The sequence below is a fragment of the Coloeus monedula genome (genome assembly GCF_965178545.1).
Source record: "Coloeus monedula genome assembly, chromosome: 3".
Taxonomy (NCBI): domain Eukaryota; kingdom Metazoa; phylum Chordata; class Aves; order Passeriformes; family Corvidae; genus Coloeus; species Coloeus monedula.
Genome location: NC_138783.1, coordinates 53,503,723 through 53,625,618, shown reverse-complemented (window position 1 = coordinate 53,625,618; position 121,896 = coordinate 53,503,723). Strand labels below are relative to the sequence as shown.

Here is a 121,896-nt window from a genome sequence, read left to right as displayed (position 1 = left end):
AGGGTTGAGCTGCCTGAAGGCTTTCTGGAGGCTGGAGTTGCACCACATCATGTGAAGATCTGTCAGTTCTCAACGCTGAAATATGTCCAGTGAGGTGGGCAGCCAGTGTAGTCAGCACATGGCCCCAGTTCCAGTCATGTGGATGTGAAACCAGAAGTGCCTTGCTGCCTCTATGGGAGCATTCAGGATTTTTCCCCGTGTGTAGAAGGAGATGGGCCTAAACCAAGACAACTTCAGACCCCTCACCAGTAAGTACCCTGACAACTCTGTGATGACATGAAGTTTTTTATTTTAAGGACCTGGACAAAAGTTGGTCCCTGCCTATACATCCTCTGTGAAGTCCTCTGCACCTTATGTGAGTTCACAGTGGGCAGCTTTCCCCCCTGCAAAGCAGGATGAGTCATTTTGCCTTTGTTTTGCCATCTCTCCGCAGTGCCCTGTCACCCTGAAAGCCTTTGTGTGCACAGCCTTTTCCTCACTGTTGATGCAATGGCAGAGGGGTCAGAGACCATGTATTTTCCATGTACTTTAAAGTGGGATGAATGGGATTTGCTGGCCTAAAGTCATCTAGCTGAAAGTGTGAACAACCTGGAGTAAGAGCCTGGCATCTCAAAGTCTGATCAGCTCCACCATCTGGGGTGGTGAATCACCCACAGGGAGAACATGTTTCTCTCCACTGACCATGGAGTGACCGTAAATGTGACACCCATCTCTCCCTGGGTCAGACAGACCCTGACCTGCCTGTGGGTGCTCCTGTCTGAGGCGGGAGGCAAAGGGCAAGTGGAAAGGGAGTGGGCTCACCACGTTGTGGTGAGGGATCGGCAGATCTTTAAATTCCATCTGTGGTTTGTGCTATTGGTGGGGAGAGATGTGCAGCCCCAGGAAGTCACTCACAGCGGTGAAGTTCCTGCTCTGAAATGCCGTGCAAGAAGGACTGCCTTTCTCCAGTGGCTCTGTAAGAAGCCTCAGATGGTTGGGAGAGCATCAGACCCTTTAAACTCGCTTGTCAGGGCAGTGTAAATGCCTTGTTCAGCCAGGACATGTCCAAACCCTTCTGTGGGGTGCAGCCCTCAGCTGCCGTGGGCTGGGAGGGGATGTGAGTGAGGTGCCATGCCAGCTTTCCGGTAAGTTGGGCTGCTCAGAAACATGCACTGCAAATCATGTCCCCTCTGAGGGACAGGGGAGGAAACTGAGGGTGCTGAACTTCCTCATACTTCCTCAGAAAATAAGATGATACCAGACACAACTTGGTATTTCATTGCTGCTTTTTATGCTGTTAAAACATTTGTACTCTCTCACCATGCACATATGTGTAGAAAAAAAGAGCAGTACATAGAGTACAAGTGCTTTCAACTTCATGTAATCTCCTGCTGAATTTGATCAAAACCTCGGAACGTGAATTATACAGACAGTAGTAAAAAGACAGCACAGATCCTTTATTTTGGCTGCTTCAAACCCAGAATATGAATAGAAGGCTCTGCTTTATTTCAGTGATGATAATAGGCAATCTTCAGGTCTTAAATTTGAAAAAAAAATACAAGTTGATGCTAAGGTTGATAGGAGATATTGTATTGTAGAGGAGTAGAAAATGGGAGCAGGAGTAGGAGTAGAGAAATGAAAAGGTGGAGTGTAGGAGGAGGAGGGTGGGAGTAGAAAATGAATTGTGGTGCATCCATCAGCATTTCAGCATTGTGGGAGATGAGATAAACCTAATGCCGTCGATTTTGTAGATGCAGTAAAATTTCTTGTACTGAAACATCACTGTGCTGAGCTGTTTTAGGAGCAGGGAGCTCCCCTCAGCAGCTGAATGGGTGGATTTGTTCACGTGGCATCGCCTAAGGGTGGTCAGCAGTGTTGGAGTGCACTAGGACAGCAGTGCAGACAGGGTTAGACACTTTTATTGTGCATGGCATGTGTTGCTTTGACTCTAAAATCTGTTGATTCAATCTAAATATTTGATGGAGAGAAGAAATTCTAAAAAGAAAAGTGGCAGAGTGCATATGTGTGGACCGGGGCCCTACAGAAGAACTCACTTACCTGGGTGGTTCTGCCAAAGTCAGAGTGAACTACCAAGATTACTCATCCCAGGAAAGTGCACAGCATTGTCTCACTAGCCTTTATCCTTCCTCCAACCCTTAGCAGACGTGGTCCCAGCTGTTGGCATGCAATAGTCAAAATCCCTGCAGCTCTGCTCTGCCTGTTGCGTTGTGAGTCACGGGGGCCCACTTGCTGAGCAAATGCAGCATTTGGAAGCTTCTGGTTTTATCCTCTCCACCTCCATGTCCCTCACAACTCATTGCAAACTGCTGTCTGCACTCTCTGTATTCACTGCTAACTTTTGAGCTGCAAGAACATCAGTGACATGGGGCACAAAGGTGGCAGAGCCCTGCCAAGAAGGTGAGGGGAGCGACAGCAATGTCTAGTAGGGCCAAGAAAGGGGAATACAACCTCTATCCTGCAGAATGACCTGGACTGAACTACAAATGCACCAGGGCTTCCTAAAATCCCCCAACAGTAGCTTTCTTCCCCATTTTCACAGTTGGCATCTGACAAAGAAAGCTTTTTTTTTTCAACATCTGTGTATACCAATAGAGTTCAGGGAATAGCATTTCTACTTCTGACAAAATAGAAGAGCAAGGACTGCAAGATTTAAAAAAACTCCTTAGAAGAAAGCCTGGGTAATAAATCCACTTCCTCTAGCAGAATGGGTGCCAGTCTGGCTCTTAGATCTCTCTTTTTTTTTTTTTTCTCAGACACCAAGGAAAGAAAATGTTTCTGTGTTCTCGAGCACTTCTTTTGTTTTGGCTCCCATTTAAACACATCCATTCGCTGTGCGTCCCTGGCTGCTTCTCACCATTATATAACCTCTGCTTCTCCAAGGCAGGGTGCTCTCCCTTATTGTAGGGCAACTACTGCAGCCGAGTTGTGTAACACTGCCACATAAAGCTGTTCCAAGCTGAAACGTGGCATGCAAGTTATTAGGTTGAACTGGGACTACTTTGCTTTCTTTTCTTTTCTTTTTTTTACTTTTTAACTGAAAAAAACCCCAATTAAAAAAGGTATTTTCTAAGATCCATGGGCTAAACAATACAAATTTGTGGGTTGAATCCCTTAAAGGATTTACAAAACACAGAAATGACTTAAAGGCAAAGCAACTCTGAAATCTGATGAGCAGCCAACCTTTAATAAGGTATATTCACCTTTGGCATTTGGTAAAATAAACATGACAAAACCGGTGCTTTAAAATGTGATCAGTTACTATGCACTTATGCATATTTTGCACAAACTATACAGTTAGGTGTCACCGCCTGTCTTAAAAAGTGTTTTCATAATAGTCAGCATGAGTATCTAGATGTATGATCTGACACCAAATTACATGCCATGGCCTAAATCCAGTCTTGTGCTCTCTTGCCTTCATTAATGTTACTCATTTTCACAAAATATTTTTATAGGAACAACGAACTGCATTTAAACAACATTAACACTTTCCGCCTTGATGCAGAGAGGATGGAAGGGTAACAGGTTTTCTGGCTCAGCTTTGACAGTTACCCAGCTCTGGTGGCTCTTTGACAGGCAATGTCAAATGCCATGGCTGGTTGTGAATTTTGTGACTTACGAAGCCATGTCTGAAGCATGCTTTTTAAAAGCTCTCCTCCTACTGAAAACAAAACAGATTTTCTAAAATGCAGGGTTTGCCAGTTTGAACAAGGTGTTGAAATGTGTCTCATCTTTGGGATGATTTCCCTTGCTTAAGCAAATGTCTTCTTTTTAAGTTTAAACGGAATAACACTTCTGTGTTAAGTCAAACATTTATCTATATGTATCTTTGTATATTGATGGGCAGAGGAGGCAGAGGCGATGTGTCCTGTAACTGCTGTCTCTTTGGAAGGGAGGCATACAAGCCTTAATGAATTGAGCAGCCCTGGGGTTTGCCGGGAAAAATATAAAATATGTCCAATAGTTGACTTAAAATGAAATTATCCCGTGCTTCGTGCCGGCTCACGGAATAAAAACACGCTCAGCCGAAGGGGAGATTTATCACTTCGGGAGGTGCAGACACTTTTTGGCGAGGAGCCGGCCAGGGAAGGAGGGAGGGAGGGAGGGAGGGGGGGAGCGAGGCAGGGCAGCTGTCGCAGCCCCCGGTCCGATGTGCGGGGCTGCCAGGGCCCTGCGGGCCGGGCAGCCGGGCGGCAGCAGCGCTCCTCACGGAGCCAGCGATGCCGGCATGCTGGTGGGAACGGGGAGACGCCCCCCGCTCCCGCGCACTCCCCCAGCCGCCCCGCTGCAGCCGAGGGATGCTCCCAGGTCCCCGCTCATCCCCGGCGGCGACACGCACCGGGCCCGTCGATGCGGGCGGCAGGACCCTGCCGGTAGCGACTGAGGCAGAAACCCTCGCGGGGGCACCTTCCGTGGCCATCCCCCCGCGGATGGCCGTGAGAGCACTTACTGCCTTTGGGCAGCCCCGGCCGCGGCGGGCACCGCCGGCTGCCCGCTCGCCGCTTCTCTCCCCGCTGCGCCGCCGGGAAACAAAAACCACCCAGAAGCAGCACGGGGGCACCGGCACCCTCCTGCCAAACCGGCCCCGCGGCGGGAGGCGGGCGGCGGCGCGGCGCTGCCATTGGCGCGGCGCGGGCCGTCCCTCCGCGCCGGGAGGAGGAGGAGGAGGAGGAGGGAGGCTGGAGGCGGGCCCGCGCGGGGCGGTCGCTCCAGTCGGTGCGCGCCGGGCGGCCGGGTGGCTGCTGTTGCAGTTGCCGCGCGGAGGGCAGGGATCCAGGAGCCGGGCAGGGGCAGGGTTTAGGGCGGCGGGGCCGGGAGGTCAGGCCGGAGGTTTAGGGCAGCGGGGCCAGGAGAGGTAGTGGTCGCGCCGTCGGGGCCGCGCCGATCCGCGCCCGGAGCCTGCATGGGGCGGCGGCGCTGAGCCCAAGCCGCCCCACTGCTGCTGCCGCCGCCGCCGCGCTCCCGCCCCGGCCCCGCCATGGCCGAAGCACCGCAGCTGGTGGACATCGACCCCGACTTCGAGCCGCTGCCGCGGCCCCGCTCCTGCACCTGGCCTCTGCCGCGGCCGGAGTTCAACCCCCCCAGCTCGGCCACCTCCAGCCCGGCGCCGTCGTGCGGCGGGCAGCCCGATGGGGCGGCCGGAGCCGCGGCCGGGGCCGGGGCCGCTGCCTCGGGAGCGCTGAGCGCCGACTTCATCAGCAACCTCAGCCTGCTAGAGGAGAGCGAGGACTTCGCGCCGCTGCCCCCCGCCGCCGCCCCCCCGGAGGCTGCCGCCTGCCGCTGCGGGGACTTCCCGGCGCCCGAGGCCGGCTGCCGCCTCCACCCGCCGGGACCGCCGCCGGTGCCGCCGGTGCCGCCGCCTGTGGCCGGTCTGTCACCGGGCCCCGTGGCCGGGCAGCCCCGCAAGAGCAGCTCGTCGCGGCGCAACGCGTGGGGCAACCTGTCCTACGCGGACCTCATCACCAAGGCCATCGAGAGCTCCCCCGAGAAGCGGCTCACCCTCTCCCAGATCTACGAGTGGATGGTCAAGAGCGTCCCCTACTTCAAGGATAAGGGCGACAGCAACAGCTCAGCCGGCTGGAAGGTAAGAGGCGGGTGGTCGGGGACGCCCCGTCGGAGCGGGGTCCCGGGAGGCTCCGCCGCCCCCGGGCAGGAGCCGCGGCGCTGCAGGCGGCTGGTCACGCCGCCCTCCCCGGCTGCATGATGCCCGCCGCGCAGCCTGCAGTGCTCCGGCTCCGCGCTTGCAGTTTAACCTCACATTTCTACTTTTTTTCACCTTTCCAAAGGGAGAACCTCTAAGGCAGAAAAGCGTTCTAGCCCTCCCGCCAGTGGGGCGCTGGAGGAACCGGGGCCGCCCCCCCGCTCTCCGACCCCCAGCCCTGCCCCGCCGAAAGCAAAAGTTCACGCGGTGTCACGGCGCCGTCCCTGGGCAAAGCCGGCGGGAGCGCCGCGGCCTCTTGCTCCTACGGGGCGTCCGGCGGGGCCCGGGGTTAGCACCCGTGTGCTGGGAGTGCCGCGGGAGTGCCGCGGGAGCTCCGACGCGGCCCCGGCGCTGCCCGGACCTGGGCTGGGAACGGGGGTGGTCCGTGCCGCCGTCCGCCTCGGCGCGGCGGGGCTTTGCCGTCGGGCGGCGGAGCGGGGACAGAGGCAAACAGGGGTGGGGAAAGAGCGGAGGCAGAACAAGGGTTGCAGAAATACGGTGTGTTTAATGAGTAAGCCGCAGTATTTGTCCTGATGGCTTTGTTAAACTTGAGTTGCGGGAGCGTCTTTCTCGTGTTACGTTGTGGGACGGAGCTCCCTCGTTCCCTGCCTCCCTCAGCGCAGTCCCTGCCGTCTCACCGGAGCGGTGGGAGCAACCTGTTGGCGGCCGGGATTTGTGCTCAGCCCTACGCCTGCGGCAGCCGCAGCCGGTGCTGCCCGGAGCCCCGCGGTGGGATCGGCTGCGGCGCTACCACCCCAGCGCCCGGGGCACCCGCTCGCTTGGTCCCAGGGGACCCGCGGGCACCGGCTGCCTCCCAGACAGCTGCGGGGCGAGCCAGGCGAAGCTGCGCTTGGGGCTGTGTGGCCGGGGTGGCAGCGCCAGGCCCATGGTACCCTCCAGCTTTGCATCCCCGTGGGTGATAAAGGCTTAGCGCTGCTGCGAATAAATTCTCTCTCTCCGAGGCCTTTGTCCAGAAAGTGTCACCCACCCGTGTCCCCGTGCGCGGCGAAGGCTCCGCCGTGTTTCGTGACACTGTTGCGTGAGAGCATTGTCAGAAAGAGCTTGTGCCATCAGCGTGCAGGCAGAGCCTCCTCCGCCCTGTGAGGGATTAAATGATGGTAATAAATGTGTGAGGTGCGCGCACCTAGCGCGGCATCGGCGCGCTGTGGTGTGTTCGGGACTTAGTTCTAGTTAGGGCCAGTCAAAGTATTTGCTTCGCTTTCTAGTATTTGTATTATCTGTCTTTTTTTTTTTTTTTTTTTAAGTGTAAACTTAAATCCTGTATTTATGTATTTTTAATTGTACTGCTAGGAATGTTTGTTACATCTGATTTTTGTAAATTTCTATTTTCCTAGAGGTAGGCGACATCCTGCTAAGGAAATGCAGACTAATCTGTAACACATTTTCAGCTGAAAGCTTTTAGGGCTTTTAGAAGTAGTTTGTTAGTTTCTATTGATGTGTTTGACTAAAAAATTTAAAGGATAATTGTCTGAAGCCATCTGTCATGAAAAATTTCAATAGGAGTGAAGTAAGTGACTGATAGCTGACAACTTTTAAATAAGGTAACTTGTCACTTGAAAATGCTGGGTTTTTTTCCAGTGGTATTTTAGTCTCCTTAAGTGCCTTTTCAGAATGAGTAGAAGAGAACTAAAATCCAAACAAACCAAAATAAAATCAAAGAGCTCCCAAATTCAAGCGAGCAAATAAGAAACGCTGAAATAAGAAAACTATGTAACTTACTAGGTGCTTCCTATTTTATTACTGCTCGTCCTGTGGTGCTTCAGCAAGGAAGAAGTCTCGCACACCTCCCTCTAACAGATTGAGCACATCCTATGCCCACATACCTCTGCTGTGACAGGAAGAACCGCTACTGGTGTATTTTTTGGCTGCAGTACTCTCTGGTAGAGTGCAGTGCATACCCTGCCACTGCCGGTGGGTGAATACACATGTACTCTCCTTCCATAATTAAACAGTCACTGTGTTGTGCATCAGGCACGTGTTGCCCCCGTCCCTTTGGCTGCATAACTGCTGCGCTGCTCTGGAAGTTGCAGGCTTGCAGGTTTTACCGCTTGAGCCAAGGAAGAGCAGAGTTTCTTAAGCACACTTTCAAGGGTAGTTACCAGCAGCCACTGGGTGTCAACCCTGTAGCTGACCCGGCTGAGGCGTGCAGCCCGTTTGCCTTGTTTATCACCGATTCTCCGCGCCTCAGCTTGAGTAAGATTACTTTTATTTTTTTCCAGTTTGGGAGCTGTTGGTTTGCCCGTGGTCTGGGGACCTGCTGTAGGTGCAGGCGTAGGGCTGGGAGCGAAGCCTGAGTCAGCCGAGGGCCCCGCAGAGGAGGAACATCGCTCCAGAGATGAGCACAGATTAGCGACCGACTTTTCTGCTGACAGAGGCAGTGTGGGTTCGCCTCAGAGCCTGGCACTGGCTTAGGGCTTGGGAGTACATTCAGCACTGCTGACGCAGGCTGAGAAGCGGGAGGTAATTTTTTTTCCCCTTAAGTAAAACTTCGAGACACTTGGTCTTGTTGGGGTTTACAAGTGCAATGAAGCACCTTTCAGATTCTTCACAAAGTGTATGAAGCACACAAGAACTGAAAAAGAACGTGCACTTTCTGCATAGTGGCAAGGCTGTGTTTCTCAGCCAGAAGTTGAGGGCTGACTGCTCTAATGCTTGTGAATATGTACTGCCCTGATTTTATATGTGATGTCGAGCTGCTTTTTCATTTTTCACTGAAGAAAGTTCAGAGGTGTCAGCATTATCCGTTAGGAGCTCAAAACGGCATGCAAGCTCTTCTGAATAAAAACAGTAAAATAAAAATGGCTTGTAAAATAAGGGTATAAGCCAAAGGTATTAACATTAAATTATCAGTAACATAAAATTATTTAACTAGATAAAATTGTTCTCAGTTATACATACAGAGTAGTTTATTCCAGACTTTCTTGTCACAAACTCTGCTTTATGAACAAATCCCATGTTGAACTCTAAGGGAGCAAAGTCCCCATGACCCCCCATGGGGTGGCTGCCTTGAAAGAAGCACTTGGGATGTGCTCTGCCAGACTTGCTGCATTGTTGGTTGTGAATGAATGCTGATAGTGACCGGTGTTGCTCAGAGAAAGTCGAAGCAAGAACAAGATCTGCTTCAGAGATAACAAATTGTTGTGAAGGTTGCAGGGAAGAATGAAACTTCTCTCGTAGTATAGCAGTCAAGTAAAAGCAACATTTTTCCTTACCTGTGATAGTGGGAGACACAAGGCTTAAGACAGAAGAGACAAGAACTCCACCGCAGCTGTAGATAACAATTTTTTGACACAAATATGATTGCTTTTTGGCTAATCATCATATATAAAATAGAAAACATCTCTGTGATGTGCATATTTCATGATGTCTTTGCGTTATGGCAAGTGTTGAGATTTATTGTAAAGGAGCTGTTACAGTTAAGCTTCCTTGAATGGTCTCATCCTTTCAGTCTGCTTTTGAAAATGGGTTCAAATAAAACCCTATAACTTTCTTGAACAGGAGACAGGGAGTTTTGGTGTTACTTATCTGGAGGTGGATGTGTTGTTGATTTTTCTTAGTGGCAAGTGTTAAGGTCCCATGGGTACATATACCTCCTGGACTTCTAGTCCCAAGGAAGCTTGTTCACCTAAATTTACTTGCTACCATTGTAGAAGGAATGAGAATAGATATCTAGCTGGAGAAGGATGAATGGATGTAAGCCTGAAAGCCTGAGGACAAAACAGGTATAGGACGGGTGCTTTGGGTGGCCTTATCATAGGAGTTCTCTGTGGTCAGCACTATTTTGTAATGAGTCGGTCTCCATGCCTGAAATGAAATTCTGGGTTCTGATTCTGTTGTATTTGGTTTGAAAATCACAGGTAGTAAAAAATATTAGAAGGACTGAAAAATCAAGAATAATCTTCACAGAAGTTGTTTAAAGCTTTTGAATCTAGATCAGCGAACAGTTTAAATTGTGGAAATTTAAATTATTTATTTAAAGTGGAATGAGTATATAGAGTCACAGAATCATGAAACAGTTTGGATTGGAAGGGGTCTTAAAGATCATCTTTGTGAGGTTTTTATTATGCATTTCTTTTACTTTTTTTTTAGATGGAAAGATCTCAATTGAAGATCGCCTTTAACTCAGAGTGTGTATTCCCTCAGTACTGGTTACATACCTGTGGGCATTTACCTCTGTCCCTTAAGATGCTTCCCCAGGTGATTTGTGGACCCCCAGCATCATGCATTATGTTACACTTTGATACAGCACACACACATGCATATGCAGGTAGAAGTGTGTGTGTTTGGCTTTCTGTCTGTGGATTCTGTCAGGGTAAGTGCTATACAGTCATACCTTTTTACATGTGGCAGATAGCCTCAAGAGCTGCAGTAGAGTCTGCTCTGCCATGACACCTGGCCTCAATCCACCCTGTTGTGAGAAAACTATTTAGTGTCTTGCATACCTGCTCACTGCCACCAAAATGCATCTTGTAGCAGTCTACGTTGTCTGTGAGTCACCTTGCATTTTGCTTAGTTTCAGGTGTGAAAGTTCAGCTTAATCTTTGCAGGTGCAAGGTGCTCTCCTCACCTGTGCCTGAATAACTCATGGCGAAGCTGCGTCAGTGGTTTTGAGCTTCCGATCAGGGCCTTGAATTATGTTTTAATTTTATCTTAATTTTCTTTGCCCATTTTCTATTTGCTGTGGTATCTGTTCAGCTACTCGCGTGATTATAGGTAAGACTGAACGACAAAACAAAATGTGTGAGTGGCTTTGTATACTGACATAATGAACTAAATTTTCCCGAAGTGCCTGAGTTTAAAGAACTTCACAACAAAGATGAGCTAACTGCTCTCTGCTGCCGTATTTTTTATGGCACGCTCAGCTGCCTCCTTATTATCATTATTTTCGTATCACATGGTTTTACAAGTTGTTGGTGAAGTTGGTCGTTTGGGGAACTGGAGCTTTTTGCTGCCTGTGATGGAAAGGGGAAGCAGTATGGTGCAAGGAGATAAAGATGTTTGGATAAGGTATGTGAGATTGTTTTCTTTTTCTCTTTTTCCTTTTTTCTTTTTAATACAATGGTCAACAATAATATAGGAAATACTTTTGGTGGTTTGGGTTTTTCAATAAGGCTCCAGAAATTATGTAGTATTGAGATGTCTGCTGAGATCTTTTCGATTTCCAAAGCATGATGCTGCCTAAATACGTGTGTCTCTGTTTACTCAACTGGAGAATCATTTTGTAGAATAAGTGCTTGGCTTCTGGAATAAAAATGCAGATTTTGCAGCCACACATTTGTGAAATATGTAGGGCTGTGGCTAGAGAGATTCAACCCTCAGCCCCTTCTGTTTTGGGAAAAAGTTCATATAGGAAACAAGGATTTCTAATGGAAATGTTTTTAATAACCTTGAGTAATGAATAATAAAGTAAGACGTAGTAAAGATAACCTGATAAATAGTTTATTGTTTTCCTCTTTCAGAAATACGTAAAAGATGGATATATTTACTTAATTGTCAGCTCTTGTGAGAAAGGAACTTCAAATCACTGATGCTGGCTGCAGCTAGTCATATTTAAGCATATGGTAGTGCATACTAATATTTTAATGAATTTTGTAGCATTTTGTTTGTCATTCTGGTTGCTAAAATGGGTCTTAAGTATTGGGGAAACACTGCTCTTGGTGATATAGGTTGCACTTCAGAAATTAAGTGCACTGGAAAGAGTCACATTTTGAAGAACAGCATCTCTGCTGTTCCATAGAGAGCTTCAGCATGAATTGAATTGATCTGTGACGATAAGTGCTATTCACATTTAAGTATTATTTCTAAATCTACTCAGTAAACATTAATCATGTGTGTTCATCCAGCAAAGGTGCATCATTCCTGCGCTGTAGTTTGTGATATGCAGATGTCTGAAGTGAGCAGTGCAGCAGCATGAGGTTTCTGGGTTGGTCTCCTTTCCTAACGGAGAAGGAATAAGAACTAAGATGCTTTTACTGGATTGATTTTTATCTTCTAAGAACTTCATTAAGCCTCATGCTTGTTCTGGGTTTCAGTAGTGGGTACCGGTCTTTACTAGATTGCTTAAAATGATACCTAAGGAGGCACATGTGATAAGTTTTGAAGCACTTCTGTAATGAATGGTGAAGTCTTAGCAGTGCTTTGGTTTGTGGTACATGGGACCAGAAGTGGCTCTAGTTTTAAAAATATAGTCACTCAAAACCTCCTGGGACTCTTACAGCTGCTGCATCAGACAGAGATTAGGAATTGCTGGAGGAGTGGAGGGCAGCACTCGGTTTGCTTGGACAATTTACCGCGTTGTTAAAGGCATCTTGCATCACTGCACAGTATCAATGATGTTACAGTTCTGTCTGAAAATATGTCTTACTGTAGAGTTAGTTAAAGGTACAAGTCTTCTCTTACCCTAGTCTTAGAAACCCAGTTTATGGGGATGCTAGGAATCCATGCAGCTGGAAGTGCATTCAGTCCTGTTGCTGCTTTAAGACAGCATGCCAGGGATGGCTGTCATTGCATTTCTAAGTAGCCCATGTTTCTCCAAGTGCTTTACTGGTGTGTGCAATGTAGGCTTATGTTGGTGTGAGCATGTGGGACTCCTTTTTAGTTTTGTCAAGGCTGTTGCTACATAGGTTTACAGGGTGTAGATTCTGGGGCCTGGCACATGCATACTTGAGAGACTGTACTGTGGTCATAGTCTCTGAAATAGTACATATTCAGATTTAAATTTGGACTGATTACTAGAAAAGTGCTTGCAAGCAGAGGTGCCTTTAACCATAATATTTGCTGACTAAATGATATCTTCTAGCTGTGCTCTGTAATATGCAAGAATTCTTATTTTATTAGCATCTTAATTATTTTTTGGTATCTTTCTCAGAGGCCACTTAGTGCCAGGCCTCCTTGCTGCTTCTGTACCAGGATGTGAAATGATGAAGTGGGCTGCACTCTGCTTCTTGCATGCTGGTGTCTCTCTTAGAAAATGTTACAGATGCCCCTCCTTTAATTCAGTTGCTACCAGAATGAGGTTTTTATCATGCATGGAAATGAGGAAATTAAAACCTTTTTTTAATGAAATGAGCGGTGTATATACATGTTGGAGTGATACGTGTGAGCAGCCTTTGTGCTGTCCATGGAAACTGTGGTTCTGGGGAAAGTTGAAAGTGTATGAGGCAGGAGATGCAGAGGCAGCTGCTTGCTGGTGGGGCTGACCTGCAACTTCCGTAGCCAAGCAGTATTGGTGCCGCTCTCATTCCTCTGTTGATGCTGCAGAAGAGGGTGACAAGTGAGCAGAAGTGCTGTGTCTGGGAGAGCCCTACACCACTCCTGCTCACCTGGAGGTGGTTGTAAATTTCCACGCTGGAGCTGGCCCTGTGTGGATGGATGGGCAGCAGCTCCTGGGCAGCCCCACTTAACGATTCTGCTGGCAGAACCCCCTGCTGATGGTCTCTGCTTTGTGCCCCCCAGCATAGGCAGGACATTGGGCCCTTTAGTCTATATGTGACCTATTGGAATTTATACAGCAAAGGAGGGTCGTTGCTTTTGCTTTTTTTTTTTTTTTTTTTAAAGGGGAGTTCTGGGGCGTTGGAGTATGGCCATTAATTTTGTAGGAGAAACTCAGAAGTGTGAAGTGCGTGCTTTTTTCCCTTCCTGCATAAGGGGTGTACACATAATTCAGAATGGGGACTCTGTCAATATACTGTTGGCGGTCTCACTTGCCGTGGCAAGGTGGCAACTCCTTCAGTTTTCTTGTGCTTAACTCCTGAAACTGGGACGTGGGTGGGGTTTCACTTACCCATCACTGACTTTTCAAACTGTGCAGTTAGATAAGACTGAAGCAACTTGCTATAAATGTGGTGACTTGTTAAACCGCATTTATTGTGCAAATGAGCTTACATCCTGCAAGATCAGCAGAAATGCTTGGTGTTTGTCTGGATGAAAATTAATTAAAATTTGGCGACTGAAATTAAAGGAATGGATTTGTTGCCCATTGTGTTACACGAATCTGCCTTTCAGTTCCCACAGTGGGAATTAGCACAGTTGCAAGTGGTTTTTTGGCATATTTGAGTTTTAAGTCGGTGCTAAGTTCTGGCATCCGTAGCCTTCTTAGATTTTTACTGCCCTTTAATATGTGTTAAATATATGTGAAGTCGCTAATGGGAGTAAGGATACTAACAATCCAAAAATATACTGTTGTGGTGGTGGTGTAGGCTCATTTGCCTGTAGCTTGCATTTGCTTAAAACTGATATGAGTTAATCTGCTAATTTGATTGTAATTGTTAGAATTTAAAAAAAAAAACTACCAGTACCATACATATCTTGGGTATATATCCAGATTTGAATTTTGATTGCCTAAAGCATACTTACAGAGTGAGATCTTTAGTGTTTGCCAACTAAATTATATCTTATAGCAATGCTTTGCAATATATAGAAACTCCTAATTAGATATTCAAAAAATGAAGATGCTGTTATTCAGACATGCTTCATAGCAGGCCTCCGCAGTTCTACCCTGTCACGATGTGAAAGGATTATGTACGCTGTGCTCCTGCTCACTGTTAAACGTGTTGATTTCTGTTTCCAAAAATATTCTCTTTAAATCTGAACCTTCAAGTTCAATGTAATTATTTGCCACCCCCCAACCTCTTCTCCCAGAAAACCTGGCTCTCTTAAGGCATCATGGTGGTGCTCTGAGGCAAGAGGGATTCTATGTGCTGTTGTTGTGTACGCCTGGGAAGGCGCAATTAGCAGGTGTAATTCGTAAGTGTTTGGTTAGATCTTCTCTTCTTTCCTTGCCCCTTCACACCATTCCCCTGCAGGACTGCCCTACGAGGCTCCAGTGTCTGAGCACTGTGGGGCTGAGGGCTGCTACCAAGTGCCCCTGGCCGCCGTCCTCATGGGTGCCAGCTTTGGAAGGTGTAGAGAGGTATGAGCACAAGGCTGCATGGGGAAGCTTGGAGCCTGGCTTCTGCCCCAATGCTGGCAGGGTGCTGCTGTGCAGATTTCAGGGAGTGTTTGAGCCGTGACCTGGCAGCTGCCTCGCCAGGAGCAGAGCCCACCAGTTGCGTCCTGCTGAAACGCTTCCGTCTCCCAGGCCTGTTTGTGGGTACTTTTCTGCTTACTGCTCAGGTGTGAAGAGGAGGTCAGGGAAAGTAATTATATTTCCTCTTTGCAGTTACCAGAGAAGTTTGTAGTGATTCACTGAATAGATTTCTCACTACTTAGATCAGTTAAGGTATATCCCTTTCCCACTCCAGAGGATACCATGCTGCTGCCTTTGCTCCTCAGTAAGATCTTTCGATGTCTCTGGAGGTTTAGGTGAGGACAGCAATGCTTGTGCTAACATGCAAGATTTAAACTGAAAGAGAGTAGATTTAGATTAGATATTAGGAAGAAATTTTTTACTGTTAGGGTGGTGAAGCACTGGCACAGTTTGCCCAGAGAAGTTGTGGATGTCCTGTCCCTGGGAGTATTCAAGGCCAGGGACTTTGAGCAGCCTGGTCTAGTGGAAAGTGTTCCTGCCTGTGGTGGTAGGGTTGGAACATGATTATTTTTAAGGTCCCTTCCATCCCAAACCATTTTATGATTCTACAAAGTGTTGTTTTAAGGTAAATAATGTTTATTGATTGAATTCATTATTATTACTACTAATTTTTTAAAAGGATGTGGTCTTAAGGAAGGTTAAATTGTCAGAGCCAGGTCAGGCTCATATATTTGCAGCTGCTCCTATGCTTACCCTGCTTCAGCCCTGCTTCTTTAAGCTGAGCTGATGGGTCTGCAGCTCTAACCAGAAGCTATTTGAAATTCAGGATGAGGATGCAGCCTCATGTGTGATCTGATCAAATTGTGCTACATAAATTAAACATAATTAAAAATGCACTACACATTTCTATCTATCCAGATATATTTAGATTTTGATTAATATCTAGAAATATATAGTGGAGGAAGATATACCAAAAAACCCCCAATTTATTTACTTTTTTTTTTTTTGGATGTGAAAACCCAGAGTGTGACTGAATGTTTAACTTAGAGCAGCTTTACTTTTTTATAGTTGTTATGGTATCTTGGTCCTGCCATCATTGGGATGGTATTAAGGCTGAGCTGGAAGCCACTTCAGTGTTTTAGATGCTTGGAAACCTCAGAGATGGATGGAGATGGTTGAACCAGGAGCTTTCTCTTTTCACTTAGTTTGGGGGATTAATTTTATTGCTTTTTTCTCCTTTTTCCTTGATGAGTATGTGCAGCCTCTGAGTAAAACTATGGTGTCAGGTTTTTATGGCTGAGGGTCTACCTTTGTGGTGAGAGCTGAGCATCTCTCCTGGCATTATGTGAGTGTATATTCTGGCTGGTGGGGTTTTAATGCTGATCTAGGGTCTGGTCCCTGGTACTGTTTGTGTTTTGTGTCCTCCTTATCCACAAGTGTGATAAATCCACTAAATGCGGCCTTGAAATACAAATGAGGATGGGAGTTCAGAGCGGTATTTTAAAGTGCAGCCTGTTGCAATTGATTTTGGGAAAAATCAAGAGATGCTATCTTAATGCAGGCTTCTCCATGCTTGTTAGGAAACTTGAGTCACTCTTGAATAATCCAGTTTGTACAGTCTATGAAAACCTGATACTGTGCTCTTGCCTATTTCTTCTTTACAGTTCTGTGGCAATGACATAGTCATAAGCATTAAGAGGAGAAACCATAATCTTCTCTGCTTGCAGCCCAAGCCAACGCTAGTCATCCCCTGATGCTATGAAGTCATTCTTTGCTTTGAGGTTTCTAACTAAAACTCTGTTCCAAATGTCTGCTCTGGGTGAGCAATAGAGGCATTAGGGAAGGAGTCCTGGTGCCCTCCCCGCTGCCTTCGACCTCTCTTCAGACCTTCCTCCTGTGGCCAAGGAGACCACTCCTGCAAAATCCACGTTTTCCCTTGACAGTGATCCCTCTTTCCCACTTCTGGAGCTCTGGAACAGAAGATGTAGATGAATGTGCAATGATTGCACAACCTGGTTATGCAACGAGGCTGACGTGGTAGCATATACATGTGTAGAAAACGCCTTTTTGAAGAGATGACATTAAGCACAGTTTCACCACCTTCTCCCCAAAGATGAGGGCAACTGCATTACTGGCTTCACCTGGTTAACTTGCATATTAAAGCACACCAAATACTCAGCTTCTGTTGACTGAGGATTATTGTTGATGGAGCAGAAAAATAAATCAGTTCTTGTGGACTGTTTATTTGGGAAGGAGTTTTTTAGCTTGGAGCCCAGAGCCCAGGCAATCAAGACTATTCAGTCCTGGGGCAGTGTGCTGCCCTGTAGTGTTTTTTACTGTCAGCATAATCTGAACCACCTAAGAGTGTGGTTTTTTTCCTTTTTTTCAAATGAGTGATGGCATTTCAGTTGGAGGCATCCTGTGCTACTCCAATAGGTCGTTGAGCAAGTACTCAGCATTCCTTGCATCTGGGAACCCAATTCCTTGCTTCCTATAGTTTTTGATTTCTCTGGAAGAAGACATGCAGCACTGCTGACTCTCATCTCTTGTGTGAAGCAGGGGGACTCATGGCATGGTGCTTTTATTGCATTTTTGAGGCAGGCTGCTTAGTAAGGCTGCCCTAACGCTGAATGTGATGCAGCCATTTGTTTTGTCACTTCCCTGGCAAGTTACTCTGTGTGCCATGTTGGCTGATGGGCATAATTACTGATACCTTGGGGCAAGGACAGACTTCCTGAGGTCCCTTCTTCCGTGTTTTCCACTGAGCAGATTTGCATTCAGCTACTGGGCATGTGGAAAGTTGTTCTCCTAGCTAAGATGTGCAGTCTCTAGAAACCGAATCTCTCCCATCTCACCTGAAATGGCTGAGGCTGTTAACATGATGTCCTGTCACTGTTGGCCTGACTGTGGCTAGTACATTTTTACTTATGTGTGGGAAAACAATCCTTCTTGTGCCCCAGTTGCTTCCCTTGCTTCTGCAATAAATCCTGCTAGGTAGAACCAGTAAGTGATGTTATCTTCACGTGTAGTGCTTGTTGCTGATTGAAAGGAAAATTCTGCAAACTAAGCAAGTAGACTGACCTGACGACTCCTCATGACAACTGCCTACTTTTAGTTAACATTCAGAATATTTTTATCCTAGTTTACTCCTTAGAGGCTAATAGAGTGCTGCTAGAGTAATTTTCAGATGAATCATGCCATCTGCCATGCATGCTTTGCTGTTTCAGCAGTAGGGGAGGAGAGAGAAGATATACATACAGTAGTTTGAAACAGTATGTTTGCATTCTCTCTAAAATCAATTTAAGTTTCAAAGGTGTTTTTTTGTTGTTGTTGTGCTTTTTTTTGCTTGTTTGGATTTTTTTTTGGTGTGTGTTTTTGTTTTTGTTTTTTTTCCTACCAGGCACTTTATATTTCTTGCTTTGGCTATGAGTTTAACATGGGGTTCCAGCACTGATACTGATCTGTTGGGTGGTCAGTGCCAAACTTTGCAGAAGCACTCTAGACATGCTTGATCTGAGTTGCTAGTGAGTTAATGAGGACCATTGCAAAGTCCTTTTTTGAAAATACAGTTCAAATGTTGAGCATTTGGGTTTCCAAATTGAGCCAGCAAGAATTTGCACCCCGCTAAAAACAAAAGATAATAATAAAAAAAATTAGTAAAGCAGTAGAACTTGTGGGTTTAGCCTGGGAGTTTGGAAGGAAAGGTTGCTTGTGGAATAAGTTCTGTGGGGCTCATGTTCTCCTGAGCCAGGGCAGGAGTATCCCCAGCATGCAGCCATCCTACCTGAGAGAAAGTGCAAACGGGTGCTTGAAACGGAAAGTTCATAACCACATTGGATGTGTCGCGTTCCATGTTGTGTTTTGTCCAGAGGCAATTATTTGGGAGACTAGCCAATCTGTTACTAAGTTTCATGGGTTTGGGTTTGGAGAGGGCTAAAATCATAATCTTGAGGAGTTTGTATTTCAACCCTATGTCATCTTTGAGAACCAGGCTGTGATATTAGATAATGCTTTAACTATAACCAGGCAGAGTAAATTCTTCTGTTCTAATATATTAAAAATCTTCCCTTGCTGCCTGTCCCAAAGATCTTATTTTTTCATAAAATGATTTGGCTGATGAACCATTTGCACTGAAGAGTACTAATAGATTGTGTGCTTTGTTCATGTCTTTAAGCTTTTTCCAACTGTTTCAACTTATGTGCTTGGTTTTAGTGCCCTGACAACTGTATTTAAAGAAATTGAGAGCAGAATACTGAAATGTGGAGCAATTAAACTGTTTTCTTCTCTTTTCATGAGTTTCACCCCTGCTCCTCAAGGGAGTGATACGTCTGGTAAACTCCACTTAATTATGTGAGGTCAGTTGAAGGCTTGAGCAATAGCACGCTCTCTTTTTCAGGCGAGAGGGACAATTTTTAAATGCCAGGAATCAAAAGCAAGGACTGCTTGCCAATGGAGAGGAGTTGTTGCACCGAATATCGAGCTGACATGCAAGCAGATCTCTGCTACCCTTAGATGAGGATTAGTTTATGCCCTGAAGCAAACAGATTATTAACTCTTGTAATTTTATTTTAGCATGTTTAACAACAGATACCGTTGCTTATAAAACCCATTTAATCCTTTTTTAATCACTGCAAGTCATTTTTCCAGCAGTTATCCTGCAGCCATGGGTTCCAATGGTTAGTTATTTACTGAGCAAAACATAGTGAATATCTGTTTGCCTGTGTATATTTTAAGTCATTCTTTAATGCCTTGGATTCAAGTTTAAAATAAAAAAGTCAAAGATAAAGAAAAAAAGTTGGGCCTCTATTTCTCTTGCCTTTCCTCCATCTTTATTCCCCAACTCTTCAAATACCTGCATCATCCCCTTTCTTTCCTCTTTACTCTTTGTATGCTCTCTGCAGCATCTTCAATTCCCCTTCAGTTTTCCCTGGCCATTGCCGTTGCTGATGTGAAACAGCAGCATGAGGTGAATCAGCAGATAATCCCAGCAGATTTCTATTAGCTTGGGCTTTGCTCTGTGCCTCAAGGCATTTATTGATAAATAGCAGCCTTGTATTAGGGGATGTCTAAACAGGAGCACGTGACTGCCCTCTGCACTGGATTGGAGAACATAGGAAATAGCAGTGGTGGCGGTGGCATCATGATGCTCTTAAAGGAGGCAGTGCCTTTTCTTAGAGCTAAGGGTGCCATGGGGAAAAGGCTGGCAAGCTTTCAGGTGTGCAGGAGGTTCTTCCTGTGTGAAATAAAAGCTGTCAACATCAAAAACTATATGAACTATATGGCCAAGAAGAAATATTTCCATTTCCAAAGATGATGAGAGCAAGAATATCATTGGCAGGTGTAGAGAAGGGACACCAGGGGAGGCAGAAGCCTGAATGGCTTTCCTAAGTGAGAGGGATGAAAGCTGTTGGAGTTTAGAGAGGTTGGTAGGAGCAGAGGAAAAGAAAAACCTGCACAGTTATTGCTATCATATTGCTTATCTTTTACCCCTGTTTCCTGCCTACTCCTGGGGCAAGAGCTGGTATTTCCTGTGCTTTCCATTGCCAACTAGCTGCCGTGCTGTGCAGTGCAGGTGCTCAGCAAAAAACCTGATGCTGCAGCCTGTCCTTCAGTAACCAGGCTGGAGTGAAAGTGCACCAAACCTCTTAGGGTGAGACAGAGGTTAGAAGTAACTGACACCAAAAATCGCTTACCAGGTTAGGTGTCTTTAGCTAGGCATGATGTGTAAAAGTACCAGCACATGATGGACGCACGAAATACAATGCGCCCAGAACGAGGGGTGGAGAGCCTCAAGCTTTTTCAGGTTTGTTGCTCAGTCCTGGGATCTTTCAGCATCTTGCAAAAATCTGTCCTCTCCGTGCCAGCCACTGGCATGCAATGTAGCAGTGCTGCCTTGTGTGTGAGGGTAATTTCGTGTTCTGTCTGGTGTGCGTCTGAAATGAGGGTGCGTGTCATAGAAACACAGAATTGTTCAGGCTGGAAAAGACCTTTATGTATATGTATAAAAACCACTTCCTAGTGCAGTGTGAAAGGTTAGGAGTGAGAATGAGACAGTGGTAACATTTATGTGTTTCTGACTGTAGGAGCTTTGTCTCTTGGCTCTGATTAAGCCAGTGTTTAGCCTGTGAAGATATTTTTTCCTTTAACATTGGGAGATCTGCTATTACAAGCGATTTTGCCATCAGGGCCTTGAATACCTAACTGACTTGAAATAATTTGATTAGTCTGTCTTCTGCTGGGAGAATCCCTTGCTCAGGCCTACCCCAGGGATAAATGAATCATGCACAGCAGAAATTGAAATTACCAATAAAGGCTTTAAGTTTGTTGCTAGTAAGTGACTGTTAAATGAGCTTTGCTGTGGGATATGTGCCTTTTCCTAGAAATGTCTTTAACATGGACTGAATTATACAGAACTATTAAACTTCTTTCCAAATTTAAGGAAAAATCCCAGAGGCTGGATTGCTTTTATAGTCAGAAACTTCTGACCAAGTTTATTGGTAGTGCTGCTGATCTGCTAGACTACCACCTACACTAAATTTTATTATGTGAGGAATAAAGCATATCTCTACTGAATATTCCCTCTCTGCCGTGTAAACCATGTGTTAATGTTCACATAGGCAACACCAATAAGAAAAATAGATTTTGGTTACTGTTTAAGGTTTGACTTCATCTCGTACTGGCAGCCTGGGGGTCACGTGTGTAACTGCTGATGTGAACCAGTTGTGGGAGAGTACAGTAAGGTTCTGAGGTTCCTCTGCAGCAGCAAAGCTTCCCCAACTGATTAGCTGGTGTGGACACCACAGTCCCTTTCTGAACAATGTGTGAGGCTTCCTGCAGGTTCCTTCCAGTTAGGAAGGAGCCTTTATTCAAGCGTAGTGCTTCCTATCCATTTGTTGACTTTTGTGATTCGAAGTACCTGTTGGTGTTGCAAGGAAAGCCCTTGGGTAGCTGTAGAAGGGAAAAAAGATAGCTGGGTGTGAAGAGGGTTATGTAGTCTTGCTTTTAGCTTAGAAGGCTGGTCTGTGTGGGATTGGTAGTTGGTGGAGGGGAATAGGTTCCTGTTCTAAGTGTTTGCAAGGACGAACTTCATCAGGCAGAGTAATTCATGAGAAAGGAGGCAGCCCTTGTGACCTTCCATACATAGAGGTCTTTTTAGACTCAAATTTTGAGACACCATTAGCTTAGGGAAGAGGCCAAGGGACAACCTCAAGTGTTGACAAAATAATGTCATCAGATTCAGGCCTGTAGTCCCAAGTGCATGGAACTAAGATGGTATCTTGGACCATGTTGTTTCCAGCTCATGTACAGATTTTGCGTTTTGACTCCAGAGGGGACTGGCCCAATTTGACAAGTTGTCCAGACACTGAGAGTTTAGGAACCTCTGGGTTTTTCTCTGTACAGGCTGTAGTTTGGCAAACTGATTTGGAAACCAAGATCTGAATATCTTCTTGCTCATACCACAGTGGCCACTAAAGGACTGGAAAGAAGGTTCTCTAAGAAGGATTAAAAAAGCAAGTATCTTCTAGTCTGTAGAGAAATCCCAGGTTTCACTTAGGATAGTAACAGTATGCTCCTCCAAGGAGGTAGAAAGGTGACAGCCATACATGGGGTTTAACCCACACCTAACTCCCTGCTTGCCAGCACGGAAGCCTTAACTCTGGTCTCCTAAATACTGAGCACAACCACACAATTCACACACAGCAGAGGTGGTTTTTTTTTTCCAGATAAATGGCGTAACTTCCATGTGTATGCGGTCCAAGAGGTTTGTCACCCTTTTCCCTTTTGAAAGCAAGACCAGGGGTACACAGCAGTTATGATGTGTCCCAGTTGCATATGATGAGTTACGTTCTTTGAGCCAGAGATGGCCATGACATCCATCAGTCTTGGGCCTGCCTCCTTCCAGGACGGATGTAGGGCATATCCGAACTGCAAGTAGTTCTGTGCTTTCTAGAAAGTCTGCAAAGGCTGGATGGTCTTGATATAGGAACAAAAACTGTAACGTGCTGGTAACCTCAGAGGGTTGCAGAGACATTTTCTTGTGTTTGGGAGTAGTAGAGTTTTGAAAATCAAAGCAAACAAATGTGTTCTGGTTGTGGTGTTTGTAAGAAAAGGCAAGAGAGGAAATGAGAAAGACTTTGAAATGAGTTAAATCACGAGTGCCATGAGTTGTTACGTTTTTCTGTTTTTTTTCCTCTGTAAAATCCTGCTTTCTGTCATTGAGGCTTAGTTAGGAAAGTTTTACTTTCTAAAGAGAAGACAATATGTGTCACAAAGAAAAGGAATATCTTAAAGGTATGTAATCTGCAACGTAATGGAAGGGTTTGTTATGGAGAAGATCTGCAACCGTAAGACCTTATAGGATTTCCTATCAGTTCAAAAAAACAATCATTACCTGGAAGCATGAACTCTTCATTAACATTGTAAATGTTAAAGAATAAAAAAGAATAAAAGAAAAAGATACAGAATTAAATGCATGTCAAAAAGAAGCTGCGATTAATAAGAAAGATAACTTGCTATGAGTTGTATTTCAGGAAATAAATATACCCATTTAGAAAATTAATAAAAGGAGTTAAAGGAAAAGCTTGTGTAATTCAAAGCTTGTGTGCTTTTTCCAACTTTGTTGTTCAGTACAAGGTATGACAACTGTCTGCAAATCTTGTCTTTAGATAAATATATTCTTTTCTGTGATCTTTGGGTCAGAAGGAAGGATTTTTTTTCTCTTACTGGTACAGGATAGAAAAGAGCAGACTTTTGCTTTCAGAAACAGTGCTGTGTAATGTCACTGAACATATCTGTTCACATCACAAGCCAAAATGGAAATAAAATTTAAAAAGTCCAGAAGCTTAAAATGAACCATTCTTCCTGCATTTTTAAGGGTTGAAGTCCAAAGTGTGAAAGGGATTAAAAATTCTGAATATATCTGGGGGATATTTATAAACCCCAGTTTCTTACCATTCCAATTGCTGAGCGTTTTGTTCTTCTCTGTAGTGTTGTCATCGAAGTTGTTTTGATTTGTAACACTTCCTTGAAGTGTAGCTCTGATGTGAGATGTGGCCCAAAAAATATGGAAACTTTGCTCAGTTTAGAAAAAACCCTTAATGAGTCACAAGGCAGTAACGAATCCAGCTTCTGTGCTCACCACTGGAGTATTCATTATTATGGATGTCATAAAACATCATAAAAAAGAAAAGGTTTGGTTCAAGAGTTAAGTAACCATGCTTGGGTTTGCCTGTTTACTTCCTGGTGGGTAGCAGCTTGCTGGCCAGTCCAAGCTCTTTTATGGATCTGGCGGATGCCCCAAGGAACGTTGTTTAGGAGGGGCTGAAGGATGCTGTGGAGTTTGGGGGCCTTTCAGTTGGGGCTTGCCGTATTTGGGGGCTGCTAAAGATAAAGGAGTGAAAGTAGTGAAGTTGGGGATGGGGTACAGATTGTGGGATTGAGGTTATACCCATGGGAAGCTGTGGGTTACATGTTGTGGGGGGGTGATGGTGTGGGTTGATCTGCAGGAGACCATGACATCGTTTGTTGTGCTTGCATAGCTTCACATGCCAATATTTTTACTTATTTTGGCATGCATTTCTGTTGAATGGCAATGGAGAGGAGCAATTGCAAGGGGGACACCTTGAATGTGTCAGAAACCATCACAGAATGGTGTGAAGCCTAGGGACAGGCCCAGGAGGAGAGGGGTTTCAGTGTCCCTGCTGGTGGTGGTGAGGCAGCTGAGGAGGAGCACAGGCCTGGAGCAGTGTGGGGACTGGTGGTGGAACCTGGAGCTGAATCTGGGACCATGAGTCAAAGTCCCATGACTCCATTGCAAGATCATTAGCCCTTTTAAGTAGCTGCCAAGAATTAGGGCTGATGGATAGCACCAGAACAGAACTCAAATTATTTGGGGTTTTCAGCTAGAAAACAGCATGGGGTGGAAACCAGCACTGCAGTGTCTCACAGGCAAACTCTGGTGTGGCAAAACGTGCATAGGATGAAAATGCCTGTCCTGCTGCAGTTGTAGCTCTGCGCTCTGGCCACTGCTACCCACAGGATGTTGGTGTTTTAAAGGTCATAATAAAATTGAGCTACCAAAGCATGCATAAGAAGCTGCAGAAAGGATATGCAAGAAGTGAAAATAGTTCATTTGTACGTTAAAACTGTACATTTAAAAAAATTTCATTCAAGAGACACCACTCTAAAAGTAATTTTATACTTTAATCTGCAATTTTGGTATAGTATTGGTCATAAATAACTTAGTTATTGATTACCAGTTCATTAGCAGTAGTACTCTGGGAATTAACATTTGTTTTTCCTACTTCAGTCTAAATTATTAATTTATAATTTGTTGTTCTACATATAAAGCAGAAAGATGGGAGGATTTTTTTTCCCCTACAATAAAATGTTGGAGAAATTTTATTTTCTTAGAGCATGTTATTTTAATTCAAAGAATTTTGTATTTTTTGTGAGTCTAATGTCAATTACTGTGTCTTTCAAATATGCAGAGTCATAGAACTTGCAATCCTTTTGGACAGATATTTCTCTGAAAACAATGAGGGCTGTGTTTGTGATATTCACTCCCATTTTTTTTTCCTTAATAATTTCTGCAAATACTCTCTATTTGTATTTTCTACTATTTTAGGTACTTTTATTTATTTTTTGAAAATGGGTGTTACTTAAAAATTTAATAGTTTGCTTATAGATTTTCCTTTATTTTTCTGGTTTTTATATATTATTCTGTTGTTTTAAGTATTCTACATATGTAGGCCACTCTTGTGTGTATAAAAATACATGTGCTCCAAATTTGAGCTTGAAATAATAGTCTTAATATATCGGTACTTTTTGTCTAAGTCTGTAAAATAAGATGCTTATTTTCTTCTACTTGTTACTGTCCTTCCAGTTTGCAAAAAGCTTAAAGGCCTGATTGCACCTTGCTTACAATACTCCTGCTGTTATATATTTCTGTGCTAAGTAAAGGATGAGTTTTTTTGAGTTGCTGGTGTCTCATGGGTCTCTTAACAGCTTTCAAGGGGACGTTTTGTGTGGTTTGTGTGTAGTGTTGGGGCAGACCTGACAGAAGTAGGGCACTGTTTGCTTGCCAACAATGTGCGAAGCAAGAGATGGCATCTTTCCTCTGGAGTTCACAGCTAGAGGTCTTGAGTGTGCAAACACGCCACTTGAGTTGTCAGCGTGTTGTGAACACTGGGACCTGACTAAAGACAGCTTTTTGGGAGCAAAAGTGCCTCAAGGTTAGAGCCTAGACCTTTACCTCAGCTCAGGCAACCTGTTGTTTACAGGAGCCAAGTGTTGGAATCACTTTGGCAGAGAGACTATTTGTCACAAATTTTGTGTTCTTCAGCTTTTTGTGCAGTATTTTTTCTTCTGTATTTTTTCCTAAGGTATTGTTTTTGTAGGCCATGTTGAAAACATGCTGTTTTTTCTTTTCTAATTTGATTGTAATAAGGGCTTTGTTAATCAAAAATAAGTGCAATAAGGCAGAATGAGTTGGTTATTTTTACATTTTCCTGTTTAAAAAAAAAGCCTCAGTAAGTGAGCCACAATGAGCCGTGATGTATTTCCTCCATCAGGATGGAGAATAAGCCATTTATTATTTCAGCTCTGACTCACAGTGAACCTGCTGACACCGAGACATTTTATAATCATAAGGAACAGGTTAGGGCAGTAACTTGGACGCCAGGCTGGGGATTACCTACTTATTACACTGTTTTACAACCTGGATACTTTAGGTTTTCTGGCAGAATGTCCTAAACCTCACACTAAACATCACGTTGCTATTGTACAATTACTGCTTGCAGGTCTTGGCTGTAGGTGGTGCCAGCTAGACAGATGCCTTCATTATAATTATCCTTTTTGCTATATATAAAGATTTCATCCTTTTAATCCATGTAAAATTTACTGCTCTTGAAAGTAACACTAATAGTTATACTTCTCACCCTTCCTCCTTGTCCTATGTTGTTCCCAAACTGACTGGGGCTGGGCTTGCTCAATCCAGAAATGGAAGATTTCCAAGGAGAGCCTGGGTTCTGCGGGAAGCAGTGTTGATGATAACAGACAGTGCTGGTGGTCACTGCACAGTCCCCTGACACAGTCTTTGAGAACAGCAGTGCTAACTCCAGTGTCCTGGCCAAACTCCAGCTGAATAATTACTTTCTGGCTGCCTTGAATTCCTCTACAGCTTCAGCTGGAGTTGAGCTTCATTTCCCTTCTTGTAAACAATCCTGTGGTGTTGAAACGAAGTCGCTGCTTCACGGCACCTCAGAGGTAACTGTTTTGCCATTGGGTGAGTGGCTTTGACCTTGCACTTGTGCATAGCCTGAGAAATGCTTGGGTGCATTTTTGGATGATAAGTCCTGGCTTTTGTTCTTTGCATTCATAAAGGCATATATCCCATCATTTTCGATGCTTGTGTATGTCCTGGGAATAAAAATAACCAGAATTTGGGTGTTTGATTGGCCAAGCCAGCTCCTAAAATGCTCCTTTTACTGTGACATGTGTGACATCATCTTGTACTCTACTTTTTCAGTAAGAGCCTATTTATTGCATTTACTGATGAATGAGGGCATCTGTGAAGTTCAGAGCCATGTGATAGCTAGGTGTTGAAAGATGACTGGGGAGGGAATACTGAGATCCTCTTTAGCAGATGAGCTAAGACTCCTCCCATGTAGCTATTTAAGCACAGTAGGTGGTCTCTTGCTCTTTGATAAGCAGCACCGTAGGCAACTGGTGGCTGGATGTCTCTAGTCTGCTCAAACCCACAGAGTAAATCAGAGCAGTAGGAAGGTAGGTCAGAAAATCATGTCTACTTTGACAGTCTTCAAAAATAAGAGCGTAGCCAGTGCTCTGCTCTGGGTATTGGTGTTCAGACAGCCTCCTCTCCCCATGCTGGGAGGAAGGCTGGCTTGCTCAGTGAGAGGGACTAGTCCTGCTTGCAGGGGAGTACTGCAGCTCCTTCCACACCCAGGAGCTCTGCCAGTATTTCATTGCTCTTTCCTCTAACAGCAGAGACTTGAGGTCTTGTGCTCCTGAGAGCGGAGGTCACTGGTGATTATATAGGTTGGTTTATGCTGGTGATTTGGTTTAATCTGAAATGTGGCTACATGTTCCCTGAGCTGCTAACTGATAGACCCTTGTGTTGACTTGAGTTTTGTCAGTGAATGACAAATGGAGTGTGATTCAGATACGCCCTTCCACATTTAACACATGCAAAAGTTACTTGCAAGAGACAAACCGCAGGCAGAATGGCTGAAGATCTTGGCCTCTTGTCTCGATTTTCTGTGGGGTGCACAAGAGTTGAATTGGTTTTTTGTGAGGAAGATGGAGAAGTTAACCTCAGAGTTAAGCTTATGACGAGGTTTGCTGTTGAGTTAATCTTTTGTATAATATGTATAATCTTTTTGTTGCCAGATACCGAGTACATGTTTGAGTACAAATACTAAGTCAAGATTCCATGACTCTTACTATACATATAAGAGCTAACTTTTTGCCATTTGTTCTCCCAAAGAAGTTAGGCTTTGCATGATCCACTCTTGAACTGCCCTTTCGATGCGTATTCCCACCTCTTCTTGATGAGGGGACTACTCATCATTGTCTTCTTGAAACCTACTCCTCTGTTCTACGCATATATGACTGTTTTGTCTCTTCCCTCTCTGGTTGCTCAGAAAGTGCACTGGTGTTGCAGCATTTCTGTCTTGCCATATCGCATCTATTCAAAATCTGATACTTGGAGAGTCAGAATAATTGGTTTCTTTACCAATGCAGGTTGCCCATTTAGCTGTGCAGAGTGATTTGAGCAAGGGATCGCAAAAGCTGCTTCCAAAAACTGTTTGCATAGCAAATTTTGCTTGGTGTTTTGTTTTTAAATCATGTTTAGGGAGTATGTGTTACTTAATGTGTTGTCACAATCAGGGTGTAAGAAAGCACACGGTTTAAAACTTAGAATCGAGAGTCTGATGGCTTCAGGCTCCTTGGAAATGGCAAAATCGGGTTTACAAGCAGTTCATTGTAGGAGCTCAGGAATTTCACCAGCTGTGCTGAAGCTCCAGTGTGTGTAAAGAATGTATGAGGGCTGAAGGCATAGACCTTCTGGGAAAAAAGTCTGATGGTGAACATGCAGTTTTCTTGATAAGTAAATGTTAATGCCAGGCTTCATGACTTGCTGTGTATATATTAAGCTGCATCTTCATAAATCTTTGCATATTTGCATGTAGAAAAACGTAAAGTACTCAACCAGTGTGGTCCTCCTTAAATCATCCAAGGTTCCAAAATTTTACCTGGTTTCCTGTAGGCTTGTCAGCTCTCATGGGTCTGCACAGGTCTTCCAAGATGCAGAGGAAATACAAGATTCTAGGCTAAAATACCAACATATCTAATCTGAAAAGTAACAGTATGTAAAGATGTTGTGCAGAGTACGGAAGTTGAAAGACAATGTAAGGGAGAATTTGCATTATAAACCCCTTATTTATCATATAGACCATGTTCCTTTAATACTGGTTTTTGTTTTGTTTTTGTTTTTCATTTCAATCTGGCCTGAACTTGTGTTCAAGGGAAAACTGGAAGGCACAGGTTTTGAACAGACTTTGACTATGTTGTTTGCAGAACCAGAGAGCTCCTCCCAGAACAGGTTTAACATGTGAATGGCCCTGGACCTCCTGTGGAGAGACAGGTAGCAGGTTTGGAGACAGGATTGTAGTAAATCCGTGCTCTCATTGGGGTCATGTGACTGTGTAAGTAGGAAGAGCTGCCTGGTAATTTAAAGTAAGGAATTACCTTTGTATGTCTATCAACAGAGAAAGTACAAGTAGCTGTTCCTTGGGAGTTACAAGGTGGCTTTTTTTAGTGAGATTTTTGTGTTGACAAAATACTTTGTATTTTCTGCGCTGTTGTTGCTTGGTCTGGCAGTAGCACTGCATTAGGTGTTAGTTAACACAAGCCTTTTTCTAGGCAAGCCAGGTCTCCAGCTGAGAGAGTTTTCTGCTTCATACTTTCCTTTAAACTTAAAAAGACTCAGGCAAATAATTATTTATGAAATAGAAAAGATGTTACTGCACATGGGAGGAAAAGTGAGGAAATAAAAATGAGAGTTGCAGGACTAAAGTCTAGGTACTTACCTCCAGGTTAGTAAAGAAACATATAGTGGTTACATGTTCCCTTAGATGCACAATGCTGAATAATGAGCATCTTAGTAATCATAAACCAGGAATGTACAGGTGGTTAACTCTACACATGCCAAGCATCTTTCTGCTACAGTTACTTAGTATTATTAGCTTCACACTTAATATCAAAAACTGGTTTAAGGCTAAGAATGAATTAAATCCTACTAACCCCATATTTTCATCACTTTATCAAGCTGGATTTGTATTAAGCCCAAGTATGTGTGTCTCCCTTGTCATTTGCTTTATGATAAGAGTTTTTGTTGAAAAAGTCTAACTGGATATATGTGTATATTTTATTCTAAATTTCTGAGGAAAACTTGAGAACATGCACTAGTAAAAATTTGAATTTTTCACGAGCAATATTTGAAGAGCAAGTACTTATAACTGGACGACTTCTAAATTTGCTCTACATACATAGACTCTAAAAAACTTCTGTGAGAAGTATTAGAGCCTATTTGTGGTAGTTATCCCAAATACTTAATAGCAAGGGTCTTTCTAGGAAGCGTGCTATTTCATTTAAAAGATGATAGTAAACTCACACTGCAGAGAAAACCCATTCCCTAGCATGTCAGAAACCATGGTGTGGTCCTTACTGCCTTTTGGTCTCCGCTCATCTCATTTCTTTGAGTCATTGCCTCCTTTGTGAACCTACCACTAAGTATCTGGCCAAGAAACCCCTGCTTCCCAAGGTACTAACCGTGAAAAGTCAGAGAAGGCAGCAAAGAATTTTTAAGCTGTTGCATTGTAGGAAGTAATTAGGTGTGGTTTTGAGTCTTCTTCCTTTCTGGGAGATGGAAAGAATCCTTTTTTTGAAGTGCGTTACCTGCACACAGAGCTTTTCTTGCTCTCCATTGCTTTGTACAACTAGGTCCCATCCTTTTTGTTTTTTAAATTTTAGAATGGTTTATTCTTCCTTGTTACAGTATTCCTTTTACCTTTCCTCTGTTACAAAATAGCTGCTCCCCGAAAGAGGTTCTGGATGGCATCTAGTGGCTTTTTCTTTACACATACTGGGAATGGACCTTCTAATGATGGTTTCTGCAGAGCTGGGGTGAAAACACCTTCCTGCATCCTTGAACTCCAGCCCTTGTGCATGATCACATGAGGGTGTCGGGGAATGTTATGGTGTGTGTGAAGCTGGCAGGGTGACGGCAGCCAGTGCTGCTTGGACCAGAGTCTGAGACGACTGATGTGGTGCCCAGATGGCTTATTTTAATTCCCCTTCACACAGCCCTCTGCTGCACTGGGAGGAGCAGTCCACGTTTTTGTGGGAGGGAAGCTCTCTTCAGCAGCATCAGTCATCATTCTAGCCTTGTAGGACTGTGGGAAAAGAAGAAAGCCCAAGCCTCAGTCCATGTCGTTTTGCCCCATTCCATAGCCTCCTTTCCCCAAGGTGAAGAAACCCCCTGCCTGGTGCTTCCTTCCCTTCTGCAGCAGCCTGAAATTTGCCTGACCACGATTCGGGATCGCGGCTCAACAAGGTGGAGGATTGAGCTTTTGTAGAAGGAATGAGGCTTGGATGGATCTGGTTAGTTGAGTCTGGGTTTGAGAAGATAGAGGATGGGCATGCTGCAGTGGGAGTGTGTGTGAGGTAGAAGGATGGAGGAGGTCATGCTGCAGGGAGTGGAAAACACCTTTTTGGGACTGTTCTCAGCTTCCCACTTACAAACCTGGTAATGCCACCAGATTCAGTTTTGCCTACGCTGTTGAGAAACCTTGAGCTGGTCCTAGGCAAGTATCAGTCACACGTATTTTGTCTGGGCGAGGATTTGATGCCAGAATTGCTAATCGGATCAGGACGTCTGGGTATGCTTTTTTCTACAGCAGTGTGTGGGCAGAATGCTGTGCCTCATGCTCCCGTGGGTGATTGAACTTGCCGGGTTTTATAGCTTTGAGACTTTGGCCTCTATCACATGCATCAGCATGAAATTGGTGCCAGGCTAGAGCTTCTAAAAGAGGCATTTATGTGGGGAGGCCGAGTTCAAAAAACAGCTTTGGAGTCACTGGCTGCAGTAACACACTGGTGGGGCTGTGAAATATAAGGGAAGCTGTTACCAGAAGTATGAGAATATGCACAGCCAAAGCCCAGTCTTTCTGCTGTGAATGCCCAAATGGGAATTTTGACTGAAATGGGGTAGAGAAACACAAGTGAAAGTTGTATTTTTATTCAGTATATATATCTAGGTAAACAAATTAGAAACTCTGCTATTGCCGGAAAGGGCAGCTTTTAGGGGATCTTAAACTTATGTTTATATTGGAATTTCAAAACATATAAATAAATGGCATGAAGTTACAAACATGGAAAACAGGATAGACACATGACCAAGTGTTTATGAACATCTATCCTGTCCCAGACCTGCAGCACAGCATGTGATGTTGTTGTTTCTCCTCCAGCAGAAGGTGAGGGGGGAGTCACTAGAAAGAAGGGAGTATAACTTGGTTTAGAGTAATCTGAAATCCTTTCACAGGGAGTTTTTTAACTTAGAGCACAGAGTACTCTGAATCATCTAAAAGAAACTTATTTATTTTTCAAAGACACTTTCTAGTTCCTTAGTGTGTGATTTCTGTTGTAGTCAGTGTTTAATGGTGTTGGAAGCTGCAGCAGCTCTCAAATGCACCCAAGTCCCTTGGAAGCCACAAGTCTGTGTTTTGGTTTGGCAGATGCTTTTCTGTAACGGTCTAACTTGTTGCCACTGTTGGAAGACATCTTGGGAGTCAGAGAAGTCCTTCTTCTCTGGGAGGAGGTGCTGAAATTTTTCCTGAGTCAAGTGACAGAGATGCTTGAATTCCTTGCATGATGCTCCAGTTCTGCAGAGCATGCTGCGAGCTGTGCTGCAGTGCAGAGCCACTCACAGTGGGCTTTCCTAAGTGCAAATCCTTGAGATCTTCTGTAAATGCAAGCATCCTGCAGCCTGTATTGTGCAGTGTCTCTTTAAAATGGTAAGGAGCAAAATACATTTCCTCCTCCCAAACCTTGTAGCCCTGAGAGGTCTGTTGCCAGCCCGGGCAGGGTCCTGGTCTCGGCATCGTTTCCTGCATGAACCTTTGCCCTCCCATCTCGGGGCACCATAACTCTGCGGCCAGGCTGTCACAAACTCTCTTCCTGTGATTGTTATCCTGACATCTCCCTTCCAGTTTGTTTTAGAGCACAATGAGTGAAGGCAGGGAGGAAGGAGTGGGAAGGAGCTCCAGTTGTAAAAGGATTTCTCCCCTCTTACTATTGCTGTCTGTCCGGGGAAAGCTGTGCCTGGCTTTCTCCCCTGCTGGGGAAGGAGGATGTACAGGGAGGAGGCAGGCAGTACCCCATGGCAGGGGATCCATGAGGTGTAGCTGGAAGAACAGGGGATATTTGACCCATCAGGTCTACTGTCAGGATTAAAACCAATTAATATGAATGCATTTAGCACTGCCTGCAGGCTCTGTTCATTACCTGACCGCAGTCAAATGATGTTTTAAAAGTGAATTTCAGAATATAAAACTGGTCTTTGGGAAATTAGGTCTAAGATCCTTGTACTCCAGTCTTTTCTCTGCCTGGGATCTACTCTAATTAGATGAAGGCATACATCCATCTAGTGGAACACCTTCATGTTCAAGCAAGGGCTTTGAATTTATTTTGTTGAAAGCATGTACCTGTGACTTAAAGTAGATGGATAACTGGGACACTGATTTTTCAATTTGTGCATATATATTCATAAATACTACATTTTCATTTTTTAAATTGGTCACGTTAAATCAAATTAATAAGAAGTAATGCTATTGCTGCCACATCAGGCTCCTAAAATATGATGTAGCATTACTGTTATCTGTGTGCATAAAATACTTACTAAGTTTTGCAAGCTGAGAATCTTCATCAAGAAGGTACTTGGTGCTGTTGAAGCTTTTGGTCATATTTCTTGCTAAGAGGCAGGAAAAAAAAAGTTATTAAATAGAAGTGTGAATCCTGTTAACTACCTCAAAAAATGCAGTAAGGGTCTCTGGTCTTTTAGAATAACTTTCACTAAAACCATTACAAGCCACCTTAGAAATGATGTGTTTTGCATAATACCCCAAGTCCTAGAAGAAGACAGAGTGAGGTTAACTTGCATGTGCAGACATGTCTGCAAATAGCAGTAAGGACAGAGTTCACTGTCAGCTGTGAAACGGGGCTTTTAAAGGCACATTAAAATACTAGGGGTTATTTAAGTTAAACCTCTGGTTAAATATGAAGTCAGGGCAAATGTGATACACAAAAAGCAATTGAAAACACATACTAGGCAAAAATATTCAAGAATTTGTGTGTTGGTATGAGCATTGGATGAAAGTATGTTATGTGAACCTGCCTCTGCTTATTCCCTTGGGAGTGGAGCTGTGGGAAAGGAGGTGTTACCAGCTGTTGTCCAATGTAACACTGCCTCATTTTAACATCTAAGGATTATATATACACACACATATATAAGGAAATACATATATATATATATTGTACACACCTATAAACGTAAATATTTAAAAAACAGTGTTTCTGTTGCTAATTTGTGTATGATGTGTCTATGTTTAAAAAACCAGAACCATGTAAAATGGCCAATTCCCAAATAATGGTGCTGCTGCAAAGGAAGATGCACCTATGTGCTCAAATCCTATTTCTGCAGCAGTTATTTTCATGCTGTGGTTTTCAAGCTGGAACAAAAGTGTTGTGCCATTGTCCAAAGATTTAGGTGAATCAGACGTGAGACATTTCTACTTGTAATGAGGTCTTCCATTGTTGTAGTCTTACTGCTTAGTTTCCATATATACAGTTTCTTTTTAAATAGAAACGTCTGTTTCTCTCATTTTCTCTGTACTACGGGTCATAGTTATTTTGATTCTCCCAGCACATGGTTTAATAAAGCCCATTTTTAATAGGAAGTAACTGAGTAGGAAATACTGGTTGAAGGATAAGACTTAGACAGCTGCGGCATACAGGGGATTGTTTTCTGTTTTTACAGGGTTGCCACTAGATTTAATGTGTAGCCTGGGGAAACTTCTGGTAATGTTTACGTAAACTATCTCAGCTTTAGCAGTGTGGATGAAGGTATCCCAAGACCTGATTTCATGCGTAATCCGTTTCGTCTATTTGCTTTTGGTTTGTTTGTTAAGGATAGAAGATATTCTGAAAACAAAAAAAAAGCATTCATGGAATTGTAGGTAGGAAGAGGGATTTTTGCTGGATCACAGGTAAGAGTAAGCTATAAATTTTGCAGATGTAATGATCTGCAGTGGGAGAGCAGTGTTTACATGCAGCTCTTCAAAGGAAGCTGTGTGGGGAGCTTCAACATGTGGTGCTGTTAATGAAGCCTTTAGCTGTTATATCCAGAAAACTAATGCACACTTGGATTTTGCCTCAAAATCCTGGTTTTCAGAGATGAACAAATCCTCTCCTCCATGAATGTCACTGCGGTTTCTCAGTGTGGTGGGAAGTTGGCGCAGGGTAGATCCTCCCAGTTTATGTCTGCGGATCAATTGTGACTTGTAGGAGAAGCCTTAAGAAATAGGTGTAGGTGAATTTAGGAGGAAGACTTGTTTCCAGTGTAGTACATGTGGTACGTACTCTGCTCAGTCTTTTTTTGTAGCCCGATTGTCCAGGGTTGTCAGCTCTGTGGGTCACTGACTCGGCTACCCTCTGCTCCTGGCACAGTGAGGCCCTTTCTGCTCAAGGTCTCTGGGTGCTACTGCAGTACAAATATTTAATGATAAAACATGCTTATCTCCCGCCAAAAATCTGGCAGCATCCTTATCAAGATATTATTAAATTGTCAGTTCAACCATATGCCAAGCATTTTAGGCGAACAAATGTTCACACTGGCTCTTGCACAGTACATGAAGGCTCTAGAGAGAGACAGGTGGCTGTGTTTACACCATCGAGCACTGCCCAGTTCCTTACAAACAGAAACTTGCATTAAGTGCCTCTTGCTTTATAGCAGATTCAAAATTTATGGACTTGATATGCTTGAGACCATGTTAATTTGATTACACTTAAAAACATTTATTGTAGGTTGGTGAAACCTACATAGTTTGCATATTAAAGATGTCTCTGCATTGTCCATGGAAAAAAGGAAATATGGGAGAAGTAAATTTGTCAGACCCTCCCCACAAGAAAAAATAAATGCTTGGCAATGAAACAATGGTTTAAAGTTTATCAGTACTTTTTCTTTCTGAGTAATTAACAGAAAAATGCCTTTACCAATAAATTTGATTACCTCTAGTGTTTGCTGTTGCTAAACACTCAGGAAGATCCTGGTGCTTTCATAGGCACTCTTTTTCATCTTTTCATCCCCTTTCTCCAGATGACATCACTTATTATTGCACCTTGGTTCTTGGAATACTTGAGCTTTAAGATCCACCAAGTAGTTGTCAACCTTTTCATTTTATCTTCAGATTGTCTCTTTTTTAGGAGTGAGAAGTAAGGATGTTGTTCTGTCACCGTACTAACATTTTTTCCCACACTTTTATTCTTGGAAGGTAGCCTGTTTGGCAAAAAATCAAAATAGTCTGATTTTTGTGTACGTGCTTGGAATTTTCTTTCAGAAATCTGTAGCAATACTGCACAGTCTTAGTTGTGGGTCATCAAAATGATATATAGATGCATTTCACTGTTGAATTTTTTTCTCTCCTATGCTCTTGTTTTAAAAATAAATTATTAAATTAGTCCACTGTGAAAGCTGTCTACTAGGACAGCTGTTTGCCTTCTTTTCATTAAGAATTGTATTATCTTCTGGGGGACTGCTACAGCTTGTGGTGTTTGATAGCCCTTCCTTTTTTCCTCTCCTCTCTCCTCTCTCCTCTCTCCTCTCTCCTCTCTCCTCTCTCCTCTCTCCTCTCTCCTCTCTCCTCTCTCCTCTCTCCTCTCTCCTCTCTCCTCTCTCCTCTCTCCTCTCTCCTCTCTCCTCTCTCCTCTCTCCTCTCTCCTCTTTTTTTTTTTGTAAGGGCAGACTTTGTACCAAACTTCCATAATGAGGAATGAGAGAAGAGGGAGATGATATTTCTTCTCTTGTCTTTATTTGTCGATGGCATTTGAATGCATCAGGAGGTAATGAGCTGAAAATGAATTAGAATTTATAGTGAACATTTTCTTCAGAAACAGAAATGCTTTCAGAATGCTTAATGCAAATTAATTTCAAGGAAACTGCTTAGATGTCTTTATTGATGGGTATTACTTAGTACTAATTCTGTTTGTTGTGCCTGTGTAATTTCTTCAGGAGAGAGAATTTCAGAGGCCAATAAAAGTTTAAAAGTAGAGACATCAAGAACATTAGTACTTTCAATCTTTGATACAGTTTTAAGTAACCTTCCCTTACTCAAAGCACTAGTTGCTTTGCCAGTGACTTAATTATCTTTTTGACCTGTGTATTCCTTTCTCTGCAGCCTTTCTTTTGCCAGCCTGAGAGCCTGACCATAAAGCTGTCCCGCAGCTCCAGAGTACCATGAGCATTGTTATCCTGCCTCCAGATGCCTCCCAACAGTGTCCTTGCACGTTGAAGCTGGAAGAGTCGGACACCACAGATCCTTTCAGAGTAGCCTTATGGCTGATGGATGTCCCTGAGGGTACAGAGGGAGTGAGGAGAGGCTTCCTGCTGTTTTGAGCAGACCTCCTCAGATGCATGCTCTGGGGATGCTCTGGGCCTGTTAAGGGTGATTTAAACATACAGCAGCTGAACTACAGCTTGCAGTGACTGCATCTGAACATTGTTTTCCAAAGTAGAGAAGCAGTAATATCTCCTTAACCCACCTGTTCTAGGGAGAAGTCATTGTTTGGTGACGCTATTCTGCAGGGAAATTCCACTGTCTCACCAAAACCTGCTCCAGAGCGGTGTAAACCAAAGTTGTGTTGGGCCAGCTCTGTTTCAAGGGGTGGATAGAGTACATTGGAGCAGCACTGACATGGTTTTGGAAAGCTCTGACAGTGATGAGTCAGTGTCCAGGTGGTTTGGGAACATGAGGCCCCCTGTAATCTTCTGTTTAAATATTTGAAAATATTTTATGCTTTTCATAAAATACAGTGCAATTCCTTTGGCATTGCTGTGGGCCAAGTTGTCAAAAGAGCAGAAAGGCAGTGTGGATCAAAGTGATGTTTAAAACAGGGTAAATGGCCATCCCTCCCATGGCCATGTAGGGCCTCCAGGCTATATAAGATGACCAGCAGTGGAGACAGGCTAAGGGAGACACCACAGAATTAAAGGGTAATGGAGGCAGGAAAGTACCTCTGGGAGATTGTCGGGTTCTCAATATTTCCAAGGGTAGAGACTCCACAGCCTCTCTGAGCAACTTTTGCCACTGCTTGACCACCATGACAGTTAAGGTGTTTCTTTTCTCAAAACACAGAAATGGTGATCCCCTAGGGAAAAGTGGAGATAGTGCCAAAGACCTGGTGAGGCAGGTTGCGAAAGCAGATGACTGCTTTCTATTTTGCTAAAGGATCTGAAGCACATTTCAAACAAATTGGAGATCACTGTTGAGAAGTCAGAAGCTTCTTTGTGTTTGAACTCTGCCTCTAGCTATGAGAAAAGTGCCATGCTTGTATCCATTCACAGTGTGGTTGCAGAGTCAACACCCCATATTCCTAACTGGGCCATGCTGCATCCTTCCTAACCACCTCCTCCACCCTCCCCTCTCTGTCACATCTGATGTGAATGTCTCATACTCACTTTCAGGGCCTCATTAAACCTGTTGTTGTTTTCCCTTCCACCTATACTCACTCCTGTGATGTTCACACCAGCCTCTAGTGTGCCTGCAATATCTGTCTCCATTGCCTACTTGATGCACCTGTACAAAACCTATTTCGTGGTCTCTTGTTGGAGAGAAACCTTCCACAAAACTGCTTAATTTTCCTCATTCAAAAGCCTATTTCAGCTCTTTGTGGTGTTTTAAAGACTTTGGTGACAGGCTGGGCTGCTTGTGTGCTCAAGCTACGCCCCTGCAGGTGCGTGTTCCCTCATTGGTTCAACATTATATTGCCCCCGTGTCACTGGTTCTCTGTTCCTGTATTCTTCTATGTCAGATTGTAGCATCTTGACTGAGAGGCTGCTGGTTTTCCTCCTCTGCAGAAGGCCTGCTAGAATGGGATGAAGTCCCTGAATTGACAGGATAATCCACAACACAAGAAAATTATGGTGGATCTATGATGTTGAGATCTGATTTGTTCTGTAGGTGAACTTGGATGAACAGCTCCCTTGTACAGGGAGCCCTGTGGTCCAAAGGGTGCAATCAGGTTTAAGTACTAAAGTGAAAACATATAAAAGGAGATAGCAGAAAAATCTTAAGCAGTCTTGTAAGCTGACCTTTGTTAGATGAAGAGACCTGAACTCTTACATAGCCTGGGCTTGGTTTGTGGGGGGGGGTAACAGTTGTGGGTTGATTTGTTTTTTGCAAAGGTGCTCTGCATCAGTTTAGGCAGGGTTATCAAGAAAGATCATTCAGATGAAGCCCACAGAAAATAAACTGGAGCAAGTTTGGTTGCTGCAAATTTTGGCATAACTCTCTGTGTCTGTACTCCAGTGTACTCCATCCCTGGCTTTTGGGGAATACACTGCCCAAATCATCCTTGTGCTTGTGGTGGCAAGAAGCTGCAGGTGGCTGGGTTGGAGGCAGGGAGAAGTGATGTAGTTGCTGGTGGGTTGGTGTGGTCCTGTTGGCTTTGGTGACATGACCAGCCTAATCTGGGCACCACTGGTGTTACCCTGTCTTGTCTGTGGTTGTGTTTGTAATCCAAAGCAGCCATCAGCTGGAAAAATTTGGTGGCTGTGAGTCCAGTGATTCCTGTTACAAAGTTTCTAGAACATGATGTTTCCCCCCCTTTTGAGAGGTGTAATATAGGTAACATCACTATATAGAAAAAAATGAAAGGTCTTCTTGCATTAATAGAGAAAATTAATTTTTCTTTCTTCCTTCTTCTCCATCTGTCTGTGGCCTAAAGCAGAAACATCTTCCTGCCACAACTGAGATACTACAGAAGTAAATGACACTGAAGTTAAATGAATCCATTTAAAAATAAGAATATCTTTATAACTGGATACAGAAAGATCTCTCATCACAACTGTGCTTAAGAGTTTTACTAGTGGTAAATCAAACTTTGGGATACGTTAGCAGTCGTTGGGACACAGCGACAGTTAAATGCTGGCTTTGAATATCTGAGCCCTGTTTTTAAGGGTGCTCTCCATTATGGAATAACTGAATTGAGGATTAATAGTGTTTCATCCCTGAGATTACTGTTACACTGATGGCTCTGAAATTCTAGTTTTAATATACCTAGTATTTTTTAAAGGCTGGAATTTCTAATAACTGTATTTGTTGTTGTTAGTTTTTTATTCTTATTGCAATGCCCAGATGCCCCGTGATTTGACCTGCTCAAAACAAATTTCTATTGGATGAGCATTAATGCAGGCTTTCTTGTGTGTGTCTTTTTTTAAAGATACATTTGCACTGTGGCTTAAAAATGTCTTAAACGTGTTGAAGCAACAAAAATGACACGACTGTCCAACACAATTAAACGTATTTGGTTGAAGATGAACATGATGGAGAGCCAGTTAAATGCTGGAAAGTGGTTGAATTTCTAAAGTCATCAGCTTGATGACTTGTTGGCTTTTTGGGGTTCAGAAAGTAAGTTTTGGTGTAATTGCCATTTGAACTAATTATATGTTGAGAATTGTGTATACTCTGCATGGCTGCTCTGGTAACATGAACAGCTTGGATTTTTCTGGAAAACTCAAGATTGTAAATTGGAAATTTATGCTATGTTAAAGAATGAACAAACTTCAGTGTGTGGCTTTTTAATTACTATAACCAAAAATATAGATATGTACCGTATCTGCTGATGAGGTGCTGAGTTTGTTTTCTATTCCTCTTATCATATTCCTTTGGACTATTGTGTACGACTGAGCTTTAAGTTTAAGCCCTAATTTCTATGCTTAGAAAAAGTTTTGTTGACTTCATATACAGGGAGAAATGCGGAGAGGAAGAAAGGAAAGGGAGGACACTGTTTTCTTATGTGCACCAGACTGTAATGCTCTCTGTTATCATAAAGTGTCATTATCCCATTCTTGTTTCACTTCTCCTTCCCCCATATCCATATTACATTTTTTAAGTCTTTTATGCAAATCAGTTCAAGCCAGTTGTTTAGTCATCTTAACGGAAAAGTTTGGTCTTGGATGGGTTCCAAATTTTAAAAAAATTTTATTAGCTTTTTCGTCTCAGGCTAGAACTGTTCATGTGTGCCTGTCTCCTGCCAAACACCACTAGCTTTGCATAGCCTTTATGAACAGTACTTACCTGTATGAAGTTGGCCATTGCTAAGGAGGACAAGCTAATGGTGAAAAGTTTGTTGAAGGCCCTAGATCCCAGGGATCAGAAATATATTGACCAAATATGTCTTTTAAATCAGAGATCTGTTTTCTTCCTCTTACTGCAGAATATCCTGGAATTCTGTATCAGGTCAGTAGGTATTGATCATAAAAACAACAAAAAAATAGAGTAAACATGGTTGTCTGGCTGAGCAAGGTTCTCAAAACCAAAAAAAGCAGTGTAGAAGCAGTGTGTCCCAATGCCCAGGAATCACTTAAAGGAAGGTCACTACCCTCTAATGAACTTTGCTTTTGATTCCCCGTATAAAAGGGGAGGTGGAGCAATAATGTGTGGGTTTTAAGTTTCTCCATCCCTGTTTATGAGAGTAGTCTCAGACATCTGTTTCTGCTGTGGTGCAGTCATGCTCTGGTGCCCCCTGCCAAAGCGTGACGCGTCTCTGTGCTCCGCGCACATGGTGCCTGCCGTGCTGCTTCAAGGAGGGAGAGTGTTTTGGAGACCATCTGAGCTGTGCCTGGGCAGGCTGAGAGACCTGACCAGCATGCCCGTATTCCAGCTACAGGCAAAGATGTTCCTGGCCCTGCGTGATAGAATGATCCCCCTCCTGCCGCAGCTCAGACCCCTGCAGATGGTGGGCATGGATTTTGGGGCTGCCCTGAATCTCAGGTGTGAGTCCATTGGCAGCGGGATGGCTGACCACCTCCCCATAGCATGCCGTTTCTGGGTTATGCAGCCAGGACGTTGGCCTTGGTTGCGCTTCCCCAGCCTCATGTGTTTAGCTGAAGCTCAGACTTCAGAGGCTTGTGGTTAGAGAGTGTCTTGTGTGTGGTGAGGGTGGGACCCTGGGAAGGGCCTGCAGTACCCTGCAAAGTGAACAACCAGTTTTTGTTTGAATTTAACTCTTATTTTTGGAACCATGGGTGACTTATTCTTGGAACCCCATTTTTCAGAAAACCCATCTGCATGCAACGTTGCCAGGATTTCTGGTACAAATATTTTGTCATTTGCTCTTGAGACAATCTGTTGTTTCAGTCCTGGATGAAGTTTTGTAATATGTTGCTTGAGTTATCATGGAAAAATATCTAAGTGGTGGTGTAATCTTCTAAGTGAAAACACAAGGTTAAGAATTCTTTTCATTTTTTAAGGAAAAAATTGATTATTCAGGTTTATCAATTAATAAAGTCTGTAAATTAAACAACAAAACAAAATACAACCCAAGAGATCAGTGCATCTATTTTTTCTGTCCTTGAAGCAATTGAGTTAGAAGTGAGCCGCCTTTACTTTTCTGAGAAGTATTTGGAGTTCTCACATTTGGTGCTCATTTTGCTCCATTCCTTCTCACCTATTTTACATGCTCAGAGCACTCATTGTGCTTGGAAGCCTGTGTGTTTTCATTTGACTTCTTTTCCTCTAGCAACAGAGCTCATTCCCTTTGCTAGTACCTCCCTTAGTGTGTGTACAAAATCCTGCCTTTGCTTGAGCAGTGAGGTAGCAGAAGAGTTGCTGAGAGCTTTTAGAAGTTGGAGATTTAAAACCAAGGTTTGATCTTTACTTTTGAATGGCAATTTTTATTGTTTATGAGATTTGTGTGATGCTGCACAAATCTCTTCATGTATACAGAGTTAGATGGTACTTTGGTGTGCTGTTTCAGTAACAAATGGCATATATGTATACTACATATACCTTTCCTAGGGTACCCATTCAGAATCTTAGAATGGTTTGGGTTGGAAGGGACCATAAAGATCATCTATTTCCAAAGCCCCTGCTGTGGTCAGGGACACCTTCCACTACATCAGGTTGCTCAGAGCCCCATCCAACCTGGCCTTGAACACTGCCATGGATGAGGTATCCACAACTTCTCTGGGCAACATGTTCCAGTGCCCCACCACCCTCACAGTAAAGATTTTCTTCCTAATATCTTTTTATTGAGTTTGAAGTTGTTCCCCTTTGTCCTGTCACTACATAGCCTTGTAAATCATCTTTCTCCATCTTTATTGTAGGCTCCCATGAATACTGAGTCTTACAATCAAGTGTTTGTTGTAAATGTTGCCCCTTCTGGTGTTGCCAGCACTGTGGTCTCCCCTTGGGTGATCATGTAGGGGCACAGGAGGATGCTGTAGGCTGGTTGCTCATGCTACCACCGTGAATAGCTACATCAAAGGGGTAACGGCTGTAATTCTGCTTACTGGAATGACTTTTTTTCTTACTTTTCAGTCTTTGGTGAATCTCATGAACCCTGAAGACAGACAGAGCCAAACACTCAGGAAGCAGCTCCAAGATGCTGTGGAAGAAAACTCTAATTTGAGTTAGGTCAGCTTTGTGCATCTGGGACAGCTGTTGCAGATGAGGTTTCTAACCGTAAAGAGAGAATGATCTCCTCCCACTCCAAAACTGGAGCATGAGTCGTGTGGTTGCCAGGTTTATTTTGGCAAAATAAGCCTTGTAGGTGGTGGCTGATGCTAAAGGTGCGCTAAGAAAAGCACACCTTTAGCATCAGCTAAAAGCTGCTTTTCTGGGATGAGCAACTTTGAGTTTGAGAAGGCTTTGCATACCCAAAAAATTCGCGTAGAGGCCTTATGAATACTGCTCCTTTCGGCACTTGCCCCTCTTCCCATTCCTATATCTGGACCTAGGAGCACGCAAGTGGTGCTCCTTGCTCAGTCATTGGCAAGGAATTCATTCTCCTAGAGCTCTGCTTCCTCTTGTTTTGCTCTCTGGATACCTTGCTCCTGGCAAACTTTCAAGCGGTGCTAGCTCCTTTGTGCAGGAGAGGTGGGCAGGTCTGACAGCACGTAGCTGTGCTGGTGTACTTAACTTTCACTTGTCTTCTCCCTGCAAAATAAATAAATAATTGACGTGTGAAGGGGAAAAGCGTGGGAGGAAAAATGTCAGGAAATTCAAAGGTGAAGCTATTTCCTCCCTCAGTAATATTTTTCTTCTACGTGTTGTTTCTTTTCTTCAAACAATGGGGTGAGTTAAGAATGGATTCAAACTATCAGCCTTGCCATTGTTTATTTAAATCCTTTAATGTGTGTGACGGACCTCAGGAAAAGCCCACACTTCCACTGCGAGCCCTCTGGGCAGCCTCTCTGTAGTGCAGTGCCAGTACAACAGGGCTTCAGTGTCCTTTGGGTCCCAAAGTGCCAATGAGTTAAAATAAATGGTGAAACATACAAGGTGTGTGATTTAAAGGTGTTGGCTGTAAAATCTGATAGCTCTGGCAAGGCCTAATTTTTTTTTTTAAAAAGCAATTATGTAGCCCACACACTCAGAACAAGGATTTCAGATGTTAATTACTTAAGCAGAAGGTGTTTGTGAACTTTCACGTGTGTGTTCGTGTGTATGTGTGCACACTTCCATTTGGGGGAAGGGGTGTTTTGCTGAAACAGGTGAAAGTTGGTTCTGTAGTGTAAAACAGGAAGCAGATGGGTACTAATTAAAGCCCTGTTGATAAAACCGTGACTGAGCTTTTGAAGCAGCTGCTTTCCTTATTTTATATATAGCTGGTGTGTGCCTCATATAAGAGCCAGGCTCCCCACACTTCATTGTTTTTGTGAAGCCGGAGGAAATGCGTGTGCATGTGCGTGCGTGCTGCCATGGCTGAGTGATGCCGCTTGCTGTTTGCTTCCTTCTGTGCCCAAGAGAAAACGGTGTTTTCCGAACCCCTAACAAAGGTGCCAGGCACCTCTTCATCTCCCTCCTCTTCTCCTTCCAGCTTTCCACCCTCAAGCAGGCACCAGGCTGGTGGGAGTGCCTGTTTCCGATGGTGCTGTAGATACGGGAGGGCAGCTTACTGTGTGTCACAGGTTTTGTGTCCCAACTCATTGTGGAGAGCTGCATCTGGGAGGGAAACCAAAACATCAGTGAGGGTGTCAGCCTCTGTGTGTGTGACTTGCCATTGTCATGATGGTCTTTAATCTTCACAGGTACTCTTTATATTGCTTTTACTGCCTTTTCTCTTACCTTGGGGCTTGTAGAATGAATAATAAACTAATCTTCAGGAAAAAAAAAAAAAGGGAACAACGAGATTTAAGCATAATGTAGGCAAAGGAAAAATTGCACCGAAGCAGAGCAAATCTTCATATGGTAGAATCATAGAAGGGTTGGAAAGGACCTTAATGCTCCTCTAGTCCCAACCACCCCTGCCCTCAGCATGGATGCTACCCACTAGATCAGGTTGCCCAGGGCACCATCCAGTCTGGCCTTGAATGCTTCAGGGATGGGGCATCCACAGTTTTCCTGAGCAACCTGTTCTAGAGCCTAACCACCCTCTGGGTAAAGAATTTCTTCCTGACATCTAATCTAAATCTCTTCTCTTAGTTTAAAACTGTTCCCCTTGTTTTACCACTATCTGCTTGCGTAAAATGTCACTCTCCACCTTTTTTAAAAGCTCCCTTTAGGTACTGAAAGGCTGCAGTGATGCCTCCCTGGAGCCTTTTCTAACTAGCAGCATTAATTTTAGTATTTTAATGCCATCAATAGAAGAATGTGTTTTGAACACAGAGAAATAAATGTTAGGTTTCTGTTGACTTGAGTCGGTAAGTTTTGTCTGTATATTGAGTCATTGAAACCTGTTTACTGGCAGTATTTTGGTGTGAGGGAATTTATTCTTTCACTGAGGAAAGTGCCAATGTTCAATCTTGATGTTGGGGATGTCATCATTCCAGTAGAAATAAGCTAAATTTGGTATGGGCAGGAGGAGAAAGAGGAGGAAAATTTTGGTCAGTGATGGGCTTGAGTCCAGTAGTGGGCAGATTGAGGGGATGGCAGCTGAGGTGTGGAGCAGTGTCTTCTGTATGGGGAAACTGTTGTTGCATTGGCCAAGTTTCTTAGGGGGTGGTGCTTGGGAATTGGGACTGTGTTCGGCTGAAGCTCTCATGGGGTGCTCTCTGGTTGTCTGTTTGAAGCTGCAGCTTTCCTATTTTCAAGCTGCTGCTGAGGTTGCAAGTTCTTTATTTCATCTGGAGCAGAAACAGCTCAACTGGCAGACTCCCTACCCGAAGCAGGTGCTCCTACCACCCCATAAGCCTATGACTGCCTGCCTCAGAGGAGCTGGACAGCCCAGAGTGTTCAGGGAAGCATTTCCTGGTTTGGCAGCCAGTACTCCTTCCCTCTAAGTGACTGGCATCTACAGTGGCTTATCAAGCAGTTGTGATAAAATTGCTGTAGAATACAAGCCACGGTCTTTAAAGCTCTGTTAACAGTGTTAGTTGGGGCTATTCCCATCATGTCTTTTCACTCTCTTGGGAGGACAGCCACAAACTGGTAGAGCTTCTTGACCTGTGATCTGTTCTTGTTTGGTCCCTCAGTGTGAGGAGCTGATAGGTTTTTCATAGGAATAATTCCAAGAGCCTTTTGCTCCTCATAGCAGGAGTGAGAAGAGGCAGCCAAAGCATCCATCTCATTCCCTGTACCTTGCTAACATTGCTGATGGATGAACTGTGCACTTCTTTACTACTGCATCTCTCCCTGACTGCTGTCAGATGAAAGGAAAACTGGCTGGTCCCATAGTGCATGGAAGAATGGCAATGCCACCTTCTGCTTTGGACAGCGTGTCTCGTGGAGGATTTTTTTACTCCGCTGTCACCTGGATTGTCTGCATTTCTGGTTATGGGCTCAGTGAGTTGTGCTGCATCACTACAGCCAGAATTATTTGCTGGCGTTTACCAGGTGCCAGAACCTGGGTTGGGAGAACTTTCCTTCAGGCACAGACTGCAGGGTTATGAATCCTCCTCTTAAATGTTGTGGTTTTTAGAACTCCTCAGTGTTTGTCAAGAAGCTATTGCTGTTTGAGTGTACTTTGGCATCGTACTTGAGTTAATCTTCTCTGGCCATATTCTTTAAGTCAGCCTTTTGACAAAGTCTGGGGGCCAGGTTTAATTGTAGATGGTTCTTGCTCTTTTTCTAGAGTCAGCAACTTAAAATTGTCTAGTTTCTTCCTGTGGTGCACGTGTGTTTAAGCCAGGATTACAGGAAAGCCAGTGCAAACAGACAGAGGACATTTGACTGCCACTACCTCCCCTGGCTGCCTTCTGAAGGATTTTAAAAGTATTTTGGAGCCCTGAGGAACATGTGGGCTACAAACTGCGAACAGCTACAGTAGAAAGGATGTGAGTTTGTCAATAGACTTGATTAAAAAAATTGGAAATCCACATGGTCTGGGCTGTTTGAGAAGCAGACAGCCTCTAAGGCAGTGTAGAGAAGTCAAGCAAGCTGATGCAAAAGTTGTGGTGTGCCTTTAGCTGTGACAGGAAGCAAGTGCCTTGTCACTGCTGCTCTCTGGCAAGTTCTTTCTTAAGGTAAAAAGGCCTTTAAACAGCATTTCTGTGGTGTTTGTTAGCCAACCACACTGCACAGAAATCACTGCCAGGGGATTTGTACAAATCACAGGCTTCTCTCCGGTTTTCCTTAGAGGTGAATATGTATCTTAATATTTTGGTTGATTACACTCAGTCTTGAATGTTCTCACTTGAAAAATTTAACACAAAAGTAGACAGAAATAGGTAAGAATTAGAAAAAAACGCCAATCTTTTCAGTTTAAAATATTACTTAATTTTTAAAAAGAGATGTGGAACACAGAGAATTATATTTTTTCCTTGTCGAAATTACTCAGCTACTACTCTCCTTGGAAAATCAGTCAAACGTGTTGAATATATATGTGTGTGTGTGTGTGTGTGTGTGATGGTTGCTGTTGTTATGAAAACTTTGAGCAAGATAACTCTGCACTTCCTTGTCAGATGCCCCAGAAATGCTTGGCATTGAAGGAAGTAGACAGCAGTGGATGAGTGAATGTGGGGTCCTTGAATAATTGACAGAGGAGGAAAAAGGAGGATTGAGCCCATGGCTGCTTTGCCAGTTTCCATTATTTGAGGAATGTGTTTTAAAGTGGTAGGTCCTAAACATCTCTGTTGCCTTGAGAATTTCATTAAAAAGACTGTCTAAGAGCTATTTAACTTCCTTAAAATTGCAAGTACCTTTTTTACAAAGCCAGTCTTGGAAGAAATGTTCTTTTCTTCATCTCCCTCTCCTTCCTAGGTAAATGAGGAATTCCTAAGACTTCACTAACAGAGGAGAGGTGGAAATCCTTCTCCATGATAATTGAATGCTTGAAATACAATGTTTAAGTTAAACCTATAGAAAAAAAAGCTTTGAGAAATTTTTGAAATGTAGTTCTGTAATTTATACTTTGTAACAGGGACGTTCTGTATGAATTCTGTGGTGTTTGGAATGATTGCTCTCTTTTTTTCTAATCCAGAGGGCATTTTCTTAGGGGTCATGATGGGTTTAGTAATCACATCCACTGCAGACTGTGATCCTGCTGAGCAGCAGTGATGGCACGTAGTTCAAAGTCTCTTTCCTAACTCTCTGCTGTGGTGTCAGGGTGAATGTAGGCAAACAGTACCTTGCTGGGGCTCTGCCTCATCCAACTGTGTCACCTGCAATGCCCGGGTGCATGTGAGCCGACTTCAGAAGAGCTTTGTTGGCTTACCTATGATTTCAAAACCAGCCTTCAGCAAATATGTTTACTTTATATTTGGCCCCTCTTTTTCTTTTTTCTTTTTTTTTTTTTTTTTTTTTGACGTCCTATTTCTTGCTCCTTTTTGTGTTTTGTTCTGAGCATGCTTGTAAGTCTGTGTTTTACAGGTTGCAAAACTATAAAATTGTGAATTATCTCGCTGGTGTAAGCCAGCAGCGGACAGGAAGAAAGTGGAAAATACTGAACAGGCAGCATATTGCTGCGTAGGCATTTAATGTTGTTACAGTGTGATATAAGTTCAAATATTGCTTATTTCCTCTTTGCTGTTCAAAACAACCTGGAGCATGTTATGACCAGGATCTAAACAATAACTGAAAAAGTAAAAAAAAATGTTTGAACAGAGAAAGGCATGGCCTGCCAAATACGCTGCGTAATTTATGATTACATGAATAAGCAACAAACAAAATACTTGAAAACACCTGAATTTCCGGGGGAAGACTTTAATTTCTTTTTAAAACCAAACGAAAATGTGGGAAAATTCCCTGCAATATCTTCAAAACTGAAAATAATCCAAAAAATTGAGCACTAGCTGTGAAGGCTTCAGTGTCTCCTGCAGTTCCCAGCAGTTTAACAGGTCTGTGGACATAAACCCAAATATGTAGCAATGACAAATTATTATAAAATTTCATAAACAAAATTGGTTAGATAAATAATATTGGAAAACATGCTTCAGTAAACATGCTTTCTTTTTTCTGTTTCATCCCTGTTTTAAAGAGGTCTTTATGTGACCCACAAAATAAGTAACTTTCTGTGTCTTGATAGCTGTTGCAAATGACAGCTCCTACTGCTATTTTTAATCTGACGTAAATTAATGTCCTGTACATTTAATCTTTTTGTTTATTTTTTTGAAATGGGTGCCCCATTCTGACCAGCTCAGTTAAAGAGTTTGCACATCTTTGGACCTGCACAGGGGGCTGTGTTGCTTCTGTCTCTCACTGTCTGCAGGAGGAAGAACTAAACTGCAGTACTTGAAAGAAGCAAAAGCTGTCAGGAGACAAATACTGAGCAAATCCCTGTAGAGGGACTTCTTGTTGCACCCCTTTGACTTGATTTAGGGCATTTTATCTCCCAGTGTCAGCTGTGCTTTTGCCTTAATGTGCTTTAATGCATATCTGGGGAAAGCTGGAGGGAAGATCCTTCCTCATCTTTGGGCAAAAGCGTGGGAGGGATGGGAGGCCTGTGGCAGGCTTCGTGATTGGGAATTTGGCTATTGCAGTCCTTAAATCTGAATGTTGAGGCTGGCAGGCTCGGGCTGCCCAGTTACACATGGGCTTCTCCTCCAGGGGGATTGGGGTGATGATGGTGAAGTTTGCACCATGTGAAGACTGTGACCTCCAGGAGGAGGGAGCCTAATCTGGAAGATGATAAGAGCTTTTTGGGGTTAAGGAGTTAGCACAGAGGAGCGGAGGCTTTTCAAAAACAGTGTTTTCTTTTCTGAACTGGTAAGAGTGATATGATGTCCTTCCTGGGACACCTCCTGTTCCACCTGATAAAAGCCAGCTTGTGCCCAGGGCAGTGGGAGAATGAATGAAGTCTGATCTCTGAGCAGCCATGGTAAGGCCAGTTTCCTTATGTATATCAAATGGAAAGAAATAGTAATGAGGGGTGATTAATTAGACCTAGTTGTCAGGAGAAATCTAGCACCCAAAATGTCTAGCAAAGCTCATTTTTGCACTGGTGTCCCACTCTGGAAGCTGTGTTATTTTGTGCCCAGTGTGGTCCTGCACCTCTAGCAGCAGGTGTGTATGTAAAAGATCTCAAGCCACAATGGTGCTGCTAATTTTTCTTTTCATTGTCCTCATTGTAATATTTTACTGCATAAAAAGACCCCTATGTTTGGGTATTGCAATGAGTGCTGGTGCATCAGAGCTCTTGGGCTTTACTCTGTTAATTCTTGTCATTAAAAACATGGCTTTTTCTTGTCCTTTTTACTTTCCTTGTTTGTGAAGGAGGAAAGCAAATAAATACAGAGCCGATGGTTTAAGTCACTGTTGCCAGATGACATTCTATGGGAATGTGGACTTGCCAGTATGTAGATTGTAAATAGTTCTTTGATTTAATAAGGGTCTGTTAAGTACAGAGCAGAGCCTACAGTAGTGAGGGACTAGGAATGCTTCCAAAATGGGTGTGAGGGAAGAAATTGCCCTTTAGATGTCCCTCCTCTGGGTGCCTATCTTGCTATGAGAAATGGTACTCTGCCTCCCATAGCCTACTGAAAATTGTGAGCGTGTCTGGGGGTAACTGTTCAGAGTTGGTGCTACATGTTTTGCAAGATTGGACTACTCTGGCTTTATAATATTGAACAGATGTCATAAAAACCAGTGATGAGTGCCAACGTTTCTCGAACTGCAGCCTGAAGAATATCACAGAATACAGACTCTGAGAGGAAGATGCTGGCATGAACAGTGCAACCACCCATCAGGAGTCCTCTGAGTCCCAAGAAAATCAACTAAAATCCCTTTTAAGTATAAACCTCACCTTTTGAAAGAAGGTGACTGCAACTGGCAGTTGGGGAGGGGCAGTGCACACTCGAATATAGCTAAAGGCTATATTGAAATTTGGATGAGGGTTTTTTGCTGGCTTTGGAGTAGTAAATTGTGTTACACAAAATCTGCTAGGCTGTGGGAGCAAACCCGAATTGGAAAGAGCTCTCCTGAAGAGAGTGTGCTGGTGGTCTGACCTGCTTCTGTGGTGGAGGAGAGTAAGTACCAAGGCAAACTGTGTTTAAGAAGCTGGAGAGAAACATAATACCTAGTTTATGTGGTGCCTCTTTGGGATGTACAAAGAGGAATAATTGAAAATATATAATTGCTTCTTGTGAATTTGGAGTATAAAAACAGAACACAAAGAAAAATTAACAAATATTGACTGTATAAAGCAATACCTTTACATATTTTTAGATATGCAGGAGTTTAAAGAGAACTTAAGTATGATCCCATTTAAGCTATTTTTTATTAAAAACGTAAGAAAACAATTCTTTTCTGCTACTACTTTGTTAACAGGAAAATTGTATTTTATTTTCTTTTTATGTATGAGACAGATAAGGGTAAATTGGATAGAGGAAACATAAATAGTAAAACAGTGACTGTGTGTACTGGACTGTACTCAGATGCAAAAGAAACTAAGGGAAAGAGAAATGTCCCTTTCTTCTTTCCTCAGTTTCTCTTTTTACCACATCAACATTAGATATTTACAACACTAGGTGAAATCCATAGGGTGGTTGTTATTTTTAAGCTGACACTGTCCCCTTACAAATATGAAACATTCAGCATGTTAACCACTAGATGCACTAAATAGTTTCTAAAGATGCCCTAAACCAAAAAAAAAAAAAATCCACTTAACTCTTGTTTTAGTTTTCTTTTTGTAGTTTTGGGGACTGTGCTAAAATTTTGCTAGTATATCCTTAAACTTGCTATAGTCAAAATAAAGATCAAATGCATATTGAGATGTAGCCTAAGAGATCCTGCAGCTTGTAAATAAAAGGCTTTACCCTTCTTTTCACAAGACTTGCAGTTTCCTCAAGTCAGGGATTTCCTGTGGGGCACAGCTAACCCTGCTGCAAAGGAAGCTTGCTGCTTTCATTGACTCTTTGTTTCTGAAAAACTGGTATTCAGTGACATGCATGACCACAGAATGTGAGTTCTTCAGTCCTTCCTTGCTAAATGGAAAGACTGCCTCTGCTATGCTAATACAAGTGTAATAAGGAGATGTATGTAATTTTTTTTTTTTTTATATTCTATGCAAAGGCTCAGTCAACACAACTTTTTATGCTGTTGGATCTGTACATCCCCTTTGGTATGTTGCTTCCCAAGGTAAGAAATACAGACAGCCCTCGAGCTTCTCCAGGCATGGCCAGCCCATGGGCAGCACAGTGGATGGGGCAAGTGTCATGGACTTAGCCCCTGTCTCCAGTACATCCTGCTTTGCTTTACCTGCCTCAGTTTTAACTCATTTTCAACTGTTGTGGGCTGCACATTGCTTGTAAATCCATCAGGTGCTGATGATCATTCCAACCCTTTAAGTTATCGGTGGTTTTGTGGAAGCAAGTAGTCTTAATTCATGAAAATGAAGATCTGCGGCTTCCTAGTAAAGTATCCAGCTGAAACCAAACATATAGGTCTACGTTTGCTTGTGCCTTTACCTAGATAAGTGGCAAAGGTCTGCTTTGGTCATTATGCAGGGATTTTAGTCTGTAAAATTTATGTGGCTTCTCAGGCAGGGATCTTTACAGTCGTTTCACTTAACCAATTAAAGCTTTTTCAGTAATCATATCTGGGATTTTTGATTTTGGAAGTTTTCTGGAAGTTTTTTGTGTGGACTCAAAGGCCCATGCAAAAAATCAACCCTGTTTTCAGACTACAATGTGTTTCACCTCTGCAATTTGCAATTAAACACTTGGCCTACTTCTGACCTTATTGCTTCTAATTGGTAAGAATATATTTCCAGTGTTCCTTTTAAGATGATCTGCTGGTCTAATTAGCATTGATGTATTTGGCATGTATGCACATTTGTACCTCTTCATTAGAGCTAACAAATGTCAATAAAAGGCAGCTTAGTTTTAGGAAGAAAAAAAGCTGGGGGGGAAAGCTTTCTATAAAGTGCTGTAGTCTGTGATGAATTGGGTGTACCAGTGGAGAGTGGCAGAGGTGAAGCAGGCGGTCTGTTAAACAGGAAACGAGTGATTAACATTTTTTGTCCTACTGATCGTAATTATTCCCCCTTGCTGAAAAAAAAATAAACACCCCTTAGTCTCTCTTTGCTATAGCTATACTATAGCTGCAGAATGAAATTTTGAGCTATTAGTCATTCTGGCATTGTATGGATGAACTGCTACTTTATTACTCCAAATTTTGGGGCTTCTTCAGTTTAATAAACTTTGCCTATAATTGTGATTCATGTTTTCCTTGCAATAACCTGCTCTTGCTCTGCATTTGAGGACAGCTTTTCCTCAGACCGTTATGGCTGTGTGGTGCCTGTGTCCCTGCAGAGTTGCGTTCCTGGTCACTGCATTAGAGCCCACAGTGATTAACTGTGAAAGGGCTACCTGCCTGCCACGAATCACAGCAGCTTTCCTCAGGGCTTGCTGCACTACAGGTGATTCCAGTGCTTTTCATCCCTTTGATGAGCACACTGTAGCAGTGGTACGTGGTGCTCACCTTGGCTGCACTGTCATTCATTCGGTCTGGCAGTGGCATAATGCAGGTGTTCCCTCGCCTTCCGTGAACAAAATATGTAGGCTTTTGTGCATGCAATATTTTATGGGACTGGTTTGAAAGACTGATTATAAAAAAGATTATTTCCCTGACCTCTGCTGTTTTATTAATTGCAACCTTTACCAGCTCTTCTGTGATAGCACCTGGGTCTGCAGTTAGGTTACTCAGATTTTCACGAGTCCTCCTGCTTTGCTGGTTTTGCATTACTGATGTGATTGCACAGGCTTCTTGTGAAGGCCAGAGGTCTGAGAGTGCTTAAGGAGAGCAGAGAAGAAGCCCTAGTTTTAAGGGCATCCTGACTTTGAAACATTCCTCTTCAGTGAGGCCTCTCTGTTGGCCTCCTGTGTGTCCCTGGGAGATGCTTCTTCATCATGAGCTGTATATGTGCATATGCATATATATGTTTCATATTTGTGGAAAACAGAAATGTTTATTTACAAATATGGAACCCTTATATTTGTCAAACACTTGTTTTCCATCTGTTGGAATAGAAAGCTTGCAGCATCAGTTTTGTAAAGCAGTATTAGAATTTGTCTGGATCACCAAAAACAGCTATCCCAGCTATCTCTGAATTTTTTGATCTGATATTTGTTTCTTCCCTGATTTTCTACACTTCACAACTTTTAACATTGTGATAAATGAAGTTGATAAATGAAGCTATCATTTATCCTGATGGCTATTTGCCTTTTTTTTTTTTTTTTTGAAAACATTGTGGTAAAATGGATAGATTTTAGACGAACCTGCTGGCTGTCTTGGTTTCCCAGATGATTTTACCAGAGGGACGAAGATCCATTCAGCAAACTTCATTTAAAAGTCTCATGTTTTTCATGTACGTTTTTGTCTCTTTGTTTTTCCTAGCCAGTGTCACATAGTTTCTTCGGCTTTGAAATCCTAGTAAATGTCTATATATTTGATGTTGATGGTACATCGTGCCTGTATTGTGCTCATGGAAATAAATGTTGTTATAAAGCACAGTATTGGCACTGATAAAGGTGATAGTTAACCTGGCTGTGGCCCTCTGTGGCCTTGTGGTCTTGCTCTTGGAGGTATAGAAAACCTAAGAGTGGTTAAAAGTTTTGGTTGGGGTCATGATATGTGGAACAGTATCCAGGTGTGTGCAGGATGCAACCTGGAGGATGGCCAAGCACCTTCAGTGTTCAAAATTTTTTAGCATTTGACAGCTATGAGAAGGAAGCACAGGATAGTATAGATCTGTGAACCTGAATGCAGAATGTACAGGACTTAGATTAATGCCACTGATATAAGGCCACAGGAAGCCCCTCTGTGTTCAGGAGACGTGTATAGCAACCATATAGCAATAACATGCAGTCCATCCTGTTCTTGTACATTCGTGCATGGAAAAAGGGATGTATTGCTGAAATCTTGCCACATGGAACAGTTTATGGAAGTGTCTCCTCCGTGTTTGGAGGTGGTGTTTCATGGGTGGTGGTCTGGAGAAGACTCTCACTATGCCACCCCGTGTAATGGAAAGCACAGAGAAACAGTGCAAAGTCCCTCTAGGAAGAGAGAAGTATTTCTTCACTTTTTCCAGCTGATACTTCTTAACTGTTTAACAGTAAAGGAGAAAAAATGAAGTAAAAAAAAGCACCTCCCCAGGAACAAAGGACCCAAAAAAGCATGACCTGTTTGGGAGGAAATCCTGCCCTTCCACCTTCATGCAGCTGCAGGTGGCAAATTTCCAGCATCTTCTAAATATGACTCTGACGTGAGGCTAAGTGACATGGTTTTTGTCCATATTCTTATTGAACAACAGAGAAGGTTTCTGAGCTCTAATAAAAAAATACCACAACTGGGTGGCAAAATTAGCTGTTTCATTAGTGTTTGAGGCCTCTGACACTGCAGCCTGATGTGTGGTTGTGTTAGTGAACATCGTAGTGTCAGGAACCTTTTTGAGAGAGAAATGTGTGCTGTCTGTAGACCAAATGCTTATGACTGTCCAGCACTAGCTCTGAGGCAAATCCAAGCTCCAGGTGCAGCATTCGCATCTGAATTTTTTGTATTTCATAGTTATTAGGTAAGGCAAACAGGATTGCCTTACACCAGACTGTTGTACCAAAGGAAATTCTGGTAGGTCTGGAGTTAACAATGTTTTCTTTCCTCCTCGGCCTCTTGATCTAGCCCATGCAAACTTGGCAGCATGGTTGGAAACCACAGCAAAACGGGTGCAGGCAGTGTAGCTGTTGCAGGCAAACCTGCCTGTTTTGCCAGGCATGATCTAACTTAGCCTTGGATCGATGCCAGATGGTGCCACTTGCCCTGGATAGCCCCTGCTGCTGCTGTCCGGCTGTTAATGCTGAACGAGCTGTGAGCAAATGTGCTGGAGAACGTCCTGGCCTCTGCACACTTTCCTGGGAGTGTTAATGACTTCTTTTTAGAGTGGTGCTTGCCACTGAGGCTCCAAGAGGAGGATGATATGAACATCTGGACCTGCTGTAGAGTTCCTATACAAAGACCTGGAGAGACAGGTTGAATGTCTTCTCTAAGAGCATATGGAAATCCTGGGGTCTTCACTTCTCTGCTGCAAAACTTTTGCTTTGGTGTTGTTGCCACAAGGAGATTGTGCTGGTTCAGAATGCTGCTGTTAGCTGTCAGTAACAGGACATGCTACCACAGCTGCTCATGTGCCAGCCACCACTGATCACAGCAGACATGTCCCAACAGCAGTGATGTTGGCTGTATGACCTTTTCTCCTACCAGTCCTCAACCCTTTCTTTTCCTGTGCATGTTCCTATTGCAGGGTCCTCCCAACTATCAGATAAAATTAATAAATAAGAAGCTTCCCCTCTTCTGCAAAAGCAATCTTGAGTATTGTATTCCCTCAAAGTTTCTTTCCAACTTCCAAATCTGTTTCAGATACTGTTTGAAGAGATCTGAGAACTTCAGTCAATGTATTGTGCCTCAATCTGTATTTGCAGTCATTTCAGCTGATGGTAGAACAAGCTGGCAACTTGAGTAGAGCATCCCCTTGGATGAGTTGTAGAAAGCAGTGGACTCCTGGGATGTCTGAATGGAAACTTAGTGGGCAGTCATTAGACTGTAAATTTTAATGGAAATCCTTGACCTGTGTGTTACGGCAGCATTGTTGCTCCTATGGCCACCCAGTTTGTTACAACTGTATGTGCTTCCAGAGGCCAGCTCCTTCCTACCTTTGTTACTAGTTACTTGTGAATCTCCCTGAGATGCCGTGGCATGCTTTATTGCAATACTGTCAGCATATGCACCTTGATAGCAAATACACGTGTTTTTGTAAAGTGTATTGACTGTCACATCCATTCCTCACTCTCCCTTTTGGTGGCTGTCATGGCACTGTGGCTGCATAAATGCTGCCTGTGCCCATGGATGTATTAAGGCAGGAGAGACCATGAGTACTTCTAGGTGCTTTTACAAATTTGGGGTCTTGTAGCTCCCCAGACAGTCACAGATCCACAGTTAGGTCCTTCTTGGAGAGGTTTGCAGTGGGATTAAAGAGCTCTGCTTCTCTCTGCTTTTGGTGCTCCAAGGGCTGGGGTAGAAGAAAGACAGCCAGTGTTCCTGGTCTCACTTCAGTAAGTACAATTTTGTCAAGTTGAACAGAGCAACTGTGTCTTCAGTTGTTCAGTAAAACACCATTTTACTAAAAAAAAAATTAAATACCTCAACTTCAATTGGGATAGGGATATAATTTTTTTCAGCAATTAGTCAAGTTGAACTTAAGTTGTGTGTTTTGCTATTTATATCTTGGGTTTAAATGCAGTATAGGGTATCAGTGGAGCTGTTGGAGATCTTAGAAATACAGCTGAATGATATAAATATGTAGATTCAAAGGAATAATTTTCTTGGCTTCATGAATTTTATTAGCTGGGATGTGCTCTTCACATTGCACGTAGCTGATACTGGTTTTGCATATTTTGAGTCTTAAATCAGAAAGTAGCAATTAGCATATCCACAGTTCCTGGTCTGAATGCCGAAGTAAGTTTACTTATCTCAGAGGCAAAAACTCAATCCCAGGAAGCACTCCGCAGGTGGCAGCAGCCCTGCTGCCATCCTGACCCAGATTTTGATAAAATTCCAGTGCAGTTACGCGCAGTGCGATCTGTCATGAACTGCCACTGCGTGAAGACCTGCCTCAAAATGCAGATGCTTGCTTTTGGAGTCATTCAGGCCAGGTTTTGGGAGGCTTTGCTTCGAAGTCCAGGTGAAACCTGTGGCTGAAGGCATCTCTGCAGTGTGCTGGGGCTGGTGGTGCCGCTGCGTGCCCCAGCCACTGACAGCTGCGCCATTCCTCTGGCTGCCAAGATCCACTGCTGAAACTATACTTTTTTATCAGGTCATGTTTGCATCTGGCAAGGATTTGTAGACACAACATCATTAACAGCAGTGCATATTTTCACAAGATTTACCTCTTCAACACTTTTTCCAAGTTAGTAAATCATAGCTTCTTTAATGTCCTGCTGGCTGCGTGAAAAACAGGAATTTATGTAACAAGCTCTGGGCCGCAAACCTTTTCCTGTTAGGAAAATTTTTTTTCATTGCTGGCAGAGTTAGGAGACAGCTCTGTTACTCAAAGAGCGACCTCAAATGTCCTCGGTACAATAATACCAGATTATAACATTTTTGATGACTAAGGAATAGCAGTGATTCTTAAATATTTAACGCTTGTGTAGCAGAGAAGAGGGAGCTGGGCCTCATCATGGTGTTTTCCCTGACCAATGTTTTGTATGTTCGATATGCCTATTTTGATAGTAAACAGTGATCCTGAGCCAACTGAGTATGTTTACAAAATACAGTAAAAAAACGAACTGGCGCAGGAGGTCTTTTAATCAACAGCCATGCAGAGCAACTTTCTTGCGACATTTCTAGAGCTGGACTTGTGTCAGCCACAGATTCGGCTGTGGCCCTTGAGTGAAAACAACAGGCTGCACCAGGCCGGCCTCACGAGGCTTCTCAGCCAGCCCCTGGGGCTGTGGGCAAGTCCAAAGATGGATTTCCAGGCTTACCCTCTCTATGTGTTAGCTTCACCTGGTGCAAATAAAATTCCAAGGCCTTCCTTAGCACCCTGTTGCTAGATCAAAGATGGTATTTTGATAGTAGGAAATCAAAAGTGAAGAGATACAGTCCTGCTTTACAGTTTCTAGGAGAGTGGCTTCCTTTTGAAATTGAGTAAGGAAATACTCAAATCACAGAGTCAACACAGAATCATAGAATGCTTTGGGTTGAAAGACACCTTAAAGATCATCTAGTTCCAATCCTTTCTGCCGTGGGCAGGGACATGTTCCACTAGACCAGGTGGCTCCAAGCCCCATCCAGCTTGGCCTTGAATATTGCCAGGGATGAGGAATTGTTGATGGTGTTTGTTTAACTGGGATAACTTGTAAAGATGGTTCTTTGGAGGAGAGGTTGGAAAGGCTTCTGAGTTTAGGCCCATGGTTTGACTCATTGCTGTGCTGGTTGCACAGCCAGTGCCTTGAGGCCATGCTCTGCCATCTTCTGGTGTTAGGGAGTGTCTTGTGCCCCTGTTCGGGGTGCAGCTGCTGTTCTGGGGGCATAGTCTCAAGTCAGTAGCTCCTGTAAGGTGTTGCAGGACTGTAACACCTCTTGCTGCCCTCACCTTCTTGAAGGTCTCCTCTTATATCCCAGAGTAGCCATTTGTATTGAGCTCTGCAGCTGGCCAATGCTGCTTTGTCTTTTGGACTTTCCATGGTCCAAAACGTATCATGGCTCTTGCAGGGAGTTTGAGCCCGTTGTCTCTGGTTTAAGCCATGAGATGACTGCTTGCGCCTGGCATGCCTACTTACGATCTTTGCTCCTTTTCTTCTGTCTGTCAGATGTATAGGGAATGGGGAAAGACATGTGTTTTAGAAAGCAGATGTAGAGAAGTGAAGGTGGAGGAGGACATTTTTGAAGCTGCTGCTGTCACAGGCAGCACTCTGGGCTGGGAAATTCAGCAAGAGCAGCCAGAGACCAGAGCAGTGACTGTGTCCATCATCCTCTGTTTTACCTCACAAAGCATGCTCCATGAACTGTACCATCCTCATGGTTTGGTGCTGTAGTGGGTGTTGGATGTCAGGTTAAAAACTTGAGAGAAGATAGATGGGAGTTAAAAGATAGGAAGACAGGAAATAAAGAACAGTGCTTTTGTAGGTCAGGCTGCCATTTAGTGTTTTGAAATAACTGGTGTGCTGGCATTTGGGTGAAGATCAGCCTTACTCTAGTGCTTTCTAGGAACAATCTTTTAATTTTGGCTCCCCCAGAAGTTTCTTCAGACAAGTTGCTAAAAATTACTGTGAATGGAAGGCAGGTAGTGAATTACTGATTTCTCTGCCACCGAGGTTTAATTTCTGGTTTACACATTTATTTCATGTGTTGTTTTTGTGGTTCCCTCCTCCTTGTTCTGAATGAATTGGAATCCCAGCATAGACCGTGGTACTGTCTCACCCTTCTATTAACATCTATGGCTGCCTGTTGCAGCACTGTTTGAACATGTGGCCTTTTGTTAGCAATTGTGTCAAGATACAGGAAAACTTTTCTGTTGATACAATGTTTTTTACATGTGCTCAGCAGAAAATTATATGAAGAAAAATAGGTTTATCTACAGCTTGGTAATGCAAAGATTAGTCTCTTATTAACAGGTCAGCCTGTGGTCTTCCATTTTAAATTTTTTTTTATTCTTTGTCTGTATTTAAGAACAAAACATGAAACATTACTCATGGCTGAGGAATTAAAAAAAAAAAGCTCCAGTACCTCTGATCAGTCTTGGCACAAGGAATCTGGTGCCCTCAGGTACCTGAAGAGTCAATTTTGCATATTAAAATGTTGATTTTGAAAGAGAAAGAAAGATGATTTTAAGACTGAGGGTTTCATTACAATTTTGTCTATGCTGTTTACATTCCTTTGTCTTCTATGATTTCTTAGGCAATTTTTGTGTTTATTTATAAAAATTAGAACTTAATCCTCAACTGGTTTTCTGTATGTATTTTCTCATATAACACAAGTGATATAAACCTCACTAATGCTCAGTGGCAATAGTGACAGTTTGTGTGTCGCATGTCTGTAGGGTTTTGGGATGTGCAGGATGAGAATCCTTTGAAGACCATAGAACAGCATCTACCATACCTGAACTTTGCATAAAATAATAATAAAAAAAATCCGTAAATACAGTCAGGTTCACTCATTAGAGTGAAACTAATAATGAGGTCTTCAGGCATCTTCTTGATCTTCTGACTTATTTTGTCTCCTTTATGTGGAATTTTTATTTCAGAACAGTCTCTGCAGTTTTATTTAGCTTTTTATAATGTCAGATGTGATCGAGGCAGATGACAGACAAATTGGCCCGGCGACTCTTTGCAAGTTTGTTTTAGCCAGTTCAGAGCAGCGAGCTGATAAAAGATGTTTCCAGTCTGGCATGTTCTCTTATTTAATGATTACCTCTGTGTTTTCTAACAAAATGAGAGTATGCTTACAGAAACAGGTATTAGGTATGCCATAAAAGATGCATGTCTTCTCCATTTCTTACATGCTATTCTGTTTTTCAGAACTCAATCCGTCACAACCTGTCTCTGCACAGCAAGTTCATCAGAGTGCAGAATGAGGGAACGGGGAAGAGTTCCTGGTGGATGCTCAATCCTGAAGGGGGGAAGAGTGGCAAATCTCCTAGGAGGCGAGCAGCATCCATGGATAACAATAGCAAGTTTGCCAAAAGCAGAGGCAGAGCTGCCAAGAAAAAAGCAGCCCTTCAGTCTGGTCAAGAGGGAAGTGGTGACAGCCCGGGATCACAGTTCTCAAAGTGGCCTGCAAGTCCCAGCTCTCACAGTAATGATGACTTTGATAACTGGAGTACCTTTCGACCTAGAACGAGCTCTAATGCTAGCACAATTAGTGGAAGACTTTCTCCTATTTTGCCAGAGCAAGATGATCTTGGAGATGGGGATGTGCACTCCATGGTATACCCATCATCAGCCACCAAAATGACTTCTACTCTACCCAGCCTTTCAGAGATGAGTAATTCTGAGAACATGGAAAATCTTTTGGATAATCTCAATCTCTTGTCACCTAATACATCAATGACTGTGTCAACCCAGTCTTCATCTGCCACCCTGATGCAGCAAACACCAGGTTACTCATTTGCATCCTCGACCACAAGTATAGGTTCACCAAATCCTGACTACAGGAAATTCACTTATGCTCAAGCTAGCATGAACTCTTTGTCCCAGATTCCTATGCAGACTCTCCAAGACAGTAAATCAAGCTATGGATCGATGAGCCAATATAACTGTCCTGCGGGACTTCTGAAGGAGTTACTGACTTCTGATTCTCCGCCACACAACGATATCTTGGCATCAGTGGACACTGGTGTTTCCCAGGCTGGCGGCAGGGCGCTGGGCCAAAGTGTGCTGATGGTCGCCAACTCGGTGATGCCGAATTACGGCGGCCAGCCACCCCATAACAAAATGATGAACCCTAATGCCCGCCCTCACCAGGGACATAACCAGCCAGCACCTGCAGTCAATGGCCGTGCCTTGTCACACACAGTGAACACCATGTCACACACATCAGGGCTAAATCGCCTGTCAACAGTGAAGACTTCGCTACAAGTGCCTATGAGTCACCCAATGCAGATGAATGCCATGAATCCATATGCCCCTGTTAACAGTTGCAATGGCTACGGGAGGGTGGGCATTGTTTCCCTCCACCAGGAGAAGCTTCCCAGTGACTTAGATGACATGTTAATTGAACGGTTGGACTGTGACATGGAGTCGATTATCCGTAATGACCTTATGGATGGAGAAACGTTAGATTTTAACTTTGACAGTGTATTGCCTAACCAAAGTTTTCAGCACAGCGTAAAGACAACCACACACAGTTGGGTGTCAGGCTAGGATGTAGTAGGAGGTAAGCTGTGCTTTTTATAATAAATCTGCAAAACAACTAAAGGGAAAAGAAAGAAATGTCAAGATGCTTAAAATCTGGGAGTTATTCTGTGTTGGCATGTGAACTCCCTCAGTAACAGTCAGTCACTTTCCAGTCCTTTGTTAGTTTGAGAATCAGGTTTGCACTGGTGCATTAGGACTGTCAAGTATCGGCTTCTCTTACTTCATGTGGAGCACTAATGTTTTGTCATTGATGTTTTAAACAAAAAACTTGCTGGTTACTAGCCAGTAATGAATACATTTTTTTCCCCATTTAAGGTATCTTAAAGCTAGCTTGAGCATATTTTAATAGATTTATTCATCTGTTGTGAATGTTAATTTGTTCTTTTTGTTGTTTTTTCTTTCTTCCTAGGCTATGGTTAAATTCTCCAGACTTGTCTGACAGCAGGAGCTGAGAAAAGCAGTACAAAGATGTCCTTCACCTTTCTTTTTCATTTTCTTGACAAAGCTGTGCACATGCACTAACTTTTTTGGGGGTCTTTTTTTTTTTTTCTTTTTTTTTTCTTTTCTTTTTTCTTCCTTTTGTCAGAGTTGGCAGCAGAGAGTATTTTCCTGTACAGGATGTTTGCCCAAGGTTTGCAGGTTATGTGCTGCTGTAGATAAGAACTGTGCCATTGGAAATTTCATTACTCTGAAGTGCCAAATTCACTACACCATATAATCACAGCAAAGACTCTTACTTACATCATGTTGTGCTTTCAGTTTTGTACAGTATGATCTCTAGAAGAAGAATTGTTTTTTAAGACTATCTGTTTTGGTCCAAGAAAAGTTTATAAACTTTTGTAAGAATACTGTGATGATCTCATGCCCTAAGTAAGTTTAACCTTTGTTGATGTTACCTGTGTTTTGATGAATTGAGATAACTGTGGACTTGCCTTGCAGCAGTATGAACTGCATTATTTTACTCAAAATTGCCACACATTTCATATGAGAATAGAATAGCCTGTTAAATATGATCCTACGAAACTCACTGACTATTCAAAGCAAACAGTAGGTTAAATGCCATTTGATAAGTTACCTGTATTCGTGTAAATTTATGCAAGAATATATCTGGATTTCATTGTCAAATTAATCACTTTGTTGTTGGGCTTAAGATAATTTTTGGAATACTTTCCAAGCTATTTTTCTTATAATTAAAATCTACTTTTGTTACATAGGCAACTTTAAAAAAGAATAAATCTGAGATCTGGCAGCATTCATAACCTCCTCATTTTGTACAGTATTTTAACTGGATTAAGTACATGTTTTTATAAATTTCCCTAGCACTTGGAAGTGCTAATAAAGGAAAAGCTTAATAAGGATCTTGAATACAAAACATTTCTGTCCCTTTTTTTGTTGTGTGATGTACAAATATAGACAACTTTATGTTTAGAAATATTTAATCAGTTTTATATATGCATTTTTAGAAATGTCATCTGCTTCTATTATCATTTTAACTCTGACTACCATGAAGTGTTAAGTATTCATTGTTAAGATGCTTGTACAATGCTTCACATTTATATTTATTTCATGGAGGTCTCATAATGTTTGTGCACTCAGGAGCAGGACCTTTTGCGGAAAATTTGTAATTGTAGTAAAATTAATGATAAAATTGTCATTTGTCTTAATTAGCACTAGTTTTAGGGTTCATCAGTGTTTCTGTTGTAAAGCAGTAGATTTGAAGAGGCAAAAATGCTACTTTTGAGTGGGAGACTAAAACTTTGACCTTATTGCAGGACAAAATATTACTTTTTTTTTTCCAAAAGAAAGATAAAGTAAGTGGTGAAGTTATACAAATGCATGAGGTTTAGGGTAGGGGAGAGCATTAATAACAGAGATCTTGTTTCTGTGGAAAAACCTGCTCTTTTTTGGAGTAGGCATACTGACAGCAACCTGAGCATTTTCAGGAGTGGCTCTTGGAATAAATGATTTCTGATTTTTTTTGTAATTGCATGATGCAGTTTTCATGGATGTGTGAATAACAGGCCTCACCTGTCTTTTCACTGGTTGCTACACAACATTTGTGTTACAGAAATTCTTGGAGCTTTTTTACGCACTGACCGAATTAACAGCTTTTTTGCTAGAGCTGGCTGTTGTGAGGAAGGGGAGAAACAAGTATTTTTACACTGATTTTTCTTTTGTCTAAACAGCTCACAACTGCAAAATGTCTTAATTGAAACTCATCTTCCCTGTAGTGATGGCGTGTGGTGGAGAAGGAAACGGGATTTGCCAAGTAAATGAAGTTTAGTAACAAGCCATATATTTAATGATCCTGTTATGACTTTCCTAAGGCTCTGCAATGTATTTATTGATGTGCTAGCATTTAGCTCCCTGTTGGGCTTAAATCACTACTAATTACAGCTGGTCCTACTTTTTTAGATATGCTATTGTGGTTGTCAGGCAGTTCCAGAGGCGGATGTGATGCAGGATCTTCCCCAGCATGAAATTGGTCTTTGAACTTGTTCTGAGGAAAATCAAATGTTCTTAAGTGCCAAAGCCTCAATGAAGCCACCTGCTTTTACAGGCAAATATATCTAGTAGCATCTTCACCATCAAATATATAGTCTCTGAAACGTGATAGTAAATCCTGGCAGTGGAGCAAGTGGAGGGCTCATATAGGGGTTTCTGAAGATCATTCTGTCTGCTGCATGTGCAAAAATGTTTGCTCCCAAGTAGGCACTGATACACATAGGCCAAAGTAGTCATAAAATCCACCTCTGCATGCAAAGAAAGCAGTAATCAATGTTACACTCGATGGGGATGCAGCTGAACATGCTATATTTAACAATATACCTCCTGTTTATTATTTACTGCTACTGTATAACTTCCTGTAAACAGATATTTTATTCATTTCCTTTTATAACTATGAATAACATAAATGTAGCCTTTCCTTAATTACTACAGTCTGTAAAAAGCCCTTTTAATTATTACGAGAAAACGGTTGTAAGTAATCAGAGATTTGGGCTGCATGGTCAATTTGGCATTTTTGGGGATTTGGGGGTTTTTTTAATTTTGAGGTTTTTTGGGTTTTTTTTCAGTTGTTTGGGGGTTTTTTTTGTGTTTGGGGTTTTTTTGTGGTGCCATTCTAATGTTTTGCAATTTTAATTCTGGAATACTGTGAAATTGGTGAAGGAGCATGTTGTCTGCCTTGAAAACAAGCATTATGTGACCTCTAGTTATAAATCCTTTTTCAGTAAAAGTACCAAGTTTTTGGAGTAACTTAGTTTGTCAGAATTGTTGTAAATGATTGGTTTGTGAATTGTGCAGATGAACTTACCTATGCAGCCTTGTTTTTGACTTTTCTCTGGTTTGTACTGTTATTAAAAGTTTATTGTATTATAGAGCTGTTCAGATATTTTAAATATAAAGATGTATTGTTTCCATAATATAGCTATATGATATATGTTTAGGTAGTAGATGCATTAATTGGAAAGCTCTGCTTTGATAAACTGACAGTTTGCCTACACTTATAAGCAAAACCAATATTGCTTATTATTGGCTTAAGTCAACAGAGCATCCCTGAGAAGTTAAAATTGGACCAATTATAAAACAGTATAAAATTTGCACTTGTTAAACCACTGGATGTATGTTAGTATTTTTTTATTTTTTTACTGATTTGAAATTCCTATTTTCATTATGAAATTGCTAGGATTCTTAATTTATGACTGATTTTAAATAAGGTATTCTCATTATTATTATTATTATTGTTATTATTATTATTTTGGTAATCGTAATGTAAGATGCAGCATGGTTTATGCAAGCAAAAAAAGCAAATTATTCGACATGAAAACTGGCCTCTTTTTTGAAGGTGTTCCACAAACCAGCAATATCTGAGAGATTGGCATGTACATACTGCTAGTTCTATTTGCGAGTGGTGTGACAGCTCTTCAACGCTTCACTGCTCTGACTTAGTCACATTGCAAAATTAAAATTCATACGTGGATATTTTCAGAAAAAGTGCCTGATGTACTTCTACAGACACATGAGAACAATCCCTGACAGTTTGTTGTATAAAGCCATAAATGTATATAAATTATGTTAAAAAGGTTTTGTGTCCTTTCTTGTATACAGAGAATGAGATTTGTACCAGGATTCTACTTGTGATTAGTAATCCTTCTACTGAGATGTTGTTGTAATCACTTTCCTCACCGTGTAACCTTTTTAATGGTGATGATCCTGTTTGGACAATCCTGATGGCATTAGCAATTTTATACAGAAAAATACCTCATGGTACCAAGTCTTGCCTGGCGAGATGATAACATATTAATGAGCAAACACTAATTGCAGAATAGTTAACAAATTTTCCATTACTTGGTATAAAGGAATTTTTCTCTCTTGGCATTGCTTCTGGATTTGGAACTGTAGCAGGTACAGGAACCTAATAGGGCTGTGTTACCAGTGTTTAATCACAACCTAGTGTGCTAAAAGTAACTTGTTTACAAGTCTTTGAGACTAAACGCAAGAAGAATCCGTGCCTGACTCCCAGGGCTCACGAGACATCTTTGTGTAGAGATGTGTTGTTACTGGAAGCTGCACGAAGCAGCATCAGACCATGCTGCCAGTGCTTCAACAAGCGTAGTTCAGAGAAAATGACAAAAAGTCATGAAATCATTTCAGAATGGGTATTTGTAAGTATAAGCTCTTAATAAAATTGCTATGACATGAGATGGTAATTAGTGTATCAGAATGTTATGTAATACATTATTAAAGAATAATAAAAAAAAAAGGGGGATGTTAACATCCATCAAACCGCAGGAAAGAATTAGACTTTTAGTCCAAATTACTTGTTAGAACCTAGTGCTATTAAATGTGGGTGAGAGCGGGTCCAAGCCCTCTTGGCCCTCTTTCCCCTGTTTTTTGCCTCTGCCCCTCCTGAAGTCTGTACCTTTTCTCAGAGTAAGATTTTTCCTTGCTGAACATTTGCCAGCCTGCCTGGTACTGCTCCTTTTGCAGCCATGCTTTAGGCTGTGGCAATGGGAGCGCTGCTGATGTGAGCAGGGAGAGCAGGAATGTCTAATTTTTTTTTTTTTTTAATTTTTTTAAAAATTTAGATTGTGTTTCAAAACAGAGCTGGAAGAAAGGATGGGAGGCTGCCAAAGCAGACAGCCAATAACACCCACGCCACAGTTGTCTTATGAGGCCCAGATCCCTGCTTGCCTGCAGGTGGGGAGGGAGAGGGGTGGCAGAGAGCAGGCTCTAAATGAATTGCTGGCAAAAAAAATCCAGTTTGATCTTAAAGTGAGCAGAGGTAGACGTAAAGAACATGAAAGAACTAATTGCATGTAAAAATAGAAATATTTAAAGATAGCTAAAATATAATTTCTGCTTGTACTTTGCCGTTCCATCTTTATTTTAGGTTTGCCCTTTTTTCTTCAGTGTACGTTTTGGAAGGGTTTTTTGCATGTCAGGGGAAGCTGAGGATATCTTTCCTGACATTTTCAAAAGCCTGACTTCTGGAATGAGAGGGTTGTAAGATCCAAAGATACTCTATTTGGGTGTTCATGATGCTGTTTTTTGGAAAGGATGCACATCTACTTGGTACATGACTAGTTACTGCTGTCAGGAGAGATAGTCAAAGCTTGTCTCTTGGGAAGGGACTGGCTAGCAATTTATGCCAATCTGGCAACAAGGGATTTGAATCTGCTGATCAAGAAGGAAAACCTCAAAGCATCTTTGTGCTCTGAGTCAGTTGTACATCATTGTAATAAACATGTTTTTGTGCAGAAACATCAACTACTATGTCACCTCAGTTGATAATCCAGTTAAAACTACAAATGACATTAGGTCTTGCAGCCATTTACTGTGCAGCTGGCGTGCAAAGATGGGATCTGTGAAGATCCTTGGAAGGAATAACTTGCAGTGATCAGTGCCTGTGGTCATGCCCACTGCTGCAATTGCACGCAAATCCCTGTTCATTACCTGATTATATTTTGCTTGGGGTAATGTTCTGGCATGTGCCAAAATGACAGCTAGAATGAGGAGGCAGGGACAGCGCCCCATCTTATTTTATGTTCTTCTACTTGCTGTTGGACCCTGGGGCATGCAGAAATTTTGCATGTATTTTTTGCAAGTAAACTTCTTGTGGGGGTGTTTATTACTGAGATAATGGGAAAAGGGATGAGGGCTTTGTGCAGTACAACTGGAGGAGCATTGCAGGAAGCTACTGGTGGGTATAATAGGGCTGTGGAGGGAAGAATCAGACAATGAGCTCTTTCATAACTTGGAACATTTTGCATCCTTCCTGTCTGCTCATCTGCAGTTGCTCATACCATCCTTAAATGAAGAGGCTTTTCCAGGCAAGATGCGTTGAGTGTTGGTCTCTTCTCCTAAGTAACAAGAAAAAAAGAGGAAATGGCCTTATGTTGCCCCAGGAGAGATTTAGTTTGGATATTAGGAAAAATTTCTTCACCAAAAGGTTGTCAAGCATTGGAACAGGCTGTCCAGGGAAGTGGTTGAGTCACTATCCCTGGAGGTATGTAAAAGCCGTGTAGATGAGTTACTTAGGGACATGGTTTAGTGGTCGACTTGGCAGTGCTGAGTTAATGGTTGGGCTTGATGATCTTAAAGCTCTCTTCCAACCTAAATGATTCTATTGTTGTGTTTCTTTCTCAGTACCCTAGAGTGACACAACCTGAGCAGGCAGCAGCCCAGACCTTGCACAAGAGCCTTGCTGGGTTTCCAGGGAACTGTGTTTGGCAGGAATGTCTAAATTGTTTCTGAAACATTCTGTCAACATCAGTCAAGTCAGCAGAGTTCATGGAAAAGCCCATTCTGAAAGTGTATATGCATTGGAAAGAGTGGGTAGAGATGAGAAATTCTGGGATGGTGAAGCATGTTAAGTGGTTGCTTTAAAGGACGAAGAAGAGTGGATTTCTCTGGGGAAAGGGCTAATGTTGCAAATAAAAGAGGATTTCTTTTTGTTGAATTTTGAAGTTGTGTCCAGTAGCAACCACAGACAGGACAAAATCCTGGCCTGAGTTGTTGCTTCAGTTTTTTTGACCAGGTGAAAACAAGTGGTGAGCTGTGAAACCCTGTGAGTACTGGAGTTTCATTTCAGGAGTCCAAATAAGTTACCACTTCCTGCTCCTCCCTTTTGTCCTCCTTCCCCCCACCAACTTACAGCAGTTGAGTGTTCCTGTTTGGTTGGGTTTTTTTTATTCACCCTGCTCAGAGAAGTTGGACTAGGCAAGACTCTGTGTCCTTCTTTCATTCCCCACAGTGATGGCTGAGCTGTGCTAAGGAAGTTCTTTTCCTCCTCCTTTCTCAGCCCATAAAACAGATCTCTCAATTTAACACCCAAATGACCCCCAAAGCCAAAGTTCATTCCCAGGAGCCATCATCCATTCCTGGATGACTCCAGGAGCCCTTTGAGGTGGCAAGTTTTGTCTGCTTGTGGCTCTCCTACTGGGGGGCTTCTGAATTGAAAATAGCCTGGAGATGACAGGGGAGTCCCTAGGAAGGGGGCTTGTCTTGGAGCCATTCACTGTTTCACTGCTGGCCCTGTCTCACCCAGCCTCAGCATCCTGTAACCCTGTCACTGACCCTTGTTGGTCTGCAAGGTAAGGCTTTCACAAGAGGGCAAGAGGGCTTTCTGAGTAGGGTTTCCACGTCTTGTTCTGTTATGGGCAAACCCTTCTGGTATAAGCACATCTGTCTGGAAGATTATTTTCAGTATAAAATAAGAAATAGGGCACTCTTTCCTACAGACTCCTTGAGCAGCTGTCTCCATCTCCGTGGTCTTGGTGTGGTAGGTAGAGAAGGGCAAGAGCCTGCTGGTGACTGAGAAGAATGCCAGGCAGATGGGGCTAGTAGTGACTAATTATATTGAATATGCTGGACTCTAGCTGCTGGGGTCCTGCTGCTCAATTAGGTCCAGACGTATTAAGTTAAAAAAATGATGATGCTGGTCTTTGCAAGAGGTTTTCAGCATATTTTGTGACTAGCTGACAAGCCAGCAGATATGATTAAGTGTTGATAAATGTGGAATAGTGCACTGGGAGAAGGGGAAAGTGAGTCTAACACATATGGATCCATAGTGAACTGTGGATGAGGCGTGAGAAGGATCTTAAGAGTCATTGAAAGGATTTCTTGCAAGTCTCAGCTCACAATTAGCTATGGACAAAAAAACCTGCAGGAGAAATAATAGTAGGACTTGCACAGTCCATAGCAGAGATTAAATAGCAGAAAGAATGAGTGAGGGTGGGTATAGATGAGGTGATAGGGGTTTGTAAAACTGAGTGCTGTGGAGAAGGTGAATGGGAAGTGATTAATCAGTATTTCTTGTGACACAGTTGGAGACACCCAATGAAATGATCAGGCAGCAGGTTCAAAACAAACAAGAGGAAGTACTTCTTCACACAGTACATTATTAAAATTGGGAACTCATTACCATGGGATGTGGTGGAGGCCAAAAGTATAAATGGATTAAAAAAAAAGATTATACAGATTAATAGAAGATATGTCCATGAGTGGCTACTAAACATGATGGTCCGGATGCGGCCTCTAGCTCAGGAAGTCTCTAAATGGCCAGTTGCTGGAAGCTTGGAGCATGTACCAGGGAAGGGACTACTCAGTCTGTGGCCCATCCATTATGCTGTTTTCTCCTCTGCATCTGCTGCTGGCCACTATTAGTGACTGGATATTGTTGTAAGGTCAGATTTGATCTGATCTTACAAGGATTGTCTTCAGAGTCTTAATTGTTCTGGGAATAAGTACAGCCAGGAACAGATGCCTGACACCCTTTTGTGAGGAGGTTTCAAACATCCGCGAGTCCCTTTCCAATTCTCTGTCAGTGGTCATGGACATTGTGTTGGGTGTCTTGCTCGATACCTCTCACCGGGAGGCATCAACTGAGATTATGTTCTCAACATAATAATCTGTGATGTAATAAATGCAACATATCTAGTTAGATTTTTAAACTTTTAGGGCAGAAAAAATTGCACAGATATTTTCCAGAGGAAGGCATAGCAGGGGGAAACAAAATCTCTGTTCATCCCAAGCAGCTCTTCCCTAGCAACTCTATGGAGGCTGTTCTAAGGGCAGGGATAAGACTGTGTGTTTCAAATCCATCCTCTCTCCCACACCCATGACTAGAGCACTACTTTTTTTACTTTGTTGGCCAGTAAGGGGTTAAAGTCATCCATGTGGGCATTTGAAAGCCTTTCAAAGGTACTCAACAGTGATGCTGGACAGTGAGCCAAGCAGCACTGGTCTAGAAGTAGTCATGTGGCAGTGGCAGGAGGTTCTCCAGTGCTGATAGCCACAGTCAGCCAGGAGAGAAATGTGTGTGAAATGTGCAGTTTTGCTGCTTTTTAAAGATCTAAATGATGTAGAATGGAATTCCAGTGGAGGACAGAACAGCATTTTCTTGCCAGATCCATAGTTTGAGCTCTTTCCTATGGATGTTAAGAGAATGACACCAGACTTGTTAACTGACAGTGACTGATTAAGAAATGCTGAACTAAAGATGAAGGGAAGGTAAGTCTTACCCTGCCTGGAGCCAAACCAGCCCATTATAGGACTTCATGTGAAGAGACACTGAGTAGACATTGCAACTGAGTCTTGAATGCCAGCAGCTATAAATACTGTGTGAGAGTGAATTTATGCTGTAGCTCACCAGTCAACATGCAGGAAATCACAGACTTCACTCAAGTGTTGAAAATATAATGCTAATGGACTACCATATGCATTGCAAACGTAGCTTTCTTTCCTTAGATCTGTGTCCAAAGCTGCTTCCTCTGTGAAGCTTTGAAATGTGAAGTCTGATCAATGCTGACTGTTCTCAAAACATTCAAAAAGAATTTTTAAGAAAGCTGTCACCTCTGTATGTTCCTCTTCAAGACTGAGTGTTTATTTTCTCTAAATTTCCACTTTTAAAAGAAAAGGGAGATACCTAAACCTCCATTAAGGCAAACTGTAAGGTGTTTAAATTAACTTAATGTTTGGTACCTCAGCCGACTGAAATCTGGACTTTTTAATGTATTTCAAATTGAATAATACAGAACCATGCATTTTATAAAGCACTGTTAGGCTTTATTATCAAGCAGATCCATTCCCGTTTCCCTGTCTTTTCTCCCTCTTCCCTGTCTTTTCTCCCTCTTCCCTGTCTTTTCTCCCTCACCTTCTCCTTGGTGAAAGGTTTGGCAATGGTTTAGGGACACACAAATCATGGGTGCAATGTCAGCATCTGGGCATCCAGAGTTCCTTCCTGTTTGTATTGGCATCAGCTCTTATTTAGCAGCTCTTCTTTTGTGTGCTTTGATTAGCAGTGTTTGCAAGGTGTGGAGCACTTTCCAAACAGGATGAAAACAATCCTGTTTCTGAAGAAGCTTGTAACTGACAATTTGTAGTAAGCAAGAGTTTTGTATGACTGGTTCTGAAGGCTTCTATGTCTCTCCTAAAATTTTCCTAGTTTGTCCTGAGCCCTGTTTTGACTGCATTAGCCACTGGCAACGTTAAGATGTGTTGAGGTCATTATGAGAACTTCAGGAAGTTCTCTGCCGCCCACTCCAGAAGCTGCGCAGATACTCTGTGGCTGCAAATGCAAAGTGAAACATGTGAGCCTACTGCCGCCGAATAAAGTTAATTAGGAGGTGATGTGTGTCAACTACTTTTTTTGAATTTTTTTTTTTTTTTCCCCTCATATGCAATGATCTGCTGGTATTTACTCAGTCACTTACTGCAGCTTTGTGGAGGAGTTACGACTTCTTGCACCTTTGGTGGGGGGGGGTAAAGGGAACCCAGAACATAGCTGACCATGACAGCTCCTGTATTCACTGTTACTGTGCATCCTCGTAATTTGAGGAAGGCCTCATAATTCCATAATTTAAGAGGTAATTGCATACCAACATCACAGTTGCCTTTTGCGCATTAGTTAACTGAGTGATGATACAAAGCTGTTTCTGGCAGCCAAGGGGATAAAATCCAGCTGGCAGATCTGCTGGCGCAGGGTCTCAGTCAGCCCTGCACGCTCTGCGTTCCTGGGGCTGCTGTGCTAATTGCTGGAATGTGACTCCTACCCACTGCGCAAGGGGAGAGCACGAACCCTGGCCAGCCAAGGCTTGCCTATCCCATTGCCAAGCCCATGGCTGCCCCCAGCTCTGAAGGCTGCTGTGCTTTAGGTAAGTTGCTGCTGCTTCACAAGCACCTGTGAGCTGCCCACGGAGAGCCCTGAGCCCTCCCTGCTGATAGCTGCCTGTGGGGCTCACAGTGGCACTGGTATTATGGGGGTTTTTTAAGGGTTTGGTTTACCCACTTGGAAAATACTCATAAAAGGGAGGATGTAGGGAGGATGATCTCTGATTCTGTGTGTTCAGGTTCTTAGAGGCTTTAGTGGTGCAGACATAATAAATTGTGCTCAGCAGCTGCAAGAGCAACCTCTAACTCCAGTGGTACTGGAAACCATAGGAAGACAGCATCTGTGTTTACTAGGGGTGTTCTCTATCTGTTGAAAAGATGATCCAGTTCTCTAGGGGACTGTCATGTTTTTTACAGCAGTAGTGTTTTAAAAATTCCTAAGTGTGATTTCTTTTAAGGTCAAGATACGTTAACCATATTTGAAAATTATTTGCAAATTTCTCACTTGAGAAGGGATTCTGATATACCAATAGGAACATACTTAATGACATATTTTGACTTTTTTTTTCAAGGCAAAAGAAAAATATTGCTCTGATCAGTGAATTTAAATTTAAAAAATATAATCTCTATTCCTTCATGCTCTTTTAGCTTATTGAAAACTCTGAAACACATTTTATCTATACATTTGAACAAGGCACATCTTAGTCCCTAGGTTTGTGTGGAGAAATACTCAACTTGCTTTTAATATGACACAGTCCTAAAGAAATCAGATGTTGTAGAGCATAGATGTAAACATACTCCTTGACAGATGATGGAAACCAAGGATGGCTGGGCTTCTGGGTACCTGTTTTTTAGTACATTCCTATGGTCCTTGACTCTTTGAAGAGTTTTATACTCCTGCTTATCAGCATTGTATGTGGCAGAATGGGGTCCCACCTGACTGAATGTTGGAAAAAGCTTCTCCAGGAAGTCATTTCTGCTTTGCAGTCTCTATGGTCTTTGTTGTGAAAAGGGAAACAGGCTGGGAAAAGGGGAAACAAATAAATGGATGGAATAGCATACTGGCAATCAGTGTTACGATCCAAGCCTTTCATATTTGATTTTGATGGGTTTACTAAGAAATAAGCTAAGGGGAAGGAAAACCAAAAGGACATGAGTTGCAGAAAGGAAGGAAAGTAAATGAAAGGAGATTGGGAGAGGAGTGGTAAGGGCCAGGTAGAGAAAGAAATGGCAAAGGATAGACTCAGTTGCTGGTCAGTGCACAACAGAGAGACAGGGAGAGTTATCAGTCATTTGAACCAGTGGCTGGGCAAGAGGTACCTGGTCTGAGAGTCTCTATAGTGCAGAGAGCCAGCAAAAATTGCTGGGAGAGCATGTTCTCAGTCACACGTCCAGGCAAAGCAGTTTCCCGGCCCCTTTGTGCAATGTGACAGTGTGTGGTCTTTCTGCCAAGCTGATAAAGCCAAAGCAATGAGCTTGATTGAGGTATTCATAGCTAAATGAATAACTGTGTAATACTGTGGAGTGTATTTAAGGTCTTGTATAAAATGAATTGTCTGGACTACATATGGAGAGTATTTGGCCACCAGGCTGCTGGGAAACAGCTCCTTGAGGAGTCATCAATGGAATTTGTGTAGCTGATCAGGTGTGAACCATAAACGTGAGCACATTGTCAGTCACTGCGAGAGTCTGACATCAGGTAGAGACATTGTCTGTGCAAGCTTGGAACCAGTGGAATCGAAATGAGGTGGATGGCAATGGAGATGGAGGTTTTTCAGAACAAAAAGCAGTGTTCAAAAGACAAAATGTTTCCAGAATCCCTAGGGCTACAAGCAGGCATATACCCTGGGCTTTGTTTCTAAGACATCGAATCTGTTCTCAGTTTCTGCTGAATACATCTTTGCTTGCTATATCAGCTTCTAAATCTATCACCTATTTGTGTACAGGGTTGGGGTGGGGCAGATGAATTTGTGGTGTCTAGGTAGACAGTCTCAAGAAAATGGTGGGTGCATGCACACCTCAAAGACCTGTTGTCAAGGCTGGTTTTCTTTAGGGAAACTGGAAATGGGATTCATCTAGCCAAGGGCTGAGTTTTCGGAGAAGGCTGTTAGTTGTCTGCTAACCAGCAGTCACCTGCAAAAACAAACTGCTGAGACACACCTTTCAGCTCCAGCCAAACCCAACACTGTCTGTGGCTCCACATGTTAGTGACTACAGAGCCTCAGAGACTCTGGCTACTTGTCCTGACCCTTTTGCTGACCATGCAGGGGAGCTGTTCAGGAACCAGCCCAGGGAGCTGATTCAGCCAAAACATAACATGCCAGAAAAGAGGTCTTGGAAATGACAGAGTTAGCAGCTGTGGCTAAGAGACGGAGCTGTGCTAGGTCAGTTCCCTCCAAAGAAAGGCACAGGGAAACCCAGGCATTACTATCCAGCCTAAAAGGCAGATGTTGAGACCTACACCACTGACTGCCTGTGAACACAAGTGATAGAGAGCACTGGCCAAGCAAGAAAGTTTTCACTTTTGTGAAAGCCCTGAAGGATCATGCTTTAAATATTATTTCTTCCATGTCAGTTCAATATTTTTTCTCTGCAAAGCCAGGTCCATTTGATTTACAGAACTACAAACAATGCTTCTGCACTAGAAACTTTGGAATAATTTCATCTTTTTATCCTGTTGCCAACCTATTTCTTTTGAGAGTGACCTGGCTGCAGCTAAACAAATGCTGAAGACAAAACCTTAAAACTGGAACATGGTTGTGGATTTAGCAGCTTAAATTTTCCAACAAATGCAGTAAGGCATGTCTGACTTGGGGTCTAAACTTATTCCTGGCATGGAAAGTCCCCTGTGCTTCCTTTTTCAATTCTGGTCTGAGAGGTCTAGCCCCATTTATGATTCTAGCCACCACATTCCCATTTATTTGATAGAGTTCTTGACAATTGACATATCCTCTCTACCCACTCTCCCACCCTCTGGTAGCTCTGCTTCTCAGTTTAGGCCCCTACAGAAACTAGCAGAAACCAACATATGCCTAATTTTCAGTATAGAAAGATTTCTCGGAGGCCCTTTACTTTTAGACATGGATGGATCCGTGCAAAGTAAGGCTGTCTGTACCACAGACTGATGCTCTTTAGCTCCTCATAATAATTTTGAAGAAAAAAGTCTGTTTGGAGGAGAAGGTTGAGACTTTTTCCTTCTCCCATTACTTTCCTTTGGTTTTGGTCTGTGCAGTGTTGTTAGAATTTTTTGAGCCTGTGGTTGGTATACAGAGGATTTCACTGGCAGAGAGTTGGGCTTCTCCTTGTAATGGACAAGGGCTTCACAACCAGGTGTAGCAAGCTGCTGTTTCCAGTCCAACATCCTGTCCAAACTTTGGCTTTCATGGCTTTGTGATAAGGCATGAGCATGCCCATAACACATGATACTTGAAATAGGTCACAGTTGAGATATTTTGCTGTGTTTTTATTAAACTGGCTGATGTCCCCAGTTTGAACTGTCTGGTTCTAGCAATAAAACTCAGCAGCTGTGAAGACTATCAGGTGCTGAGGGACCTTTAAGCATAGGTTAAGCCTGATGTCTTTAAGGCTGAGATGTTCAGCTTTGGAGACTTAATGCTATAAAACTGCATTTGTTGGAAAATTTAAGCTGCTAAATCCAGAAATGTGTTCCAGTTTTAAGATCTCAGCTTCCAGCCATCTCACTTTTAACAGAAACGGGCTGGTAAAAAAAAAAAAAAAAAAAAAAAAATTACTCCAGAACTTCTATACCATGTCCCCAAACCTGTGGGGCTGCCTACCTATTTCACAGGAGATGTTAGGAGGTTAGTTAATGACAGCTTATAAATATTTTGAGTTTTTCAGAGGAAAATACATATGAATGCGTAAATGTTGTTTCTACAGAGGGTTGTGGAACAGGCAGCAGCAGAGGGTGTTTACTTAGGCCAGAGCTTCCCTGTCACCTCTGTGCACACCATAAAATGGAGGTCTGTATGTACAAGAGGCTTGCATGGGAAAACTGGAGGAGCCCTTTGGCCATCTCCTGATACTTTTGAGGAACTGGGCTGGTAAACACAGCAGGTGCTTAAGCTAACTTGGAGTTTTGGAATCAGAGCAAACACAGGGTTAGAAAAGTACCTAAAAAACTCCTTGTCTTGCAATGTTTTTTTTTTTTGGTTTTGTTTTGTCACCTGGCACGACAGAAAGTGACCAGATGTCCTCTGAGCAACTTTTCTTAGTAACACTATCCTCTCTCCTTGTGTCAGCTTGGCCATTTGTCAGTGGATGGGATTCTTGTTAGGCAGCTGTTCTTATTTGGTTTAACAGTGACCCAACAAATCTGAGTTTTCTGCTGGCCTGAAGAACAGATTTCACTTGATAGTCTGAAAATAGCCATGTCACTTTCTATTTCTTTTCCCATTGCTCTATTATCTTTGTTCCTAGGGCTGCCAGGATAGTGAGAGTCCCAGACCCAAACTAGCATGGACAGGTTAAGCTGATTGTTTACTTCTTGGTCACATATGGGACTGTAATAGCCCTTGGCTGGATTTCAGAAAGCAAAGGTGTGCAATTCAGTGGCAACTCCACCCCAGACAGAGATGAGGGAATTATTCTCCCTAATTTACAGTAGCGAGAGCAAGCGTTCCCTCCCATAAAGTTGCAACACAAGATGTGAACTGGCCCAGGTAACTCCTGCCTTTCATTTGGCCTCTGCTTCTCACCAAGGTGGAAGAACAGAAAAACAAGCAGCAGGTGTGAATGTTTTCATTAGAGATGCTAGGCCAGCATTTTTATGTATCTTCTTAAAAAATCTCCATTTCTGCCAGGAGCATGGACAAACCAAGAAGAACTGTTGGCAAGACCTTATGTCTAGTTACTGAGAAAAACAATTGAAATGGTATTTTTTGATGTGTTTCTGCTGTTGCTCCTGTCCCTCTAGGTTGAGGAAAATGGTCAACTGCTTCACTGGGGATCAGTAAAGAGTATCAACTAACTTTGCCAATTTTTTTAATACTACGTCAACAAACTGATGACTCTTCACCACTTTAAGTGTCTTGATGTAAACTGCTGCTGTGCTAAAGCAAGGATCTACTTGGTGAATCATAGAATCACCAAGTCATGGAATGGTTTGGGTTGAAAGGACCTTAAAGATTGTCAGGTTCCAGCTCCTCTGCCATGGGCAGGGACACCTTCCACAAGACCAGGTTTCTCAGAGCCCCATCCAATCTGGCCTTGAAAACTTCCAGGGATGGGGCATGCACAACTTCTCAGGGCAACTCGTGCCAGTGTCTCACCACCTTCACAAGAATTTCTTCCTAACATCTAATCCAAACCTATCCTCTTTCAGTTTAAAGCCATTCTCCCTTGTTCTCTCACTGCATGCCTTTGTCAGAAGTCCCTCTCCAACCTTCTTCTAGCCCCTCTATAAGATCTCTCCTGAGTTTTTTCAAGGCTGAATAGCCCAAAGTGTTGTCCCAAACATGGGTGTCTGTTACCTGGTGCACGGCACCAACTCACACACCAAGGCAAGCTATTTTCACTTTTTATTCTAGTTTGTGCAAAGTAGGGGGCTGGGTGGTAACCCACAAAGCATTGGCTCCCCAGTCATCAAAACTTTACAATATTTATACATTTAAACAAGTGCATCAGCATTCATTGGTTACAGATTACATAACTTTTTTATTAATCATTACTCAACTCCCCTGTTTGTAGTTATATCCCTCACTTCTCAAGCTAATTAGTTCGTGTTCATAGTTCTTCCCTCCATCACTCTGATTGATCATCTTCATGGCCCTCCTCTGGACTTGCTCCAGCAGGCCCATATTCTTCTTTTGTTGATGGCCCCAGAGCTGGATGTAGCAGTCCAGATGGGATCTCACTAGAGCAGGGCAGCAGGGTAGAATCACCTCCCTTGATCTGCTGGTCATCAAAGAAACCGTCAGAAAGACACCAACAGCCTCGATCCAAGTACACTGTAGTGAACAGGTATCTCCTGCTTGCTCGTTTCTGGATCAAGATCCAGTCATAAATGTAGAAACTCTATATTTGTATATCATATACGTGTTATATATTTACATATGTGTACCCAAGCACCGTACAGTGCTCATTTAAGCCTGCGTAGTATAGCCATTGTTACCTGACAGCAGTCAGTGAACCCAGACTGATGGTGTAAATATATGGGATTGCTCATGTGAAGAATTCAAGCCACCTTGCAAGAAATTTAGCCAAGCATCTATTGATGGAAATCCAGAAGGAAGCACTGCAGCAGCACTGCCTGACCACCTGCATGATGCAGGCCATGGGACAACAGCAACGCACCTTCTGCCCCTGATTTAGAAGCCTTTTCTGGAGGAAATCTACTCTGAGTCTTGGTGCATTGTCCCAGTGCTGTCAAAAGTGAACTTGACCTCCAGTTAGGCTGGGTGGGTAATCTCCCTCCCAGCTTCAGATCTCTGCATGAGAGGTATTCAAGCTTGTTTCCCTCCACCCCAGAATCTCTCTCTGGTAAAGAAAGAACCATGGGCAGTTTTGGGCCATGACTAATCTCATCCAAAGTTAGATATCTAAAATGGGTGTAGATAAACTGCATCCTGCAAGACCCTATTTTTGTCTGTGGGCTATAATGGGAGTCCAAAGTAACCACCCCTGCTGAAGGTGCTGCATCACATGCCTCTGCCTTCAGCCTGTGAATCTTGTCCTTGTGTTTTCTGACAGTGGATAAATTCCTGTTCCTTGGTAAAGTTTTCTTTATCTTTTTGAGGAAAAAATTGGAGTGATTGGTTGTAATCTTCATAAAGCACACCTTTAAACCCCCTTGGCCATTCTTTGAGGTCCTCTCTGATTTCCAGTGTTCCCCTCAATATCAGAAGTAGGTGCACTGAAGCAGCATTAGTCCTATGATTCCCACAATGGATTTAGTACAGATCTATTCATAGATCCAAAGTTTGCATTTGTGTTTTGGCTGAAGTGCAGCACTGCAAGTTTGCTATCAAATCGTGACCCATGATTGGTCAGAACCATGGATGCCTGAGGGCATCCTCTGCCTGTGGAGCGTCCCTTAAGACTGTTGCTTGATGGCTATTGCCATTGACATTTTGACAATATTTTTTGATTAAACTTACCACACATTTTATTGACCTCTTCATCTTCTGTCTTTCCGATGCAAGTGTTGGTGCCCATCAAAATCCTTTATATGTATTTAAGCTGTTCTACCACCCCTATCACTGCTATAAAAAAATGTCATGATAGGACATCCATTTATTTCATAGGAGTTTTTTTCCATAAATGTATGTTGTTTATCATTATCTATATATAATTCTACATAGTTCTCATCCTTTTGTCAATTGGGTTGATATTTTACTAGGACCAGCATTAGACTGATAGAATGGGGTTGACCTATTTATTTATCCATTAGCCTGGGGTACTAATTTGACATTACAATTTGCCCATGCTCTTCCTCTTTACCAATTTTCTTTCACCCTTGAGTGCTGAGGGTTTTTGAAATCCTGATGCACGTCTGTCTTTACTTGCCTAGTAGCTTGCCTAGCACAGCACTAATATTCTGAGTGGAGTCACATAGAAGTTACAGTACAAATGGATCAGAAATATAAGCATTTGGACTGTCTTGATTATCCTACTCAAAAGAAATGTTTATTGCTTAAGAGCAGTAGCGTAGACTATAATAGGTTCACTGTAGTGTTAGAGGTTTTCTTCCTCTGGTAACCTGAAAATGCTGGGTGGGAAGCTTGGAAATCTGGCTTTAGAATGTGAGCAGTGATTGTGAGAAAAGTTGGTGTTTGTCTGCAGATCCATATAAATGAAAAGTTGAGACAAATTTTTTTAAGCCATATATGGACTGTCTGTATTATTAAGGCCTAAGTTAGCAGTTCTTAAATTGCAGTTTGTGGATCTCAATGATCTGTGCGGCCATGGTAAGTATCCTTTGTATTTCACTGGCACATCAGATTTGCCACTTGCAATGTGGCATCTTCCCTTCTGTGAACTGCGAGTAGTCCACCTTCTTCAACCCCTTTGATCACAATCTCCCACTGTGAACAGGATCACAGCATACTAATTTCTTTTCTGAAATACTCCTCAGACCACCATATATGATGGACTCTGCTGCTACACTCCTCATGACTCTGAAATAGTCCATGGGGGAAAAAAAACCATCCAGGGACCTAGGTTTGCTCTGTGGTTGTCTTAGGACCTACGGATGAACTAGAATAAATTGGGTGTCCTTAGCTGTTTGCAGCCCAGAGACTCCTGCAAAACAGGCTTAATTATTGCAGTCACTCAGAGGCATTGAAAGGCATTGCTTTTTGCTGTAAAAAAAGGGTGTGGACCAAGATGTGCTGCTAGATTTTTGTAGAGGTAATTAAGGGGCCATCTACAATGTAAACAGTCCAAATAAATTTGGCAGAGTCTCTGCCAGAAGCTAGATAGTGAAAACTAACCTAGCTTATGTTAGCCCACTGACTACATTAGTTTATTTTCTTGAATTTAAATCCTTTGCAAAGGATTTAATGATGTTGAGGATATTGGCTTTCAGGTGTGCCTTTGGGTTATAAGGATGTATCCGGCTAAAAAAAATTTAGAGAAAGGAATAAACCTATAGACCTGTCTGACTGGTTGATCTTGGAGACAGCACAACTATCTAAATGAAAAATATCCTTCTAAGGATATTTTTTGATGGAAATGGAGTTGTTTAGTAGGAGGAAATGGATATTATCCGGTGGAAGCTATTGCCAAGGTCCTTCTATTATTCACACAATCAACATATTCCTAGCTCTAGGGAAAGGTGCTCCACCAAGCAGGGCTATAATCCAGGAGTTACTTCTCTGGGAACAATCGGAAATTCAAAAATGTCGAGAAACCTGTAGAGGGAATGGAACATTTGCTCTCCAGGATAGTTGTTTGTGAACAGCTTGGGTGCTCTCTGTGGGAGGATCCAGGCGTGTCTCTGCTGGCAGGAGCTAAAGCTCATGTCACCCTGAACACCTACACAGCAGGATGTTCTTGCCAGCCAGGGACTCCAAGTCTGGAGTGAAGCCACTGAAGTTGGACTTGTGTTGTGTATGTGAATCAGGTGGACTCTTCCCATGGTTTGGCAGAAAGATCGAGGGATCAGGGAGAACCTTTGGGTTTAGGGTGAGAACTTGCACCGTCTGGGTCTCTTCCAGCTCACAATGTAGAATGTTGATTGCCACATCAACATCCCAAAGCAGATTTTAGCTCTGGTGAAGAGGTGATGGAAAAAGCAAACCAGGCAATGGAAAGGTCATACAGGGCCTCCAAGAATCTCCTTTGAAGTGTGTGTTGGTGTCTGGCAGGTAATACTTTGAAAGTCTACCTTCGCCCGAAGAAAAGCTTAAGACCACCTTGATGCTGATTTTCAAATAGAATATCAGCCAATAGTTCCACATTGGGAGAGGCAAAATGAAAAAAAAGCCAACTGTAAAGCACAGAAACACTTTTGAAACGGAGAGCTTGCTGGTGCACATATTGCTCTGCTGTAAATTTTATGTCTGCCTGTAGATCAGAACAGGAAGCAAGGCTTTGAGAGCTTCTGTAAGAAAACCTCAAAGCTTTTGATGGTAGTATAAATGTCAAGTATGTTATAAAAAAGAGGAAAGTACCAGACTCTGTTCTGTTCAAGACAATAGGGACTTTATAACATTACAGGAAGCTGCATGTAAGAATTACAGAGAAGTTAAAGTCTGTGGTGTTAATGCACTGTAATAATGGAGGTCTCCTAGCATTCAGTTTATCCCTCTTTCAGTATATTCCCAGGCACAAGCAGTATCACACTGGTTGAACTGTGGAGTGTAGACTTGTCATTTTCAAAAGCACTTAAAGAGAATTTTTCCCCAAGTTCCGGTCCTCCTAAGTAAAGAGGTTGAAGGAAAGTAGTGAAAACCAAGCTCTTATGCTTAATTTTACATCAGATAAGTTCGTCAGTAGAAAGCATTGTCTGTAGCATCTGATCTTGAAAAAAGGACAGAACCAGTGATATTAGAAAGATCGTGGGAAGGCAGGCTATATCTGGACCCTGCACAAGCAATGAGCTGGTAATTATTCACATCTCAAAGATGTTTGAATTAAGCAGGAAAGTAAAAACTTCTGCCTCAGACCTGAATATGTGCTGAACATAAAAGGTAAGATTACTTTATGCTTGGACACACTATAGGAAGGTTAGAATAAGAAGCGACCCTGAAAATAGTTCAGCAGTCTTCTACTCCTTTGCTGCTAGCCTTGTACCAACCATCTGTGATTCTGTCTTGGCTGAGCTGAAGCAGAACCTATTATAGTCTACCCAAGACTAAATTGTCTGTTGATAATTAGACAGTGGAGAAACTGAATTATAAAGTACAAATATATCCATGGGAGAATATATTAAGGAGTCCCGAATGACTGTTCTATCTCATTCAGCAGCCTTTTTGTGTTTTTCTTCTGCCTTTTTTACCATAGATTGTTGTTGGGGATTTCTGAGTTGATCATATGTATGGACCAAATGCACTATATTTAACATTTCAGGGTTTTTGTTCCCTATTTTATACCAGTAGACCAATGCTGACTATGTATAAAGATGGATATGTGAAATTTTAAAAACAATCAAGTTGTATTTGCAAGCTGACAGAGTAACATGTGATACGGACTACCAGAGCCCACTGGGGCAATTTCTAGACTTTATTTTGTTGCTGGGAAATGTTTATCCAGTCTAATGAGTAGTAGGGGGAGAAGTTATCCTGTAAACTTAAGTAACATCTTGCCTTTCTAAAAACATATATTTATGAGCCCAAGAAGAAAACCCCCTTTTTCACCTTTTTCTAGCATTATCCCTTTCCACTAGCCTTGCTAGAACATGCCAGCTCTCCCACACCAGTAAATATGAGAACAGTAGATGTGGTGAATATGAAATTTCCTGAATTACTGGTGAGCACTAGGCTAAGCTGTTGCTTACAGCTGTCTTGTGTTCTCACCGCAGGAATAAGTGCCAATCTGCGTGGCAGGCTGCACAGGGTTCCGGATCCCCAGAGCTCCTTTTCTTTGTATAAAGATTCTTCCTGGTAATTGACTTCTTTCTGACCACATCCCTCTTTGTCATGGGAGATGTCTCCTTGGTGGAGGCAGTTACCTGCTTTGTGCTGCTTCTTGGTCACATCTCTGTCCCTCTTGCTACTCCCTAGTGACCAAAGCGATGCTCAGAAGGGGAGTCGCTGACAGCTCTCTCAAAGCTTGCTTGTCTCTGCCTGCACTCATGGTAATTAATAGTATCACAGAATTGCAGAATATTCTGAGTAGGAGGGGACCCACAAGGATCATCAAATCCAACTGCCGGCCCTGCACAGCACCATCCCCAAGAGTCACACCATGTGCCTGACAGAATTGTCCAAATGCTCTTGAACCCTGTCAGGATGGTGCTGTGACCACTTCCCTGGGGAGCCTGTTCCAGTGCCCAACCACCCTCTGGGTGAAGAACCTTTTCCTAATATCCAACCTAAACCTCCCCTGACACAACTTCAGGACATTCCCTCGGGTCCTGTCACTGGTTGTGAGAGTGAAGAGATCAGTGCCTGCCCCTCCTCTTCCCCTCATGAGGAAGTTGTACACTATGGTGAGGTATCCCCCCAGTCTCCTCTTCTCCAGGCTGAGCAGATCAAGTGACCTTGGCTGCTCCTCACACAGCTTCCTCTCAAGGCCCATCACCATCTTTGTTGCCCTCCTTTGAACACTGTCTAATAGTTTAATGTCTTGTTTATATTGTGGCACCCAAAACTGCCCCCAGGACTTGAGCTGAGGCCACCCCAGTGCAGAGCAGAGTGAGACAATCCCCTCCCTTGCCTGGCTGGCGATGCTCTTCCCAGGTCTAAACCCAAACAGTCAAAGGGGTAATTTAGGGTGGTGAAAATTCCAATGCAGTTCCCAGCTGACACTAGTGGGACTTGATAGTGGGACTTGGTAGTGTCTTGTACATGTGTAAGTGATTCTCTGAACTGTGTCTCTGGTTGGTAGGGAAGGAAGACCAGAGAGTAGAAAAAGGAGTATAGTTTTCAAAAACTATTTTGAAGCCTTATAAAGCTAGCCTCCTTTTAAGTCCAAGAAATTTAACTTCACAGAAATATGATGATTTACACTTGTGAATTGAGATTTATCATGTCAGCAACTTGCACGTGCTTCGTATTGCTTTCCTAACTGTGCTGAATCTCTGTGTCTTTAGTTTTTATTAGTTAGATCAAAATCCTGGTGCCTGGAGTAGGATTTGTGTAGCCAAAGAGTTAGGAAGATTGAAGTCTGGATAATCATTATTATTTCAGCTCTGCTTTCATGCCTTCAGAGGTCATAAAAATCATCCCTTGCCACAGATATTACTTTTCACACACTAAAAGAAAAGATTAAAGTAGGGCTTCTTTGTTTTTTTTTCTTTTTTTTTGGTTTTTTTTTTCTTTTTTTTGGTCCTGGACTTAGCCAAAGATTTTCAGGAAGTATGTTTCCCTTTCTTAAAACAAAAACATGGGGTGATTGAAATGCAGGGTATCATTTTCATATTTTTAATTTCCTACTGCAGCTCACACTGCAGCAATCATACTTTGGAGCTCCTCAGGTCATAGAGATTTTGATAACTTTAGAGATATGCTCAAGATCTAGGCACCCTTGAGTTAAAAGGATGCAAACTGCATCTAGCAAACATGGCATTTCCATAGAAGATTTGAATTAGTTTGCTTTTATAGTGCTGTTGCAAAACAGGCACACAGAACCACCTCACAAGCAAAACAGGGGCATCAAAAAGACAATATACCTTCCTTCCTGAGGCAGATATTTCAGGAGTTGGGGAAACACAGCTTCCTGTGTTCTCACATGGATTTAGATAATGAAACTCTTGACTGATTCAGAAAGAATGGAGCATTACACAGTTTATTACGATGTTACTGTACAATGTGCTGTAGCATTAAATAGCCAGACGTAGTGAAGCCTTCCGTGTACATGTCCTAGTAAACAATCATAGCCCTCAGGCTGTGACTGGTCTTTTCACATTGTACTCAGGCTGGGATTGGAGGAGCTGGAGATGAGTGGCAGGTCGGAAAAAAATAAAGGCATAGTAATAATGAGCATAAAGAGTTTAGAAACAGCTGGTTCATTTCTGTTCTTTCAAAGATGTGATTATAGGTGGGGCTGGTAACTTTGGTTATCATTAAAGTCATGTGATACCTGGCAGCTCAATATTATGCTTTTAATTATTACTCACGTTCTCAAGGCTCAAGCAGGCAGGCTGAAGTTTCCAATGCAGTGTGCTGCCATAAGGTAAATGTAACAGGCAAATGAGGCCAGAATGGCTTCTCTCCCCTCCCCCCCAAAGAAGAGTTCAAGGTAAAATTAAAAACAAATTGAAATTTATTATCACTCTAGTGGTTTTTTTTTTAATGCTCTCATTTTCATTCTTCCCTCTGCTTTGTAGGAGAGATTCAAAATACTGTAGGAAATTGTTGCTTTTCTATAAAAAATGGCTCTTTTCCATCTCTCTGAAAATCTCTCCATGTATATTCAAGTTACAGTCATGTGAAATATGCATTTTGCACAAATTTGCACGGTAGAAGCTTGCAGGTCTTTTTAGAATTCAAATCTCCTGAAGACACCTTCCTGACTGGCCAACTTCCAGCCCTGGCAATGTCCTTGTGTGCAGACTCCATCCCTGCAGAGCATCTGTGTCTGTGGTGGGCTGGAAAGCATCTCCTGTGATGGTGTCTTGAACTGCTATGGACAGCTGCTGGAAGTGAGAACAGAATGGAGAGAACAGCTCTGCTGTGCATGATCTTTTCCTGATGCCACAGTAGTATGGAGGAGAAAGCTGTCTTCGAAATATGGGGAGGTTTATATGGAGCTCAGCAGGTCAAGGTGGCAAGAGGGGAGAGAAACAGTGTCGGGAGGCTGAGAAATTCAGTGTAAGTGGACGAAGGATTTAGCAAAGAGGAAGGTGGTGGGAAGACAGCTAGCATCACCTCTGTGGCGGTAGAGAAGGAGAGGGGCTGACTGAACAAGGAAAACTGTAATCAGTGAAGTCCAGTGTCTGAGACTGGGTATGTTCTTCCCCATGTGAATGAGAAGGGTGAGAGGCTTTTCTCTTCAGACAGGATCCTGACCTGGGAAATGTTTGCTCCTTCTCAGGGTCCTGATGAAAAATGCCCTAAGCAGGCATACTGTGCTGCTTCTACTTCAATGTAACCAACTTGTTTTTCCCAAGCACGTGGGAACATGGAGAACCATAACCACTCATACTAATGTGGATTTTGCTGTATGATCTCTGAACACCTGAGGGTTTCTCAGTGCAAGATGGCAGCATTACAGTACTTGGGGAAAAGAAAAGAAAAGGCAGTCTTTGACGGGAAATAAATTTCTAGACCTCTTGAAATATTTTCATTACTGCTGATGCATCTGTGTAAGAGAATTGGGAATTTTTGTCTTTCACTTGATTCACGTCAGAGTCTTGCTGGAAAGCAAAACACAACACAGCTGTTATCAAGAGACTGGAGTTCATATTCAGTTGGAACATTTGGTGTGCACGGGGGTGAGCAGTGCTGAGACAGCATTGCATCAATGGCGCTGCTTGTCAGGCTCGCACGTTGCCTCTCGGCATCAGGCCTGAGACAGCTTTCGGATAAACAATTTGTCCTGTCTTTGAGGGCATTGCCGTGTCATGTTTCTACCTGAACAGAAGCATGACCATGCTGAAAAACAGCTACTGAACTTGGGTTAATGGCAAAATCATGGAACTTTAAAGCAACTGCAATCAAAAAATTGGCTCCGAACAAGTCAGCCAAGGTGAAGTAAGGCTGCAGCAGTGATTTTCTGGTGGGAAAGTGAGTTAATTGAGAACGGGGTACCTCTAATTTTAATGGGTGGTCCCTGTTTAAATTTTCTTCTCCCATTTCCTTTTTCCCAATTTAACAGAATTAGAACTGATGTGTAAAGTGCTTATATTACTAGGAACAACAGTAGGAAACCCTTTGTTAACCTTAATTTCCCATCTAATATTTCTCTGCAGCGTCAGCCAGTCTCCAAGGCGATACGGTTGTTGACAATAACTCCACACTGCTATGTAACTGTGCAGCTTCTAAAGAGCAATTTGTTTATTTTGCCCCTGCTCATTTGTTGATAGTTGGTGGGTTTTTTCTTCTTTTCCCCAGAAATTGTGGAATATACTTGTCATATTTCTCAAATGTTAAGTAAATGACAGACCTGAGTTTCCTACTTAAGAAACAGCCCATTTTTGTCAAGGGATAAATCCAGTTGCTTAGGATCTACTGTAAAACACTGAGAATCCTGCACTTTTTAGGAAGCCATGAGAATGGGAGAACACTCAGTACCACAGGAGTTACACAGTTACCTGAAGAATCTAGACTTTGCCATTTAAAATGAAATAATAAGTAGAAACCCTACATAGCAGCACAAACCCCTGAAAATGTCCAGCATGATACATGGATCCATTTCTGGACAGTGTGATGGTGGGTTTGAGAGCCCATGTGGCTCTACAGAATGTACCCAGAAGCAGCACAAGTGTCTGTGTCTGTAGAACTCCCTTGGTAACTACAAGACTCCAAAATGTTTGTTCAGTTTTGTTATTTTACACAGACATTTTGATGAAAGAACCACAACAGTTCATGATGGAAATGTTCAACTCAGTGAAATGTCAGCTTTTCTAAATGTATCTGGTTCATCAATTGTAGTCTTCCAACAGAGCCTGTGTCATTTTCCTCACCACCTACCTATGGCACCTGCTCTCCAGGGTTGTTGGTGTGATTTTTATTCTCCTGGCAGTGGGAAGTGTCAAGACTTTGAAACTATCATATTTATTTTTCCTTCAGGAATGGTAAGAAGGTGGTCTGCTCAAGATGTTTCACCCATTGCTAATGTATGAAAGCAAAGCAGAACAGGTTCTATCTCTGTGTCAGAAGAGCTTTTCCACCCCCTGGAAAAGTAGCAGGTGAAAGAGGAGTAAAGCATCTAAATTAAAAGTCTATATTGTAATTCAAGCTCCATCCAACTCCATGAAAAGAGTGTAGATCCACAGGAGGGACATTTGGATGAAAGAAAACACAGCATTTTGGTATTTTACCTCTTCTTATCCATTAAATAGATTTAGGAAAGCTGGAAAATTCAAGTGTAGGTTTTGGAACATCAACAAGCTCTTGTCAAGGAGAAATAAAATAAATAACCTTAAAAGAAAAAGATTCAAGGTAATAAACATGACAAGGTTGAAATATCCCTTTGCTTCATTCCTGAAGGAAAAAAAAAGTGAGGCAATTCATAGAAACAGTGACTCAGAGCAGTAACAATTAGTGAAAGAAGTAATTAGCTTATGATTAGTCTTTTTTTCCTGTGTGTTCTCATGTTTAGGTAAAGTATATTGTTCTTACAAATGTTGAACGGACATTTATCACATCCTCTGTCATAATTACTAGTGACAAGTCAAGCCTGAATGAAAACAAATGGAAGAAGTAAGTGTTTATCTCACTGTGAATTCTTTCTGATAATGTCTCATGAAATTCTTTCCATCTTGTACGTGCGGAAACTGGAGGAGCATTTTAACCCTGGGACATACTGACTGTACTACTGTCATTAATTGGAAAGAGCATCCCCTTTAATTCCCTCAACAGTAGAAGAAAGAGGTCAGTTTCATTCCCAGGAACTTTGCACTTCTATTGTTTTCACACATTTTTTAAACCTGAATTGCACTTAGTTGAATTGTACAAAGCACACAGTCAGTCCCTCTGATCTGCTCATAGAACACCCAAAAAGTCATCAACTTTTATACTGGGGGAACTAAGCCTGGATGAATTTCCTCCCAGTATGAACTGTTTTGTTTCAGAAGAGAAGTACAAGAGGAGATCAGATTCCCTCTGATGGGCATTCAAACTGAGAGGTGCGGAACCATGTTTTGAGGATTACTCAGTGCCCTAAAAGGTGAAACGAGCTGAAACCACTGGAACTCCTGCTCTTTCACAGCCTTTCCTTCTAGTGGTGAATTGGTGCTGTGAATTGTACTGGATATCAGCAGAGGAAGGAAACAAACCTGTTTGGCAGAAAAGGATATTAATGATATTTCCATGTGCTTGCTTCTGGAGACTAGACTGGATTAAGAAAAGGAGGTTTTAAAGGGGAGACCTTCAGAATAGCCTTACAGTGGTCACTCCTTTTGGCCCTTGAGAAAAAATGCCTGTGGATTTCAGTTACAGCTTTATCCTAAAGGTCCTGAACTGAGCCTTCATTTCTGAAGCCAACTGGCCCTGTGGGGCAACCCGAATCTCAAAGAAAAGGACCCCAAAATTGCCTGAAATAGTTTCCTTAATTATTAGATGACATGGTTGAGGATTTTTTTTTTTAATATTCTAAGAAATTTTACATTAAGTACAGGCTGAAGCCACATTTCCCACAGGTTTAAGAAACATGAGCATGAGCACTAGGTAGTGTGTCTGAAAACAAGGCTATTGTGTGAGAGCCACTGGAGACCACTGTATGGAGCACTGGGACACTGTAGGTGTTTCACTGTGGGGAGATTGAATGTGTTCATGTGGATCCTGTGAGCCCTCCAGGGCTTTCATTAACTCTTTGTTGCAGGGCTACTCTCCAGAACATGCCTGTTTGACTGGGGGAATGCAGAGACCAGGGAGAAGAAGCAGCTTCAGGGGGACAGCTGATGGTTTGGGCAAGGCACCCCAGTGACTGGATGTTAAAGGCAGTCAGTTTGAAAGGGGAAGGACAAACTCACAGGCAGGCTTTTCACCTACGAAAGGTGCCAAAAAGGTGTGTTACTTCCATCTGCTTTGAAATCTACGAATCAATACAAAACAAATCACCAAATTAACAGATTTCTTTGGCAATTGATCTAAAGCCAAGTGCCTTAAACCCTCTGCAGTTTTAAAAGTCCCAGGAGCTTGGTTTGGGCTCCTAAATGTTGAGAATATCAATGGTAAAAAAAGGTCTCTTCACTCCTCAGCATGTTAAGAAATGTACTTGATGTCCTTTTAGCATCTAGAAATACTGACTTTAGATGCCTTGTTATGGGATGGAGTGGTTGAGATGGGGATGAGGGAGTTGGGAGCCTGACTGTAGTCTGAAACTTCAAGGAAACCAAGCCAACAAGGCAAATGTGATTTAGATGCCAGTTTGAGCAGGTTAGGTGGAGATTCTATACCCATAGCATGAACATAAAATCTGAGTCATATCCAGCACAGTGGGCTATTGTGAGCAGCAGGATCAGGTAGGTCAGATGGTCTGTGGGTGATTGTGGTTGGACCCCATAATGTGTCTGTGGTAAAAGGAACCACCTCTGGGACTCAGCTGCTTGTCTTGCTGTTTGGGATCTCTGTGTAACACTACCCTGTTTTGATGGGATCACTGGTTTACAGAAATTTTGTGCCATTAGTATACAAAGGTGGTGTGAACATTGTTGGAGCTGGTTCTAATATTTTTTCTTGCATGCTTTTTTATTTTTCTGCCTCTTCTTTCTTCGGCCTTGCTTGAGAGCAACTCAGAGATTCCTCCCCTGGCATCCATTTGCTCTTGTACTCAGCATCTTGAAGGTGTGTTTATGCGATCGGTCATGAAGCTTTGCCAAGTCAAGGCCAGCACCTGCTTCTGGCCCATACATAGACATGGGGAGGAAATGTATGGATGAATCCCTGGATGCTGGTGTGGAAAGGGGCCCTCAAGGCTGGTAGCCAGCAGTTAGAAAGAGGTTCCAACCAAACTCCCAAGCTGTCATGTGCACCTGGAGACAGAGACTGAGCATGAAACTCTCATCTTTAAAAGCCAACTGCTATTTAGTTTGCTTGCTTTTTGGAGAGGTTTCCTCAGCAGACGAATTTCATTGGGAAAAGAAAACAGTCTTCTGGTTTAGGGCACAGCCACTCTGGAAAAAAGAGAAGAGAGAACTATTTGATGGTGGACTATGTGAGGCGGAACTCAAAGTAATTTGGGGAGCAACAAGTTTGGCAGTACCACTGAGTGACCTTAGGCGAGTCTGTGGAATCACACCACTTTGAAATGGACAGATCCATATTTCAGATAATTTATTACATAACAGCCCTTAGACAACTTCCCTGAGGTGAATGAACAGAGATTACTTTCAGGCCACACTGCTTTCTCATTAATTTTCCAGTCCTTGCTGAGCTGAAAATACAGTAAAAAGTAGGGTTTTTTTTCATGCAGTATTTCAGTATTTCCCTCCCAGTCTGAACAGAGGAAGCAAAGAAGAATGGGAAAATAAATAAAATCAAGTATGTTATTCTGGAGGATCAAAAGACTTTAATTTGAGTTTTGGGGTAGAAGTTTGAATTGCTTTTTATTTTCTATGAGTTTATTTTCCTTTCACCCTGGCTCTGAACACAGTGTACTTTCAAGATAACATTGTTCAAAACCTCATGAAATTTACACATAAAGTCTCTTAAATGAAAGGGAATATTTAAGTTTGGAGATAGTTGTAGAGTGTCATGATCTAATTACAATAGCATTTTTGAAGGATAACAAATGTCAAAAGAAATAAACTGGATGTTATGGAAAATAAAAGTAGGGCCAAGAATCTAAGGCTAACCAGAGAAATTAAACATTGAGGCTTTTCCTTTGGAAGGTTTTAAATCAATTTAGTGTTGGTGCAAAGTGCCAGATTCATAGCAGAGGAAAATGATGCCTTTTATTTATTTACAGGCAAGGCTGGGCTGCGCCTGTGACAGCATCTCTGCTTTAGACTATTGCTGTACTTTGACACTCAGCTGAACTGACCACCAGGAAAAGCAGCTGAAAAGTCCTTCTGTCTCTCTTTCCTTCTGTCCTCTAATCTTGCCAGCAGCCTGACTATACTTTGCTTTTGAAAGTGGTTTTGATCATGTGGATCTATCCATCAGGAGTTACACTGGGACAAATGACTCCTCGCATTCAAGTCCAGGAACAGCTGTCAGAGAGTCAAAAAAACCCCCAACGTTTTTATTTTTTATTTGCACACAAGTTTGAATGCCTGTGGATCAAAAGATGGACTTAGGACCGAATTTCACTTTTTGGAGCACACAGTTCATGCTGAAGCTTATTCATGATGTATTTCCACCATGCTAAATACCAGGCAAGGAGAACCTCCAAAAATAGTAGCTGCCCTCCAGTGAGGCAACATGGTGAGGGGCTAGTGAAAGAAAGTGTTGGTTTTCAAACTGATTGTGAAGAGTGTAGGTTTCTGACAGCAGTAAATTCACCTTTTCTTAGCTCTTTAGAGCAGCTTTCTTTCATGAGCCTTAGAAATTGGCTTATAAAGTAAGATATGTAAAGTTTGTACTGTGGGACTCCCTTGTGGGAGTCCTCAGGTGCTAAGTTAAGAAGTCAAATTGGAAGATCAGGAACTATTCCATAAAATACAATTTTTTATGAGGTTTTATTTCCTACTGAATGTAGAACTGAGGCTAAATGAAGGAAATAATTTTTTTTTGGATATTCCATGAGTAGCTGAAAAGAGAGTCCTTTCATAGGGCCCTGGTTTCCGTGGTGGGGCTTGATCACACAGTGAGCAATGGCTAGGTACCTGGAAGCCTCTCTAAAACACACAGTTCAAAGCATTCTACAGCTCATGCAGAAGGTGTTAAGACATCAAGCACATCTTTTTTTTGAAGAGGATGCTGCAGCCTTGTAGTCTTAGGCTCCACATTGCTGGCTGCTAAGAAATCAGGTCAGAGATGCTAAATACCTTCATGCCATCCGGACAGTTGCACACAGTGGAAAGGAAAAAGGCAGTGCCTGTCTGCAGCTGCAGATTACACAACTTTGAATCACCAGGGCTAATGGGATCCACTGACTAACTGGGTGTTTCCAAGAGGCAGCTATTTGCCAAGGAAGTGATGGAAGGGAAGGTGTCTATAAGAATCTCTCTCTCTGTGGCATGTGGTGCCACAGATGCTGTGAAATTTGGCCTGGGATAAGAAAGAAGTTGCACAGAGCCAGTCTCATGTCTGGTTGTCTAGGGCCTGGTTGTTAAAACAAAGGCTGAAAAGAAATTAGTGATCTGGTTTGAAAATGAGATACAATAAGGCATGGCAAGGAAAGTCTGGAGGGAAAACTAGTGCTCAGAAGGCTGTTCTCAGGCATCTGAAATCAAATTCATAGGAAAGAGACAAAAATAAATGGCAGCATGCAGAATCTCTGGGACATGTTGTGGATGAGGGGAGAGAGGTTGGCGTCAGGTTTTGTGCTGCCCACTGTAATCAGTGGAGGGGGGGATCCATGCTCCCCATGTGAGCAGCCCCCTTGGGTCAGAGGCCCTTTCCAGAGAGTTTCTGTGCTGCAGCAACCCTGGTGAATTCCCTGTGACTTGCAGCTTTGGGGAATTGCTTTGCTCTCTTGAGCAGGGAGGAAAGTTTGCTGTGGGCAGCATTGGCTGCTTGGGATGGTATTCCAGGGTGGCCAGCTACTCAGAGCTGCTGCTGGGAGCAGAAAGGGCTGACCAGCCAGCAGCCTCCCATGGGGAAAGAGTTTTCATGCAGAAATGTCACAACTGGGTCTTTCAGGAGAGACAGATGTCTCCCTGCAGAATTCGAGAGGAAAACATGAAATTATTCCTCCCGTATATGATAATAAACTTGAAATGGCCAAAGGAAAAAGTACTTAGTGCTCACAAAAACGTTTGGCTCACTGAAAAGCCCCAGAGACAGCAGCACTTCACTGGTTTGTATAGAGGCTCTGCACTGGCAAAAGAACTTGCCAGCTTTTATGCACTGCCCCACCAATCTAAATTAATTTGAGATCTTTGGGACTGACTCCAAAGGTGATAAAGTCGGTCAGCTTTCATTTCCTCTTATTCTTTGATCTCTCTCCTGAGGCTGCCTTCAATGGAATGTAATGAATTGATTTTATTGTTATTCTTGATGATGAGATGACACAACCCCATTGGGAATAGAACAGAAATTGTGAGGGTTTTTTTGTTGTTGTTGTTGTTTGTTTTTTTATCCAAACAAGAGTTCAAGAATTTTAATATACTGGGACTGTGTTTTAGAGACGTTGCATTGTGCTCTGCTGATCTTCATGCCGTGTGCATTTGGGAGGTGTCTATAGGTGGGCGGTGTGAATCTTTACCTCTGCAACTCTGCAGCTGCCTTTGTGATACACTCCTCCTTTAGCCTTGAAAGAAAAATTACAGAGTGATTATCAGACCCACATTTGTGTGCTTCTGTGATAGGAAAAGTATATTTTTGTTGAGAAAAGGATGATTTGTCCATGGCCTATATACACAAAAGTAAAAATAATTTTAAACAACCTTTACATACATTTTTTCCATGCACCTTATAGAAAACTGACATTATTTTTTCATATTTCATATTTTCATGTTGTAAGGTTATTTAACAAGATCTACCTGTTCTAATCTTTGTCCTTCTGGACAGTAGGTTTTGCCTGGGTGACTTTGGCACTAAAGCATAGCATTATGACTAATGTCACTAGGCTGAATCTTTTGGCATTAGAGAGCCTGGTGGCTGTTTGGCAGCAGAGGTAAAGAGAGTTTCACTGCACTAGTCTTACTCTTTTGAATCAGGGTTGCCACCTTTAGTGGCAATTTAGTAAAGAAGACTTTTATTTTCCCTGCCTGTGAGACAGGATGTCTTTGAGCATATGGAAATGATCCTCCCAGTTTTCTGACTTCCCAAGAGAAAAGAAATGTCTTAAAGTTGCTTTACACCTCTCTGAAATGTGCCTGTGTTATGCCCTGTATACAATAATACCTTTGGCTAGTTAGCTTTCCAGCATGTATCCTCTAGTGTTTTAGTGATAAATCCAGTGATAAGGTAGTGATCCTGAAGAGTTCTGGCAGCTCTGTCTTTTTTTTTTTTTTTCTCATTAGTGTGCTGGTAGTCTGAGGTTTTATAAATACTGAGACTAGTGAAAAAAAAGCACCTGAAAACTAACAAAAAAGCCCCTTATTCCGAACCAAACCAGGTTTTTTTTGTCTATGTGGTGCCTAGTTACACACTTCTGTTATCCGACCTATTACAAGCTCCAGTATTTGCAGTAATGGTTACTCCAAGATTGTCTACACAAGGAACAAAAGATGAGGGGATTAGTCAATTCATAAATAATTGCTTAAATTATTTAACTATTTAATAAGTATTGAATTATTTAAATGGTTAGGGATTATGTAGCCTGATCCTCCCACCACACTGCTCTGCAGCAGGATTAATGTGGGTTTCTTACTCCCATATATCTGCTCAAGCTAATTCTTCATCTCAAAATGGCTTGTAACACTAACCAGCAGCAAGCTTTACAGCCTTCCATGCTTTCTCTGCCTTTACTTCTCTGTGAATGCTTTTGGCAGATCTCTGGATGTCTGTATGCAAAGAATTGTACTCTGTATTAAAAGGAAAGCAAGCAGCATCACCCTTGGGAAGGCCTAAATACAGCCGCAGAGGGAGCTGGTGTGAAGCACCTCATATGTTATTGAATGCATACCTAGGTGGGGCCTTCCTGTGTTATGAATCTGCCAGCACTGCAGGTAACCAACCTTCCACAAACTGACTCTGCCTCATCCTGAAACTAATTTTATTTTTTACCCTCTTTTCTGTTGAGAGGCTGTTTCAGAGTCTCCAGGCTTTGTTCTAATCAACAGTCTGATTATATCGAAGCCTCATTTACATCCAAACCGAATTTACATCTTTGTCCCAGCACTGCCTTTCATTTTCAATAACTCTGCTCCTTTCCTGGTGTGTTCAGTGCTTTGTACAGAGAAGAATCATAACTTTTCTTTTAAACTCAACTCATACAAGAGACTCTTTATGTCACTCATTATCTTCGTTTGATTTTGTACTTCAGTTTCTCTTCAGGGTGAAGCTAATATTTCTTGGGCATGGATGACTGGATTAGGCATATTAACACTAGATTTATAGCCATCAGAAAGCAAAATAAAAATACCCATACACATCAAATACAGGAACTAATAGGAACAGAAGGAGGACATATCTTCATGACTTAACCTGTGACTTAATCAACCTTGAAAGCTGTCCTGCTCTCCTTAGCTTAGAAATGGTCTACTTAGTCTGAGAGCAGGGCAGCAGGAATGATCAGGGATATGAGCTGACTGAATGCATGGGACCTGTTTGGCCTGAAAGAGAGAAGAGTCTTGGGAACTTATGACAGGAAGATTATAAAATTTGGGAAAAGGTTGATGGGGATTGACTGCTCTGTGTTACATCCTGCAGAAGAATTAGGGGAAACATTATGAAATTATTTGAAAGTAGGCTCAAAACATAAAAAAAGGGAGTGATTATTCGATAAGCAGTAAATGTAAGGAAGTCCTTGCAGAAGGACAAAGTGGATTCAAGAAATTTACACTGGCTCATGAGTAGATTGAGAATCATTTAGCAGAAAAATCCATTGTGGATTGCTTAATAGTCAAATGACAATTAACAAAGGAAATCCCCTTAGCTGAAAATGTTTCAAGGCTGTGAGAGTATCAGAAGGAAGTCTTAGATGCACTGGTCTTATTCTTCCTGTTCTTACTCTGGCCACAGCTGAAGAAAGGGCAATGGGCTAGGAGAAGTCTTGGCCTGAGCTAGTACAGCCATTTTTATGTTATTACCATTCCTTGTTGCACCACTGCTCTATGTCATGACAATCACTACCTGTCTTCTCTTGGGACTATCTTGGCTGACATATCCTAGGATCACATTTTCTTTTTCTCATAGTTGCATCACCTGGTAGTTTGTCATTCTGCAATTAACTAATGCTCCCTGCTTCTTCTCCTCAGTCATCTCCAGTTAATGAGCTCTCAGCTTATGGTAGCAGTTCTCACTATTACTCCACAAATACATGATCTTGTGTTGAGTAGCTTTGAATTTCATCCCGTTTTAGTTTCTCCTGTCACCTTGCTCCTCCAGTTCCTGGCTTTGCAAGCCTCTCCTAGAAAAATGGGGCCTGTCTCCTTTATGCTATGAGAAAATACCAGCAGCACACTTGCTTTGTGTATCAAGGTCACTTGCAAAAACATTAAAGAAGACAGACCCAGGGCTGCTCCCTGAGTATTTCTGTTAGTAGCTTCTCCACAGACTGATAGTTCCCCTTTCATCAAAATTCACTTCAGTCTCTTCTTCACCTACTTCCTTCCTGCTTGAAGTTCTGCTATTTGGGCCCTGATTTTGCCCAGCCTCTGCATGTGGAGGACCGTCTGGGCAGGGTCTGGGTCTTTAAAGGCAGACAGTACAAGTTTAACCTCGCGCTACTGAAATCAGCTGCTGTCTCCCCATACCTTTGACTTCAATGATGATGGTGATGGGCCGGAATAATATCACAAAAAATGCCACTCATATATTTTTTTTGAAAGAGCAGATCTACTTTTATAGCCAAATATTTGTTTTCTTTCATGAAAAACAAACATGGAAAATTGCATTAGTTTAGGATTTTGATGTTTGCTTCTCTCTATTGAGAGAAATGACACAGTGACACTCATCACCTTTGATTAAAACTTCATTTGCCTCTGAACTATGTTTGCCTATGTTATATTAACTGATGGGCTCTGGTTAAAACCAGAATGTTTTGCTATCTCATAGCTACGGCTCCATATAATGTGAAGTAAGTTACAGGGATGGTGCTATATTCCTGCAAGATAAGAGGTCTTTAGGACATCTAACCCTCAAAAAAAGAGTGACCAGATTCTGATTATTTTGCAGATGAAGATGAGGACGACACTTGTGAAGATGTCATCCCCCAGCAACTGAAGTTGGTTTAGGATCAGAGTTACAGAAGTATCTGGTCCCTGAAGGTGCACTTGAGTACTGAAGATGATGGTTCCAAGGACCTGATTTCACTGAGCAGGGAGCCCCTCCTGTGCTTTGATACCCACTTCCTTCCTTCCAACCTTTTGGGTGCTTCTTTGTGTGGTGAGAGACATTTGAAATTGTCTAAGAGGTCTGTGTGTAGGTCTTATGCAGTTATTTTTGTGCATATGGAGTAGTGCTACTTGGGCACTGGTGTTTTATGGGTTTGTGTCAGAGGAACTGTAGACACTTCCAGATTCTGAGCCAGTATTTTCTAGAAGCTTATATCCATGTACCTCTCCTTCAGGCTTCCTCCTAGCTAAATTGCAATCCACCTTTAAGACTTTGTTTCTTAATCACCAAGACTGGGCTAAGAAGTAGTTTTAATATAAAGAAGTCTGTCAGTGTCTCTCTTTGTCTCAGCAGAACGTTCCCTGTTTCTTGAAAATCAGTGTTCTAAAAGAAGAAAGTTGGCAGACCTGGGATTTGCCATCCAGATGCTCATTCCCCAAATCTTTATTTATGGGAACTGAATGCCTTTCTATGAAGTTGTCAAGAAAAATAATGTGGGGCAGGACAGGTGCTGTAGTCAGAGAGGAAATAGAATCCTTTAAAATTTCATCACGTGTCAGCTGCTTTTTTGGCAGGAGTGTGTAACATAATTGTAGCTTTAAAAAGTGAGCTCAATAGACCTCAGTAAGGAGGTGAATGTCCCAGAAACTCTGTTTGCGTGCACGAGCAGAGCCGCAGGATGGCTTCCCTCCCAGCCAGACCCTCACTGTCTTGCTGGCACTGCTCTCTCTATGGACTCAGTGGTGTGGCTCCAGGGAAAACTAAATTACTTGGAACTTATCAAGAGGTTGCTCGGTTACTTAATCATTATAATGGCTCACTTGTAATTTCCTCCAACCCGTGGTATGTGTGTGTTTTACAGAGCCTCCAACAATGATAAGCACACTGATTATAATTGGATAGACTTCCCATTGGCATAAATGGACAGAACACCACAGGTCTTAGGATGTGCACCTTCTAGTAGCAGTACAGGGTCTATCGGGTGAAACCACCTGCTTGCAGAGAAAGGGAATTTTTCTAATGTATACACTTGGTAATCAATTGCCTGTGGCTATTCATTGAATGAGTATAAACCCATCCCTTTGAGAGTACTTGCATTTAATTTTGCATTTAATTTGCAGAATAGAAGCTATTTAGTTACATTATCTGTCGCTGCTGGTGTGCATGACAGGGACTGTAATTTTACTGTCCCCAGTTAAAAAACAACTGTTGGGAGCAGTCAGTGCTAGCAACACTGATTTCTAAGCAACTTTAGGAACAGCATTTCTTCCCCTCATGTCATCTGGTCAAGGCTGACTTACAATTATGCATTCAATGAGTGAACAAGAAGGAGTTCTATTTTCTTCTACTCTAAGTAATGTCTTTTCTTCATGGCTAAGGAAATTCCATCATGGTGGCAACGTCTCTTTGAAGTGTTACAATCCCTCAGCTAATACTTAGCACTTATCTCATGCTTTTGTGTTTGTAGATTTCCAAAGAGGCTAAATATTTTCACCTCTGTAAATGAGGCTGACAGAGACCTAGCCAAGTGAAGTGATTTGTGCTGGAAAGAAAACACACTCTTCCTGATGTTTATGCAGTTACCATCACCTCCATCTCATTGTGAATTGCAGCTCAACTCCTAAATGGATTAAAGGAGATGAAGCTCAGCACCTCAGAGGGAAGCAACATCTAACGGAAACAAACTTTGCAAGCCAGCGCAAAAATAAATCTTGCACTTAAGGTAATACATAAGGTTTACACATCAAGATCATTTCAATTAGGAAATAAATAGAGAACTTTAGAACAGACACAGTCTCTCAACATGCTTGAGCCATAATCAGAGAAACAATGGCCACACATGAACTGCCCTTAAGGGCTGCCCCAGCACTCCTCTCCTCTCCTCTCCTCTCCTCTCCTCTCCTCTCCTCTCCTCTCCTCTCCTCTCCTCTCCTCTCCTCTCCTCTCCTCTCCTCTCCTCTCCTCTCCTCTCCTCTCCTCTCCTCGAAGGGTAATTCCTGCTATTTATTGCCTGCTGAAATGGAAGGGCTGAGATCCTGCTTGTTAGTGGGCTGCTGTGTAATAAATGTCCCTTAGCATTTCCCTTTATTTGGCACAGTCTTCTCTTCCCTTTGTACTCCACTGTAACACAAAGACAATTCTCTCTGCAACACCCTGGTGTCTGTAAAGGGCTTTCCCAACACTGTGATTCTCATGTATATCTCTTTCAGATGAAGAAGAGGGTATGGGATTTCTTACAGGCCTGTGTGACTGCCAAAGGTGGTGGGCTGCCTTGGCATGGTCAGAGCAGCTCACTAAGGGTGTGACACTAGAGAGAAAGTTGTGTCATGGGAAACACCCTAGGAGTGTCTGCAGGGGTAAGACTGAAAGCAGGTAGGCAATTCTCCCCAGCAGGTTTAGAATGGATACCTAAGGATGAGGCTACAAAAGGCAAGTCGACACTTTTCTGGGAAAATTTTCCTGACTCCCAACAGTTATCTGTCTAGGTACTTCCTCAGCTGACAGAGAGGAGAATCACCTTGTACTTAATAGCTATCAATAGATCATTTCTTTTTGCCAGGCTCTGAAAGTTTTCACAAGCTGTAAAATTGTTCAGTTACCTTTTAAAGTATTTAATATTCACAGTAGTCAGTTGTGAGTAGCACAGCTCTAAACCCTGTGTGTGAATTATGTCCTTTCATTTGTTTGGAATCTGCCATCTGCTAGTTTAATAAAAGGCTCCCTAATTCTTTGCGTGTGAGGGTACAAATGCAGGAAAGCTCCTTGTTTCCTACATAACTCTCAAGATTTGAAGCATGTGTATTTGATAAATGTATACATTGTATGCATGTGTGTTTGATACGTATGTGATGTCATATTTCCCTTCAGTCCCCGTTTTCCATACAATCGGAGGATAGTTTGGCTTGGTAGGGACCTTACAGACCATCTAGTTCCAACCCCCCTGCCATGGACACCTTTGAGTACACCCGGGTCTCAAAGCCCCATCCAACCTGGCCTTGAACACTTCCAGGGATGGGGCACCCACAGCTTCTCTGGGCAATCTGTGCCAGTGCCTCACGACCCTCATAGTAAAGAATTTCTTCCTAACACCTGATCTAAATCTAGTGTTTGTCAGTTTAAAGCCATTCCTCCTTGTCATATCACTGCATGTAAAAAGCCTTGTAAAAAGCCCCTCTCCAGCCTTCTTCTAGCCCCTCTTTAGGTACTAGAAGGCTGCTCCAAGGTCTCCCTGGAGCTTTCTTTTCTCCAGGCTGAACAACCCCAAGTTTCTCAAGAGAGGCGTTCCATCCCTCTAATCATCTTCATGGTCTTCTTCTGGACTTCCCCCAATAGATCCCCAGTTCTTCTTGTGCTGAGGACCCCAGAGCTGGATGCAGCACTACAGGTGGGATCTCATGAGAGCAGAGTAGATGGGCAGAATCACCTCCCTTGAGCTGCTGGTCACATTGCTTTGGATGTGGCCCAGGAGACAGTTGATTTTTTGGGCTGCAAGTGCACACTGTCATCTCATGTTGAGATTCTCACCAACCAATACCCCCAAGTCCTTCTCCTCAGGGCTGATCTCAATCCATTCTCCACCCAGCCTGTCTTTGTCTTAGGGATTGCCCCCCAGGTGCAGGACTTTGCACCTGGCTTCATTGAACTTCATGAGGTTCACACAGGCCCACCTCTCAAGCCTGCCCAGGTTCCCTCCAGCATATCAACCACACCACACACAGCTCTGTGTCATCAGCAAACTTGCTGAAGGAGCACTCAATCCCACTGTCCATGCCACCAACAGAAGTGTTAAACAGCCCTGCTCGCAATACTGATCCCTGAGGAATGGCACTCATTAGTGGTCTCCACCTGGACATCGAGCCACTGACCACAACTCTATGAGTGCAGCCATCCAGACAATTCCTTACCCATGGAGTGGTCCATCTGTCAAATCCACGTCTCTCCAGTTTAGATACAAGAATGCCATGTGGGACAGTGTCAGATATTTTTTCACAAGTCCAGGTAGTTTCTGGACCAAAGTGTTCTTGTATCTTTGACTATTGCCTATATGGAAGTTGCTTCAATTTTTTGCCTTTGTATCAGTTCTTCACTCTACCCTTTCCAAGTCTGCTATGTACTTTCTGAAATGTTAGGGCTAAAATATGCCACAGTATTCAAGATGTAGCTCCACTGTGATCCTGTCTTGCTTGTGCTAAAGATATTTTGCATAGGCCTGGAAGGCGTGGGGTTCCAAGGCTGCAAGATATTCGTGCAGCAGTGTGCCATGAGCTGCACAGCTTTGCGTGGTCTTTTTTGGTTCTGTCTCTCTGTTGGACATGCGTGTGTGAGGGCAGATGTGACCAGAGAGCACAAAAAAAGAAAAGAGTGCTTGCAAACTTTTCCTCTTGGTGTAGCACTGGAAATGCTCACTTTGCTCCTTACTCCCAGGCTGAGGAATCTCCAGAGATTGGGTAAGTAGGTCATTGCCAGGGAATGTGGCCTGAAGGATGCTGAGGGCATTGTAACAGGAGAGTACAACACAGCCAGGGACACCTTCTTGCTCTGAACGATCACATTTGATATCATCATCAGTCTGTAGAACACTGTGGATTCTGCTCCTTTACGTCCATTTAATCTGTTGTCTAAACCAGATGAAAACTGTGCTTAGAAGTAGATAAAAGGATTTAATCCTCTCCACTGATAGTGTTGTAAAAAAGCCAAATTCTCTGTCCCTGGGTGAAATATGGTGCCCACTTGATTGATGTGTCCCACTATGGAACAACTTCCTTATTCTTTCAGCTAGTTAGAAGAGCATGCTGTGTTTGCTTTTCTTTTGAAAAAGGCAGGATAAGAGAAAGAAAGTGTCCCATGCCCATTCACAATGCTGCCAAAGCATCTTGCTAGTTTAGATTCTGTTTAATAAAAGAGACATTACTGTGCTCTTCAGCTCTGGCCTTGGAGTTGGGAACCTGACCCACTGTGCCTTGATCCTATTAAAGCTCCATTTTAATAAATTCTTGCAGTAATAACACAAATTAGGCACACCATCTTTTCTGCAAAGTAATAGGATTATCTGGAGAAAAAATATTAGCAATTGAAAGTCAAGAATGAGCTTTGTAATGAATCAGTTGGAACTATTCAAGGAAGTTGCAAGAATTATTGTTCCAGATTAGGTCTATGGCAAGTAATTTTCAACATTAGGATTGTTGATGCCTATTGGACCTATGCAGCAAGAGGCCTATGTATGCAGAAGAGAACATGCCCTTCACATTTCCTAGTTATGCAAAGGAAGTATTTTATGGAACAATCAATCTACTCAAGATTGTATTTGACAGAGTATTTCAGATCACTTATCAGAGCTCATTTGGTAGAAAATCTGCACTTTCAGGTACTGAAAGAGAATAGCTCCTGGCTGATGCTATTAATATTGATTCTGCTGGTGTGTTCCCTTGAACAGAAAGTCTTGAATCACAGGAACAGACGGTGCAAGCTCTTTGCCAATTCAGATGGGTCCTAGGCCCAACTTCAGGTCAGGTGAATCAGCCCTTTTCTGTTTCTTTGTTTCTTAAATGTAAAATGGGACAAATAAATTTTTTTGCCAGAAAGAGTCAGTGCTGTTGCTCATACCAGCAGGAAGCGCCTGTTTTCTTGTCAGTTAAATCCACCCAGCTGAGGTCGTTCTTGGGTGATTCTCACAGAGCTTCTATGGCACGCAGATGGCTGAGGTGGAAAGTCTCCCTCTCAGCCCTGGGGTCTCTGCTTTCTGGTCAGTCATGCAAAGGCACTGCAGACGCATCCTCAGGTGTTTGAAACAGGCCTCTCCTTTTTATCACTGCAAAGAGTGGGGTTTTGTGTGCATGCAGCTGCAATTGCACTCTGCCTTCCCGAAATAATATGGTACTTCTTTTTTCTACTATCACATGTGTTCTCTAGACATTTATATTTCCATTTAAATACAGTTCGGTTTCTCTCACTAACAAAGACCTTGAAAGCCAAAGCAGTAACTAGGGATAAGTCATTGGGAGCTGCACTTTATTTTTCACCTCAGATGACACCTGCTGACCATGCCCTTCCTGGGTAAGAGGCAGGAAGTCTTCAGAACCCGGCACACCAGCTACACACTTATCTGCTCTGCACACTATTAGTATGACTTTCCTAAAATAACATTTTTTGGTTGTTTAGTGCGGAGACATGGGGAGGGTCTGGCTGTAGGCTGCAAGCAGCAGCCATGAGATGAGTTTTCCCACAGTATTGAGGTTTGTGATGGTGTTCTTAGCAGTCTTGCAACCTCACCTCTAGGTTACAAAAGGCTTTGCACAGTAACTTATTACAGGAGCTGGCATCAGATGTGCTGATGTTCACACAGATAGTACACCACACGTAGAAGCAGGTCCTTCACCAGACACACTTCTTTTGTAACCAGCTCATCTCTACTGCTTTTCCCAAGCATGGGTTTGGCCTCTCAAAGCAGTTTTGTTTCAGTATCATGCTGTTCTCTGACTAGACCTTCTAATTTAGCAACATCAAACAGCTGATTCCTTAATAGGGCCATTTTCTAATTTTCTCTTATTGCTGCATCTTTTGTTCCTGACAGCTGCAAAGGTGCTTCCCTTGTGTATTTCTTCTAACAGAAGTGGCTTATTTGTAGTCTCAAGAGATACAGACCCTTAACATCTCATGGCAACACATCTTTTAAGTGTCCCATATGGTGCTTCTCTCAATGTCCTGTGCAGGAATTTCTGTCTCTGCTCTGACCCGGATAGCAAAATTTGCTACAGCAGGCCGCTGCCTTGCCCCCATTGCCTGAAGTGCTAAGGCAGCTGCTGGCAATTTGATCGGCAGGAGCACAGAACTGCAGACCAGGAGCTGCACTAGGCTTCCTCTCTTGTTATTTCACGGGGATACAAAGCAGGAATAAAATCTCAGGGGAGTGAGCCCAGTGCTATCAAAGCTACAAGAGAGAAGAACACTCCGGCAGAAACCTTTTGGATAGTACAGAGCACTCTGGCAGAAACCTTTTGGATAGTACAGTCTCTCACAGGAGGCTCTTGTGTCAAGTGTGGGTGCTAGATCAGTGAAGAGGTTGCTCTCACAGTCCCTCCCAGCCCCACAATTTGTGGTTTTTCAGGTTTGCTGGCAGCAAGGGAGGAAATGCTCTTGCTGCCCTATGTGCTGCTTTTCCGGACCTTGCAGACCTGCTCCTCAGACATAAAGAGAGTGTGTGTGCTCCAGAGAGCATGATAGGATCTGGGTCCTCCAAAACTGGCCAAAGGATCACCCCAGGGCCTCGGCAGCTGCTTCTGCTCACACAAGGGCTGGGTTTCAGCTCCTAATAGTTCTCTATTAGCAGCATAGGTGTTTGTCAGAGACATGCCAATGGGAGTTCATGGTGGCAGGAGGAAAGCTTGTCTTTCCAGTAGCTGCCCTCTGTGAGATGAAACTGGTCTTGTCAAGCAGGGAAGGGTGAAAAATGTGGCACAGGCCATCTTGGGAACCAGCAGCATTTGCTCCTGGGCTCCTAGGATGCAATACCAGGAAGGGAAGGAGGAAGTCTGGACAGAACTCGAGGTCTATTATGTTGACTGTCCCAGTCATACTGAGGAAATCTGGCCCTTTTGTGACAAATGGTGACTTTAATCTGCCCTGGCAGAAGAATATGGTCATTAATTTTTATCTAACAGTGTGAGCAGTGTGGAGTCTGGGACAAAATGAGTCTTCAAGCTGGCCTGCCTCATGGCAGCAGTAAGAGACAGTGTCACAAATCAGAGGCAATAAAGGATGCTTTCCACAAAACTGCTGATGTGAGGGACGGGCTGAGATCTCCTCTCTGAGCTCAGAATGAACACCTGCAGCTGATGGCATGGAAGAAAGGGAGGCGGTAGGTCATTTGACTAGCATGGTATCTTGTACTGAGCAGGCTGCTTCCACAGGGGTACTATTTGCCACGATCACTAGGCTTTACCATAATCTTGCTGTAGAAATGAATGAGTATGTTTATGCTAAGATGCTTAGCATATTCCAGCAGCTCTTTATAGAGATCATTATCTATAATTAGGTAAGTGTGTTTAACTGTTATTGCTCTTGTGCTAAAAATTGCTGCAAATGGAGCTGAGGAGGGAGAGGATTCTAATTTAGACATCAGATAATTGGACCTAATTTGCTTAAGAGAACTACTAGTTGTGGCCACTTGAAATAGTCTTAAGCTGAGAAATAAAATGCTTTTCTAAAAGTATTTAGTGCCACTGTTCATATTTGTGTCAATATTTCCACTAGAGATGTGGTTTTGTTACTGAAACTTAGCATATGAAAATATCAGTCAGTGCATTGCTGAACATGGTGGTTCTGATTTTGCCCTTTCTCACAGATGTCTGAAATGAGAAACAGGCTGCCATTTCCTAAGCTTTAGTAAGTTCTGCTGAACTATGCTGCAGTTCATTGGTCCTGTTCACACAGATCAGGTTTCCAGGCAGGGTTTAGAGGTACATGTGCTGCTCTTGCAGTCACAAATGTGGTAGTGAAGGATTCAGATGTAATTAATAAAGGTAGCTGTGAAGCTAATGCTGCTCCCTAAAGGCTGAGCTTCACCTCTTTGCACAAGCCTGGCCCTAGGTCTAGATTTCATGATCAGTTTTGTGAAAGACTGTGCTGTGCTTACATGCTTTTGGAAAAGAATTGCTGAGTGAATGTAACCATCCCCACTCTCCTCTGCTGCACTGCGCTGGTACCCAGCTGCCCTTACATTTCCTGAGCCTGCCCTGGGACCAGCACTGTTCCTGGGTAGGGTGGCTGCCATAAGTGCAGAGTGCTTGTGTTACAATACGTGTGATGGACAGTACTCAGAACTATGTAGACTGTGGGCTTCAATGCAGCCCAAATTTACTGTAGACATCTCCATAGAGTCAACTTTGCCCTTACTCTCTCTCTATCCCAGCTCTGTAGCCTGTTCAATACCTTTTGGTGGATTCTCATATACTTTTCACTTCCAGAAAGAATGGACCCAGCTCCCGTAATTTTGAAGCAATTACTTTTAAATACCTGTACTGCATTCTCAATTTTGTCACTGAAAATTTAAGTGATTTTTTATGCTTTCTGTTTTATCTGACAAGTCTGCAGATGGAAATTGACTACTTGTTGTAGTTGATACGTGAAATAAATAAAAAATCAGCGATGCTGCTTATACAGAGCTGTCAGTGTGCAATATTTGGGGCTCAGTGTTATTGTCTGAGTGTAAGGACCAAACAGTTGTACAGTTTCTTGGGTGTCTTTGCTGGAGCACGTGGGCAGTACAGGCTGATGGCTTCATGGACAGGCCAGCAGTAGATGCCAGTGGCCCCCAGGGATATGGGTCTGCTGCAGACTGAATCCTCTGCAAGCTTTGTGGCAAGGGCACGTTTCCATGTGAGACTATTTCAAGGAAGAGACCTATAAGGACCTGAGCTCTGTCACTTAATAAGCAGGCAAGGCATGGCATGAAAGCTGTGGAGGTCGGAGAACTGTATTTGATGTGTGCCTTTCCCACCATTACCACAGTTATGCATGAGGCCTTGAATCCAAAGGTATTTCAACAAAGTTCTCTTGGTGTCTTGACAATTATGGCGACTGAATCCAGAAAATCAAATGGTGAGCATGCACACAGGATGGGTGCTGCACTGTCTCCAGTCATTGGGGCAGATGGGCTCCAGTCAAACCTAAAGTGTGTGCTCAGACCACGTCTTGGTGAAGGCTACTTGTCCAACAGGCAGAAAGAGTGGAACCCTGACAGTCAAAAGCTTCCTCCATTAGGTTGAAATTCTCCTTGATAGCAAGGTGAACTTTGATCTGTGGAGAATTATGGTGTGATGCTTTCTTAATCTTGGTTTTTGAATGCTGTACAAATGGGTTATGAGGAGGATCTGAGCCTCAATCTCTTGTACATCATATGAAAGCCCTGTTGATCAGATTATGAAGCCAATTACCAACTGACATGGATAAGGGAAGAAGAAGCGATGTAACTCTAGATAGAAGCCCACCCCAGAATATCTGAAAGCTTAAGAGGAGACGAATCGGGTAGAACAATTTCTAGATTGCTACTTAGTCACCAGGTAAGTAACCACGGAGATTTATGTGCAAACGTAGTTTTTAAAATACTGTCTTCTGAGAAAATTACACAAAAGTCTTATGAGAATATATTCTGCATCATGTATGTTTTTGCTGTCTCTTTTCCCCACCCAAGCCCCCCATAAATTTTAAATCCTTTATCTATTTTCAATCAAACTAAGCAAATGGAAAGAAATCTTAAGGATGCCAGATTTCTCCAATGGTCCTTTACACTGTATAGCCTGGACACCATGTGTGGCTCCTAGAGCCACTTTTTTGCTCCGCAAGGGCAGACTTACAGGCTTAGTGGAAGTCACGAGAGAGCAACTGGGCAGCTAGAGTGTGGGAATGCTAAGTGGCCAGGAGACACATGCTGCTGATCCATTCAGCGTTTTGGCTATGCCTGTCCTGCTATCACTGTTTTGATGTTTTATCTTGTTGATTTCTACAAAAGAGATTTTGGTGTGAAGAAATATAAATGTAGTGTGGGTGCAAGAGGACCAAGATACAGAGTAAGCATGGAAGCAGAGCTATTAGATAATGAAAACAACCCTTATATACTTTAAGCACCATCTCTTTCCTTTGTTTCTTTGCTAGTGTAAGTGAATCCCAGCCTGGCTGGTTTCCAGGATCTCTTTCTTTAGATAATCCATGCTCCCTGGGAATTGCATGCACTTGGGGATGAGGATTCCACCAGGGAGTGGGGAGCTGTAGGGTCAGACATTACAAAAATAAGAATTGAGTACCTTTGAGGACTTTGAAGTGAATGGTGGAATGAAGGATGTAAACACAAACATTTAATCTAGAAAAGATGCTGCATACTCTCTTTTTTGCAGCAATGATTTTGTTATGAGTCTTAACACCCTGATTAAGTGTGGCTGTGGCACTGATTGCTTCATCAGCCAGCCTGAGGTATTGCAACCTAGTAGGGAAATGACTGAAGAACAAGATGACCATCTGCTCTGGAACCACTGTGTATTAGCATCATCTGTGGAGAAGAGAGATACAACTGAGTATCCTTCTGCAACAGTCACTGTTGGCTTATTGACTTGCTTATTCTCCTTGGATATGTATTCACTCAACAGATCACAGCAACCCCAAAGAGATTAATTACATGTATTTTTAAATTCCCTAAGTGCACATTTGCATAACTAGCATTTTTAAATATTCATAAATACATATTTGCTTGATAGATTGTAGCGGCATCATTTGCAGCTTCAAAAGGGACCTTCACTTAATCAAACCAGAAATGTTAATCATTTCTCGAGGCTCAGACATATGATCAGCATATTGTAGCACAATAAATATATTGAGTATCAGCTGGGGCACAGTAACTGAGTGCATGCTCCTGCCCTTTGGCACATGGGAGGAAATCTGAACAGTTTAGCCCCCTGTTACTGTGGTTTAGACAGGGTCTCTTTGCATTTGTTACAGACAGAAAACAGACTTATACATAACTGCCATGGATCAGCTCATTTGGGTTAAGTGGATCCTACATCCTTGCTGACTCCTGTTTCCCAGTGACAAAAGCCTTGCATGCAGGTCACTGTGGATATTCCCAGACAGGCTGTGTGTCTGCATGGCACTCCATGCCCTTGGCCACACAGGGTATGTCCGTAGTGTTAAACAGAAAAGGCCACGAAAGGATCGTGGGCACTGGAGCCATGACTGACTCTTCAGCTTGACTCATTCCCTGGCTCTCTTTTGAGATCTTTCAGTGAGCTGAGTCCAAGACACAGTCCCAGCTGAGCTCTGGGAACAGCTCCTGTTGTCCCCCAGGAGGGCAGCAGGTGTGTGTGCCTTCACCCTGCACAGTCACCCTGTGCTCTCAGAGGGCTGTGTGTCCTCAGCCGTGCCCACACACCTCTTGTCACCCCAGGAGTATGCAACATAGGCCCTCTCATAGTGCCATGACACTATACCTTGGGCTAGAGCCAAATCCCCATTACTTCAGAAATTTTCATTTAAGAAATGCATGAAAATTAATAATACTCAATCACTGGAGCAGGCTCCCCAGGGAAGTCATCATGGCACCAAGCCTGTGAAGAGTTCAAGGACCATCTGGAAAATGCTTTTAGTCACATGATTTAGCTTTAGGTAGTCCTGTGAGGATCAAGGATTTGGATCCTTATGGGTCCCCTCCAAGTCGAAATATTCTATGATTCTAGGGGTTTGATACTGTTATGAGGGACCACAGTGGAAGAGATCCAGGGCCATGTGCTGTAAAATATAGAGTACCTCTGCCATCGAGAGCTAGTCCCAAAGCATTGTGGCTGTGGGCTGGTCGGTACATGCCACACCTGCAGTGTACAGGCAGAGCTGCTGAAGCCAATAGCAACTTGCATGTCAGACACTGAACTGCAGTTTGCCATTCCCCACTCAGCCCAGCTGGATCCTTATTTAGTTCTGGTTGCAGGGAAATAGTCCTGATCACTCAAGAGAAAGAGGAGTGTAATTTTTATTCATGCAAGCAGATCGTGGCCAGGTCTTACAACAAGAGGGGCTTCCCCCCCTCCGCCTTTTCTTTTTCATTCTTTGCAGTATCAAAGCAGGAAACCTCAAAGCAGGGTGACAAGGAAGTTAACTCCTTCTGGGTCTGCCTGTGAGGTGGTGAGTCAGATGTGAAGGGTGGTCCCTCAGCAAGTAACTGAAAAGAAAAAAGAGAGGACAGCTGTTCCCACCAGCTGAGTTTTGAGCTCAAGTTCAAGAAGAGAGGAGCATGAATTCATAACAAACCAGAAATGTCAAAATTGGCACTCACACATTACAGATCATAGCTGGGAGTTGCAGGAAGTGGGGCTATGAGAAAGGATTAAGAAATGCCTCTTGTGATGTGGGTCTCGTGAGAGCAGGGTGCAGGGGGAAGGCAGGGGGACAGTGGGTTTGGGGGAGGGAAGGAATAACGCTGAAAGAGGGAAGGAGGATTATATGATTCACATGTATCAGCATCCCTGAGTTCACAAAGAGGTCTCTGGTGTCTGGGCTGTTGGTCCCATATCCACAGGTGCACTTTGGGGTCAGTAGTGACTGGGTGCTCCCAAATCTGCTGTGCTGCCCTGTCTGTAGGCTACATGACATGCTGAGTAGCTGCCAGCTCGTGGACTGTTTGCCTAGGAGGAGAAAGGCCATGAAAGGGGAGCCAGTGACCTGAGCTTGTGCATGATCTTTCCTCATCAGACCACATCCGTGTAGCCCTGCTCTTCTGAGTCAGTGTGGGACACGTGCATTTTTGGGTGATATTGCATAAACTGTGACATCTACACCAAATCAGACCCTCCCTGGCTTGGTGAGTGGGAAGCAAGGCTTTGGAAGCAGAACCTGCTTGGCAGATTGCCGCAAAGCTGACCTTATGTCCCAGTGCTTGTATTTCGAAACATTTTCATAACATCCCATCTTAGCAGAAGCGATTTTGTGACCTTAATTCTTCAGGGCAAATTCAGCCAGAGGTCCAAAGTTGTTTAGGGCTCAGTAGTTGATGGCTGAATATCTTATTGAGAATTATTGTGATTTGGTCCATTGTGAATAAGAGCCAAAGTACAATTACAAGTATATAATTTTATTTTAAAATGGATACCCCTTTATGACTGGATACCAGCCTCCACCCATTAGACCACCCCCTACAGTCAGTCATTTATTTTGGAAACACACAAATTCCAGCCAATCACAACAGCAGTTTGATCACTGAGGAATAAAACTTTTTATAGCACCTGAAAGCCAATCTTAGCTTGAATATCATTTTGTCACGAACCTACTGGCCTTTCAAACTTCACAGCAGGGAATGGTGGAAGATGCTGACACATCAAAGGTTTGGTTTTTTGTATTTCATTGCTGATAAGTCCTTTTCAGAAGGATAAAACCATCTCTATTTGTAATTTTAATGGTAAAGAAAAACTACCCCTACAGTTTTGGTTGAGTCAAGATTGTGATGGTAATGAATGCTTAATATGAATCCCTGATTCAGGGGTACCAAAATAAGCCCCTTACATCAAACAGCAAAGCAGTCTGACATGGAACAAGCTTATCTGACCTGTGTTCATTGAGAAGCAAAGGGAGGATGGAATACTGAAGTGGATTTTTGATTTGTACAGATTTTGTATCTGCAGGAGAGGAATCTGGAGGCTGAGAGTTACCAGACCCATAAATGAATCTTTGAATTCCCACTTGTCGGGCTTCCCTTTGGATGTACATTTTTTAATTTGGATATATCTTAATTCATAAGGGACCATAGAGCTCTGACCTACCTCAAAGTGTCAGACCAGCAGCTGGGCTAGTTTTCACCAAGAACTTAGGAAAATAACTTAATGTTAGTTGTTCAACATACCCTTTTGGGAAATTATGACTTTTTTTGGCCACTCTGAACCCTCCAAAGTTCCTGCCTGATCAGATTTATTTTTATCATTAGCAAGTAATCATGGCACAAGATGAAAGTGTGCATACTTATTCTTTCTAAACTGAGTTATTAACTAGCCTATATTAGGATAATGCGTGGCTCTTCCTGACCTCATGGTGGAAAGGGAAAAGAGAGATGACTTGAGTGATTTATTTTTTTTCTTTTCACAGCCATTAATACCAGGGCAATTTTTTCTGTTGCATGGAAAACAGACCAGTTGGTAGCTCTAGGCTTATGTATTAGTTATGTTATATTTAGCTAGATTTTTCAATCAATAAAATTTAAATATCTCTGTCAAAGCATAATTTCTAGTTCTTCACTGAGAAACTGAATCTCATGACACTGTACAGATAGGTAATAAACCACTTAATTACTAGTCATGCCCAAACTAGGATTAAAGAATTCTTATATTTTTTTTCTTTTTACAGACTTAATAGTTTTGGCAAATCTATCTGTGGAGAGGTGAGGACACCCTGCTTTCTCTACATTCACATCTAGTTTCTGCTCCTTTTTATGCTTCAGAGAGGTGACTGTTGTGGGATAAAGGATGGAGATGACAGGTAAGGTGCTCCCAGACCTAGGGGGCCTGAGTGTGGAAAGCCCTTTGGCTCAGTCAGGTGCTTGCTCCCCAGCCAGGCAGGGGCAGCTCCTTCAGGGCTGCAGGAGCAAGTGGATCTCCTGCTTCCTCCCAGGCCACAGTGCTCCAGGGCAGGAGGAGCGCTGCCCTTCTGGCAGCCCTTCTGTGAGGTAAACACCAGGGATGCTGCAGCCGAAAATACCAGCCTCAGGCTGGGCACAGTGAACAAGGGGTAGCCTAACATGCAACTGAAAAACCACAGGCTGAACCATAACCAGCCCTGCTTGTTGTTGGTAGTCCGGAAGGGTTGAGTTTAAAGGATTAGGGGATGCTGCCACAGCCTCTCCAGGACACAGCCTCAGTGCTGCAAAATGAAGGGGTCTTACAGGGAGTCTGGGCTGCAGAAAACCCTAAGCCTTTTTTAATGATCGTGTCTGCAATGTGCAAACCCTAACAATATACTAAGTTCCTACTGCCAGAAAATGAGATGTTTGATTTAAAACCTCAGATGCATTATTTTTGGACAATCTTGATTTCAGCTTTTTAGGCCCTTGGTTCTTGGTGAGGAATCCACAGGGAAAGTCACATGCAGACATGCCTATGTGCACAAACACAGAGAGACCCAGAAAGCAGACCTTCAGCTTGGTATATTCAGTTTTGCACTAGGACCTACGCTGTTGACATATTCTAATCACAGCTACAGAAATGAACTGATCCCTTGGCCTGCCGAGATCGGGACTTTATGACCAAAATCATACAAAGTTCCTCTGGATGCTCCGTGCCTTTGTGATTACAGGTGTCTTGTAGGTGAAGTGGTCTGAAATGCCCTCAGACTGGAGGAGGGCTTGCTATGTGGTTCTGGTGTCCATGGGGAGTACTCGGGTTTCTTGCACTGCCTTTTTCCAGCTGAGTCTCAAGGAGACAGGACTGCCATGTTGTCCATGTCATGGAGCATCTCAAAGGGACGAAAAGCCCTTTCTGCACTCTGGAGTCAAGCTCTAAATTTTCTCAGAGGTTATTTCTTAGAAAAACTTACAGGCCTCCCTGCTCTTTCATAGGTTCACATGTCCCTCAGATGCCTGCACATATTGCACAAGGCATGAAGTTGCCTGGATAAGATGCCCCATTGGCATTCCACTGAACTGTAAACTCTGATGACATTCTTATCTAATTTTTGCCACTTAAAGGAAGCATCTAATACAGGAACCTGAATGCTTCAAATTTCTGCCATCAACAATGGTGGAAGAGTGAGATCTCTGAGAGCAACACAGGGCCTGAGTGGGCTGGAAACATTTGTCGCCTTCCACTGACTAATGAGGTGACCAAGGGTGAAGAGGCACTTCAATTATGTGCCTGAGCCAGAGGGGGTGAATTCATGTACAAGCCCCCTGGAAGTCCAGAGTGGGACCACTGAAAACTACTCCAGTGTTCATCTGCTCTCACATCTGTAGTGTTTCATGTGTCATCTGGTTCATTCTAGGGGTTGTAGGATTTTCTTCTACATCATAGCCTCTGCACGTGTTTGAGCCTCCACACAAGCACAAAGCTTGAAGATATTCTTGCCAGATAATGGAAGTAAAAAAGGAGGTGGCTCAGCCATCATTTGGATGGGGACCAAGTGAATGATAGGATCTGAATAGAATAAAATTTTAATGGAGGGTTTGTGATTGAGACTTGGAGATTCTGCTTGGCTTTTTTTCTATTTCTTTTTAGTTTTTAACTCTCATTATCTGGTTTCCATGGAAAGCCTTTTCAATAGAACAGGAGAACAGCTTCAATATTTTTCTTAAAAAATTTAATGAAGAAATAAGATTCATCTCTGTAGCTTTCTTTTTAAAGTCAAGAATCTCAGGCACTGAAAATTGGACTATTCAAAATGGATTGGTTTCTCCTGGACTCCATTTTCCTTCTTGAAATGTAGAGAGCAAATAAGAGCTGCTAGCCAGAACACCATTGAAAATGCCCTTTCTCTTGTGTCATTAAACAACTGCTCTCTCTTTTTTTTTTTTTTTTTTGCTTTAGAACAGCCATGCATGAAATAAGCACACATCCACGAGTCTGCCTGTTGCTAAAGTGGTTTGATTATGTTGCAGGGAGTCCCAGTTTAAATTGCAAAGTCAGTAGGCCCTCTTGGAAGCTTCTTCTTTTTGCTCATTGGCAAAACAACTTGGAATATATGTTTGGCCTAATCCAGCCTAATCTGATCTGTTTCACAATGCCATCTGGATCTCATTACAGGCTGGGTGCTTTCAGTATTTGATCCAGGCAATTTTTCCCCTCTTAATGTCTGTTCTTCAAGAATTAAGTATTTTGGAGAAGTGTAGTTCCCATTTCTTTCTTATTCATTGTGTGGAAGATACCCAGGAGCAGCCACTGAGATATTTATTGCCACTAAGGAGCCAATGGCTAATCGAATCTGTTGCTATCAGTTGTTGTCTTGGGAGTGGCTCAAAACATTTCTGTATCTTTCAAGGATGGCATATTCCTTACCAAATGTTAAGCCTGAGTAAGCACCTGGTGGATTAGGATGACAGCACAGCTTTATCTCAAAGCATTTCTCAGTGACTGATATGTCTTCCAGTAGATGATCCTACTTTCTGGGAAGAAAAACTTTCTAATGATAAGGATAGTTATGCTCTGGCACAGGTTGCCTAGGGAAATGATGAAATCTCCATCACTGGAGGTTTTTAAGAACCGGTTAGACAAGCAGCTGCCAAGAACAGTTGATGTATAGTCAATTCTGCCTTTGGGCACTACTAGATGACCTCTTGAAAACCTTCTAAATATTTTGATCACTGAGCTTATAGCTGAACAATTAATCAATCAACAAGAAATTACAACCAGGGAATTGGAAACAATAGTTTGTTTGTGTAACATTAAAAGAACAAGTAGAATAAAATGCACTCTTTATATATGATGCTTTGTTAAAAAAATTCTGAATCATTAGAGAGACATCTACAAAGATACAGACCTAGGAAGTTAGGTGTGAATGTGGAGGATCCTCATTCCAGAAAAAGCAACCAAAAAAACCAACTAGAGAAAGCCTAATTACTGTCTAGAGATTTCATTTATAGTGCTTAAGGGAGAGATATTCATTGGAGAATGTGTTTTGAGATAGTCTGTTGAAGTATATTTAAGTTACACAGGGGTACCTGCCCTTCATCTCTTACCCAGACCTTACAGATATAGAGGACTTTGTGTTTCAGAGGCTTAGACCCATGATTTAAGATACAGCATGATGGAGACAGAAATTTATTTCACACCTTCCTATATAGGAGCCCTTTATTCAAAATACGTGAAAGAAAGAAAACATTATATGGCATCCCAGCAGGTTCTGACAACTAAAGGGCACCAAAGTATGATCTTGAAACAATAGAGCAGAGACTGTTTATGTGGCATTTGAAGTAATCTGGCATCAGGTTTGGGACATATGGGTGTAAATAATGTAAAGACAAGACAAAGTGAAGGACAGTCATTTAGTAAACACCACAGTTTTTGCTATGTGTGTAATACATGTATCTTCACAGCTCAGGAGGATATTTTCTTCATTTTTTAATTTTATGTAGTTGCTGCTATTGCTTGTTTTGTGTGAAGGCCACAGAATGCTGAAGAGATGTATGGGTGACAGGGTGGCTGCACCCAAGCAAACCAGAATAGGGATGAAATTCAATGTCTGTGGCTGGGGGAGGAAGGTGGCAAAACTTCATGAGGAGAGAAAGGCAAAATCTGACTCCTTTCAAATATGTTCACATGCTCACTGAGGGGATCTCCATGATTAATGCAAGGTAGTCCATGATACCTGTATGTTTCTGTTCAGTTACTAAATAGTTTTTGACATGCAGAAAGGTTTCTTTCTCATTCTGACTGGATGATATATTTATGTTGGCTACAGTGTCTGCTCACTTGCAACCACAGCCTGAGCTAAGACATTCCTTACGAGTCAGATAGAAGTCCAGATGAGCCATTGCTTGTTTTAGAAAGCAGATATTGGACTATGAGACTTCTCTACCTCTCTCATCCTTACTGCTATTGGATTTTTTTTTTTTTTTGACAAGCAGAAAGGATTTGAACAAAGTACCTGATTGTAGTTCAGACAGGGACATGGTTTCATTAACAGAGACAAAAATCTCTCCTTTAGCATTTCTGAGATTATAATGTCTCACTGCACAGATTCTTTATTCTTTTTCATATCACTGCTTTCTTTTTTTGGGTATAAATATCATATTTTTTAAATCTAAAAGGCCTAATTTGAAGGGGCCAGATTAATGAACAAACTAAAGGTATAAACTTTTGTTCATAATTTAAAAGTGAAATAAGAAGAAGAAGCAAAAAGACGTTATTATTTCTGTTATGTGTTGGATCTGGGCCCAGAGCCCTGGCTGGCCTGTGTGAACAGGACATCTGTTTCACTTAGCAGGTGAATTTTTTATCTTGAATAAGGTGATTGTCCTATTCCTTTTGGTTTCACTCAGCAGGTATAATGGCACATCTGTAAAGCAGTACAGCAATTCTCAGTCAGGTTTTCTTTTTACCTCTCCATAGCTTTCAATTATAAAAAAGAAACAAACCTGAATTTATTTAAACAGTAACAGTTTAATTGGATAACAATTTCCATTTCAATAATTTGTCTTCCTTTCTCTAACCCACCTCCAGACCCCATGTTCCCAGAGACATAACCTCTACTCTGCCTCACTAACCCTTCCTCCAAACTTTCTACCTTTCTCTGAGTGCAGCAGTCAGTAGTGTCTATACACACTGCCTTCTCCTGCTGCAGTGATCCTGGCAGATCCTTATGTGGGCCTGGCCCCAGATCCCACAAAAAGGTGGGAGACTGGACTTGTAGGTCTGGGTGCAGCATCCACACTGTGCTTGCATCTGGCTCCCCAAGGCTCAGCTAATCCCAATGGCAATAAACTGGGAGGAGCTGCTGACTCCCTCAAAGACAGAAAGGCCCTGCAGAGAAACCCTGACAAATTAAGAGGGCTGGGCAATCACCAATCATATCAAGTTTAACAAGGAAAAGTGCTGTATTCTGCACCTGGGATGGGGCAGCCCTGGATGTATGGACAGACTGGGGAATGAGGGGCTGGAGAGCAGTGCTGTGGAAAGGGACCTGGGGGTCCTGGTTGATGGCAAGTTGAACATGAGTCAGCAGTGCCCTGGCAGCCAGGAGGGCCAACCCTGTCCTGGGGTGCATCAGGCACAGCATCACCAGCCAGGCAAGGGAGGTGTTGGGGGTTTTAGGAGTTCTCCTTCTATTTTCTTTTTCTCTTAATTTTTCCCATATATGTTGCCAGGGGGACAAATTACTGGATGCTTAAGAAAAACAAAAGACCCGGCCACAGAGGGAGGGTTCCAACTGGCTACTGTCTTTCACCTGAGTTTTTCTTGTGTAGGGCAGGGGATTCCGCGAGATTTGAACTGGGAAAAAGGGGGGTTGGGTACATCCCCTGGCTGGCTGGTGTTCTTGGCATTCAGAGGGAGAGGAGGGCTCCCATTGTTGTGGAGGGAATTCGTCAGCGCTTCAGGCTTCTGCTTTCGGCTGCCTTCCTTCTACCGTGAGTGGAGCCTGCTCGCTGGAGCGGCTGTTGCACCAGGACCCTAACACCCCACCTTACTGAAAGAGGCTCCTGTTCACCATCTGCTCAGGTGCCTCAGGGAGAAACCCCGGGATTCCCAAGCCCGCCTTTCCCTGCCCACTGGGAGCCGGGCTGTGGCCGCCCTGCCCCTGCTGTTGCTTCGAGCCTTCGCTACTCTGTAGCCCTGCACGCCCTGCCTGCCCAGACCTCCGGGGGTTCCCGCTGCAGCTCCGGAGTTGGATACATCTCGTTTGCCACCCGGGATTTGTGCTCGTCCCTGCTGTTCCAGCCTGCTGTTCCCGAGGGTCCGGCCGGACACCGGGATCGGCTGCCCAGGGGTTTGTGAAGCCTTTGTTCCATCCCTTCCCGGGATCCCAGGGCACCAGTGCCGCGTGCTCCCCGAGCTCGCTCCGGAGCGCCCCCTGCAGCCGCGGGGGAACCATCGCACCTGCCCTGCTCACCGGGAGCCGCCAGCGCCCCTGCCGGCTGCGAGCGGAACTGCACCCGAGGGGAAATAGCCTGACAGCCGAGAAGGCTGGCACTGGGTTTGTGATTGTTTGCTGTTACTGCCATGGTTATTGTTGTTTGTTTGACTGGTTATACACATAGAGATATATAATAGTAAAGAACTGTTATTCCTATTTCCCACATCTTTGCCTGAAAGTCCCTTTATTTCAGAATTATACTAATTTGTAGGGAAGGGGGTTGCATTTTCCATTTCAAGGGAGGTTCCTGCCTTCCTTGGCAGACACCTGTCTTTCAAACCAAGACAGGAGGGGATTGTCCTGCTCTGCTCTGCACTGGGGCAGCCTCACCATGAGTGTAGTTTTGTGCACCAAGATATAAGAAAGATATGAAGCTACTAGAGAGTGTCCAAAGGAGGGCAACCAAGATGGTGACGGTCCCTGAGTGAAAGCTGTATGAGGTGTGGCTGAGGTCACTTGGTCTGTTCAGCCTGGAGAAAAGGAGACTGAAGGGAGACCTCATTGCAGGCTGCAACTTCCTCATGGGGGGAAGAGGAGGGGCAGGCATTGATCTCTTCTGTGTGGTGACCAGTGACAGGACCTTCAGGAATGGCCTAAAGTTGTGTCAGGGGAGGTTTAGGTTTGATATTAGAAAAAGGTTCTTCACCCAGAGAGTTGTCAAGTTGTCAAGCACTGGAACAGGCTCCCCAGGGAAGTCACAGCACCATCCTGAAAGAGTTCAGGAAGTGTTTGGATACTGCTCTCAGGCGCAGGGTGTGACTCTTGGGGATGGTCCTGTGCAGGGCCAGGAGATGGACTTCAATAATCCTTGTGGGTGCCTTCCAGCTCATTATATTCTGTGATTCTGTGATTGCTCCTCAGAGAGCTGTTAGAGAGAGGGTAAAAGGGGTGAGGGGTTAAGTCTTGGTAGTCCCTCCTTCTCCATTATGAGGACCACTGAACAAGAGAATTCTTCACTGTGGTTATTTTGCTTTGACAACTTAGATACTTGGTCTTCTGTACAGAATACTTAATCTTTTTATTTGTTGCTTCCCTTCAAGTTGGAGGCACTTAAAATATTTCTCCAAAGTGTTGGTGACCCTCTTTTTAT

General features: G+C 42.9%; 1 protein-coding gene across 1 annotated transcript; it reads left to right on the top strand.

The window, feature by feature from the left end:
- The first annotated feature begins 4,820 nt into the window (after positions 1 to 4,820).
- On the top strand, positions 4,821 to 64,144 carry FOXO1 (forkhead box O1). Its single transcript, XM_082278002.1, has 3 exons — positions 4,821 to 5,581; positions 61,435 to 62,791; positions 63,182 to 64,144. Exons 1-2 carry the CDS (start codon positions 4,976 to 4,978, stop codon positions 62,776 to 62,778), a joined length of 1,950 nt encoding a protein of 649 aa, XP_082134128.1. The 5' UTR covers positions 4,821 to 4,975; the 3' UTR covers positions 62,779 to 62,791; positions 63,182 to 64,144.
- Positions 64,145 to 121,896: the final 57,752 nt, after the last annotated feature.

Excerpts from the sequence above, each read along its gene's own strand:
- FOXO1 (XM_082278002.1), top strand. The coding sequence starts at position 4,976 with ATGGCCGAAGCACCGCAGCTGGTGGACATCGACCCCGACTTCGAGCCG. Across the intron at positions 5,582-61,434 it reads ACAGCTCAGCCGGCTGGAAG|AACTCAATCCGTCACAACCT; the intron begins GTAAGAGGCGGG and ends TCTGTTTTTCAG.